Source organism: Thalassophryne amazonica, chromosome 5, assembly GCF_902500255.1.
Source record: "Thalassophryne amazonica chromosome 5, fThaAma1.1, whole genome shotgun sequence".
Lineage (NCBI taxonomy): Eukaryota > Metazoa > Chordata > Actinopteri > Batrachoidiformes > Batrachoididae > Thalassophryne > Thalassophryne amazonica.
In genome coordinates this window covers 128,954,641-129,066,077 of record NC_047107.1, presented here as the reverse complement: position 1 = coordinate 129,066,077, position 111,437 = coordinate 128,954,641, and the positions used below count along the sequence as shown (strand labels likewise).

Genomic DNA, 111,437 nt, shown 5'->3' with positions numbered 1-111,437 from the left:
AGGCATTATTGTAAAGCGCTTTGAGCGTCTGATACAGATGGAAAAGCGCTATACGTATAAATGCAGTCCATTTACCATTTATTTATGTTATGACGAGTTATGTTGTCATATCGAGTTATGTCGAGTTATATCGAGTAATGTTATTTCAAGTTATGTCAATTATGTCGAGTTATTTTAAGTTATGTGGCGTTATGTCGAGTTATATCAACTTATGTCAAGTTACACCGAGTCATGTGGAGTTATATCGCGTTAGGTCAAGACTTGAGTGTTTACTTTGATCTCATAGTGAGCAGCTCTGATGTCATATGTTTCTGATTGGGTCTGAATGACTGCAATGAAACTGCTTCATTTTTGTTGTTACGCTCATTTTGCTTTATTGTTCATTGTGTTCTTTCACTCTCGGTCCCTGAAGTTCCTTTAGTCTTAGTTTTGTTCTGTTTATCACATTTATTGTATTATGCTTTAGTCACAGGTTTTGGTTATTATTTATCTTCTAGTGTTTCCGTTTGTTATTTATTGCATTTTCTGTTATCTCTGGTTTTGTGTGATCATTTTTTTTCTAGTTAGTCATTAGCCTGTTTGCCACTTTGTTATCATTAGTGTATCACTCATCTGTTTGGTTTTGATCATATGATGTTCTATGTTTGCCACCTGTGAGTTCTAGTTTAGTTGTTGCTTTTTATTTTCTTTGTATTTGCACTCTGTCTTTCACTGTAGTCATTAGTTGTTTTCTTTTATTCTTTAGCCACATGGTGAGTTCTGTCTTAGTTTTTTGCCTTTTATTTTCTGTGGTATTCAGTTCTTTTTGTCTCTGTTGGTTGTGGGTGGGGTCACTTGCACTCAGTTGTTTTGTCTGTCACACCCACCTGTCTTCCCTGTCTTGTCTGGCCACGCCCCTTCTAGAACTTTCCTCACACCTGCTTCTCATCACGCCCTGATTACTCTCCTGGTATTTAAGCCCTCACTGTCTCTATGTCCCCTACCAGTTTGTTGAACTTGTTTCACATACTCGCGTCCTTGTTGCTGTCCTGTTTGCCTCGTGTTTTTGACCTTGCTTGTTTTCTCTGACCTCCGCCACTCCATGATCCTGATCCCTGCTTGTTTGCTGACCTACAATTCTGCCTCTCGTCGAACTGTACCACCGCCCCGCTAACTGCCACACTGTGTACCGTACCTTTGCCTGTTATCTTGATAAAGCCTTTTTACCTTTACTCCTTTGCCTGCAAGTCTGCATCGTGTGTCTTACCTCCTTCTGTGCCACGCCACACTGTGTCTTACCTCCTGTGCCACGCCACACTCAGCCATATCAATCAAACACAGAAACACAAACTCTGTCCAGTGTCTCTGTAAAAACTGTCAAAAATGTTGCTTTGGTCTCTAAATTCATGACATTTATCTACAATTAAATGTCTAAATTTGTGATTTTACTTTTAACCATGCAGTAAGACGACTGAAGTAGCGGGACAACATCAAGTTCTTTAATATGTTCAAAGTTCTAAAGGATTCAGTCTGAGCAACTTTCACTGTGGCTCCACCCACCAGCTGTTAGCGCCCACCCCCCTACAGAATCTTTCAGTGTTCACATTCACAGTCACCCAATCACAGCACCAGTCCTTAAAACCTGGCCACGCCCCTGCAGGTGTCCAAACCACCACAACCAATTAGCTTCATGTGTTTAAAGAAGAACTTTCAGCTTCACCTTCATATGAACTTTCTAAAGAACCTCGTCCTGAAGGTCGCCGACAGCCTACAGGGCGGTCGCACCAACGCTGACGCTAGCAGCGGTGCTGGAAACTGATTAATAAGGGGATTTCTTGTAGGACACTTTGTAGCTAAGCATCACACGCGAGTGTCTTAAACTGCAAATACACCGTTCAGTTATTTAGTATTAATCAGGGCGACATTAAAAACTGTTAGCAGAGCACATGATGTGCTTACAAACACGCTTCAGGCCAGCTACATGCTAACGAGCCAACCTACCTAATCGCTTGCCAAAGTACTGACTGCCTGTTAGCTTAGTCGCTGCCTGAATAATAAGTTAAAAATGACTTAAAGGGAATCTATTTATACAACAGCAAACAATATTGTTTTCACTATAATTTTTTTTTATCATTTTATACTTTGATGTGGTATAATTTTATAAAATTTATTTACAGACTGCATGTGATTTGACATCAAAGTTCACTGGTTAAACTCAGAAAAATTTCTGCAAATTTATCAAGTGAATATTTCAACTCTGTGGCTGAATTGTGGTGAAATAAATAGAAATAAACTGAAATTTAGTCACAAAGTAGAAATGCTGAAATCACACTACGATTCTGTTCAAACGTAACATGGACGTTCGGGAAACAGGACGTGTTGTATTTATCATAAACGGCAAACAAAAACAAAGTTATGTGAAAGCCGAGATTCTGACAACTGAAACCGCACCAGGTGTCCGTTCATGTTTGTTAGCGTGATGCACTCAGAAAGAGGACGTAAATGAAAATGCACTTCCTGCTATGGTTAGCATCAAGTGTAAGGTTACGGTCGGAGTTAACATTCAGTCACATTCCCAAACTTTTGATGTTGAAGACGTTTTCCTGGGTGTGTCACATATGGTGTGGGAGGATTGCCGTGGTTACCATGACACCGCGGGTTGTGATTTGACATCTATAGAGTGACAGCTCGTGATGCGTTTCCACGATGTCCAAACGTCAGTTACTCTTTTGCTGATTCTATGATTTTCAGGAGCGCGCAGGACGCCGCTCAGCTTGTTTTGTCATTGTGACCTTTAACTGACCTCCAAGAAGGAACGCTGACCATACGGCCTCGTGGCTGTGATGGTTCCTGTGTACAGCTGATGGAAAACTCATAATTGCATGTCAGACACGTGAAACCTGAAGCGTGTGACATCGACAAATATCTAGTGAGCGCTGGCGCTTGCTGAGGCGGCGGCGAGCAGGCGGCTCGCCAGGCCTCAGAGGTGATGGTTAACGGTGCTGGTAGTGACATCTGATTTAGTCTGTGGCATCACAACCGTCTCCTGTGGTAATTTTGGGAGTGCACGGGATTGTGGGTGATGTAGTCCCATTAGAAGAGGGAGGCCTTCTTCTTCAGGTCGTTCCTCTTCCAGAGAGACAGACGGTCAAAGTCCTCCAGGGACATCCCAAAAACACTCAGGAACTCCTGTGGGGACAGGTGTCTCTGCAGGGACAGACAGCCCAGACAGTCCTTCAATCCCACACAAATTATTCATCCCAGGAATCAGAAAAATGAGTTCAATGCAAAGTTATTTTTATTAAACCACATATGTGCCAAACATTTAAAGCTGAATGAAAACCTACTTCAGTGCCCAAAACACCTGATCGGGACACGTGCTGTAAAAATATTTCAAATTTTTACAGCTCTGCCCCTTTATGTAGCTCTGCCTTTGAGCCTTTTTGCCTCATCCTCATCTTCAACCACTTATCCGGGTTCAGGTCGTGGGGGCAACAGCTCCAGCAGGAGACCCCAGACTTCCCTTTCCTGGGCCACATTGACCACCTGTGATTGGGGGATCCTGCGGTGTTTCCAGGCCAGTGTGGAGATATAATCTCTCCACCTAGTCCTGGGTCTTCCCCGGGGTCTCCTCCCAGATGGACGTGCCTGGAACACCTCCCTAGGGAGGCACCCAGGAGGCATCCTTACCAGATGCCCGAACCACCTCAGCTGGCTCCTTTCAACGAGAAGGAGCAGCTGCTCTACTCCGAGCTCCCCACAGATGACCAAACATCTCACCCTATCTCTAAGGGAGACACCAGCCACCCCGGCTTGTACCTGCGATCTAGTTCTTTGGGTCATGACCCAACCCTCCTGCACAGCCCCACTCCACTACGTTAAATTTATATTTATTTAACAGTGAATATAGTATTGTCTATCTGACTCCTTTACTTCTAACAGCAGTGTTTTTCTTTTCTTGTTCTTATTGTTTATGCACCAATAACACCACATCAATTTCCTTCTTTGTGTGAACTTACTTTGTAATAAATTCTGATTCTCATGACCACAGGTGAGAGTAGGAACGAAGACGTAGATCCAGAGCTTCGCCTTTTGGCTCAGCTCCATTTTCATCACAGCCTTTTTGCTTTCAATGTTCTTAAAGTTGCTTAATTGTAAAATATGTTTTGAAATGCTCCGTCCACACAGCATAACCCCAAACATTTATACTGAAAAAAAAAGATTTTTTTCATGAAAAAAATCTCTGTAAAAATCAATTCATTGGAAAACAAAATTATCTTGCAACAGTGAAAAAATAACTTTACGTTTCCTGCCTTCATGTTGTTTAGTGTATTTGGTGATTTATATTTATCTGTTCCAGAATCGTGCTGGACTCGTCTGTGTGGACGTGGTCGATATAACGATTAAAAACAAACAAACAACCCCATAAATTAACAATAAAGGTTTAAATGCTTTCAGGTTTGGATGAAATTTAAAAAGACATAGTTTTACCTCCAGTCTGGTTCTGTCCACACCCGGTGGCAGTTTGCTCCGCCCTCTGTGAGTCACCACCAGCATCTCATAGGGGTAGATCTACACACATCAATCAATCAATCAATCAATCAGTTGAAAGCAGCTGTCGGGTTTCTCCTTTGATCTGCCACTGCATCACGACAGGAAGTAAGTCTGATATAGACCGCGGGGCCTGTTCCCAGGATTCTGTAGCGGGAGGCGGATCAGGGTCGACCTCTCCACACTGGACGGGCTCAGAGTCAAAGTGGTCCCCAGTTACAGCTGGGTGGACTGGGGCTGGGCAGCTGAAGTGTTCTGTCTGAGGACTCAGACAGGTAGTGTGAGCTGGACTTGAACCCTAGTCTGCATATTTGGGTCCAGCTCCTGGTCCATCTGAGCCTCATGTCACTTCAGGCAATATCATTATTTTTTTCTTCTTTTTTGGTTGCTCCCACTTTTGCTCAGAGCCACCACAGTGGATCCAGTTTGGATCCAACTTGTGGATGTGGAACAGATATTACGCCACGCCTGCTTCCTAATTCAATGAGGGGCTTGAACCAGCAACCTTCTGTTTAGGAGCCAAAGGCCTCACACAGTCATCATCACAGTCACTGTAACAACAACTAAGAGCTGATTTATTTTAATTCATTTATTGTATATAGTTAAAAACAGTGAAAATCACCAAATTTAATTTCCAAACATTTTAAAAGTCAAAGAGCCTAAAATCCAAATGTGATCAAAATATAAATGCCTCATGAATATTCAATCAAATATCACTATCACTGAATGTGAATTTGTATTAAAGTATAGGCGTCACATACCTTATGGTCCAACATGCTTGGGAGAGAGTTTCCTCTGTCCATCCTGGAGTCTCCATTCTGAACAGCAAAACTTATTATTATTGTTATGATTATGTTTTTTTTTCCTGATGCATGCTTATTAATCATGGTGCCACATCCAGATTAAAAGTATTGTTCATTTAAAATAAAAATATATATACATTATTTCAGGGGATCTATTATTAAATCAGCTATAACTGAATTAATTTTCAGAAGGTTTCACTAAAACTGTGACGTAGGTTTTCTCTGAACATGTCCATGTGTTATCTTTGAAATAATGACAAACTACATTTAAAAAAATACTGTACCTGTAGAACTGTAGAATGAGAGAGAGACAGCAAGAGAGATTATTAATAAAACACAAAAATGTCAAAGGCAATAAACTGAATGAAAGTTATTCATTGACAGTGACATGAATGTAAACATTAATTTACATTTATTTGAGAAAAATTACCAAACATCACACAAAATAACAAAAAAATTGAAACAGGGTTGTCTTAGATGAGTGTTTTGCATGTAGGGGCTGCTGTCCTAATGCACTGAGCTGGGCTGATTTTTACTGTCTAGTGTTGTTTGCAGCAGTGGAACACAAACAGGGATTCAGTGTATTTTCTGTTTTGTTTAACTGTTGTCTTAGATGTACTGTTTTGCACATCTGGGCCACCATACTAATGTTGTGTGCAGCAGTGGAACACAAACAGGGATTCCGTGTGTTTTCTGTGTTGTCTTAGATGTGTTGTTTTGCACATCTGGGCCACTGTACTAATGTCACGCGCAGCAGTGTGATTCAGTGTGTTTTCTGTGTTGTCTAAGTGTTGTTTTAAATGTGGTGTTTTGCACATCTGGGCCACTGTACTAATGTTGTGTGCAGCTGTGGGATTCAGTGTGTTTTCTGTGTTGTCTTAGATGTGTTGTTTTGCATGTCTGGGTCACTGTACTAATGTCATGCCCAGCAGTGGGATTCAGTGTCTTTTCTGTGTTGTCTAAGTGTTATCTTAGATGTGTCGCAAGCCGCATTGGGATTCAGTGTGTTTTCTGTTGTCTTCAAGTTGCTTCCTGTGGCATCATGACAACGCAGGAATGTCTGAGTCAGGTGCACGCAGCAGGGGGCAGAGAGGAAGTGAGAACACAGCCTGCAGGTTCTCTGCACAGAGAAATCAGAGTGCACAGTGTGGCAGCCACACTGTGCACACTGTGCTACACTGCACACACTGTGCACAGCCCTGCTGCGCTCTGAGTTCTGTTCTACTTTATCTTTCCTCCTTTGACTGCAAGATGCGCGTGCACGAACAAACCATCCGTGAGTAAATGTGGAGATGTCTGCAGTTATACTTGATGTGGACATGTCCTGTCTCTGGCAGTCAGTCTGTGAGCAGGACTTATGTCCTTTTTGTCCTTTATTCAACAGAATGATGAGAGAGTCTGAGGAAAGAGTGAGGAACTGCAGCAGCCAGACAGGTTTTTTTTTCTTTCTTTTAACCCTCTGGGGTCTGAGGGCATTTTTTGGACAGTTCACTCTCCTGGTTTTATTATTGCTGTTAACAGCTCTCCCTGCATCCCACAATCAAGTTTTGTGTCTCTTTTTTTCAGGACAACCTGTTCTTTCATAATATATATGCTTTTGTTGTGTTTTATAAGTGCAATAAAGGTTTACAATCATAAATAACAAAGGAAAAAATAAAGTGGAAAATAATTTTACACACACATTTATTCAAAACACAGCAAACTATAATAAACAACTGTTTTGACACTTTATAAAGGTAATTTGAGGTCTTGTGTGAAAGACTGTACAACAAAAAAGTTAAAACAATAAACACAAATGCACATTTTGAACAATATATACAAAATGATCTGTGCATTTTTGTTTGTCTTCAACTCAAAGCAATTTCTGTCTGCTATTACACAAAGGTCACGTCACAAATTTCTTCTGTCTGACTGCAAGCAGCTTTCATTTCACACTTTGGCTCCTACAGTCTGAGGAGCGGTCCCTCTCCCTCATTCCATTGATATGGTAAACAGTGCTTTATGCCAGAGGGAGAGAGCCACAGAGTAATCCAGTAACATTCAAATGCAAACTAGTGGAGCAATCCTGATAGTTACACACTCTTTGTTTGAGCACGTGAGATTGTCATGCGAGGCTCTCCACCTGCTCCGTCTGCTTTCACTTCGCTGTGCGTAATGGCGCAGGGTGCATTGGAGGAGTTAGGGGGCTATTCAAACGGGGCAACTAGTAAGATATCACTCCTGAAAACGATCCTTGGCTTTTCACGTGAGGTAAATCTGCCCCACAATTGGATTTTGGAAAACCATGTGACAGTGAACCAATTCCAATTGGACACTCACATTGCACATGTCATCACACAGCTTCTATGAGGAGTACAAAGATGGCCGACGGTGGATCAAAAGGCCACAGAGTTAACTTTTCAGCAAAAAAAGTAAGTTTCTATCTCATATCATTAAAAATTTATTTATAATTTAGTAAAGCTTGGTCCCAGCCATCGTATAGGATGGCATCGGCCCCAGAGGGTTAATTATTCATATGTGCACACGCGAACAATCATCCGTGAGTGGACTGGAGATGACTGGATGTGGACATGTCCTGTCTCTGGCAATCATTCTGTGAGCAGGACTTTTATGGACTTTATTTAAAGACATTTGTGAGAGAAGAACGAGGAGCTGCAGCAGCTGTCAGGCTGCAATCAGCAGCATTTTTTTTTTTGTGCTCTTTTTGAGCATGTGGTTTTACTGCATTGTGTACACGGTATAAAAATAATCCTGCATGATTTATACCGCGGGAACAATGGAACACAGCAGGAATCATAAAGTGGCATCGGGTAATGTTGTATAGTGAGTGTGTGGCTTGCAGTCACATTGAGTACCGTCGCGTTGCTCTGACGTTGTGCTGAAACCACTTAATTTCTGCATTGAGCACAGGACACAAATAAATTTAAACGTGTAATTTTCTGGCATCCAATTCGCTTCGTCCTTTGCGTCCCTCGCGCTGTTGTGGCGTTGAGCTACATCATCTCAGCACTGGGTTGCTTCCACGTGGCATCATCATGATGCTACATGGCGCAAGTCAAAGTGGGCCCAGTGTGAAAGGGGCTTTAGATGTGGTGTTTTGCATGTCTGGGCCACCGTACAAATGTTGTGCGCAGCAGTGGGATTCAGTGTGTTTTCTGTGTTGTCTATGTGTTGTCTTAGATGTGTTGTTTTGCACATCCAGGCCACTGTACTAATGTCACATGGAGCAGTGGGATTCAGTGTGGTTTCTGTGTTGTCTTAGATGTGGTGTTTTGCACATCCAGGCCACTGTACTAATGTCACATGGAGCAGTGGGATTCAGTGTGTTTTCTGTGTTGTCTTAGATGTGGTGTTTTGCACATCCGGGCCACCGTACTAATGTCGCGTGCAGCAGTGGGATTCCGTGTGTTTTCTGTGTTGTCATAGATGTGGTGTTTTGCACATCTGGGCCACCGTACTAATACTAATGTCATGTGCAGCAGTGGGATTATGTTTGTTTTCTGTGTTGACTAAGTGTAGTCTTAGATGTGGTGTTTTGCAGGTCTGAGCCACTGTACAAATGTCACGTGAAGCAGTGGGATTACGTGTGTTTTCTGTGTTGTCAGTGTTGTTGTAGATGTGGCGTTTTGCACGTCTGGGCCACCATACTAATACTAATGTCACATGCAGCAGTGGGATTCAGTGTGCTTTCTGTGTTGTCAAAGTGTTGTCTTAGATGTGTTGTTTTGCACATCTGGGCCATCATACTTATACTAATGTCATGTGCAGCAGTGGGATTCAGTGTGTTTTCTGTGTTGTCTAAATTTTGTCTTAGATTGCACCTCTGGGCCACTGTACAATGTTGCATGCAGTAGTGGGATTCAGTGTGTTTTCTGTGTTGTCAAAGTGTTGTCTTAGATGTGGTGTTTTGCACACCTGGGCCACTGTACAAATGTCGCGCAGCAGTGGGATTACGTGTGTTTTCTGTGTTGTCAAAGTGTTGTTTTAGATGTGGCGTTTTGCACATTTGGCCCACCGTACTAATACTAATGTCACATGCAGCAGTGGGATTCAGTGTGCTTTCTGTGTTGTCAAAGTGTTGTCTTAGATGTGGTGTTTTGCACACCTGGGCCACTGTACAAATGTCGCGCAGCAGTGGGATTACGTGTGTTTTCTGTGTTGTCAAAGTGTTGTTTTAGATGTGGCGTTTTGCACATTTGGCCCACCGTACTAATACTAATGTCACATGCAGCAGTGGGATTCAGTGTGCTTTCTGTGTTGTCAAAGTCTTGTCTTAGATGTGTTGTTTTGCACGTGTGGGCCACCGTACTTATACTAAAGTCATGTGCAGCAGTGGGATTCAGTGTGTTTTCTGTGTTGTCAAAGTGTTGTTTTAGATGTGGCATTTTGCATGTCTGGGCCACCGTACTAATACCAATGTTGCGTGCAGCAGTGAGATTCAGTGTGTTTTCTGTGTTGTCTAAATGCTGTCTTAGATGTGGTGCTTTGCACGTCTGGGCCACTGTCCCGATGTCATGTGCAGCAGTGGGATTCAGTGTGTTTTCTGTGTTGTCAAAGTGTTGTCTTGGATGTATTGTTTTGCACATCTGGGCCACCGCAGTAGGTGCGTGCAGCAGTGGGATTCAGTGTGTTTTCTGTGTTGTCTAAGTGCTGTCATCGATGTGGTGTTTTGCACATCTGGGCCACCATACTAATGGCACGTGCAGCAGTGGGATTCAGTGTGCTTTCTTTGTTGTCTAAGTGTTGTCTTAGATGTGGTGTTTTGCACGTCTGGGCCACCGTTGTGGTTGCGTGCAGCAGTGGGATTCAGCGTGTTTTCTGTGTTGTCTAAGTGCTGTCATCGATGTGTTGTTTTGCACGTCTGGGCCACCGTGAGATCTAGTGTGTTTTGTGCCTTGTTGTACCTGCAGCTGTTCTGGAGCTGAATTCTGCTGACTGCAGCTGAAACAGAAACACTTTGGTCATTGTCAGAGTTCGATGATGTAAGTCTGCCTGTGACCAGACCGGGCGTTCAGCAGCACGTACCCGGGCCAGACCCGTTTTTGAGGACGCTGGCAAACCTGCGGTCTGGGAAGCATCGGGTGCTGCCTGCACGAGCTGCGTGGAGCCGGCGGGACCGCCTTGTAGGGATGAAGAGTGGGACTTTGGGCGGCTGCGGATTTCCAGCCACGCTGAGGAGGATCAGAACAACACGGTGATTGGGTGGATGTGGGAGGAGCACGTTATGTCTGAATGTGATGTCATGCAGCTGAAGGCCCCTTAATGGGCCGTTCCTGAAATCTGGGGGACCGGAGGAGTTCCTGTGGTGGAACCGTGCCTGAGAGCTTTTGAAACCAGAACTTGTTTGTAGGCTATATAGGACACTCTGGACCAGGTTCGGGGTTAGAACTGGGGACTGACTGATCCTACATCAATCAATCAATCAACTTTTTTCTTGTATAGCGCCAAATCACAACAAACAGTTGCCCCAAGGCGCTCCACATTGCAAGGCAAGGCCATACAATAATTATGAAACACAGTCTACGTCTAAAGCAACATAACCAAGGGATGGTCCAGGGTCACCCGATCCAGCCCTAACTATAAGCCTTAGCGAAAAGGAAAGTTTTAAGCCTAATCTTAAAAGTAGAGAGGGTATCTGTCTCCCTGATCTGAATTGGGAGCTGGTTCCACAGGAGAGGAGCCTGAAAGCTGAAGGCTCTGCCTCCCATTCTACTCTTACAAACCCTAGGAACTACAAGTAAGCCCGCAGTCTGAGAGCGAAGCGCTCTATTGGGGTGATATGGTACTACGAGGTCCCTAAGATAAGATGGGACCTGATTATTCAAAACCTTATAAGTAAGAAGAAGAATTTTAAATTCTATTCTAGCATTAACAGGAAGCCAATGAAGGGAGGCCAACACGGGTGAGATATGCTCTCTCCTGCTAGTCCCCGTCAGTACTCTAGCTGCAGCATTCTGAACCAACTGAAGGCTTTTTAGGGAACTTTTAGGACAACCTGATAATAATGAATTACAATAGTCCAGCCTAGAGGAAATAAATGCATGAATTAGTTTTTCAGCATCACTCTGAGACAAGACCTTTCTGATTTTAGAGATATTGCGTAAATGCAAAAAGGCAGTCCTACATATTTGTTTAATATGCGCTTTGAATGACATATCCTGATCAAAAATAACTCCAAGATTTCTCACAGTATTACTAGAGATCAGGGAAATGCCATCCAGAGTAACGATCTGGTTAGACACCATGCTTCTAAGATTTGTGGGGCCAAGTACAATAACTTCAGTTTTATCTGAGTTTAAAAGCAGGAAATTAGAGGTCATCCATGTCTTTATGTCTGTAAGACAATCCTGCAGTTTAGCTAATTGGTGCGTATCCTCTGGCTTCATGGATAGATAAAGCTGGGTATCATCTGCGTAACAATGAAAATTTAAGCAATACCGTCTAATAATACTGCCCAAGGGAAGCATGTATAAAGTGAATAAAATTGGTCCTAGCACAGAACCTTGTGGAACTCCATAATTAACTTTAGTCTGTGAAGAAGATTCCCCATTTACATGAACAAACTGTAATCTATTAGACAAATATGATTCAAACCACCGCAGCGCAATGCCTTTAATACCTATGACATGCTCTAATCTCTGTAATAAAATTTTATGGTCAACAGTATCAAAAGCAGCACTGAGGTCCAACAGAACAAGCACAGAGATAAGTCCACTGTCCGAAGCCATAAGAAGATCATTTGTAACCTTCACTAATGCCGTTTCTGTACTATGATGAATTCTAAAACCTGACTGAAACTCTTCAAATAGACCATTCCTCTGCAGGTGATCAGTTAGCTGTTTTACAACTACCCTCTCAAGAATCTTTGAGAGAAAAGGAAGGTTGGAGATTGGCCTATAATTAGCTAAGATAGCTGGGTCAAGTGATGGCTTTTTAAGTAATGGTTTAATTACTGCCACCTTAAAGGCCTGTGGTACATAACCAACTAACAAAGATAGATTGATCATATTTAAGATTGAAGCATTAAATAATGGTAGGACTTCCTTGAGCAGCCTGGCAGGAATGGGGTCTAATAAGCATGTTGATGGTTTGGATGAAGTAACTAATGAAAATAACTCAGACAGAACAATCGGAGAGAAAGAGTCTAACCAAATACCGGCATCACTGAAAGCAGCCAAAGATAACGATACATCTTTGGGATGGTTATGAGTAATTTTTTCTCTAATAGTCAAAATTTTGTTAGCAAAGAAAGTCATGAAGTCATTACTAGTTAAAGTTAATGGAATACTCAGCTCAATAGAGCTCTGACTCTTTGTCAGCCTGGCTACAGTGCTGAAAAGAAACCTGGGGTTGTTCTTATTTTCTTCAATTAGTGATGAGTAGAAAGATGTCCTAGCTTCACGAAGGGCTTTCTTATAGAGCAACAAACTCTTTTTCCAGGCTAAGTGAAGATCTTCTAAATTAGTGAGACGCCATTTCCTCTCCAACTTACGGGTTATCTGCTTTAAGCTACGAGTTTGTGAGTTATACCACGGAGTCAGACACTTCTGATTTAAAGCTCTCTTTTTCAGAGGAGCTACAGCATCCAAAGTTGTCTTCAATGAGGATGTAAAACTATTGACAAGATACTCTAACTCCCTTACAGAGTTTAGGTAGCTACTCTGCTCTGTGTTGGTATATGACATTAGAGAACATAAAGAAGGAATCATATCCTTAAACCTAGTTACAGCGCTTTCTGAAAGACTTCTAGTGTAATGAAACTTATTCCCCACTGCTGGGTAGTCCATCAGGGTAAATGTAAATGTTATTAAAAAATGATCAGACAAAAGGGAGTTTTCAGGGAATACTGTTAAGTCTTCTATTTCCATACCATAAGTCAGAACAAGATCTAAAATATGATTAAAGTGGTGGGTGGACTCATTTACTTTTTGAGCAAAGCCGATAGAGTCTAATAATAGATTAAATGCAGTGCTGAGGCTGTCATTCTCAGCATCTGTGTGGATGTTAAAATCGCCCACTATAATTATCTTATCTGAGCTAAGCACTAAGTCAGACAAAAGGTCTGAAAATTCACAGAGAAACTCACAGTAACGACCAGGTGGACGATAGATAATAACAAATAAAACTGGTTTTTGGGACTTCCAATTTGGATGGACAAGACTAAGAGACAAGCTTTCAAATGAATTAAAGCTCTGTCTGGGTTTTTGATTAATTAATAAGCTGGAATGGAAGATTGCTGCTAATCCTCCGCCCCGGCCCGTGCTACATCCACACCTTCATTAGTCCATGAGCCTAAACAACACTTAGAATCCAGCCTCAGTGTACTATGACCAACACAAAGGTATGGTGGCCATCCAGGGTTGCAGCTTTTGCCAGGTAGGAGTCAATGATGAATTACACAGAGGTCAACATTTAAAAATGCTCCAATCATATTGAAAACTACACTACATTATTTGTCTGATCATAAAGACTCCAACAGGTAGAGTCTGGATTATCTATGACTGAATGTTTTGGAGTTATGGGATAAAAACAGCAAAAATGGTGACAGAGGTCAATATCACTTTCTACAGGGGTCAAAGTCAAATTTTTGATACCCTGTGTAATTCCGCATTGACCCCTACCTGGTTAAAGCTGCCACCCTGGATGGCCACCATATAGGTGTGTAGGTCATGGTACACTGAGGCTGGACTGTAAAGGCCCCCTGACACTTGCACGACTTTGATTCACACAATGTTTCTGTGTAGGCTCTCAGTTGTCCAGGTGGTTTCCATAGTAGAGAAGCTTGAATCTTCGACTGGACTGGGTTGCTTGACGCGAGGACGTTTCGCTTCAAATCGCAGAAGCTTCCTCAGCTAAAATTCTTGCTCTGGTAGTCAGACTTCTGTCTTGACTCTTGTAGAGAAGAATGTGTTGTCAAAGTGTTGTCTTAGATGTGGTACAATAGAGAAGAATTCTTCTCTATTGCTGCAGAAAACGATGTGCGCACTTGCACGCACTTCGTCGTGATGATCCCACCCGCTGTGTTCCCAGCTGGACGGCGCACTTTCTTCCACCGGCTGCCACGCGCTGTGTGCTGGACGCTGCGTATATAAAATAATTATTTTGTAGCAGAGTAATCATTTTCTCTGCAAGTTGGCTGCTGAAAACGGCTCTAATCGCTTCCTGAATCACAGAGGAGCGCTCCAGCAGCAGCCGTTCGCGTGAGAAACCCTTTGGAGCCGTCGAAAAAGGTCATCAGTTGTCATGTTTACGTTGTCATGGCTTGGTAAAACAGTTGCATGTTCTTTCTTTCTTGTCTGCAGCTGTAAAGATATGTTTATGATAGATTTAACATCTCGTTATAATCGTTCAGACGAGCTGCGCTCTGATGTGACGCGCTGACGCAACCAATCGCTCTGTTCACTTCTTTACTCCACTTGACGAGCTGCACGTCGTGTTGACGAGCTGATCGCGCCACACTGCGCAACATTTATGCGTGAAAGATTTTTTTTGAACATTTCAAAATTCTCTTTGCATGCACCGGCGCCTCTCACATTCAGTCTCCACTCGTTAAAGACGAGTTTACTCTCCTGCACGACACAGTGCATGCACGTGTCAGGGCGCCTTAAGTGTTTGTCCCCTTAAACTCGGCCCGTGGACGACTTCCTGTCTGAAGATACTTCCAGCAGGAGGTTGTTAACTTTAAAACTCATTGTTCAGGATGTTTTGTCACTTTTAAACATTTGAATGTTCTGTAGAAAACTAAACTTTAAAATACTCACATTCACATCAGACTGTGTCATTAACAAGCTAAATCAGCGTGACTGTTAGCTTCATGCATATAACAAACAAAATCATTTGGAGTGATCACACAGGGGGTCACGCCCCCGAGGCTGTGACACTAAAGGTCACGGCGGGGCATTCGTACCGGTGTTGTGGCTGCGGTCTGGCAGCGAGCGAGTTTTCCTCCTCAGAGGAGTTGCAGATTTGTCCAGCTCCTCCTTCAAGATGATTTTTCCCAGATTTGACTGAATCTGTCAGGAGAAAATAACAAATAAACAAAAATAAATAATAATAAAAACAATGAGTGATAGAGTGAATTTTTCCCACCTGCAGAAGGTGGAGAAAGTATTAATGGGTCAACGTGTGGGTCCAATTTTACACCAAAAGAATTTAAAACATTATATATTTTTTATTTATTTGTACTTAATTTTTTTATTTCAAATACAAATTAATCATAATTACTTTTTCATTATATTTAATCAACCAATTTATAAAGAAAAACCTTTTATTTTGTCATTACTTTTACATTGTAGCCCAAATGAAAAAGAGATTTACTGCATAAACAAAAGAATAAAATAATTAATTCAGTTGATTCTTTAGTTTATTCACTTTCAGTTTATTAAAAGTCACAAAGTTTAAAAGGATGTGGCTCCGCCCCCCGTCGGTCCTGGACTCGTACCTTGTTCAGTTCTTGTTTCTGAAGCGCTCTGAGTCCCCAAACTTCATCACCCTGCTCACCATCCTCCTCTGGCTCCTCCTGCTCCTTCTTCTTCCACTCCTTCTCTGGAGGAGGACAACAAGAAGGAAAGGAGAAGAGATGAGGAAACAGGAAAGGAAAAGATACAAAGGTAGAAGAGGAGACAAAAGGAAAGAAGAGAAGGAAGGTGGGAAGAGGAGAGAAGAAGCAAAGAGGACAATGATGCATTCTGATGAAGTCTCATATTTACCACCTTTTTAAAATGTCCTGAACGCAGCATGAGCTGAGGGAGTGTGTGTGTGTGTGTGTGTGTGTGGTGGGTCATACCAACAACAACCAGGGAGGGGGGGCAGGGCCAGTAGTCCGTCTCTATCTTGGAGGGGATGTTGGGATCAGGGGGCTGACCTGCCGGGAATTTGGACGACTCGATGATCAGATCCTCAATGTGTTTCCCCTGAGGGACTGCAGAGGGCAACGCATCTGTGCACGCACACGCACACACACACACGCGCACACACACACACACACACTGTTTGTGAAACAAAGCAGTGCACTTGCTAATCTGGTTCCCCCATAACATAGTCATCATTTCACCATTTTAACCCGTGTTGATCTAAAACTGAGGTGTGGTCGGTGCACAGTGAACGGTGACCTTTAACCGTCCCAAATGTGGCCCACTCACAAGGAGAACAAGTTGCAGTTCCTTGACTGGCCACATGACACTGGTTACAAAAGTGAGGAGGTTCCCTTTGAAATCCATGTTAAAATGTCCACCGTTAGCGCAGAAATAAACAAAATAAACATGTTTACAGCCTGGATCATTTTAGTTATGCAGAATTAGGGGAGTGGCCACTTTGAATGACAGTGAGCTGTTGTGTGTGTGTGTGGGGGGGCTGTGTCTGTCATTTTAAACATGTTATTATTAGTATCTGTCATAATATTAGCCGTGTGGCTATATATCCTAACAGGTCACGTAGGACAGTGGTGTCCAAAGTATTCCAGACAGGGCCAAGACGGTGCAGGTTTTCCTTGCAGCCACTGACTCCAGCAGGTGATTTTACTGATTAATGCCACTTTGAGCAGATGGAATCAGTTAAAGATGGATGAATCAATACAGTTTAAGGTGCCCACATGGCACATGTGTCCATGTATGGTTACATCACAGAAGAAACACAAACCACTTTCTTCTCTGCATCGTGAGGCTCTTGGCAGGTGGACCATCCATCCATCGTCCACCAGTGCAAATGATGTGTAAACCAGATGAGCTGTGAGCTACAGTTACATGCCGAGACCTTAGATCCAATCTACGAGAGCTGACACGAGGTTTGAGACACGGAACTGACAGCTTGAGATTCATGAAATCTCCCAGAAACAAACAAGTGGCATGAGGTCAGATAGACCGAAGACTCTGTGACACAGAAAAACTGGCATCTGCTCTGGGCAGACAGAAGGGTCTGAGTGACAGATGACAGCTCAGTGTGCAGTAAACAGATCCACCCACGTGGTATTAGGATCACAGCTCAAGTGGATTCGAGATTAACAACTGTAACAAGACTGCAGGTTGTATTTAACCAGACCTCCATCAGGTAAAGATTAGATTAGATTAGATTAGCTAGAACTTTATTGATTCCTAGGGAAGACTCTCCCAGGGAAAATAAGGTTCCAGCAGCATTGTATAGCAGCACACAGGGTAAGAAGCACACAGAGTATCAAAAGTGAAAAAAAGAAAAACAAGTTGCAAATATAAATACCACACATACTGATCAATACTAGTTTACTGGCTCCTACTGTTCCTCTCATTCCTGTCCTCTGTCTTCCTGTTACCCCTCCTCCCCCTCAGTGAGGAGTCGTACAGTCTGATGGTCTGAGGGACAAAGGAGTTTTTCAGTCTGTTGGTCCTGCACTTGGGAAGGAGCAGTCTGTGGCTGAAGAGGCTCCTCTAGTCGCCGATGACGGTGTGCAGAGGCTGACTGGCATCGTCCATAATGTCCAGCAGTTTGTCCAGTGTTCTCTTCTCTGCCACCGTCACCAGAGAGTCCAGCTTCATGCCAACCACAGAGCCAGCCCGCCTGATCAATTTGTACAGCATGGATATGTCCTTCTTGGATGTGCAGCCCCCCCATGGCACCACAGTGTAAAAGAGGACGCTGGTTACTACGGACTGGTAGAACATTCATTGGCGTTTCCTGCAGATGTTAAACCACCGGAGCCTCCTCAGGAAGTCCAGCCTGCTCTGTCCCTTCCTGTACAGGTGGTTGGTACTGGTCGTCCAGTCCAGTTTGCTGTCCAGCCACAGCCCGAGGTTCCGCCTCTGTTGTCCTTGAAGCATCCAACAATGACTATGTCATCTGCAAACATCTGGATGTGACACAGCTCAGAGTTGTAGCAGAAGTCAGAGGTGTACAGGGTGAAGAGAAGAGGGGCCAGCACCGTGCCCTGGGGTGCACCGCTGATGCTGATCACAGTGTCAGATGCAGTGCCCCTCAGCCTTACATACTGCGGCCTGTTGGTGAGGTAGCTGACACACAAATCACAACAAAGCTGCCTCAAGGTACTTCACACAAGTAAGTTCTAACTTTATCAACTCCCAAAGCAAGAACACAGGCAACAGTGGTTAAAAAAAACTCCCTCTGATGATTTGAGGAAGAAACCTCAAGCAGACCAGACTCAAAGGGGTGACCCTGTGCTTGGGCCATGATATAGACACAATTAACAATACAAATAAACAGGAAATGTTGTCGGTGCACAGGACAGGAGGGTTTCAGAAACAGACACCCATCTCTGGATGGAGCTGCATCTCAAACAGAGAGAAAAACAGAATCAGACATCAGAAAGACAACAAATACAGTATAATTTATCAGCATTAAACAACAAGAAAAACAGAAGAAATACTAAGGTGATCACCGGCCACTAGCCCTAAGCTTCACTAAAAGACCCAGAAATTAGATAAAGTTGAGGTCGCGGCACGCTGTGTTTACTAATAAAATGAATTAAAAGAGTAAAAAGCATAGTAACATACTATACCAGTATGCTAGTCATATGAAAGGGAAAACAAGTGCGTCTTAAGTCTTGTTGGAGCAGTATGTCTCATGGCTAACAACACTTACAACCAGAAATGAAAACACTCATATGTTTAAGTACGGGAGTCAATGTCACAGATATACTGCGGTAAAAACATGGAGAAACCGTAACGCTGTGAAACCTCAGACCTTCCGTAGTTAATCACCAAAGTGCTGACGTGAGCTGTCGCTGTGGCATTTACATTTGTGAACTTTGACATGGGGACTCACACTGAGCAGAGTAAAGACAAACCACAAGACGCCCCACTGAGTCACGTAATTCAACGGCAAACATGATTTTACTGATAAGGCTGTTTTGGATTAGCAGCTATCACATTAGCTAGCCATGACATGCTCTAGGCAGGGGCGGACATATGGGACTTGACTACATCCGGGTCTTTGGTAACATAGCGATCTGAAGGGCCGGTGAAAACACACAGGTTTTCTATGTTGTTTACGTACATACGGCAGCAAATTACTAAAACTTTGATAACAAGCTGATGAAAATTCGCTACTCTAACATGGTAAGTAACATGAACGGCAGTGAACACGATGCTTGTTTTCACTGACACACTGTTTGTGGTCACATGACCGATGGGCTAAGTCGTAGTGCCGCCTGTAGCAATAAGTTAGCGTCGAACTGAACGTAACCATCCAGTCGTCAGAGGTTGGAGGAACCTGGTTGGTACAAAGACCATGTTAGTGTGTGTATTAGCTGGTTAGCTAGCTGAGTCCAGTTCACTAGAGTGGCTGCTACGCTACATTGGCTATTTAGCCTTTAGCTCGCGTGTGCACATGTTGTTTTCTAATATGTTGTCCATTAGGTGATCAATGTTCAAATAATTTAATCCTGCAGTTCCAGTATTTAGAAACAGAGCAAGATGATGCCTTCAGGGACTGTCAGAAATGACAGAAATATTATGATGTGAGTGTAATTCACCTTGTTTGTAGATGGGAGGCTTCTTGTAGATGTTTGTGCCATTTTCTAAAAGAAAACAAACAGACGTGGCTCCTGTTAACATAGGATGAAAACTAATGAAGGAGGAGGTAAAGTTGAAGGCAAGGAGTATTTACGGGGTCTGTGGAAGTGCTGCACGACGCTCTTGAGACAGGACGAGTGTGTCTGCATGGTGTTCAGCGTGTGTGGAGTGGGCGGTGTGCTTGCGCTGTGCGTTCGGCACGTCTGGACAGTGGAACTAGAGGAGGAACCTCCAGGAGACCGGTTCTCCAGCCACTCCTTGGGCTCCTTGGGGAGAAGGTTCTGTGAGTAAGTAGAGGGCGGTCAGTTAGGAATGGAGGGGCTGAGTGTGGAAATGTGTGAACCCAGAGTGAGGGAGAAGGTCTTACCACTGGGGAGGGAGGAGGAGAGATGGAGCGAGGAGACAAAGACCTCTGCAGGATGGAAAAAAAGACATTAAAGACGTCAACAAACCAAACAAACCTACAAACTTTAGAAACTGAGCCAAAAACAACCAGAGGGCATCATAACACTTAAATATTGTCCGGAGTGCCTGGAATACCTTCATTATGTACTTCACACAATCGCCACGAGGGGGCATTTCAAAGACGAAGAATATACTTCACTCTACATGTGTGCGTATTATATAGATTTTCCCGAAAGATCGCATGCCATTTATTGGGTCACAGGACACCTCACTTACACATGGGACACCTCACTTACACATGGGACACCACAGTTACACACGGGACACTGCACTTACACACGGGATACCTCACTTACACACGGGATACCTCACTTACACACGGGATACCTCACTTACACACGGGACACCACAGTTACACATGGGACACCACAGTTACACACGGTACACCTCACTTACACACGGGACACCTCACTTACACACGGGACACCACAGTTACACATGGGACACCACAGTTACACACGGGACACCTCACTTACACACGGGACACCTCACTTACACATGGGACACCTCACTTACACATGGGACACCACAGTTACACACGAGATACAACACTTACACACGGGATACAACACTTAAACACGGGATACCTCACTTAAACATGGGATACCTCACTTACACACGGGACACCACACTTAAACATGGGATACCTCACTTACACACGGGACACCACACTTACACACGGGACACCACACTTAAACATGGGGTACCTCACTTACACACGGGACACCACACTTAAACATGGGGTACCTTACTTACACACGGGACACCACACTTAAACATGGGGTACCTTACTTACACACGGGATACCTCACTTACACACGGGACACCACACTTAAACATGGGGTACCTCACTTACACACGGGACACCACACTTAAACATGGGGTACCTCACTTACACACGGGACACCACACTTAAACATGGGGTACCTCACTTACACATGGGACACCACACTTACACACGGGATACCTCACTTACACACGGGACACCAAACGTACACACGGGACACCACACTTACACACGGGATACCTCACTTACACACGGGACACCACACTTACACACGGGACACCACACTTACACACGGGACACCGCACTTACACACGGGATACCACACTTACACACGGGACACTGCACTTACACACGGGATACCACACTTAAACATGGGATACCTCACTTACACACGGGACACCACACTTACACACGGGATACCTCACTTACACACTGGACCCCACACTTAAACATGGGGTACCTCACTTACACACGGGACACCACACTTAAACACGGGATACCTCACTTAAACATGGGATACCTCACTTAAACATGGGATACCTCACTTACACACGGGACACCACACTTAAACACGGGATACCTCACTTACACACTGGACCCCACACTTAAACATGGGGTACCTCACTTACACACGGGACACCACACTTAAACACGGGATACCTCACTTAAACATGGGATACCTCACTTAAACATGGGATACCTCACTTACACACGGGACACCACACTTAAACATGGGATACCTCACTTACACACGGGACACCACACTTAAACATGGGATACCTCACTTACACACGGGACACCACACTTAAACACGGGATACCTCACTTACACACGGGACACCACACTTAAACACGGGATACCTCACTTACACACGGGACACCACACTTAAACATGGGATACCTCACTTACACACGGGATACCTCACTTACACACGGGATACCTCACTTACACACGGGACACCACAGTTACACACGGGACACCTCACTTACACACGGGACACCTCACTTACACATGGGACACCACAGTTACACACGAGATACAACACTTACACACGGGATACAACACTTAAACATGGGGTACCTTACTTACACACGGGATACCTCACTTACACACGGGACACCACACTTAAACATGGGGTACCTCACTTACACACGGGACACCACACTTAAACATGGGGTACCTCACTTACACATGGGACACCACACTTACACACGGGATACCTCACTTACACACGGGACACCAAACTTACACACGGGACACCACACTTACACACGGGATACCTCACTTACACACGGGACACCACACTTACACACGGGACACTGCACTTACACACGGGATACCACACTTACACACGGGACACTGCACTTACACACGGGATACCACACTTAAACATGGGATACCTCACTTACACACGGGACACCACACTTACACACGGGATACCTCACTTACACACTGGACCCCACACTTAAACATGGGGTACCTCACTTACACACGGGACACCACACTTAAACACGGGATACCTCACTTAAACATGGGATACCTCACTTAAACATGGGATACCTCACTTACACACGGGACACCACACTTAAACATGGGGTACCTCACTTACACACGGGACACCACACTTAAACACGGGATACCTCATTTAAACATGGGATACCTCACTTAAACATGGGATACCTCACTTACACACGGGACACCACACTTACACACGGGACACCACACTTACACACGGGACACTGCACTTACACACGGGATACCACACTTACACACGGGACACTCAATCAATCAATCAATCAATCAATTTTTTTTATATAGCGCCAAATCACAACAAACAGTTGCCCCAAGGCGCCTTATATTGTAAGGCAAGGCCATACAACAATTATGTAAAACCCCAACGGTCAAAACGACCCCCTGTGAGCAAGCACTTGGCTACAGTGGGAAGGAAAAACTCCCTTTTAACAGGAAGAAACCTCCAGCAGAACCAGGCTCAGGGAGGGGCAGTCTTCTGCTGGGACTGGTTGGGGCTGAGGGAGAGAACCAAGAAAAAGACATGCTGTGGAGGGGAGCAGAGATCGATCACTAATGATTAAATGCAGAGTGGTGCATACAGAGCAAAAAGAGAAAGAAACAGTGCATCATGGGAACCCCCCAGCAGTCTACGTCTATAGCAGCATAACTAAGGGATGGTTCAGGGTCACCTGATCCAGCCCTAACTATAAGCTTTAGCAAAAAGGAAAGTTTTAAGCCTAATCTTAAAAGTAGAGAGGGTGTCTGTCTCCCTGATCTGAATTGGGAGCTGGTTCCACAGGAGAGGAGCCTGAAAGCTGAAGGCTCTGCCTCCCATTCTACTCTTACAAACCCTAGGAACTACAAGTAAGCCTGCAGTCTGAGAGCGAAGCGCTCTATTGGGGTGATATGGTACTACGAGGTCCCTAAGATAAGATGGGACCTGATTATTCAAAACCTTATAAGTAAGAAGAAGAATTTTAAATTCTATTCTAGAATTAACAGGAAGCCAATGAAGAGAGGCCAATATGGGTGAGATATGCTCTCTCCTTCTAGTCCCCGTCAGTACTCTAGCTGCAGCATTTTGAATTAACTGAAGGCTTTTTAGGGAACTTTTAGGACAACCTGATAATAATGAATTACAATAGTCCAGCCTAGAGGAAATAAATGCATGAATTAGTTTTTCAGCATCACTCTGAGACAAGACCTTTCTGATTTTAGAGATATTGCGTAAATGCAAAAAAGCAGTCCTACATATTTGTTTAATATGCGCTTTGAATGACATATCCTGATCAAAAATGACTCCAAGATTTCTCACAGTATTACTAGAGGTCAGGGTAATGCCATCCAGAGTAAGGATCTGGTTAGACACCATGTTTCTAAGATTTGTGGGGCCAAGTACAATAACTTCAGTTTTATCTGAGTTTAAAAGCAGGAAATTAGAGGTCATCCATGTCTTTATGTCTGTAAAACAATCCTGCAGTTTAGCTAATTGGTGTGTGTCCTCTGGCTTCATGGATAGATAAAGCTGGGTATCATCTGCGTAACAATGAAAATTTAAGCAATACCGTCTAATAATACTGCCTAAGGGAAGCATGTATAAAGTAAATAAAATTGGTCCTAGCACAGAACCTTGTGGAACTCCATAATTAACTTTAGTCTGTGAAGAAGATTCCCCATTTACATGAACAAATTGTAATCTATTAGACAAATATGATTCAAACCACCGCAGCGCAGTGCCTTTAATACCTATGGCATGCTCTAATCTCTGTAATAAAATTTTATGGTCAACAGTATCAAAAGCAGCACTGAGGTCTAACAGAACAAGCACAGAGATGAGTCCACTGTCCGAGGCCATAAGAAGATCATTTGTAACCTTCACTAATGCTGTTTCTGTACTATGATGAATTCTAAAACCTGACTGAAACTCTTCAAATAGACCATTCCTCTGCAGATGATCAGTTAGCTGTTTTACAACTACCCTTTCAAGAATTTTTGAGAGAAAAGGAAGGTTGGAGATTGGCCTATAATTAGCTAAGATAGCTGGGTCAAGTGATGGCTTTTTAAGTAATGGTTTAATTACTGCCACCTTAAAAGCCTGTGGTACATAGCCAACTAACAAAGATAGATTGATCATATTTAAGATCGAAGCATTAAATAATGGTAGGGCTTCCTTGAGCAGCCTGGTAGGAATGGGGTCTAATAAACATGTTGATGGTTTGGATGAAGTAACTAATGAGAATAACTCAGACAGAACAATCGGAGAGAAAGAGTCTAACCAAATACCGGCATCACTGAAAGCAGCCAAAGATATCGATACGTCTTTGGGATGGTTATGAGTAATTTTTTCTCTAATAGTTAAAATTTTGTTAGCAAAGAAAGTCATGAAGTCATTACTAGTTAAAGTTAATGGAATACTCAGCTCAATAGAGCTCTGACTCTTTGTCAGCCTGGCTACAGTGCTGAAAAGAAACCTGGGGTTGTTCTTATTTTCTTCAATTAGTGATGAGTAGAAAGATGTCCTAGCTTTACGGAGGGCTTTTTTATAGAGCAAAAGACTCTTTTTCCAGGCTAAGTGAAGATCTTCTAAATTAGTGAGACGCCATTTCCTCTCCAACTTACGGGTTATCTGCTTTAAGCTACGAGTTTGTGAGTTATACCACGGAGTCAGACACTTCTGATTTAAAGCTCTCTTTTTCAGAGGAGCTACAGCATCCAAAGTTGTCTTCAATGAGGATGTAAAACTATTGACGAGATACTCTATCTCCCTTACAGAGTTTAGGTAGCTACTCTGCACTGTGTTGGTATATGGCATTAGAGAACATAAAGAAGGAATCATATCCTTAAACCTAGTTACAGCGCTTTCTGAAAGACTTCTAGTGTAATGAAACTTATTCCCCACTGCTGGGTAGTCCATCAGAGTAAATGTAAATGTTATTAAGAAATGATCAGACAGAAGGGAGTTTTCAGGGAATACTGTTAAGTCTTCTATTTCCATACCATAAGTCAGAACAAGATCTAAGATATGATTAAAGTGGTGGGTGGACTCATTTACTTTTTGAGCAAAGCCAATAGAGTCTAATAATAGATTAAATGCAGTGTTGAGGCTGTCATTCTCAGCATCTGTGTGGATGTTAAAATCGCCCACTATAATTATCTTATCTGAGCTAAGCACTAAGTCAGACAAAAGGTCTGAAATTCACAGAGAAACTCACAGTAACGACCAGGTGGACGATAGATAATAACAAATAAAACTGGTTTTTGGGACTTCCAATTTGGATGGACAAGACTAAGAGACAAGCCTTCAAATGAATTAAAGCTCTGTCTGGGTTTTGGATTAATTAATAAGCTGGAATGGAAGATTGCTGCTAATCCTCCGCCCCGGCCCGTGCTACGAGCATTCTGACAGTTAGTGTGACTCGGGGGTGTTGACTCATTTAAACTAACATATTCATCCTGCTGTAACCAGGTTTCTGTTAGGCAGAATAAATCAATATGTTGATCAATTATTATATCATTTACCAACAGGGACTTAGAAGAGAGAGACCTAATGTTTAATAGACCACATTTAACTGTTTTAGTCTGTGGTGCAGTTGAAGGTGCTATATTATTTTTTCTTTTTGAATTTTTATGCTTAAATAGATTTTTGCTGGTTATTGGTAGTCTGGGAGCAGGCACCGTCTCTACGGGGATGGGGTAATGAGGGGATGGCAGGGGGAGAGAAGCTGCAGAGAGGTGTGTAAGACTACAACTCTGACACTGCACTTACACACGGGATACCACACTTAAACATGGGATACCTCACTTACACACGGGACACCACACTTACACACGGGATACCTCACTTACACACTGGACCCCACACTTAAACATGGGGTACCTCACTTACACACGGGACACCACACTTAAACACGGGATACCTCATTTAAACATGGGATACCTCACTTAAACATGGGATACCTCACTTACACACGGGACACCACACTTAAACACGGGATACCTCACTTACACACTGGACCCCACACTTAAACATGGGGTACCTCACTTACACACGGGACACCACACTTAAACACGGGATACCTCACTTAAACATGGGATACCTCACTTAAACATGGGATACCTCACTTACACACGGGACACCACACTTAAACACGGGATACCTCACTTACACACGGGACACCACACTTAAACATGGGATACCTCACTTACACACGGGACACCACACTTAAACACGGGATACCTCACTTACACACGGGACACCACACTTAAACACGGGATACCTCACTTACACACGGGACACCACACTTAAACACGGGATACCTCACTTACACACGGGACACCACACTTAAACACGGGATACCTCACTTACACACGGGACACCACACTTAAACACGGGATACCTCACTTACACACGGGACACCACACTTAAACACGGGATACCTCACTTACACACGGGACACCACACTTAAACACGGGATACCTCACTTACACACGGGACACCACACTTAAACACGGGATACCTCACTTACACACGGGACACCACACTTAAACACGGGATACCTCACTTACACACGGGACACCACACTTAAACATGGGATACCTCACTTACACACGGGACACCACACTTAAACACGGGATACCTCACTTACACACGGGACACCACACTTAAACACGGGATACCTCACTTACACACGGGACACCACACTTAAACACGGGATACCTCACTTACACACGGGACACCACACTTAAACACGGGATACCTCACTTACACACGGGACACCACACTTAAACACGGGATACCTCACTTACACACGGGACACCACACTTAAACATGGGATACCTCACTTACACACGGGATACCTCACTTACTGAGGACTCATAAGTCAGTGTCTGATCTGGACACGGCAGACCGACGTCTGAAACGGTGACCAGCCGCAGAGCTAAAAAACCCATAAACTAGCTGACAAAGACCAGTTCACTCTGATTTACTGTCTGCGTCAGGAACCAATCAAGCTTCAGTGTCCATGTGGAATAAAAGCGTTGTGCAGCTGTGACCCAGTCAAAACCACGAGCAAACACCCACCAACGGAACCTGCTGTGATACAGTCAGTCATTTTGCTGTTTGACAACATAAACCAGACGTAGCAGGACATTTAGCAGCTGAGCATCGAGTGAAAAAGGAAACCGGAAACACGTTTGTATGTTTTGGGACACGTTTAAACAACACGTGTAATTTTCACCAATGACTCGACAATGACACACTGTTCACATCGACATTAAAATGTTAACGAGGCCCGAATCATTAAAAACCACCCCATGTTTCTCAAACGCGTTCAGTCCAGGAACCACATAACCAATAAAATAAACTTAATAAATAAATCTCACGGACCAACGAACTCCCCAAATATACAAAAACCACCGGCCAGCTGAGCCCCAACAGTCCGTCACAAATTACAACCTGAGCAGCACCAACGTCACAAAACACACACCTCAGAGCTCTGGATTTACATCCAAGTCGAGTTAATCATGAAAATAATCCGAACAGGTTGCTGTCTGTTAGATTTTGAAGTCTCTTTTGAACAGTTTAAGAAACACTTTAATTTAGAATATATTTATTTCAAATATGATTATTATTATTTTTTTTTTACAGTTGTTTCCACACAAATACTGGAGACTCAATGACCACAACATATGACTCGTGTACCCCCCCCCCGGACTAACTCTGATCAGCTACAAACACAATTCCTGCTTTACACTCAAATTTCAGTTCTAAAACACACTTTTTTTCAAAACACTACAACGATTCTCTGCTTTGGCACAATTTTCATGAAGAAAATCTTTTGTTTTCACAATGAACACACTCACTGAAAACTGTAAAGCTATAGCTCAGAGCTCTCAATTTACCGATCGATCTACGTTCCGATCCTCACCTATGGTCATGAGATTTGGCTCATGACCGAAAGAACGAGATCGCGAGTACAAGCGGCCGAGATGAGTTTCCTCCGCAGGGTGGCTGGGCGCTCCCTTAGAGATAGGGTGAGGAGCTTGGTCACTTGGGAGGAGCTCGGAGTCGAGCTGCTGCTCGTCCACGTCGAAAGGAGTCAGTTGAGGTGGCTTGGGCATCTTTTCCGGATGCCCCCTGGACGCCTCGCTGGAGAAGTGTTCCGGGCACGTCCCACTGGGAGGAGGCCCCGGGGAAGACCCATGACACGCTGGAGGGATTACATCTCTCGGCTGGCTTGGGAACGCCTTGGGGTTCCCCCGGAGGAGCTGGGGGAGGTGTGTGTGGATCGGGAGGTCTGGGCGGCTTTACTTGAGCTGCTGCCCCCGCGACCCGACTCCGGATAAAGCAGAAGAAAATGGATGGATGGATGGATGGATAATTGCTCTGCTGTGCACACTGACTCATCACATGGACAAACACCTGTCACACAGTTTTACAGTGAGCAATCAGAGCTTCAGCACCAAAGGGCAACAGGTGAGTTGTTCTGTTTTGGAGCGACAGATGCCAACGTTGGAAACAGAAGCAGAACCACACAGTCCAGTCAACTTATTCAGTTTAAGGCTCCAACCAACTGGCTTCTCCCCAGCTTCAATAATTCAATCATGTTCAGTATCTGTACCAGTCAGAAAGATTTCTGCAATGTTTCTTGAATTCAGAGTCACTGAGCACCATAATGAGCTAATTATCCAAAAAGGCACCTGATTTCAGTTTCTAGTATTTCTCACAACACTACATGTGGATTTGTGCTACATGTGGATTTTGATGACAAATACAAGATTTCCAGTTGTTTGACTGGTTCCTTTGATGTTCATACCTAATTAACATAAATTAGCATATTTTGGGCCCTTCCACCCCTTCTATTGTTCTCTATTTTTTTTAATATGTTACTCTTGGGGAATATCAGATGACAATCCCACATAAAACTTTTTTTTTTTTTTTGCAATTACTGGTGGGTCAAGTCTCAATATGAATGGACTAAGAGCAGTGAGAGTAAGAGGAGGAGGATGTTGTGTGGGCCGCCCGAAGAGGAGGTACTGCTGGCCCGACACCAGAGGGCGCCCTGCCTGAAGGCGGGCTTCAGGCACCAGAGGGTGCAGTCGCCGCCAGGAGCATCTGGAACTTGGATTGACAGCTGTCACTCATCCACTCATCATGACGCACCCATAAAAGCCTGGAGAAGACACCACACCCACGCTGAGAAATCGTCGACCCGTACAGGTAGACTCTCAGCCGTCTTTGCAGCTAAGCTTTTGTTGTGACGTTCATTGCATCTGAGCTGGTAGCTGATAATTAGTGACTTTTGAGTTTGCAGCTTATCCACTTGTATCCGAGTCTGCGGGAGTTGGTTGGAGCCGGCATTTCCGCTCTGGACTCCAGCACTCGACAAGTGTATACTGGGTCTGCACGGTAACTCACAGGACTTGTGAAAATAGGAGGTGGAGGCGTTCTTCTCCTCCCAAAAAGGAGTCATTTGCTGACTGTTTGCTGGGTGTGTTCACTCACACTCACTCTTAACTGTTTCTGTTTTCTGCCAGCAGTACCCAATCTGACAGCTGGAGACAGTGGCCACCTGGGGACTCAGGATTGGCGGCTCCGGGGTGTTCCAGATCCGTTGGCGGTGGAAATCGTGTGGGTTCCGACTCCTCTCTGGACGGGCGTCTCCTATCCTCGAGCCTGCCCACACTACACCAACTTGAGATTGACTGTAGTATTGATTGTATCTGTATTCGTTGTGCACCTTTCACAACATTAAATTGTTATTCTTGCATTCCCATTGACCGTTCATTTACGCCCCCTGTTGTGGGTCCGTGTCATCAGACTTTTCACAACAGAGGACAGGGACGAGGAAGGACCAGGTCCATAATCTCTGATTTGAGCAGGCACATTGTAGCATCCATCACCCAGACTTTCTAAAATGAGAGAAGGTAAGAAATCTGCTCTCACTAGAAAACTGCAGTACTGCATATCAATACAGTACTCAGTGAGTACAGTAGTACAGTATTGCCTGTGGACAGTTGTTTTGGACTGTAAAAATAAAGTATGTTTTAAGTATTTGGGAAATGTATTCCTACTTTGTATTCCAACACAGTATTTATTTGTATTGTAGAGCTGAAAGATTACCAACACAAAGTGGTGGGGAAGGTCCTCTGTGTCCTGAACAGGAAACTGACTCAGAGCTGATCCTTGGTGTTATCCCACCTCCACCTTGAATTAGTCTGTTATTCCTACTGTACATCACCCTCACATATGTCTCTGCTACTCCAGACTTCCTCATACAATACCACAACTCTTCTCTTGGCACCCTGTCATAAGCTTTTTCTAAATCCACAAATACATGGTGTAACCCCTTCTGGCCTTCTCCATACATCTCCATCAGTATTCTTAGAACAAACATTGCATCTGTAGTGCTCTTTCTCAGCATGAAACCATACTGCTGCTCACAGATCATCACCTGTTTTTTAAGCCTAGCTTCTACTACTCTTTCCCATAACTTCATGCTGTGGCTGATCAGCTTTATGCCTCTGTAGTTACTGCACCTCTGCACATCACCCTTGTTCTTAAAAACAGGAACCAGCACACTTCATCTCCACTCCTCAGGCATTCTCTCACTTTACAAGATTTTATGAAACAGTCTGGTTAGAAAGTCCACTGTCATCTCTCCAAAACATTTCCATGCCTCCACTGGAATGTCACCAGAATCAGAATCAGAATCAAATTTATTGCCAAATAAGTTCTCACATACAAGGAATTTGATCTGGTGTCATTGGTGCATAAACAACAATAAAAAGAAAAGGAAAAAAAATGCTTCTGTAAGAAGTGATTGGTGTGTAAAAACAATAAAAATAATAGGAAAAATACTTCTGTAAGAAGTGAAGGAGTCAAATGGACAAAATGGGCAAAACTATGTTCATTGTCAAATAACTATAACATAGTGGAATGGGGCTGTGCAAAGGCATGCAGATGTACAGAACCTTTCAGTGCAGGGATGATCAATCTGTATTTAGTGGGAGTGGGGGAGCAGGGTAAATGGGGGTCTCTGACATTATTTATTAGTGTAGCTGCGGATGGGAAGAGCTGTTTTCGTGTCTTGGTGTTTTAGTCCTGATGGACTTCAGCCATCTGCCAGAAGGCCAACTGCCTTCCCACTCTTCATTCTTTTCATAGCTGCCCTCACTTCATCTTTACTAATCTCTTGCACTTTGTGATTTACTCTCTCCATATCATCCAGCCTTTTCTCTCTCTCATTTTCTTCATTCATCAGCTCCTCAAAATGTTCCCTCCACCTTCTCAACACACTCATCTCACTTGTCAGCACATGACCACTGCATCTGCACATTCTTTCCAGCTCTGTTCCTTTGTCTGGCCAATCGGCAGAAGTCCATTTCTCCTTCCTTACTATTCATCTTCTTGTACAGCTTGCTAAATGCCTTTTCCTTAGGTTTCGCCACTTCTCTTTTCTCCTTATGCCGCATCTCCTTGTACTCCTGTCTGTTTTCTTCATCTCTCTGAATATCCCAGTTCTTTTGCCCCAACTTCTTTCTCCTTGTTTTCCTGGACATCTTCATTCCACCACAAAGTCTCCTTGTCTTACTTCCACTGTCCACTGTGTGCGTGCGTGTGTGTGTGTGTGTGTGTGTGTGTGTGTGTGTGTGTGGTTGCATAAATGTTGTCCTCTGATGTCATGATGTAGAAAATCCAAATAGTCACACTGAGTGAATTTTAACTCAGACTTGTTTTCACCCATGGATTAGTTTGATAAATTAATTTTCTGCTGACGAATGTTTTATCTTAAATTGAGAGATAAAATGTGTTTTCTTGTCATCATTGACACCCCACAGCACCTCTAGTGGACTGTAGCTGTAGTGCGGCTCGTAAATCATCAAGTCAGGTCTCTCGATGTCCAGAATAGCTTTGTCTCTCGGTAAAGCCGCCAGGTCCTTGTAGCCGATAACGCCGTCCTCCACTCTGGCCTGAAGAGAAAACGAGCAGAAGTCACTCAGTGAGATGACAGATTACCAGCTCCAGGTTAATCTGGAGAAGATCATTCAATCTGTGGGACTGACCACGATGGGGGCGGCAGGGGATCCTGGGACGCTGGACCCTCTCAGAGATAACACACTACCCGGAGACGTCTGAGCCAGCTGCTGCTCACTCACACACACACACGCACGCACGCACGCACACGCGCACACACACACACACACACACACACACACACACACAGTTCAGAGGTCAACTGCACACTGCCACTCAGCCAAATAGCAGAAGACTCCAGAAAGAATCCATGACAATTATTTTGGTGACTGATCAATACAATCTAAAAAGTCACAAATCAAACAGGACCCTTGAAGACAAAGTAATTAGCTTCAACCTATCAGATGTCACCAAGCTTCCTGTCCTGCCCCCTTTACTGGACAACAGAGAGTGAGTGGGGAAAAAGTTGCAAATTGATTGTCTGACCATCTGCTGAAAAAGTCACCTAACAACCTGTCAAATCATCAAAAACTATCAAAAGAACAAAACAACCAGCATACCAACACAACAAATTAAACAAAACAAACAAAATAACCACCAAAACAAATTAACAACCAATAAAACAACAAAACAAGCAACAAAACAAACAAGAAACAAACAACAAAACAATTAACAAAACTACCATCAAAACAATCAACAAAACATCTTTCACCAAAACAAAACATCCACCAAATCAACCATCGAAACATTCATCAAAGAAACCAATAAAACAAAATTATTATCAAAACAAAGCAAAGCAACCTACAAAACATCAAAACATCCATAATAAATAAACCATCACAACAAAACAACAATCAAAATAAAACAACGATCAAATAATAAATGGACTGCATTTATATAGCGCTTTTCCATCTGCATAGGATGCTCAAAGTGTTTTACAATAATGTCTCACATTCACTCAGATGTGACCCTGCTGCCATACAGGGGAAGACTTTGCCCAAGGGCCCTTAGTGATTTTCTTGTCAAGCTGGGATTTGAACCAAGGATCTTCTGGTCTCACCTCCCTCAAAGCAAAACAAAACAACCAGCATAACAACAACAAAAAAAAAAAACAAAATAACAAAGAATCAAACATCTAAACAAAACAGCAAAACAAAACAAACACCAAATCAACCACCAAAACAAACCATCAAAGCAACCAACAAAATGTAAATACTTGTGCACTTTACTGTTCTTATTATCGAAATGTCTTGTCCTGTCATCACAGAGGGAAGGTGAGAAACGAAATTTTGATTCCTTGTATGTCTAATACATGTGAAGAATTGACAATAAAGCCGACTTTGACTTGAAAACATTAAAACAACCATAACAAAAAAACAACAAAACAACCTATCAAAATAAAACAACCATCAAAACAAAACCAAACAACCAGTATAACAACCATCAAAACAAACCAACCAGTATAACAACCAACAAAACAAACCAACCAGTATAACAACCAACAAAACAAACCAACCAGTATAACAACCAACAAAACAAAACATGTTTGTATTTTTAAAGGATTCAAATTAAAAGTCTGAGACTCATAAATCAGTTTTCCACTTGCTGGTTTCCATTTCAGTGACTGTGACTGGAGACTTTTTTAACCTGACCATGAGGTGGTTCCGTGTTTACCTTGGGCATCATCCTGACAGCTGATTGGTTGGTTCCTGAAAGACACACAGACATGAGGTGATGTTTGGTGACTGTTAGTCCTGTTTTATGATGGGAACAATGGGATTATTCCAGAGGCCACAGCTTTGTCCAGCACTCACACACGTGCACGCCCGGGTAACATGCGGTCAACGCGGAGAAAATCCTCCACAAACTCGTACAAGAATCCTCGTGTCACATGACTGAGGAAAACTGCTTCCTAATATCTGCTGAACTTCTCCTCAGGTGTTCTCGCCGTCCCCGTCTGTCTGTTCCAGGTTTCCATTTCACCGCTGGTCCGTTACTATTAGCCCGTACAACATGCCCCGCCCACTTCCACATGGCCTGTTTAACCTTCTGACACCGTCCTTCTTTTTCGTAAACAAACCAAAGTGCATCCTGATCCTGCTCGGGAACATGCTGATTTCTTTTTGTCTTTATGACATCATCTGTCTTGTGGGTCAGCATGTTTCCTATTTGACCTTTGTGCATCTTTAAACCAAAGCTTTTGGTTTCAGTGCTGAAAGCAAATCATAAATCTCTTTATATTAATTCCTCTTTCATATTTCAGGAATGTTCCTGAACGGCTCTTCTGAAGCAGTTGTGCTAATTTTAGGTGGAACTGTGTGTATTTGTTTATCGTCTGTGTCGATGTACCTGCTGGCAGTACTTCCTGTACACAGTAAAATCACCAGTGTAAAACTAACACTGACAGTGTTAAATTAACACTGCCAGTGTACATATGTTCACTGTCAGTGTTATTTTAACACGAGTGATTTTACTGTGTGCGTACGTTTTCCATCAGTTTTAAGTAAGTTTGCTTTATTCCTGCCGACCTTTGAGCTGTGAATAAATGTAGATGTTCCATCGACTCACGATCAGTAAATCCCACACACAGCTTCCCTTTGATCTCACTCGCCTTGAGTTCCACGTAACTCGACCTCCTCAGTTCGACTCTTAGTTCTAGTCTTGCTATGATTCTGTTCTGGATTATTCTGGTTTATATTTTACACAGATTAGCAGGGGTGGTGGCCAAGTGGTTAATGCGCTTGGTTCCAGTGCAGAAGGTTCCAGGTTCAAATCTCACCCCTGCCACATTTCTCCATGTAATGTGGAGTTGTGTCATAGTCCGGCGGCTAAAGGCCAAATTTTAGGGGAATCATGCACTTTTTTACAAAAGTGCCAAAACTTTATCAGAGGTACCTTATAGTGTCCTGAAGTATATAAGATCAGGAGACACTGAATCCATAAACGTCTACACTCTAAAAACTTGGGTTTAAGAGAATAACCATTTTCAGCCTTCTACAGCATATAATTCATGACAAACTCTTATCCAAATGTCTATTTAAGTTTATAATATAAATTTGAAGGTTATGAAAAATGTATTAAGGCTAAGTAGGGATGCTTCGAATGTACTTCAGTGTGCTTACACTCTTAGAAAAAGCGTTAATCTAGGGAAAGTGACTAAATATTGTATAACTCATTGTGAATATCAATATACCTATGCAATATAGCTGTTTGCGAGCATAGGGCAAAGGAAAGATGCTACTCATGCACTCTAACATATTTACACTCTAAAATAACAACAGTGTTTGAACGGAAAGAAATGCTTTTTTATTAATTACAAGAAATCAATTTTGTTTTTATGGCCATAACCATTTAGTTTACAATTTAAAACACTCAGTTTACCTTATGTTATATCTTCCATAACATAAAATCATGACTCTATATTTAATTTACTTAAAGTGACTGAAAGCTGTTTTCATGCATAGAAAAAGAAAGTATGCTACAAATGCACTTAAACATAGTTTACACTCTTAAAAAATAATGGTAAATTAATGTTACAATTTAACCTCTTTCCATTTTGAAACATACCACCCTGTTAATGTATAAGGATGTACGACGACGTATGACGCCGCACGACGGACTATACGTGATCACATAAGCTCAGTATAGCTTTGCGCTAGTTGCAGTAGCCATTCTCTACAGCTTAACAATGTCCAATCTTGATCACTGGCCCCCTACATAATAACCATATGATCGTATTGTCATATGAATAGCAAAATATACACTGTATTATAACCATGCAAACACCCTTTTAAAAAAGCAGGATACAGGGTTAAAATCAAATGTCTCCCGCTTTGACATGACTTAATATAACCTAAAGAGTCCCTGGACAAAGTTTGGCGCTTTTGTAAAAAAGTGCACAATTCTATCCCTTAACTGCTGGACTATCAGGAAGGGAATCCGGCATAAAACCTGTGCCAGTTCAACATGCAGATCCACCTTGGATTTGCTGTGGCGACCCTGAGTACAAACAAGGGAGCAGCCGAAGGGACTTAGTATATTATACACAATTTACAAAATTTTATCAAAATAGGTGACATACTACATACGGTGTTTGCCAACATTTTAGACTTTGCAAAAAGGGGCGGAGCCAAGACATTTTCCATTGGGAAAACAGTATGTCTAAATTTAACACTGATCATGCAACATTTATTCTTCTGCTGCAAAATGTTATAAATATAAGTTTTTAGTCACATGACGCTCTGTGTGCACCCGATCCTGTCAGACCTCACAAATAAACTGAGTTGGTCCTGATTCTCTGCTGAGAAGCCACTTGAGAAGACCAGGAGCTGTGAATGTTCCTCCAGGTAGTATCCTGATCCTCGCTCTGGTATTTGTTCCTGATTTCAGCGTTATTCAATTTCTAGTATTGGTTCATTGTGATTCCCCTTTGTGTTATTTCCTGTACTTTTATTTCAATTTCAATTTCTTTTCATTTATATAGCGCCAAATCACAACAGAGTTGCCTCAAAGCGCTTCACACAGGTAAGGTCTAATCTTACCAACCTGCAGAGCAACAGTGGTAAGGAAAAACTCCTTATTCTTGTGCTTCCCAGTTTTCTCTGTCTAGTTTTAATTCCTGTTCAGTGTTTTTGGGATTCAAACATTCAACCACTTCTTCATTAACTGTATGTCAGCCTTTATAACTGGTAATCTGTTACTCCCTCGCCAGATTGTCTAGCTTCACACCTGCTCTCTTGCATTATTCCTCTGCGTTGCCATTCTCTGTTTCCTGAGCCGAGCTTGTCGATTCTAGAATTGGTGACCTGGTAGGACTCACCTCTGTGTTTTGAACCTCTGCCTGTGTTTGTGGATAAATCTTCTGTTGCTCCCACTGAGGACATGATTGCTGTTATTCTGATTTCCCGTGTACCTGACCTCTGCCTGACTCAACAAAGAGTCTTATTGTCTGCCACATCAAGAAAAATTGATTGGAGCAGACTTTTGTTGCACTCGCCTGTCAGTTCTCTGCTCTGGGGTCTCCAGTTACGTTATTAGAGGGTGAACTGAAGTTGCATCTGGTATAAAACACGGGCCAAATCCCCGTGCAGATCTATACTCAATCTGCTGTGGTTCCCTGAGCACTGGGTGGGGGGGGGCAAACAGCAACAACTCACATGTTGCTAATGTACAAATACTAACAGCTGGAACACCCAGAAAGAGCTATGATATGTTAATGTTTGGAATTAGACAGGCCCACTTGTACGAACTCAACATTACAGGTGTAATAACATAATCACTGTACAGAATATCAAGATAAATATTTAACAACATGTAGACAAAGCAAATATATTAAAAAATACAGCAGATAGTACTTAAAGAACTCTGTGACACAGTATTACAAAGTGAATGACACAAAATACGCCATAACCAGCACGTAGACTAACACGTCCACAGTGAGATCATAACAGTGGCATTGTACAGATCAAACTTATGCTGACTAACTAACTAATGCTCCAACGTTTGTGTTCTTACTTCAGATGGGAAAAGGAATCATGTCTGCGATTCAACCTGATCACCACCTGAAACACAAACAAACAAAACATCAGCAAAAAACCCCACTTCTGTCTCAGAGTACTGCAGATGAAGCATCAAAACTTTATATGTTTGTCCAAAGGTCCTACAGTCTGGTCCAGAACTATTTAGACACTTAAAATGGAACAATCCAGATTTATATTCTTTTTTGCAGTATTTATTTTCATTATCTTTTAAAAGGGCAGCAGCACAGTGGCTTAGCGGTTAGCACTGTTGCCTCACAGCAAGCTGGTCATGGGTTCGATTCCCAGCTGTGGCCTTTCCATGTGGAGTTTGCATGTTCTCCCCGTGTTTGTGTGGGTTTCCTCTGGGTGCTTCCTCACACATCCAAAAACATGCAGATTAGGTGAATTGGAAACAAAAAAAAAAAGAAAAGAAAAAAGAAATCGCCCTGGTCTCCCATGCAAAAGAGGTCTTGACCTCAATGGGACTAACCTGGATAAATTTTTAAAACATGAAAGGGTACTATTGTGTTAATTAATGGATTATCTCATTAAGGACCAATAAAAATAGGAGAACAAAGTGATTTTCACAGTAGTAACTAATACATAATCAATTAAAACTATTGAATATCACTGCCAATGTGGGGGCTGTTAAACGTCTTAAATGAAATGAAGCTCCCTCCAGACTGATCTGGATCTTCATCAGGCCGGCCTGAGACGGGACGAGCATCACTGAGATGTGTCTGGTTGTGTCCTGGTGCTTATGTTGGGAAAATTCACAGATTATAGCTTGTTCACAAGTGCCTCACAACGAGACGACGGTCCAGTTCAGGAATAATCCAACATGGATAATTCAGAAGCTTTCACTGGATGCTGGGTTCCTCCATGGATTTTAATTTTCCAGATGTCTGGATTAGTCACGACAAACAGTTTGGTCCAACTGGAAAATAATTTTTCTGGGGGAAACGTTGCTGAAACAAGAAGAAAAGATTTTATCTTGAACATTCCTAAAACTCCACAACTGCACCCAAAGACCATGAAATCTGGTTTGGAAGACGAGTCTTCCACAGACACGTGCTGAGCCTGTCAGCTCGTCCCATGTCCGGCTGGATGACAGAAAATCCTTCCAACAACCCAAAAAGCCCCAAATGAATCTGCTCAGTGTCTTTAGACACTGAGCGTTAGTCCAAGGACTCAGACTTTAATCTTTGTGTAAAGATTTCGGTGTCACGATCAAAAGTACCAGAAACTGAAGCTAAAGATCGTCATGGTGAAAAGTCATCCCCTTAACAAAGACCTGGGTCGGGTCGTCTGAACATTCTCATAAGATGTTTGTCACAAGATAAATACACAAATGTCCACGGTTTGTCTTTTCCGGATCAGCAGCTTCTCTTCCTGAGTTGTGTCCCTGGAGGCAGATCACTGACAGTCTAATGGATGGCACTGATCAATAATGGGCTCGATAAGGTGGAGGTGTCGGGTATCAGGTTCTACTGCCTCAGACGGGATGTTCTCTCTGTCATGACGATGGAAAAAAATCAGCTCTGCTGCTTTGGAAGTTACAGTTGGTCCAGGAGACGCGACCGGTGTCGTTATGACTTTGTGCTTCCAGACGGTTTCTCGCGTCTTCCTGGTCTGGACTAGTTTGCTGAAAACAAACAGGAACCAAACTGGGACCTTGTTGATGTTCTCCTGCATCTTTGCGTCCATGGTGTGATAGTCTCCTCCTCCTCCTCTTCTCAGTGACCGTCTATTTTAAGCCCTTCAGGTTTTAGTTCCAGGACGTCCATGCTGTTGCTAAGCAGTGATTTTGAAGAAAAGCTACTGGCTGTGGGAGTCTGATCTGAAAACATCAAACCTGATGAAACAGAGTGTTCTGCTGAGAATGAATAGTGCAGCAGCTAAGACAATATTTAGAGCAAAATCCTGCAATGGTGATACAAGCACCAAATTCGGCACAAATACTCCTTAAACATCACTCTTTTGAAAAAACCGACTGGCCACTTGAATTTTCAACAGGCAACCAGGTAGGGGTCAATTGAAGAATTACACAGGGGTTAAAATTAAAAAATGCTCCAATCAAATTGAAAGCCAAACTACATTATTTATCTGATCATAACGATTCCAAAAACATATAGTTTGGAAAATCTATGACTGACTGTTCAGGAGTGTCACATGTCATAGAATCCAATGGACACTGACCCTGTTTGACCTTTACTTTGGAGACCAAACATTCAACACAGTCAAAACCATTCCATTTATTAATCCTATTGGATCAACCAATAATTTGCATCACTTTTTACCAAAATTGAAGGAACTTTAACTTTTGACCCCTGTACAAACTGAAACTGACCTTTGTCACCATTCTTGCTGTTTTTACCCCATAACTCCTGAACATTCAGTCACAGATTGTCCAAACTATACCTTTTTGGAATCATTATGATCCTACAACTAATGCAGTGTAGATTTCAATTTGATTGGAGCATTTTTAATTTTGACCCCTGTGTAATTCTTCAATTGACCCCCTACCTGCCCTCCTACTGAAAATTCAAGAGGCTAGTCGGTTTTTTCAAAAGAGTGATGTCTAAGGAGTATTTGTGCTGACTTTGGTGCTTGTATCACCATTTGCAGGATTGTTTCAGTTATCTGCTGCACTAAAAGGAGGAATCTGATTTTAGTGGATGAAGCATTTTGACAGACTGAAAGACCTCAGTCACAGCAGGAAGTTTATACATTTGACTTTTGTTTGTGCAAGTAGGAAAAGTTGACGGTGGTAAGTCCGCGGCTTATCTGAAGCAGCGTCAGATAAAATACAGGCATTAATTTGGACTGTTGGTGTCAAAGAAGCTGAATGGCAAAGCTTTTTTCACAACCTTTAGACAGAATACTAAAGTTAGCAGGCAGCTAGCATTAGCAAATTAGCTCTCATTTACCTGGAGCTGGTTAGCTTTTATATACCGTTAACATTAGCTTATTATCTCTGATTTACCATGAGCTAGTTAGCTCTTTTTCAATGTTTAACATAGCTGTCATTTCCCTTGAGCTGGTTAGCTTTTTTTAGACAGTTAACATTAGCATAATATGTATATGTTGCGGACATGAACGAGCAAAGCTCTTCAGCATCTCACCATGTCATTTAGGTCCTTCAGACTTTATTTTCTTGAGGCAACTGTGTAGTGATTTGGCGCTATATAAATGAAAATTTTCAGAAAATGCTGGGGAGCATTAGCATGGTTAAAAACCTTCAACCAATTTACACACTAAATAGTCACTGATTGACCTCATGAGCTGTCAAGATGCATGCTGCCTCTGACTTTAGTGTTCCCAGATTCAATGTCGACTCAACATTTAGTATTTCTTGTTTGTGTCAGCTGTGCACTGACATCCCACGACATCTCCTCTTTCTCTCTCTTTTTTTATTGAAACAAACAAAAAGTTACAAAAAAACCTTACAGAGATTAAACATACCACAGCAAAAACTGAAAAACAGGTTAATCTCCTGTACTGTTGGACCAGGAAGTGTTGAACATTTGACATTTCCTGTTTCAGTGAAGATTTTCCACTGAATTCCCACAAGATCTATTATATTCTCACGAGATCTCCTCCTTCTCTTTTTTGTTAATTTCATTTTCTTTTTTAAAAATTGAGACAAACAAAAAGTTTCACAAAAACCTTGCCGAGGATGAACAGTGCAAAAACAACGGGTTAATATCCTCTGCTGTAGCGCCAGGAAGTGTTCAACATTTGACACTTCCTGTTTCACAGTGGGCTCAAAATTCGGCACTTCCTGTTTCAGTGTCAACTTGCCACTGAATTCCCACGAGATCTCCTCTATTGTTGATCCAGGAAGTGTCGATCCAGGAAGTGTTCAACATTTGACATTTCATGTTTCACTGTGGACTCAAAACTGGGCACTTCCTGTTTGGGACTCCCTGTACCATGAACAAGCTTGTGCTACTTGCGCGTCACTTCACTTGTATTAACTCTCATTTGCCTTGAGCTAGTTAGCTCTTATTAGACATTTAACATTAACTTATTAGCTGCCATTTACCTTGAGCTGGTTAGCTCTTTTTAGACAGTTACCATTAGCTTATTAGCTTTGATTTACCATGAGCTGGTTAGCTCTTTTTAAACAGTTAACATTTGCATATTAGCTGTCATTTACCTTGAGCTAGTTAGCTGTTTTTAGACAGTTTACTTTAGCATATTAGCTCTCATTTGCCTTGAGCTTTTGTATATTAGCATATTAGCTTTAGCATATTAGTACATTACAGCTGGTTAGCTGTTTTTAGACAGTTAACTTTAGCATATTAGCTCTTGTTTACCTTGAGCTTTAGCATATTAGCCTTAACATATTAGCAGCTGGTTAGCTGTTTTTAGACAGTTAACTTAGGCATATTAGCTCTCGTTTACCTTGAACTTTAGCATATTAGCTTTAACATATTAGCAGCTGGTTAGCTATTTTTAGACAGTTAACTTTAGCATATTAGCTCTCATTTACCTTGCGCTGACCTCTTTCTAAACACTTAACATTAGGCTCTTAGGTCTCTTTGACCACAAGCTGGTTCACTCTTATTAGAAATTTAGCTTTAGCTTATTTGCTCCTGTCAGACATTAGCTTATTAGCACTCATAGCTTCTCTACAGTGGCCATTAGAAAATTATCTGAGCACAAACATCTCAAACTTAATCTACTAGTTCAGTGTCTCTGATGTCATTTTCTGAGATCAAAGGGATCAGAATCTGGATTCTAGTGTTTTTTTAAGGTTTGTGGGAGATAATTTTAGGACTAATGGGAATGTATTTGAATCCATATCCAGTGATGTGTGTAAACTAACCAAAGAGGTTAAATGTTCCATCGACAGCGTAATGAAATGTTGAGCTAAATTCATCCCCAAGCTCAGACTCAGACTGCAGCGAGTCTCTGAGCAGTTTGTTGGGGTTTAGGTTGGGGTTTGGACCTGCAGCGAGCAGGATTCCTGTTTCCGAGCCTCGCTGAGTGTTCCCAGACAGGAGATAACTCAGTGGAATGCTGAGCGATATCTGCAGGTTGCTAGGTTACAACACCCTTTTGTCCAATTAGCTGGCATAAATGTGTGAGATACAAAGAGAGATGCTAAAGTGGCCCCTCCCACCTCCAGACCACCCAGTCGGTTGGTGTCACCCCGTTTGTGCTGCCGTTGCAATTGTTATTGTCACGACTCCAGGTAAACTCCACCCGGCTGCCAGGTCCCAGCTTGTAAAACAAACACTCTGTCCACCCACAGCCCAACACTGATGAAATATGGTGTTTTCTTCATGAATCCACGTTGCACCGACCTATCACAGTGATTTCCTACATTTCCCATAATGCATTTCAATCCACCTGGTAATGGGCTTCAGTGGGCAGGAGGTGAGCATAATCGTGATCATGTAACTCACAGTGACCGTTTGGCCGATTAGTGACAAGAAAACAAAATAAAGCCAGAGATGACAAGAACCATCACCAAATTATTCACCGCAATCTGAGCCCACATTTGGTTCAATATGTTCTGGATCTTCTTCCAAAATTTGGTCTAGCATTTTTTTGTATTTTGGTCCCACCCAGGCTTGGTCCAGTCCTCTGGTATTTAATCCTGGTTTAGTCCAGTATTCTGGTATTTCACTGTTGTATTTCCTGGCACAATAATCCCATATCTAATGGTATTTTAGCCCTAGTTTGGTGTAATGTTTTTCTTCCGTTTTCATGTCATTCTAGGCCTATAGTGGCAATTTAACCCTGTTTAGTCCTTTTTCCAATTTGGCTTTTTCCAGTTCACTTCAGCCTCAGTTTGTTCCACTTTTTACCTGCATTTTAGCCTGGCCTAGTATTCACAGGTAGTTTGTCCTTGTTTGGGCCTATATTTAGCCTGGTTTGGGTTAGTATTTACTGGTAGTTTGTCCTTGTTTGGGCCTGTTTTTAGCCTGGTTTGGTGTTAGTATTTACCGGTAGTTTGTCCTCCTTTGGGCCTATACTTAGCCTTGTTTGGGGTTAGTATTTACCGAGTGCTTGTTGTTGTTTGGGCCTATATTTAGCCTGGTTTGGGTTAGTATTTACTGGTAGTTTGTCCTTGTTTGGGCCTGTATTTAGCCTGGTTCAGTATTAGTATTTACCGGTAGTTTGTCCTCCTTTGGGCCTATATTTAGCCTTGTTTGGGGTTAGTATTTACCTGTATTTTGTTGTTGTTTGGTCCTATATTTAGCCTGGTTTGGGATTTGTGTTTACCGGTAGTGTGTCTTTATTTCAGCCTGTATTTAGCTTGGTTTGGGGTTAGTATTTACCTGTATTTTGTTGTTGTTTGGTCCTATATTTAGCCTGGTTTGGGATTTGTGTTTACCGGTAGTGTGTCTTTATTTCAGCCTGTATTTAGCTTGGTTTGGGGTAAGTATTTACCTGTATTTTGTTGTTGTTTGGTCCTATATTTAGCCTGGTTTGGGGTTAGTATTTACCGGTAGTTCGTCCTCCTTTGGGCCTATATTTTGCCTGGTTTGGCGTTAGTATTTACCGGTAGTTTGTCATTGTTTGGGCCTATATTTAACCTGGTTTGGGATTTGTATTTACCGGTAATTCATCCTCCTTTGGGCCTATATATAGTCTGGTTTGGGGTTAGTATTTACCGGTAGTTTGTTGTTGTTTGGGCCTATAGTTAGCCTGGTTTGGGATTTGTATTTACCGGTAAGTCATCCTTCTTCGGGCCTATATTTTGCCTGGTTAGGGATTTGTATTTACCAGTAGTTCATCCTCTTTCGGGCCTATATTTAGCCTGGTTAGGGATTTGTATTTACCAGTAGTTCATCCTCTTTCGGGCCTATATTTAGCCTGGTTTGGGGTTAGTATTTACTGGTAATTTGTCCTGGTTTGGGCCTGTATTTAGCCTGGTTTGTTCCGTCATTGTCACCATGTCGTTGGCCCACTCCAGTCTGGTGTTTGGTCTGTACTTTAACTCGGGTTTGGTCTGGTCTTCTCCTGTGTCTTAACTAGTAGCGGAGGTTGGGGTTTACCCAGGTTCAGGAGCTGGTTTCGGTGGACGTGGGGTCAGGCCTCAGCGTGGTTCGATGATCTTGCGTTTGTCAGGTTCTTATCTCGGCTCGCAGTGACGTGACCACACCCAGCCTGTCGTCATGGCCACAGCAGACAGCGCTGCCATTGGCTGACCTCATGTGACATCACAGCTTCTGTGTAACGACTGAATGATGTCCTGATCAACCGCCGCTGAGCTGCTTCAATGTGAATCAACTTCTGTTGCTCCATTTCAAATACATCCTTCACTAAGGTCCTCATGTCCTTTTCTGTTTCCTCACCAACAACCTCTTTTCCTTCCACACTCCAGTTCTTCCCTTTTCTCCTTTTTTCCCCTCTTGTTTCCTTCTTTACTTTCATGCTCACTCACTTCTTATTTCAGGTATCTCCTTCTTCCCATTTCCTTCCTAACAACTTCACTTCCTTCCAGAGGTGAAAAGAGACTGACCTGATGAACGACAGACAGCAGACGTCCACTGACAGCCTCTTCCTAGACCCCCCAGGTTAAAAATAAAGAATCCACTCACCCGCTGCTGGAGTCAGACATAAGACACGACTTCCAAACTCAAACGCTTTCATTTTGATTGTTTCCAACATTCTCGTCCTGTCATCTTTTTTCTTGTACTACCTTATCTCCTTTCCTTCTGTCATCCCTTCCATTTCTGCCCCAGAATTCCTCGTCATACCCTCTTATATTTTTTTGCTGCTTCCTCTTTTGTTCACTATCACCTCCTTTTCTTTTCAGTATTTCTCTTTTCCTCCCAGACTACATTAGTCATTCCTGTTTTCCAGACACTTTCTTTCTATCCCAATACTCCAAGTTCACACTATACTTCCTACTTTTTGTCACCTCCTCTGATTCCTAGCTTCCACCTCTCCTGCCCCATCTCCTTCCCTACTAAACATCCTTGTTCCCACCAACATTCCCTTTTTTGCTTCTATAAATACTTGTTTCCTCTTCTCCTATTTTCCTCCTCACTATGATGATTTCCTCGGTTCCATCTTTTTGTGCCAACATATTTTCTTTCCCTATAAACATTATTTCCATTATCTCAGCTGTCCATCCTTAACTTCTGCCCAACTCAGTTTTATTCTGTCCTTCCCAATGTCCTGATTTCCTTCTGGGTTCCTTCTTAGCATTTGAATTTCCTTCTCCAATTACTCATTTCTTCTGCTTCCTCCTTGTTTCCTCCTGTTCTGATTTCTTTCTATTCCACATAATTTCCTTTGTTACATCCTTCTTTCCTTCCTATTGTCTTCCTTTCCTTCCACAGTCCCTCATGTTCTTCACTTTCCTTCTGTATTTCGTCAGTCTGCTTTTTTCCCCCTGACACTCTTTGATTTTGGAACCAACCACCTCAGTTCCTTCTTCCTTTCCTTCCTTTCTGAATTCTTTCTTTCTCTCCGTGCAGCAAATGAACCAGATGGAGCCAAAGAGGTAATGTTTTCTCCTGCATGTGTCTGTTTGTACACAGGATAACTCAAGAAGGAAGGAGCAGATTTCAGAGAAATTTGGTGAGCAGATATGTAATGTTACAGGAAATAAGGGACAGTTTTGGATGATAACATCTGTTAAACGGCTCCATGGTTTTGACACTTTTCTTCATGCGTGGAGCTTCTCCCAGCATGCACAGCTGACCCCCTGAACCTCCAGGCTGCACATCCATTGATTCGAACAGAAGTATTTAATGATTATAATAGGATTAATAAATGGGATAATTCTGACTGTGTTAAATGTTTGGTCTCCAAAATAAAGGTCAAATAAGGTCAACATCTGACATACAAGTTTGTTACCCGGTAACCTGGTAACTAAACATGCAACCTGGTCTCATGGCAAGTCGTGATTCAGCAGCATGAAATATACATTAATGTATTGGTTTGTGATATTGTGACGAAAAGCGCCTCATTTTTGTCACAGCAGCACAAATTCATTCTAATTCATTCTGTGATGGCTGCACAAAATTAAAAGTGAAGCGGGGGGGTCAGGGTGGTTATGGTTAGGGTGGGGGGAAGGAGTAGGATTAGGGTATGGTTAAGGTTAAGGTTGGATGTAGGAGTAGGGTTAGTAATAGTGAGTTAAAAAAAAAAAAACCCTGTCAAGAAAATTTGACTCATTTCATGACATGAGGATGGAAAAAAAAAAAAAAAAAAAAACGTGGGCTGAAACATGAGACATGGTGCAAGCTATTTCTTTTTAATCCTGATTAACTCAACCAATAATTTACACCGCTGTTTACTGAAACTGTAGCAACTTTAACCTTTGACCCCCTGAACAAACTGAAATTGATCTTTGTCATTGTTTCTGTTGTTTTTACCCCATAACTCCAGAACTTTCAGTCATAGACAGTCAAACTATACCTTTTGGAATCTTGATGATCAGACAAATAATGTAGTAGACTTTAGAATATCATTTACAGCCACCACCCTGGATGGCCACCATACATTTACTGTATTTTATGGTACACTGAGGCTGGAATGTAAGTGTCCTTTAGTCTCCTTCAAACTGAAAACCTGCTTGTCTCCTGGACTAAATCCAACCTCCAGTTTAACATTTTTCTCTTCTGAGTCAGACTGAATCTCTTCTCCTGATCTGGATCATTTCAGGACAAATAATCAGTTTTCACCACATCACTCAACTCAAGATGAATTTTTGAAAATATTACAGGATACAATTCTGGAGTTTTCTGAAAATCTGGCTTTCTTCCCAGTCACGATGTGCTTTTTGACCACATTTTAAGATTTATTTAAATGATCATTTTGGGATTTCTGGCTAACAAGGAAAATAATTGCAGTGGCCACTTTAATAGGCACACCTTAGATAGATAGATTAGATAGATAGATAGATAGATAGATAGATAGATAGATAGATAGATAGATAGATAGATAGATAGATAGATAGATAGATAGATAGATAGATAGATAGATAGATAGATAGACAGACAGACAGACAGACAGACAGACAGACAGACAGACAGACAGATAGATAGATAGATAGATAGATAGATAGATAGATAGATAGATAGATAGATAGATAGATAGATAGATAGACAGATAGACAGACAGACAGACAGATAGATATCAGAGGCTAACAGATGTGTTACATAAATCCATCCCCTCCTCCTTTAATCCATCCTTCCTCCATCACTTGCCTCCTCACCTCTCGTTCTCTTACATAATCCCGCGCTGACTCTCTGAATTACACCTGTACGTCTTTTATATTATTTTTGTTTTTAACGGATGAACAGATCCTGCTCGTGTTTTTAAGGTGACGGGGGGCGGGGCTTCTTCCCGCCGGCGCCGCGGACAACAAGGTCGATCGAATCCCGCCGCAGATCGGCTCTGATCGGGCCAGAACGTCACACTTTTACCCACAGAATATTATGACAATATTTAGGCCACATCAAACCCTGCTGGCTGTGTGTTTTCACTTTAATAAAATCCACATCTCTACAACATCCCACACAGTAATTAATTACGCCATGATGTATGTGTATAATCAGAGGGTTTAATCTGCTCTTAACAGATATTTGTTGTTAAATTGGTGAGTTTTTTTTCTTTACCTGCTGTTTTTCTCCTCCACGGCTATCGGGTGATAAGAGCGCGTGTGGCGCGCGAGCCCCTGACTGATCTCTCTCTCTCTCTCTCTGGATCAGTCCATGTTCAGCCCGGTGGGGGCGGGGGGGGGTCCACAGTGCAACATGTGGCTATAACGGCGCGTGCGCGTTACTGTCAAACCATGTCACGTGTCACAAGGTCTAAATAGTTTAAAAACGTGTGGTTATTATTAATAATTTATAATGATTTAAACAATAAAAATGTGTCTTCTTTCAGGTCTTTGCAGGTCAAACTGTCTTTGATCTTTCCAAACTAACACATCTGTCACATCACAACCCCTCATTTCTGTTTATTAATATTATTCATTCATATTTTGCTGCTTATTAAATCAAATCAGTTTTATTTATATAGCGCCAAATCACAACAAACAGTTGCCCCAAGGCGCTTTATATTGTAAGGCAAAAGCCATACAATAATTACAAAAAACCCCAACGGTCAAAACGACCCCCTGTGAGCAAGCACTTGGCGACAGTGGGAAGGAAAAACTCCCTTTTAACAGGAAGAAACCTCCAGCAGAACCAGGCTCAGGGAGGGGCAGTCTTCTGCTGGGACTGGTTGGGGCTGAGGGAGAGAACCAGGAAAAAGACATGCTGTGGAGGGGAGCAGAGATCAATCAATAATGATTAAATGCAGAGTGGTGCATACAGAGCAAAAAGAGAAAGAAACACTCAGTGCATCATGGGAAACCCCCAGCAGTCTACGTCTATAGCAGCATAACTAAGGGATGGTTCAGGGTCACCTGATCCAGCCCTAACTATAAGCTTTAGCAAAAAGGAAAGTTTTAAGCCTAATCTTAAAAGTAGAGAGGGTGTCTGTCTCCCTGATCTGAATTGGGAGCTGGTTCCACAGGAGAGGAGCCTGAAAGCTGAAGGCTCTGCCTCCCATTCTACTCTTACAAACCCTAGGAACTACAAGTAAGCGCTCTATTGGGGTGATATGGTACTATGAGGTCCCTAAGATAAGATGGGACCTGATTATTATTAAGATCTGACTTGCAGTGACAGCAGACTAAGCAGCTCATCTATCCTTGGCCAAGTCCTGTTAACTCTTCCCAGGGATCCTGAGGCGTTCTTGAGCCAGCTGGGAAATTATTTACGATAAATAAATAAATGTATTAAGCACAGATTTTCACATGAAGACATCTGACATGCAAACAGACAATTGAGCTCCATGTGACACAAAGATGCATTTTGCTGAATGCCCACGACATGATTTTATGTAAACTTTTTATGATATAAAGTCAAGTCAATCTATTTAGCTCAGCCATTTGGGTTGTTCTCAAACAGTGGACCACCAGGGGTCCATGAGCGACCCCTAGAGGTCTGTCAGTATATTGGCAAAATATCACCTTTACAATTAGTATCATATTCCAGTTCTAGGCAGGAGTGGTGGCCAAATGGTTAATGTGCGTGGTTTCAGTGCAGAAGTTCCCAGGCTCAAATCCCGCCCCTGCCCATTTCTCCATGCAATGTGGAGTAGCATCAGGAAGACCATCCGGTGTAAAACTTGTGTCAAATCAAAATCAACATGTAGATCCACCTCGGATCTGCTGTGGCGACCCGAGTGAAAACAAGGGAGCAGCAGAAGGGACTAACTGTATATTCCAATTGTAAAGTGTTTCTCGGACAGTTTAAAGATACAATATCTCCAAAATCTAACAGAAAGTAGCATATACAACCCCAATTCCAGTGAAGTTGGGACGTTGTGTAAAATTAAATAAAAACAGAATACATCCATCCATCTATCCATCCATTTTCTTCCACTTTATCCAGAGTTGGGTCAGGGGGCCAGCAGCTCAAGCAAAGCTACCCAGACCTCTCGATCCACACACACCTCCCCCAGCTCCTCCGGGGGAACCCCAAGGTGTTCCCAAGCCAGCCGAGAGACGTAGTCCCTCCAGCATGTCCTGGGTCTTCCCTGGGGTCTCCTCCTGATGGGACGTGCTCGGAACACCTCTCCAGGGAAAAGATGCCCGAGCCACCTCAGATGGCTCCTTTCGATGTGGAGGAGCAATGGCTCGACTCCAAGCTCCTCCCGAGTGACCGAGCTCCTCATCCTATCTCTAAGGGAGCGCCCAGCCACCCTGCGGAGGAAACTCATCTTGGCCCCTTGTACTCGCGATCTCGTTCTTTTGGTCATGAGCCAAATCTCATGACCACAGGTGAGGATCGGAACGTAGATTGATCGGTAAATCGAGAGCTTTGCCCCCCTACTCATGCTCTCTCTTCACCACAACGGTCCGATACAGCGACCGCATCACTGCAGACGCTGCACCGATCCGTCTATCGATCTCACGCTCCAAACATCCCTCACTCGTGAACAAGACCCCGAGATACTTAAACTCCTCCACTTGAGGCAAGGACACTCCAGCGACCTAAGAGGGCAAAGGACCTTTTTCCAGTCGAGAACCATGGCCTTGGATTTGGAGGTGCTGATTTTTACCCCATAACTCCAGAACATTCAGTCATAGACAGTCAAACTATACCTTTTGGAATCTGTTTGGAGGTGCTGATTTTCATCAGCACCTCCAAACAGAATACAATGATTTTCAAATCCTCTTCAACCTATATTCAATTGAATACACCAGAAAAACAAGATATTTAATGTTCAAACTGATAAACTTTGTTTTTGTGCAAATATTTGCTCATTTTGAAATGGATGCCTGCAACATGTTTCAAAAAAGCTGAGACAGCGGTATGTTTACCACTGTGTTACATCACCTTACCTTCTAACACTCAATATATTATATATTATACTTATATTAGCCTTCAGCCTCATGTAAGTAATAAAGCTCGTAGCAACAACGCCTAAAGCTCCAAAACTCTGCACAAGTAGACCTAAGAAATGTCTTAAAATAGTTCATCCAACACAAAATACATGTGGCTACACATGTTGAGTTAATAAGCCACTTATGATTATTATTATTATTGTTGTTACTATTTCTGCCTATATGCTGGAATAAGGGAGAGAACTCTTCAAATTATTGTTCATTACTTTCCATTTCAATCACACTCACAGGTGAAATGTTCGTCCACAGCCTTTGAACTGGTGATTTGCAGTTTATAGCTGCACATGAAGGTATTTTTTAACAAAATGACAAAGAATAAAGCTGCGTGCGCCTCATTAAAGATCAATACAAAAGCGCGTCCAGGAGCGGGACATGGGAGTGGTAATATGGCGGCCGGTTTGCTTCAAAAATATTGTCCAATGAGCGATCCAGTGTTCTATAGAGATCAGCTGGCCAATGTACAGTAGAGGCATGAAAGCATCAGAAAAAAACCTGCTTCATCAGCGCTCCAACTGTAACGCGTTCAAGGGTCCCATGAAAAAATTAGACAAAAGCATTCACACTCAACTGCACGGATCCTATAGGACATTAAAGGCAAAAAAGAGTGACCAAATACAGACTTGGTTAAAAAAAAAACAAAAAAAAAGAATTAATTTTGTATTGTCTGAAATGATCATGCTATTGTTTCCATCTCATTATTTATATTTAATGTTTGCTGGCTGTAATATATAAAATGTATCTACATTTTGGGAAACATTAAAATGACGATGGTCTGATGATGATACAGTCTGAAATGAAAGATCGTGTTGTGTGGGCCGCTGAAGAGGAGGTACTGCTGGCCCACCACCACCAGAGGGCGCCCTGCCTGGAGTGCGGGCTCCAGGCACCAGAGGGCGCTGCCGCATCATGGGAGTAGCCTGGGTGACAGCTGTCACCCATCACCAGACACAGCTGTTCTACTCAGCACCGAGGTATATCAGGAGGACGGCGTCTCCACCTCAGTGCCGAGATATCGCCTAAGACCAAGGTAGTATTCTCTGCAGTTATACATTGCATCATCAGCTAAGACTGTTAAAACCTTTTTCAGGACTGGTGACTACTGAAAACCTCATTCTTTGGATAAGTACTCACCTTCCTGCTACACTTTGCCAAGAGGTGGAGGCGGCTTCTCCCCTCTCTGTTACTGGGTGCGTTCATCCACTCCTGTGTGTTGTTGCTCTCTCCTGCCAGCAGTACCGGATCCGACGAGCGGAGGCAGTGGCCACCTGGGAATTCGGGACTTGGCGGTTCCAGTATTTCCAGGGTTCGGTGGCAGAGGAGATCTGGGTGGTTCCGGTTCGACTGAGACAGACGTCTCCTACCTTCGAGCCTGCCCACACGACACCAGCGGATTCGACCCCAAATTGTGTTTGTTGTATTACTCGTGCTTGTTTCAGTAGTAAATCTTGTTATTTACTCTCTCCATTGTCCGTTCATTGCGCCCCCTGTTGTGGGTCCGTGTTCCTACACTTTCACAACAGATCGTTCTGGAAATAATCTGCTACTTGTAAAATAAATGACTTTTAAAAAAGACTTTTTTGTATTTACGTTGAAAATACTTTTTTCCATTAATTTCATGAAGACGGTAAAATATTTTAGATGATGCGTCCAGTCCTCAGGGAGCGCGTGTTGTTTTAGCTGACAGAGATATTTGTTAACTCTAATATCTTACATTTTTCCCCAAAAGTCAAACACCCAACATTCAACAAACAGCAACAGAGTTAAGATTCACATTTTAGATCAGGTGGAGCTTAGAAGCAAAAATAAGCTATTTTTTTGTTGTTGTTTCAGTCAATTACGCACCACTACCCCCCCCCCCCCCCCACACACACACACACACACACACACACATACATACACACTCACTCATTCACTCAGCAGGCTTTAAATGCAACACGTGCACTTTTATTCCAGTTGGAGAACACAACTGTATTGAATAATAACAACGTTTCATTGGTCTGGAGGTCAGAGGTCATTCTCTTCTCAGGGAGTCCAGCTAATGACCCGGATGGCATTCAGAGTAGTCTGGCGGATCTCCTTGTCCTCCTCTGGTGCCTGACTCCTCCTTCTCAGAGTGGGCAGCTCCGCCAGCAGGGGGCGCCGTGCGTCCGGCGCCTCAGCCAGCGAGGTCAGAGCCTGCAGAGAGTAAAGCACCAGCGCCTTCCTCCTCCTTCCTGCAGCTGCATCCTCCATCTCAGCCACCAGAGACACGAGGACAGGGAGGACGCCCAGCTGCACACACTGCTGTTTCCCTGCAGGGGGAGCCGGTGATTCAGCATTATGACCTGAGCACGCTTACAGACGACTAGTGAGAGCACTGTACGATGTTCTCACGACTTTAATCCAGACTGGAGCCAAGATTAAAGGCAAATTTCAATTTATGTCCCACTGCAAGATGTTTAAAGCTTCACTTTTCACTCGGGACAAAAAGTCCGCTTGGTTGAGTGTTGAGTTAGGAAGCTAACACCGTCACGGGCTAAACAGCTATATGGCAGAAGGCTACGGGGCAAGCTAACAGCCTCTGAACAGGTGAGAAAAGCATCAGTGCCCGGCAGCACAGAGACGCACGTGTGCACATTTACATCAATGCATGTGGATCATGATGGGTTTATTCAGTGGTTCCCAGTCCTGGTCCTTGGGACCCAAAGAAGTGCACCATTTCCATTTGTCCCAGTCAGAGCAGATCTGATTTGGACAAATGGAAATGGCTGCATGCCCGTGATGCAGTGAGATGAGGGAAGCCACCAAGACACATCCAAAGCAGAAACAGCTGCGTATTACCGCTAACCAGGAGGAGTTTGTACCTGAGGTGATGACGGCAGTGTTCATGATGACTCCTGCAGCGTTGGTCTGAACCTCAACATCTTCATCCTTCAGCAGACGGATAAGGACAGGAAGCACCGCCTCCTCGCAAACCCTCCGCTTCCCCTCTGCAGACACACTGCAAACCACCAGAGGGCGCTCACATCAAAACACAGGTGATGGGAGATACAGGCACGGTACCGCTGAGCTGTGATTGGACAAAGCTAAAGCTAAATGGATCCAAAACAGCTAAATGTTGTTTACAGTCGGCTATAAAACAACAACAACAAAAATAACACAAACGCACTTCCTCCAAGTAATATTTAGGTGATGACCACGCTAGTTAGCTTGGCTAGTTAGCACTTAGCTGGGAAGTTGTAAAAGTAAAGTGTTATATTTGAAGAAACTTTGCATCTCTTTTGAACCACATTAAAAACCTCACCGGCTGCGCATGCCTATTTTCAATTTCAATTTATTTTCATTTATACAGCGCCAAATCACAACAGAGTTGCCTCACAGCGCTTCACACAGGTAAGGTGTAACCTTAACCCCCAGAGCAACAGTGGTAAGGAAAAACTCCCTCTGAGGAAGAAACCTCAAGCAGACCAGACTCAAAGGGCTGACCCTCTGCTTGGGCCATGATACAGACATACGAGGGCTGTCAATAAAGTATAGGTCCTTTTTATTTTTTTCAAAAACTATATGGATTTCATTCATATGTTTTTACGTCAGACATGCTTGAACCCTCGTGCGCATGCGTGAGTTTTTCCACGCCTGTCGGTGACGTCATTCGCCTGTGAGCACTCCTTGTGGAGGAGTCATCCAGCCCCTCGTCGGAATTCCTTTGTCTGAGAAGTTGCTGAGAGACTGGCGCGTTGTTTGATCAAAATTTTTTCTAAACCTGTGAGACACATCGAAGTGGACATGGTTCGAAAAATTAAGCTGGTTTTCAGTGAAAATTTTAACGGCTGATGAGAGATTTTGAGGTGAGACTGTCGCTTTAAGGACTTCCCACAGTGCGAGACGTCGCTCAGCGCTCTCAGGCGCCGTCATCAGCCTGTTCAAGCTGAAAACCTCCACATTTCAGGCTCTATTGATCCAGGACGTCGTGAGAGAACAGAGAAGTTTCAGAAGAAGTCGGTTTCAGCATTTTATCCGGATATTCCACTGTTAAAGGAGATTTTTTAATGAAAGACGTGCGGACGGGTCCGCGCGTCGGGACGCAGCCGACGCGGTGCGGCGGCACAGGAAAAACACCTCTGTTGAAAGCCTTAAGGACAAGTTGGAACATGTCCTGCCTGTTAAACAATTTCTCATATACTCACTCCACTGAAAGCCATCAAAAGCCGCCTGGATTTTACAAATGGTTATCAACACGGAGGTGTTTTTCCTGTGCCGCCGCACCGCGTCGGCTGCGTCCCGACACGCGGATCCGTCCGCACGTCTTTCATTAAAAAAATCTCCTTTAACAGTGGAATATCCGGATAAAATGCTGAAACCGACTTCTTCTGAAACTTCTCTGTTCTCTCACGACGTCCTGGATCAATAGAGCCTGAAATGTGGAGGTTTTCAGCTTGAACAGGCTGATGACGCCGCCTGAGAGCGCTGCGCGACGTCTCGCACCCTGAAAGGTCCTTAAAGCGACAGTATCACCTCAAAATCTCTCATCAGCCGTTAAAATTTTCACTGAAAACCAGCTTAATTTTTCGAACCGTGTCCACTTCGATGTGTCTCACAGGTTTAGAAAAAATTTTGATCAAACAACGCGCCAGTCTCTCAGCAACTTCTCAGACAAAGGAATTCCGACGAGGGGCTGGGCGACTCCTCCCACAAGGAGTGCTCACAGGCGAATGACGTCACCGACAGGCGTGGAAAAACTCACGCATGCGCACGAGGGTTCAAGCATGTCTGAAGTAAAAACATATGAATGAAATCCATATAGTTTTTGAAAAAAATAAAAAGGACCGTTACTTTATTGACAGCCCTCGTAAATTACAGAACAATTCACGGATGAATATACAAGAAATGCTATTGGCGCACAGGACAGGAGGATCGCCAACACAAATACAACTCCCATCTCTGGATGGAGTTGCACCTTAAACAGAGAAAAAACAGAATCAGGCATCAGAAAGACAAAAAATACTGTATAATTTGCCAGCATTAAACAACAAGAAAAACAGAGAAATACTAAGGAACCTGAGAGCCATCATGGCTGCAGCAGCCTCTCTGCGAACATCCGGGGAGCGGTGAGCGAGTCTGGAGCCCAGCAGAGACACACCGTCAGCATACAGGACCGGCACAGGGTTCAGCCTGGAACAGCAGCTCAGCGTGGACAGAAGCAGGACCTGTACCTCCTCCTCCTCCTCCTCCTCTTTCAGCTTCAGCATCATTTTAGGAACTTGTGTCATCAGGGCCTCTGCACCTCCTGGACAACACCACATGGGGGCAGTATTCACACTCTGATTGAACACTTTTAGTGTCTGTGGTCCTCCTGACTTGTCATGTAGCGCCACCCGTAGGTCACGTCAAACACTTTCATTCAGGAGAGCATTCTCAAATGTTTTTGTTCACCACATCTTCAAAAACAGAAAAGCAGTAGAAAGAAAACAAACATTGATGAGTTTGTTGCACCACCACAGATCAGCCTCGTTTAGTCTAACGAGCAGCTTGACCTGTCTGATTTTTACGCAGTTGTACCTAAATGGAGCAGAGCGAGGCGGTTCAGAACGTGGTGGACTTTCTTCCTGCAGGAGACCGCAGAGTCGTCCATCAGCTGGCACAGAGGATGGAGGAGAGACGAGGACAGCAGGGCCTGTCTGTGTGAAGAGACAATGAGTCTGTAGGAATCTTGAAACTAAACCTCAGCAAGACAAAAACATCATAATGGAAAACAAAGTTATGATGTTAAACTGCAGAAACAATAAGTCATGCTGATGAGTTGGTAGACACTGAGTCATCATCACAAGATACTAAGTCAGAAGGTGCTGTCACAGCAGTGAGATAAGTTATCCAGTGGTGGGCACAGTTCCGCTAATCCGCTGACCGGTAATTACCAAAGCTAATGTTTTCATTATCAGATTAGCTTTTCAGTAACTTTGGAAACCATCAGCGGACTAATTATCTTCCAATAAATTTTAGACCGCTAACCTATTTCTGCAGGTGTGATGAACAAAGCTTAACAGTTATAAACATTTATGAAGTCCGAAATCAAAGATTTGAGTGCCTACCTGTTAAATGCTTTGTTGTAGATGTACAGCTCTATCCTCTACAAACAGGGGAGAGCTGGTTCCAGGAGAAGCTGCTCTATCCTCTACAGGCAAAGGAGAACTGGCCACAAAAGAAAAGCTTATTTCTTTTGACCCCATGTGGATGTGCTGGCAAATGGCAATATCACCTAAGTCATCCAGAGGCATACAGGTTTAACTTATGGTTAAAATTTTAACCAAACTAATTTCTGACAAGTTATTTAAATTAACGTTTTATAAAGTGAAAATATCAGATATATGTTTTAGTTTTAAAGTAATGCACTAATTTTGAAGGTTTTAGTGTGGACATTGTGTCTCCATAAAGTGCATTATGGGTAACCTCAGTACATTCACGACAGGAGAAATGCATTTGGGACGCTCTGATCAGGCTCCACACAGACAACAGCATTAACCCCTTTGTATATTGTGCCTAAAACTCTCGTGAATATATACTTTGGCTTTATAGACGTTATTGTGTTTGTTTTATGTAAAAATGCCAGAAGAAGCTCAGGTTGCTTCTTCATTATTTTCAGTTGGAATCATTGTGAGCTGCAACGCTTCATGTTCTTTAACGTCTTGCTTTTGTCAAACACTGACTGTCCTCTTTGTTCCAGAGGAATATATACAAGATGTCTGAAATTCGGTTTACGTTTATTAAAGTCCACGCATCTTAAATGTAGCAGACACAGACATATTATTTATTTGGAATAATAAATGATCTCTATGAGCCATGAAGTTTTCAGGGTCTCTACTGCCATCTACTGGCCGGTAGTGTTCATAGCAGTATTCGCCCTAAGTACTAAGCATCTGGGCACCAGTAGATGGCAGTGTTCTATTTATTTTATCAGACGGTTATAATAGATGGTTGTCAAATCTTAGTAAATGGCTTTTTTTTTTTTTTACAAATAAAAAAAATGGCATTTTACAAAAGCACATCTATATGTAAACACCAACACACACACATCTCACATTAATGTGTTGGTGTTTACATAGAATGAATGAGTCAACCAATTAGTGTTAGCGGAGGCTCATTTACCCATAATCCCTTTGGCATCTGTCTGTGTTTGACACAAAACTTCAGAATTCATGCATTATTTAAAATTAAAAGATATATGTTATATTTTAACTTTGTACAAATGACAGAACTGACATTAATGGAGTTATTCTATCTGTATTAATTTTATTTCAAGGATTCAAGGATTCAAAGGAATTTATTGTCATATGCACATAGGAACATGTTCCCTGCACAATGAAATGTGTTTACTGCATTTAACCCATCCTAAGTGCCAGTTAGGAGCAGAGGTCGCCTTTACGGCGCCCGGGGACCCAGCTCTAGATGTATGTCCCTGCCCTGAGTCACGAGCAGGGCTGAGCAAACCTTGACCGGCTTCATGACACACTTAACAAACAACAACACACATAAGCCGGTCTGGTACATAAACACACATAAAAGCACACACAAGGGAAGTATTGGGAAGAAAAAACCTCCATTGCTGCTATGTTGAACACACACAGCACCACTGAAGCAAAAAAAAAACAACAAAAAAAAAACCATAAGCACAGAAAACAGTCACAGAAAAACAGTAAACAATCACAACAGACGACAGCCAAGACTTGAATGTGTCCAGTGTTCAGACAGACAGCCCGGAGGCCGCCCTTGGGGGGGGTCCCAGTCCTGAATCAGTCCACCAGAGTCCAAGGTCCCACGGTCAACATCACAGGACTGGGAGGGGGAAGACAAGAGAGGCGGGGTAAGACGAGGAGCGAGGCATCAGGAGTGTTCCTCAGGGAGGAGGATTTTATCTCAGCAGCACTGAAGGGCAGCTGGTGTTTGGAAACCAAATAGATATCCAGATTAACAGATGCCTGAAAGATTCCACTGTCTGAAACTTCAGAGTGGCTCCCAAATACATCTGAATAGAGGAGAAGAGATGTGGTCATTACTGACGATCAAAGTGGTTTTCCAGTGCAGCCATTCTCCCCGAGATGGATTCCAACGTGCTGTTAACACCCGCCGACTGAGCTGACACTGCCCTTCCAATCGAATCGATCATGTGGGGCAGCCTGGACGGGCCAATTAATGCCACCTCCACCTTCTTAATTTTCTGGTAAACCAGTGCTATGGCCTCTCCACACAGCAGAAACCCGGTCACCACAGCTCCAAATAAGTAAATGTCTTCAACATCCTCCACAGACAACGTGTACAGGCACATGACTTGCTACCTCCGCCAGCTGTCCATCACGTAACCCGCCACATGTGACCAGGCAGGACAGGCCGAGTACTCCGCTCCCGAGTGTCTTGTAGAAAAAATAGTGTCAATTGCGTTCAGAGACCACTTGATTAGATCCATTTTGCCGTTTCCAGAGGAGCAGGGCTGGCAGCCTCACAGACAAACACGCTACAGTAGCAGGAAAGTTGGGGAGGGAGGAGGAGAGAAAAATGCGACCGTCCCGACCGAGAGCAAGAAGGCAAGATTTACACTTCAAAACCATGTCAGCACTGCTTTATTTTCCAAGACCTCCGCCTCACGGTGACACTACTGTTGAATTGAGAGTTGAGCTTTGTTGCTCCTCTCAGTTGCTTCACTGTTACAAACTATGTAGTAAACAGGAGCTTCCAGGAGGGGGCATGGCGGTCAAAGAAGTGCTGACTCATTGTTTGGGTCTGTGGTTGTCTTTGACGTTACCAGAAGTGATTCAGCTTGTTAGTTGTAAGTGTGCAGGACGCAATACTGAAAGTTATCAGTTAGCTGTAGTTTCTGATAATTTTTTGGGTGGTTTATCGGTTTAGCTTTATAAAAGATAACTTTTCAGTTAGCTGATTATCTGTTATCAAAGCTAACTTTTTGGTTAGCTGTGCCCATCACTTAAGTTATCAGACACTATATTCCAGCAGCTCATTGGAACACAAACTCATTCATAGGACTCGTTCACATGATGACATGAAGCGACTGATGAGGCAGATTCACTATGTGACACGTCAGCAGAGACTCGCTCCAGGTGTCCAGATTTCCTGTCTCCAACGCTGGCTGATGTAACCCAGCAGAGGGCCCATTGACTCACTCAGGACGCAGTTTAACTGCCGCTGTCGGAGAGCAGGCGCCTTGGTCGCGAACTCCTCTGGGGCAGTAGCGTAGTTGATCTTTGACTTAATGTTTGAGATTTTACGTGACGTAACTCTGCGAATGCACCACTTGGTCCTCGGCTTCCCCTTGTTAAATGGTATGTTCCAGCTTTCACCTATGTAAATATTTGTTACACTGAACTCACAAACATTAATTATTTGTATATTGTCACCCGATTGATGGATTATTGATGAGTTGATAGAGTGTTTGATGTGTGTGTACACAGACCTGCCGATGCTGTGAGCGGTGATCAGGTGAAGTAATTCACAGGTTTGTGTTCTGACTGATGGATTTTCATCCTTCATCAGATCCTTCAGGTGACCCACAAAACCTGCAGCCCCCCCCCCCCCCCCCCCCAAAAAACCAAAAATAAAATAAAAAATACAACAAAGAGCAGTTTGTGGGAAAAATGATTTCTGTTGGCCTTTGATTTAAAAACAAACAAATACAACAATGTGCAGTTTGTGGGGAAAATAAATTATGTTTGCTGATAAATGAATAAATAAAGAAAACAAAGTATAGAGTCTGTGGGGGGAAAAAACATTTCTGTTGACCAACTAATTTTTAGTAAATAAATCAAACAAAACAAATCTGTTGCCTTGACTGACGATAGAAATCAATAAATGAGTAAATTTTGACGACAGTTGAGTGTAACGTGTCCGGTCTCGTACCTCCGCGGACGGCCTGGCAGATCCGGTCCGGGTCGTGCATCAGGTCGCAGAGGGAGTTGAGGACCGGCAGCCTCCGTTCGGCCTCCCGGAGCTCCCCGAACAGCTGAGGCACAGCCCGTCGGCCGAAAGCCACCGCGGCCCGGCCACAGTCAGCGCCGAGAGCCGCCATCCGGGTCCGCCGCGGTCTGTGTACACGTCGCCTAGCAACCGTTCCCAGCCGCGATGCGTTCAGGGTACGTGGGAAAGTCTAAGCTTCCATCACCTTTTCAAACTAAAAAGAATTGTGTTTTAAAAGTTTTGTGATTGATGGCGCTGGTTCCTCCGCCTTTGGTGATTCTGGTAGCTTTTCAGGAGAATGAAGGTCCAAGTCTTTAGGGAGCTTCAGGTGCTTCCTTCCTCTCTGACTGGATGTTTCAGGTCACCTCTCCATGTTTCCCACGTGTACGTGCTTCAGCCACAGCTGATTGGCCAAGTCTGATGTCTCCTAGCCCGACAACCGCCAACGGTCCCCCCTAAAGATCAGTCCACTTTTTGCATCTGCGCATGCGTCATTAGCTGTGGTTCATGGAGTAAAACCTTGCTTCTGCTTCAAACTGCCTCCAGTCATCATCTGTCTCAGTGACAGATATCTGAAGCTTTTGCACAACAATCATTTCCACATAAATTCAGCATTATTTCATCATAAAAGAAGGAGGAAGCGATCAAAGCGCCACAGCTAAACAAGCTGCTAGCTGATGCGTTCACTGCACATCAGCCATTTCATAGTGTCACAGAATTTCACCTCACCACCTCATTTCTGCTTAGAATGATTTAAGAGGTTTTGCCTTGCCATCTGATGGTTAATAATCAAGAGACTCTGTCTTAGACGACCGGTAGAGCTCCGAAATGATGCATGCACAGATGCAAAAGGCGGACCGATTTTTAGGGGCGGACCGTTCGGTTTGCGACACCGGCGGGCCAGATGCCTCTCTCTCCTAGCCTGTAATTGGTTGGCAGCCAAGACACTGATGTCAGCCTCACTTTAATGTGGCACAAGCGCTGCTCTCCTATTGGTTGTTTAGGAGTGGGAATTCCCACTCCAAAATGGAGGTCAGTATCTGGCCCAATTCAGGGCCGGTTGTCGGGCTAGATGTCTCCCAGCTTTTGATAGGCTGAATGCACCTGAAGAAAAGGAAGAAGAAATCTCAACAAAAACAGAGCCCTCTAGTGGCCCTTCGTTCTCTAACAGTGCTCTTTCAGATGTGTTGTTGCTTCAGCGTGTGCATGTGTGTGTGTCTGCTGTTGTACACAATTCCAGACCCGACTGTAAACTGCATTTTAGCAAAAAAAATAAAATAAAATAAAATAATCAGCGTTTGTGCTGCTGTTAAATGAGCTTACGCATAAAAGCTTCCATGTTACCATGTTTATTGATTTTTTTAAGTCTTTGAATCAACATAAAGTAAATAGGTCTTTGTAAATGTTATGGTTTAGAGCCCACTTATCAAATGGAATTCAGTGTGTCCTGGTTCCTGGGATGCTTGGTCATCAAGGGCGTTCCACAAGGTTATGTTTTAGGACTCTCTCTCATCATTATTAATGGATCACCCACTACCTGTTTATCTCTTCAGGCTAATGGCATCACCAAAACCCAACATGCTGCTGTCAGCTGGTAGACATGACAGTTTGAACTCTATAAGTGCACATTCTTGTTATTGTCATAAACTTTAAGTTGCTACTCATAGTGCTGTAAGGTTTTATAGTCAATTTATTTTGAAATGAAGCATTAGAAAAGTACTGAAAAGGCAGCGAAAGGAAACCATACTAAGATGTAATCTGGAAACAGAAGCAGCTGCTTTGCACATGATGTCACAGGTTACAACAGAAGATGTTCTTTCTGTGGCAGCTGAGGAAGTTCAGCCTGCCAAAAACAGTGATGTGAACTTCTACACTGCCATCAAGTCCATCATCTCCTCCTCCATCACCGTCTGATATGCTGCTGCCACTGTTAAGGACAGGAGCAGACTGCAGCATATCATTCACGCAGCAGAGAAGGTGATTGACTGCAGTCTGCCATCCCAACAGGACCTGTACACCTCCAGGACCCTGAGGCGAGCAAGGAAGATAGTGGCCGATCCTTCTCACCCAGGACACAAACTTTTTATCATCCTCCCCTCTGAGGTCCATTAGGACTAAAACCTCAAGACACGAAAACAGCTTATTTTGGTCCACAGCTAAACGTATAAACAATGCCAGAGACCCCATTTACCATATTCCCCCCCCCACCCACTCCCACAAAGTACAGACTGAAAGGTTCTGTATATCTACATGCCTTTGTACAGCCCCATTCCACTACATATATTTGACAATAAACATGGTTTTTCCCATTATATATATATATATATATATATATATATATATATATATATATGAGGTCTGTTAGAAAAGTATCTGACCTTTTTTTAATTTTTTAAAAACCTGATGGATTTGAATCATGTGTGCTTGCATGGATTTTTTCACATCTGTCGGTTGCGTCATTTGCTTGTAAGCAGCCTTTGTGTGAGGATGAGTGTCGTCTCTCGTCGTTTTTTCTTTGCAAGAAAAATGGTGGAACGACTGGAGCAGCACGACCGCATCAAATTTTGCCAGAAACTGGGCAACAGCCAGGTGGAAACCATTCGGATTATTCAGACGGCTTTCAGTGACGATCCTCTGGGCATCACACAGATTAAGGAGCGGTACAACCGGTTTTAAAGACGGCCGCACAACGGTGGAGAGCGTGCCACGCTCCGGTCGGCCATCAACATGCTGAAATGACCAGATCATTTCCAAAGTGAACGCTGTGGTGATGTGGGACCGTCGTGTGATTATCTGAGAAATTGCAGAAGAGGTGGACATCAGCACTTTTTCGGCACATTCCACTGTGACAGAAGATTTTGCCATGAAAAGAGTGGCGACGAAATTCATCGGCACGAAGCTGATGGCGCAGCAACAGCGCCTCCGTGTTGAAGCCCCACAGGACATGCTGTGACATGCTCAGCTCTTCCACAATTTCTCAGATAGTCTCACGACTGAAAAGCCACCGAAAGCCGTCTGAATCATCCGAATGGTGGACTTTTCACCACATACAGATATTAGGCCATGGAAGACTCCAATAAATATTGGAGGTGATTCAATTCTGGATTCTGGATCAAGATTCACTTTATATACTCTTTGAAGGATTACGTCAAAACTACTTCACAGAATCTCACCATGTTTACACAACAGATAGATATTAGGGCAGGGAAGGCTCCACTGAATTTTGGAGGTGATCCAGATCCGGATTGGCAGACCCGGGTAACTCAGCTTGTATATATATATATATATATATATATATATATATATATATATATATATATATATATATATATATATATCATGCGTATGCGTGAGTTTTTTCATGCCTGTTGGTTGCGTCATTCGCCTGTGGGCAGGCTTTGACTGAGGAGTGGTCCAGCCCCCTCGTCTTTTTTTTCATTGTTCAGGAATGGCTCAGAGACTGGCGCTTTGCTTTATCAAAATTTTTTCAGAAACTGTGAGGCACATCAAAGTGGACACCATTCGAGAAATTCAGACGTTTTTCGGTGAAAATTTTAACGGCTGATGAGAGATTATGGAGTGTTACTGTCGCTTTAAGGACTCCCCACGGAGCCGCAGGGCGCACCGCACTCCGAGCCGCCATCGCCAGCCTGTTTCAAGCTGAAAACTTCCAAATTTAAGCCTCTGTTGACCCAGGACGTTGTGAAAGAACAGAGAAGTTTCAGAAGAGGTCAGGATCAGCAGTTTATCTGGACATTCCACTGTTAAAGGAGATTTTGTAATGAAAGACGTGCGGACGGATTCGCACGTCTGCACGCAGCCGCTCATGGCCCGGCGCCACAGCAAAACACCTCCGTTGGAAGCCTTACAGAACAAGTTGGAACATGCCCAGCTGTTAAACAATTTCTCGGATACTCACTCGACTAAAAGCCATTGAAATCCGCCTAAATCTTAGGAATGGTTATCAACACGGAAGTGTTTTGCTGTGGCGCCGCGCTGCAATGAAACAATGAGAAAAAAGACGAGAGGGCTGGACCACTCCTCACTCAAAGCCTGCCCACAAGCGAATGACGCAACCGACAGGCGGTGAAAAACTCACGCATGCGCACGAGGGTTCAAGGTTGGCTGATGTAATCGCATGTGATTCAAATCCATATAGTTTTTGAAAAAAATAAAAAGGAGTTACTTTATGTATGTATGTATGTATGTGGCATGGTTTGTGTTCGGGGTGAACTGCCACAGTAATTAAGCAATCAACACCAAACTTGGTATGGTGACCAAGGGGAAAGTCACTGAGGCCCTTGCGCACGTGCGCAAACACACACACACACGGTCTGCCTGTTCGCTATGCACAGCCACAGTAATTAAGCAGTTGACACCAAACTTGGTATGGTGACTGGGGGCACCAAGGGGGAGGTCACTGGGGCCCTTAGGTTGAAAGCGCACATGCGTAAACACACATACAAACACACTTTCAGCCTTATATATTAGATCACGACCCGCACACTGGAGCCCTTATTTTCATAGTTCACATGGTACTCAGGTCAGGTAGCACCATCACACTTTACTTACTATGTAGCAGCGGCTGGTAAGGGTGCACTTTAATTAGAATCTGAACGGGCCAGTGTGCACTGTATGCGAGTTAAAGTGTGCGGTTTTTGCCCGAAGTGAAGGAGTTCAAGTACTTCGGGGTCTTGTTCACGAGTGAGGGGACAATGGAGTGTGAGATTGGCTGGAGAATCAGCGCAGCAGGGGCGGTGTTACATTCACTCTACTGTACCGTTGTGACAAAAATGGAGCTGAGCCAAAAGATAAAGCTCTTGATCTACTGGTCAATCATTCCTACTCTCACCTGTGGTCATGAGGGTTGGGTCATGACCAAAAGAACTAGATCGCGGGTATAAGCAGATGAAGTGGGCTTCCTCAGGAGGGTGGCTGGTGTCTCCCTTAGAGATAAAGTGAGAAGCTCAGTCATCTGTGAGGAGCTCGGAGTAGAGCAGCTGCTCCTTCACACTGAGAAAAGTCAGCTGAGATGGTTCGGGCATCTGGTAAGGATGCCTCCTGGGCACCTCCCTAGGGAGGTGTTGCAGGCACGTCCATCTGGGATGAGACCCTGGAGAAGACCCAGGACTAGGTGGAGAGATTATATCTCCACACTGGCCTGGGAACACCTTAGGATCCCCCAGTCAGAGGTGTTTAATGTAGCCCGGGAAAGGGAAGTCTGGGGTCCCCTGCTGGAGTTGTTGCCCCCACAACCTGATCCTGGATAAGTGGTTGAAGATGAGTGATGAAATGAGAGTGACTGTTGATATATCAATATATCTATATATCTATATATAGATATATATATATAAGACTTTACTGATCTCACAGTGGAGAAATTCACAAGTTATGTCAGCTCTTAATAAATACACAAGATGACTGTCAGTCTCCATCGGTCTGGGATTCCATGCAAGATCTCACTTTGCGGGGTAAGGATGATTCTGAGAAAGCTCAGAACTACACAGGAGGACCTGGTCAATGACCTAAAGAGAGCTGGGACCACAGTCACAAAGATTACATTAGTAACACATGATGCTGTCATGGTTTAAAATCCTGCAGGGCAGCAGGGTCCCCCTGCTCAAGCCAGCACATGTCCAGGCCCATTTGAAGTTCACCAGTGACCATCTGGATGATCCAGAGGAGGCATGGGAGAAGGTCATGTGGTAGGTGAGACCAGAATAGAGCTTTTTGGAATCAACTCCACTTACCATGTTTACAGGATGAGAACAACCAATGTTCACCGGTGGGTGAGGTGGTGGTTTCCTCCTGAAGTCGATCACCATCCCCTGTTGTGTGGGCCGCCAGAAGAGGAGGTACTGCTGGCCCACCACCAGAGGGACACCCTGCCTGAAGTGCAGGCTTCAGGCACGAGAGGGCGCTGCCGCCACGGACACAGCCGGGAGTGACAGCTGTCACTCATTATTTCCTGACAGCTGTCACTCATTCTTCATCATCTCACTCCATAAAACCCAGACGTCATCTCCACCTCATCCCCGAGATATCGTACTTCTATGGAGGTAACTTTCTCTGCCTGTATTGATTAATTGTGTTGCAGCTGTCTTACCAGAGGACCGGCGTGGGTCGCGACTGTTTCGTCCTACGTCCCGTCAGATAAGTGGTTACACACACGCTGCACGAGTGTGTATTAGAGGTGGAGGTGGCATTCCCACCGTTGTTGTTACGGGGTGTACACACACCCACGCTTGACTGTTTTTGCTCTTCGCCAGCAGTACCAGATCCGACAGTCGGGGACGGTGATCAACTGGGAATTTGGGACTTGGCAGCTCCGGTATTCACCAGGTTCGGTGGCGGCGGAAATCGTGTGGTTCCGGCTCTTCTCTGGACAGACGTTTTCTATCCTCGAGCCTGCCCACATGTCACCTTTGTGGATTGACTGTTATCAAATTCTGAGATTGTCTGTATATTCGTTGTGCACCTTCACAACATTAAATTGTTACTTTTTGGCTCATCTATTGACCGTTCATTTGCGCCCCCTGTTGTGGGTCCGTGTCACTACACTTTCACAACATCCCCTTCATCTTACTGGTGTTGAGACACAAGTGGTTGTGCTCACACCAGTCCACAAAGTCTGTGACGACCGACTGGTACTCCAGCTCGTTCCCCTCAGACACACGACCCACAATGGCGGAGTCATCAGAGAACGTCTGGAGGTGGCAGCTGTCCATGTTGTAGGTGAAGTCCGAGGTATAAAGGGTGAAGAGGAAAGGCAAGAGGACGGTGCCCTGGGGGGCCCCGGTGCTGCACCTTACCACCTCAGACTGACAGCCGCGCAGCCGCATGTACTGCGGGCGGTCAGTGAGGTAGTCGATGGTCTAGGCGGCGAGGTGTCCATCCACACCTGCGTCCTCCAGCTTCCCCTGCAGCCGTGCTGGTCTGATGGTGTTGAAAGCGCTGGAGAAATCAAAGAACATGACTCTCACAGCACTCCCGCCGGTCTCCAGGTGGGTGAGCACTCGCTGCAGCAGGTAGATGACAGCGTCATCTACCCTGATGTTGGGCCTGTAGGTGAACTGCAGCAGGTCCAGGATGTCGCTCACCACGGTGCGGAGGTGAGACAGGATGAGCTGCTCCATGGTCTTCATCAATCAATCAATCAATCAATCAATTTTTTTATATAGCGCCAAATCACAACAAACAGTTGCCCCAAGGCGCTTTATATTGTAAGGCAAGGCCATACAATAATTATGTAAAACCCCAACGGTCAAAACGACCCCCTGTGAGCAAGCACTTGGCTACAGTGGGAAGGAAAAACTCCCTTTTAACAGGAAGAAACCTCCAGCAGAACCAGGCTCAGGGAGGGGCAGTCTTCTGCTGGGACTGGTTGGGGCTGAGGGAGAGAACCAAGAAAAAGACATGCTGTGGAGGGGAGCAGAGATCGATCACTAATGATTAAATGCAGAGACAATCCTGCAGTTTAGCTAATTGGTGTGTGTCCTCTGGCTTCATGGATAGATAAAGCTGGGTATCATCTGCGTAACAATGAAAATTTAAGCAATACCGTCTAATAATACTGCCTAAGGGAAGCATGTATAAAGTAAATAAAATTGGTCCTAGCACAGAACCTTGTGGAACTCCATAATTAACTTTAGTCTGTGAAGAAGATTCCCCATTTACATGAACAAATTGTAATCTATTAGACAAATACGATTCAAACCACCGCAGCGCAGTGCCTTTAATACCTATGACATGCTCTAATCTCTGTAATAAAATTTTATGGTCAACAGTATCAAAAGCAGCACTGAGGTCTAACAGAACAAGCACAGAGATGAGTCCACTGTCCGAGGCCATAAGAAGATCATTTGTAACCTTCACTAATGCTGTTTCTGTACTATGATGAATTCTAAAACCTGACTGAAACTCTTCAAATAGACCATTCCTCTGCAGATGATCAGTTAGCTGTTTTACAACTACCCTTTCAAGAATTTTTGAGAGAAAAGGAAGGTTGGAGATTGGCCTATAATTAGCTAAGATAGCTGGGTCAAGTGATGGCTTTTTAAGTAATGGTTTAATTACTGCCACCTTAAAAGCCTGTGGTACATAGCCAACTAACAAAGATAGATTGATCATATTTAAGATCGAAGCATTAAATAATGGTAGGGCTTCCTTGAGCAGCCTGGTAGGAATGGGGTCTAATAAACATGTTGATGGTTTGGATGAAGTAACTAATGAGAATAACTCAGACAGAACAATCGGAGAGAAAGAGTCTAACCAAATACCGGCATCACTGAAAGCAGCCAAAGATAACGATACGTCTGTGGGATGGTTATGAGTAATTTTTTCTCTAATAGTTAAAATTTTGTTAGCAAAGAAAGTCATGAAGTCATTACTAGTTAAAGTTAATGGAATACTCAGCTCAATAGAGCTCTGACTCTTTGTCAGCCTGGCTACAGTGCTGAAAAGAAACCTGGGGTTGTTCTTATTTTCTTCAATTAGTGATGAGTAGAAAGATGTCCTAGCTTTACGGAGGGCTTTTTTATAGAGCAACAGACTCTTTTTCCAGGCTAAGTGAAGATCTTCTAAATTAGTGAGACGCCATTTCCTCTCCAACTTACGGGTTATCTGCTTTAAGCTACGAGTTTGTGAGTTATACCACGGAGTCAGACACTTCTGATTTAAAGCTCTCTTTTTCAGAGGAGCTACAGCATCCAAAGTTGTCTTCAATGAGGATGTAAAACTATTGACGAGATACTCTATCTCTCTTACAGAGTTTAGGTAGCTACTCTGCACTGTGTTGGTATATGGCATTAGAGAACATAAAGAAGGAATCATATCCTTAAACCTAGTTACAGCGCTTTCTGAAAGACTTCTAGTGTAATGAAACTTATTCCCCACTGCTGGGTAGTCCATCAGAGTAAATGTAAATGTTATTAAGAAATGATCAGACAGAAGGGAGTTTTCAGGGAATACTGTTAAGTCTTCTATTTCCATACCATAAGTCAGAACAAGATCTAAGATATGATTGAGTGGTGGGTGGACTCATTTACTTTTTGAGCAAAGCCAATAGAGTCTAATAATAGATTAAATGCAGTGTTGAGGCTGTCATTCTCAGCATCTGTGTGGATGTTAAAATCGCCCACTATAATTATCTTATCTGAGCTAAGCACTAAGTCAGACAAAAGGTCTGAAAATTCACAGAGAAACTCACAGTAACGACCAGGTGGACGATAGATAATAACAAATAAAACTGGTTTTTGGGACTTCCAATTTGGATGGACAAGACTAAGAGACAAGCTTTCAAATGAATTAAAGCTCTGTCTGGGTTTTGGATTAATTAATAAGCTGGAATGGAAGATTGCTGCTAATCCTCCACCCCGGCCCGTGCTACGAGCATTCTGACAGTTAGTGTGACTCGGGGGTGTTGACTCATTTAAACTAACATATTCATCCTGCTGTAACCAGGTTTCTGTTAGGCAGAATAAATCAATATGTTGATCAATTATTATATCATTTACCAACAGGGACTTAGAAGAGAGAGACCTAATGTTTAATAGACCACATTTAACTGTTTTAGTCTGTGGTGCAGTTGAAGGTGCTATATTATTTTTTCTTTTTGAATTTTTATGCTTAAATAGATTTTTGCTGGTTATTGGTAGTCTGGGAGCAGGCACCGTCTCTACGGGGATGGGGTAATGAGGGGATGGCAGGGGGAGAGAAGCTGCAGAGAGGTGTGTAAGACTACAACTCTGCTTCCTGGTCCCAACCCTGGATAGTCACGGTTTGGAGGATTTAAGAAAATTGGCCAGATTTCTAGAAATGAGAGCTGCTCCATCCAAAGTGGGATGGATGCCGTCTCTCCTAACAAGACCAGGTTTTCCCCAGAAGCTTTGCCAATTATCTATGAAGCCCACCTCATTTTTTGGACACCACTCAGACAACCAGCAATTCAAGGAGAACATGCGGCTAAACATGTCACTCCCGGTCTGATTGGGGAGGGGCCCAGAGAAAACTACAGAGTCCGACATTGTTTTTGCAAAGTTACACACCGATTTAATGTTAATTTTAGTGACCTCCGATTGGCGTAACCGGGTGTCATTACTGCCGACGTGAATTACAATCTTACCAAATTTATGCTTAGCCTTAGCCAGCAGTTTCAAATTTCCTTCAATGTCGCCTGCTCTGGCCCCCGGAAGACAATTGACTATGGTTTCTGGTGTCGCTAACTTCACATTTCTCAAAACAGAGTCGCCAATAACCAGAGTTTGATCCTCGGCGGGTGTGTCGTCGAGTGGGAAAAAACGGTTAGAGATGTGAACGGGTTGGCGGTGTACACGGGGCTTCTGTTTAGGGCTACGTTTCCTCCTCACAGTCACCCAGTCAGCCTGCTTTCCCGGCTGCTCGGGATCTGCCAGGGGGTAACTAACGGCGGCTAAGCTACCTTGGTCCGCACCGACTACAGGGGCCTGGCTAGCTGTAGAATTTTCCACGGTGCGGAGCCGAGTCTCCAATTCGCCCAGCCTGGCCTCCAAAGCTACGAATAAGCTACACTTATTACAAGTACCATTACTGCTAAAGGAGGCCGAGGAATAACTAAACATTTCACACCCAGAGCAGAAAAGTGCGGGAGAGACAGGAGAAGCCGCCATGCTAAATCGGCTAAGAGCTAGTAGCTACGCTAAGCTAGCGGATTCCTAAAAACACGCAAAGTGAATAATGTGTAAATAATTTAGAGGTGATTCAGCAGAAGGAGTGCTTTAGTTAAGGCACGTAAAGATTACACTGGGAAACAAATCGTAATCTAGATAACTAGATCAATCTAACTGCGCAGATTAAACAGCTAACAGATACAGAAAAACACCGCTGTGCTCCGGAACAGGAAGTGATACAATACCGCAGTGAGAGCCAACCACCAGTAGAGGCAAGCAAGTGAAAGCTCCCACCTCCTGACCTCCCACCTCTTCATGAGGTGGGAGGTCAGGGCAACTGGTCTGTAGTGGGCTGGTTCCTTGGCGTGCGGTGTTTTGGGAACCGGGACCACACAGGAGGTCTTCCACAGGGTGGGGACCACCCCCAGGCTGAGGCTCATGTTAAAGATGTGGCTGAGGACCTCACAGAGCTCATCTGCACAGGTCCTCAGCAGCCTCAGGGAGATCCCATCAGGTCCTGCTGCTCTGCTTCAGCCGCAGGAGCTGGCCTCTCACCTCAGATGGAGTTACAGTGGGGGGAGCTGAGGTGTGAGCTGAGGTGGGCTGGTGATGAATATAGTCCAGGGAGAGGAGGGACAAAGTCCGGGGTGCAGTGGAGGTGGCCAGGGGGAAGAAGGTAGAGGGTCAGAGGGACTGGAGGGCTGGCTGCTGGAGACATGTGGAGAGCCGGAAGCAGGCTGGGGGGCAGGTGTGGAGGAGCCAAAATGGTTAAAGTAACTGTTTAGGTCCTCTGCAAACTGAGAATCTCCATCTGCAATCCTGCTGGCACCCTGCCCAAATCCGGAGGCGGTCTTGAGGCCTCTCCACACGTCCCTGATGTTGTTCTGGGCCAACTGCTCCTCCATCTTCCTTCCATACTCCTTCTTGGCTGCCCAGATCCTCCACTGGAGCTCCTGTTGGACTCTACGCTGCTCCTCACTGTCTCCCGAGTTGAAAGCCCTCTTCTCCTGGTTCAGCCGTGTCACTGTACTGTGAATCCGCTCACAGGCAATGGCGGCGTCTGCAGAGGGAGGAATATACGCGCAGAGCACAGTCACACTCCCAAACTCCCGTGGGAGATAGTACGTCCTCATGCTCACCGTGAGTAGCTCCATGTTCGAGGAGGACATCTGATCCTTCACGTGAACATGAGCTGCGTTACACCATCTCTTACTCACATAAACGGTGAGACCCCCTCCTCTTTCTTCCCACTCTCCACCAACGTCCTGTCCGCGCGGATAAGTCTGAAGCCATCCATGTTAATAACAGAGTCCGGTACATGTTCATCCAACCACGTCTCCGTGAAGCACATGAGACTGCAGCCCTTATACAGCCTCTGGAAACGGGTTAGTGCTGCTAGCTCCTTGTTCTTGTTGCGGAGAGATCTTATATTCCCCACGACCACAGACGGAATATAAGTCCTTCTCCGCTTCGTCCATCCACCCCTGAAGCCTCTCCGTCTTCTTCGTATGTCTGCAGGTATGTCCAGGTGCTCAGCATAGTGGGGACCCGGCCCACTGTACATAGAGTCTCTTAGTCCAAGCTGCTGATCCCGGGTGTAAACAATGGGGTTAGTTAGTGTTAGAGTTAGTGGGTGAGTGGAGGCGGTTGGCAACACCTGGACTGTGGGTGGTCAGGAGCAGGGAGCTGGGACTGATGTGTCAGGAAGCGAGGGTGAGGAGATGGAAGGTAGCGGGAGTTGTGAACCATGGATTGAATACAGGGCGACTAAACAGAAAAAGAATCACACGTTGAGAAAGTGATGACGACGAGAGATTTAATGTGGTGGACAGGAGTGTGGAACACAAAGTGTTTGTTAAGTTGATGTAATTTGGGGAAAAAATGAATTAACTCCATGTTTGAATGAAGCTGTAACATAACAAAATGTGGAAAAAGTGAAGAGCTGTGAATACTTTTTAGATGTACTCTGAGGTGTACACGACGTGGTCAAGGTTCAAATATACAATTCTTATGTCAGCATTGACAATAAAACATGAAAAAAATGTGACGGAAGTAAACAGCCTGCATTTATATTGTGCTTTTCCATCTGAATGAACTCCAGATGCTTTACAGTGATGCCTTACATTCACCCATTCACACACACACATTGATGTGTGTGTGTGAATGTGTGGGTGTTGCATGGGTGCTGCCATGCAAAGCGCTCACTACACACCAGGTGCAACTTGGGGATTAGGGACATTGACACAAGGGTACTTAGTGATTGTGTGGTCTGTGTGGGGTTTGAAATGATCCTCTGGTCTCAAACCCAACACCTAACCACTAGACCAGAGGTCTCAAACTTGCTCCAGAAAGGGCCGAGAGGGTGCAGGTTTTCTTTGCAACCACCCACTCCACCAGGTGATTTCACTGATTAACTGATTCCACCTGCTCAAAGTGATATTAATCACCTGGTGAGTTTGAGTTTGAGACCTCTGCACTAGACCATCACCTCCTCGGATGTTCTTGGAAAAGTGGCGGGCTGGAGGCTAGATATGTGTGAGCTCCTGGTTCAATTCCCAAACAGACAGAAAAATCTTAAAATCTCCAGTTGTGCACTTTGTGTTCACTGTGTGAGCGTGAGGGATGATTGTAAATGATACCCATTTGTCATTCTCACTGTTTTTTCTTTGTAATCATGGACCCTGTAAAATTCAGTGAATAAACTAATGGATATGTAAATAATGAAAAAGTGAACAAATAGATATGTAAATAATGAAAAAATGAACAAATGGATATGTAAATAATGAAAAAGTGAACAAATAGATATGTAAGTAATGAAAAAATGAACTAATGGATATGTAAATAATGAAAAAATGAACAAATAGATATGTAAATAATGAAAAAATGAACTAATGGATATGTAAATAATGAAAAAGTGAACAAATAAATATGTAAATAATGAAAAAGTGAACTAATGGATATGTAAATAATGAAAAAAATGAACAAATAGATATGTAAATAATGAAAAAATGAACTAATGGATATGTAAATAATGAAAGAAATGAACAAATAGATAGGTAAATAATGAAAAAGTGAACTAATAGATATGTAAATAATGAAAAAGTGAACTAATAGATATGTAAATAATGAAAAAGTGAACTAATGGATATGTAAATAATGAAAAAATGAACAAATAGATATGTAAATAATGAAAAAGTGAACTAATAGATATGTAAATAATGAAAAAATGAACAAATAGATATGTAAATAATGAAAAAGTGAACTAATAGATATGTAAATAATGAAAAAATGAACTAATGGATATGTAAATAATGAAAGAAATGAACAAATAGATAGGTAAATAATGAAAAAATGAACAAATAGATATGTAAATAATGAAAAAGTGAACTAATAGATATGTAAATAATGAAAAAGTGAACTAATGGATATGTAAATAATGAAAAAATGAACAAATAGATATGTAAATAATGAAAAAGTGAACTAATAGATATGTAAATAATGAAAAAGTGAACTAATGGATATGTAAATAATGAAAAAGTGAACAAATGGATATGTAAATAATGAAAAAATGAACTAATGGATATGTAAATAATGAAAAAGTGAACAAATGGATATGTAAATAATGAAAAAATGAACTAATGGATATGTAAATAATGAAAAAATGAACTAATAGATATGTAAATAATGAAAAAGTGAACAAATTGATATGTAAATAATGAAAAAATGAACAAATAGATATGTAAATAATGAAAAAATGAACTAATAGATATGTAAATAATGAAAAAGTGAACAAATTGATATGTAAATAATGAAAAAATGAACTAATAGATATGTAAATAATGAAAAAGTGAACAAATTGATATGTAAATAATGAAAAAATGAACAAATAGATATGTAAATAATGAAAAAAATGAACTAATAGATATGTAAATAATGAAAAAGTGAACTAATGGATATGTAAATAATGAAAAAATGAACTAATGGATATGTAAATAATGAAAAAGTGAACAAATAAATATGTAAATAATGAAAAAGTGAACTAATGGATATGTAAATAATGAAAAAGTGAACTAATAGATATGTAAATAATGAAAAAAATGAACAAATAGATATGTAAATAATGAAAAAGTGAACTAATAGATATGTAATAATGAAAAAGTGAACTAATAGATATGTAAATAATGAAAAAATGACTAATGGATATGTAAATAATGAAAGAAATGAAAAATAGATAGGTAAATAATGAAAAAATGAACAAATAGATATGTAAATAATGAAAAAGTGAACTAATAGATATGTAAATAATGAAAAAGTGAACTAATGGATATGTAAATAATGAAAAAATGAACAAATAGATATGTAAATAATGAAAAAGTGAACTAATAGATATGTAAATAATGAAAAAGTGAACTAATGGATATGTAAATAATGAAAAGTGAACAAATGGATATGTAAATAATGAAAAAATGAACTAATGGATATGTAAATAATGAAAAAGTGAACAAATGGATATGTAAATAATGAAAAAATGAACTAATGGATATGTAAATAATGAAAAAATGAACTAATAGATATGTAAATAATGAAAAAGTGAACAAATTGATATGTAAATAATGAAAAAATGAACAAATAGATATGTAAATAATGAAAAAATGAACTAATAGATATGTAAATAATGAAAAAGTGAACAAATTGATATGTAAATAATGAAAGAATGAACTAATAGATATGTAAATAATGAAAAAGTGAACAAATTGATATGTAAATAATGAAAAAATGAACAAATAGATATGTAAATAATGAAAAAATGAACTAATAGATATGTAAATAATGAAAAAGTGAACAAATTGATATGTAAATAATGAAAAAATGAACAAATAGATATGTAAATAATGAAAAAGTGAACTAATAGATATGTAAATAATGAAAAAGTGAACTAATGGATATGTAAATAATGAAAAAATGAACTAATGGATATGTAAATAATGAAAAAAATTAACAAATAGATATGTAAATAATGAAAAAGTGAACTAATGGATATGTAAATAATGAAAAAATGAACAAATAGATATGTAAATAATGAAAAAGTGAACTAATGGATATGTAAATAATGAAAAAGTGAACAAATAGATATGTAAATAATGAAAAAATGAACAAATAGATATGTAAATAATGAAAAAGTGAACTAATAGATATGTAAATAATGAAAAAGTGAACTAATGGATATGTAAATAATGAAAAAATGAACTAATGGATATGTAAATAATGAAAAAAAATGAACAAATAGATATGTAAATAATGAAAAAGTGAACTAATGGATATGTAAATAATGAAAAAGTGAACAAATAGATATGTAAATAATGAAAAAATGAACAAATAGATATGTAAATAATGAAAAAGTGAACTAATAGATATGTAAATAATGAAAAAGTGAACTAATGGATATGTAAATAATGAAAAAATGAACTAATGGATATGTAAATAATGAAAAAATGAACTAATGGATATGTAAATAATGAAAAAAATGAACAAATAGATATGTAAATAATGAAAAAGTCAACTAATGGATATGTAAATAATGAAAAAAGTGAACAAATAGATATGTAAATAATGAAAAAATGAACTAATGGATATGTAAATAATGAAAAAGTGAACAAATAGATATGTAAATAATGAAAAAATGAACAAATGGATATGTAAATAATGAAAAAATGAACTAATGGATATGTAAATAATGAAAAAATGAACTGCATGAACTGAGCTGCAGACAGACTGTGCACTCTGACTTCTCTTCTAGTTTATATTTGTTCTTGTGCTGAGCTGCAGGTCTGCGCTCTGAGTTCTGTTATAGTTTATCTTTCCTCCTTCGACCGTGAGATGCCCACGCGCGTGCGCGAACGAACCGTCCATGAGCAAATGTGGAGATGTCTGGAGTTCTACTTGATGTGGACATGTCCTGTCTCTGGCAATCAGTCTGTGAGCAGGACCTATGTCCTTTTTTGTCCTTTTTTTTTTAACAGTGATGAGAGAGTTTGAGGAGAGAACAAAGAAATAATGCCTGCAGCCAGACAGTTTTTTTTCTTTTAATTGTTCACATGTGTGAGTGTGAACAAATCATCTGTGAGTGGACTGGAGATGTCCAGACTTTTTACTGGATGTCTCTGGCAATTAGTCTGTGAGCAGGACTTTTATGGATTTTATTTAAACACATTTGTGAGAGAAGAAGCTGCTTCACAGTGCCTCTCTTCACCAGACAGATACACACAGAGAGGAGCAGCAGCTGCAATCAGCATTTTTCTTTCCTGTGGTCTTTTTTTTTAAGCGTGTAGTTTTTACTGCATTGAGTACACAGTATAAAAAAACAATCCTGCATGATTTATACTGCGGGACCAATGGAACAAGCAGGAATCATAAATTGGCATCAGGTAATGCTGTACTGTGAGGGTGTGGCTTCCAGTCACGTTGAGTACCATCCTGTTGCTCTGACTTGCACTGAAACCACTTAGTTCTGCGTTGAGCAGAGGACGCCAAAAAAATTAAACATGTTTAATTTTTGTTTGCGCCCCTTGTGCTGTTGTAGCGGTGAGCTGCATCGTCTCTGCACTAGGTTGCTTCAACATGGTGTCATCATAATGATGCACGATGCAACCGAGAGCAACTGGGAGCAGCCCCGGTGTGAAAGGGGCTTTAGTGCAGAAATAAACATGTTTACAGCCTGGGACAGTTTCGCTCTTTGTCTCCGCCTTCATGACAACTGGGGGGGGATTTTATTTTTCACTACCTTCTTAGTTTAAGATGCTTCAAAACGTAAAGTTCTGTAAAATTAGGATTTGTGGTCAGTGAGTGTCTCCACTCCTTGTAGCGTCTTTAGCTTGTCCGCTCGATCCGTCTGCTAGCTATTGTGTTGTTTTTCTTGTGTTGTTATTGTTGTTATTTTATTAGAAACACCTGGAATAATCAGTTTTATTTTGCGGTGAAACATCCTCATGAATCATCTGAGACGTCTCTGCTGCAGTATTCCCGCTGAGTGAAATTTTCATCTTATTTAACGCTGCATGTTAACAGTATTAGCATTTTTAGTAGCTGTCGAGACCCGTTATGCCCCGTTAATGCATGATTACTGAGAAAGCAAATTGTTTAGAGAACCACCATGCAGTCTCCAAAAATCTAATTTAATAAACACCAAACCAAGACTAGCCTGTTAGCTTACCTGGTTTGGACTTGAAGAGAGGGGTGTGTTCCTCAAAAACCCAGACAGAGCTTTAATTCATTTGAAAGCTTGTCTCTTAGTCTTGTCCATCCAAATTGGAAGTCCCAAAAACCAGTTTTATTTGTTATTATCTATCGTCCACCTGGTCATTACTGTGAGTTTCTCTGTGAATTTTCAGACCTTTTGTCTGACTTAGTGCTTAGCTCAGATAAGATAATTATAGTGGGCGATTTTAACATCCACACAGATGCTGAGAATGACAGCCTCAACACTGCATTTAATCTATTATTAGACTCTATTGGCTTTGCTCAAAAAGTAAATGAGTCCACCCACCACTTTAACCATACTTTAGATCTTGTTCTGACTTATGGTATGGAAATAGAAGACTTAACAGAATTCCCTGAAAACTGTTAAGGATTTTATATATATATATATATATGTTATCACTGTTAAACATTTGTACCTTTTGTCTTCTTTCTGATGAGAACGGTGTTGTGCTGTTTGCACTTAAACCCGAGAATGTACGTGTTATTCAACCTTGTTGGAGCTGGATGTACTTATTATTATTATTACACAACTTGTTTTCGTAGCCGCTAACGACTGGGAGTAAAAGAACTGAAGGTTGAATTTTGACTGATTGTGATGTGATGCTTAGTGTTCCAGGCAGATGCAGAACAGCTGATAACTGCAACAGACGAACGAGATGTGCTGACCTCCGACGGATTCACTAATAAAAAGAGCGAAGCACAGGCCAGACTTTAGTGTAGCTTTGGTGTACAGCCTGACTGCACTCCGCGCGTAAAATTTGACTTTCTGTCTCACTGGTGTTTCTTGACTCTGTTTGTCTTATCAAAGGTTTTAAGAATGTTTGGAGGAGAAAATACCCAACATTGACTGGGGGCTCAGTCCGGGATCTCAACAATACCGGAGGTGTCCAGCGGAGGTCGTCAAGTCCAGACGTAAATCCTTGGCCAAGGTCCGATCGATTGATCGTGTCTGCAATTGTCGACCACCGTTGGCATCGTCTGGTTGACGAGATTTTCCCGAAGAAGACAGACAGGAAGTGGAGTCAGTGAGTAGAATTTCTTTGTAAATAGTACTGAGTGAGTGGTGATCAGATCACATAAACAGTTAAACTCCGTAAGCGATGATACAGAATCGTCTGTTAATGAAACACAGTTAAACTCTGTAAGGAGGGCGGACTCCTCTACGGTTGCGAGGGACGCAAGTAGTTAAATTCCGGAAGGAGGATACGGACTCCTCTGTTTTAATACGTAAAGGAAATCCCGGGTAGAAATACGTGCACTGTAAAAAAGCAGTTAAATTTGGCAGGGACGGCGGAGTCCCCTAATGCAGGACATTAGTTAAATTTCACGGGAGGGGCGAGCTCCCCTGGCATAAGAATACGCGTACGATTATTAAAAGTGTTTCTATGTGTAAATAGTGTTTTGTGTAAGTGTAAATAACTGTGTGAAAGTGCAATACTTTGGACAACGTTAGTGACAACCGTGCGTGTGGAAGCAGCAGGCAAGTGATTCCGCTTCCTACGGGGAGGTGAAAGGAATCAACCACACGACGGCAAATTAATTGTCACGTCCAAAGAAAGTGTGAAAACTTCAGATTTAGAACACCCTAGGTGTGCCCCCGTCTGAAGTCCAAATTATAACAAGGGATAATAAAAATGGGGGGTAAGACGTCTAAAAATAAGGAAAATTTATCAACTGACGACTGGAAATTATGGAAGCAAAAAATCCAAAAACAACAAAAAATTGGAGACCTGGATTAATAAACATGACTTTGACGGACGACTGGAACCTGATCAGTATACAGAAGCTAAAGAAGGAGTTAGAACAGAAACATAAAGGTGATGAGAAAAAGATGCAGAAAGTAGGGGCAGATTTAGTGGCATTTTGGGAGGAAGAAGCAGAGAACAGACAGAAGGGAGCAGAGAAGCGACGATTAGAGAAAGCAAGGAAAAAGAAAGCTGTAGGTAAGGCAGAAGAAGATGTGATAATTCAGCACAGAGAACCAGAACAGCCTCAACAATCACCGCCAGCTGGATCGTCAGTGACAAAGAGACCTTTATCTCCTCTACCAGAGGATGACGATGTACCGCCACCACAGTATGATTTGGCAGTAAAACCTAAGGTAAAAAGTGAAAAACCAGAAAAACCACAAACACGCAGTCAAGCGAAAGTGCCTACAGCCCCTCCCATGGTGGAACACAGTGACCAGGGAGGTGCCTATCCTATGATAGAAGTACCAAATCCTCGTGCAGGAACAGCAGGACAGCGATCAACCATGCTCGTATATCGAACATGGAATGCTGATGATATCAAAGCAGCAGTCGACATGATACCATCGCCACATGTCGACATTGAGGGATTTATGCAGGATATAGAAAACATTAGAAGTTCTTACCACCTTAGTGGACCTGAAGTCCAACAGGTGTGGATGAAAGCATGTGGCCCTAAAATGGAGTCAGGTATGCGGAGACTGGAATCCTGCAGACCAACAAGGCGTACCACTGACACATGATGATCTAGTCTTAGAAACAAGAGTGGAAGCTATGATTACACGAGCAAAAGGTGTGTTAGGACCAAAGATAAATTATACTGAAATTACCAGGACAGCTCAGAAAGAAGGAGAACCATGGATAGAGTTTAGATGCAGATTTGAGAGTGTATTTAGAGTCCATAGTGGCATATTGCCAGGAACACCAGTGTATGAAAACAAATTGAAAAATGTTTCACCTGTGAAGCTGACAATGACCGATTTGATTCATGATGGCAACTCAACAGCTGTCATAACAGTAACAGGTGCCACTGAAGACGTTTTAAAATTGAGATTCACAGGTATGCCTTTACATGTGTCACTTTGTAAACCATATTTGACAGAATGGCAAGAATTGGGACTGACAGTCATAACAGCTTTGTCAGCCACTGATTGGAGCAGAGTTGGACCACGAACAGAGTTCAGTCCATCAACTAAATTGTATAAAGTGCCAGTTAATGTCTCATTGGTGCTGACAGCTGGAACACATATTGATGTGTCCACTTCACAATCCTGAGTGTTTCAGTTGAGTCCTGAAGAGGATGATCTTCTCTCTTCTGTACCATCAGGATTGTGGACAACAGGTCCTTCAGACGTAGGACTGATTAAAAATGCACAACCTGTAGTTATAAGACCAAAAACAGAATACAGACCATGTGTAAGACAGTATCCATTGAAACCTGATGCAATTGAAGGAATCAGGCCAGTAGTAGAGAATTTATTAACAGCAGGAGTAATAGTGCCATGTCCAGATTCACCATGTAACACACCCATATTTCCTGTAAAAAAAAAGGCTCCGCCCTCAGTGGGGTGGAGAATGATTCAAGATCTGCAGGCAGTAAATGCTGCTGTGATTAAAAGAGCACCATGTGTACCAGATCCGCACACACTGTTAAGCTCATTGAGATTAAATTCTAGTTGTTTTTCTGTAATAGATATCAGTAATGCATTTTTTTTTCTGTACCAGTACACCCAGATAGTCAATTCTGGTTTGCTTTTACCTTTAAAGGACAACGATATACATTTACCAGATTACCGCAGGGTTACGCAGACAGTCCAACTATTTATTCTCAAGTCATGTCAGCATGTTTAGCCAATTTCGTTCCACCGGCAGATAGCCAACTATTAGTGTATGTTGATGACATTCTGATTGCCTCTGACACACGAGAAAACTGCATAACTGACACAGTAGCATTATTATGTTTCTTATTTGATAATGGCCACAAAGTGAGTAAAAACAAAGTTCAGTTGTGTAGGGATAAAGTAAAATATTTAGGACATGAATTATCAGCCACAGGGCGTACTATCCTGTCTGACAGGAAGGAAGCAATTTTGCACGCTCCAAAACCACAAACCAAAAAGCAGATGATGTCATTTCTTGGACTGACTAATTACTGCAGGGCATGGATTCCCTGCTATGCAGAATTGACTAGTCCACTTTCTGATTTAATGTACAAGGATGATATTTCAATGTCAACCGTGTTGGAATGGAACAAAGAAGCTGAGGAAGCCTTTGTAAAAGTAAAACAAACATTAGTGTCATCCACAGTTTTGGCACTACCAGATTATAGTAAACCATTCATTCAAACAGCTGATTGTAAGAATAAGTTCATGACTAGTGTTTTGGTTCAAGTGTATGGCTCAAAATTAAGGCCAGTTGCCTACTACTCATCTAAATTGGATGCAGTAGCAAGTGCTTTACCACCATGCGTACAGGCTGTTGTTGCAGCCTCTATGGCTGTTCAAAGTAGCAGTAATGTTGTTCTATTCCATCAGTTGACACTGAAAGTTCCACATGCAGTCTCTGCACTTCTGTTGCAGACAAACATGAGCCTTTTGTCCCCAGCAAGACATCTTTCGTGTATGTCCTTGCTATTATCACAACCACATCTTACGGTAGAGCGCTGTACAACATTGAATCCATCCACATTGATACCCTTACCTGAGGATGGTGAGCCGCACAATTGTCTTGATGTAGACGAAAGCACGCCCAGACCTCCAGGACACACCCATCCCAAACAGTACAATTGCGTATGTGGATGGTTCTTCCACTAAAAACGCTTATGGACAAACACAATCTGGATATGCTGTTGTCACAAATTCAGAAGTATTGGATTCTGCTTCATTGCCATCCTCATTTTCAGCACAAGCAGCTGAATTAGTTGCTTTAACTGCAGCTTGCTATCTGTTTAAAGGTACGGCTGTAACAATTTATACAGACAGCCAGTACGCTTTTAGCACAGTGCATGTGTTTGCAAAACTGTGGGAAGAGCGTGGAATGGTGACATCATCTGGAAAGCCAGTGACTCATGCCACTCTCCTAACTGCACTAATGAAAGCTGTGAAATTGCCTCAACAAATTGCTATATGCAAATGTGCGGCTCACACCAAAGGCTCTGACAGTGTTTCAAAAGGAAATGACGTTGCTGACAAAACCGCAAAGGCGGCAACAGCTCTTTCTATTTTTCTCCTATATGACACCCCTCCGGATATGACCACAAAAGAAACCCATATTGCCAAAAAATATGTTTAAATGGGCAGCTATTATGAGCCATGGCGTGACGCATGTCTCATCAGGGGGTATGATATCGCAATTGCAATCTATTTTTTGTCTTTATGGGTTCGATGCATATGCAAAACAGCATTGTAGAGCATGCATGACATGTGCAAAACACAACTCACAAGGCAATTTGAGACCCCAAAGAGGCAAATTTCCAACACCACAATATCCCTTTCAAGTGATTCATATGGATTATATACAGCTGAGTAAACATGAAGGGAAGGAATTTTGTTTAGTCATAATTGATGCCTTCTCAAAATGGGTAGAATTGTTCCCTACAAAACATGCAGGTGCACTTACAGTGGCTAAGGCATTGTGCAAAGACATCATTCCACGATTTGGAATACCAGAAACAGTCTATTCAGATAATGGAGCACATTTTGTTAATACAATAGTGCAATACGTAGGAGAAGCGCTACAGGTCAATCTCAAAAATCATTGTGCTTATCATCCACACAGTGCCGGATTAGTGGAAAGGACAAAGGGCACAATAAAAATAAGATTAAGGAAATGTATAGAGAGACAAAAACGAACCTGGATTGAATGTTGGACCTAGTAAAATTGTATATGAGAATAACACCAACACCATCAGGGTTAACACCATTTGAGATACTTTATGGACGACCATATCGTCTACCAATTTTGACATGGATACTAAAACAGCAGATGAGGAACAAACATTAGCAAATTTTATGAAAAAGACATTAACACAGAAAGAGATAACTTAAACACATTTACTGCCGAATAATTTTGATCTTCCACAGGACGGCCTTCCAGTAGTCTAGCCAGGAGACTGGGTGTTCATCAGAGTCCAGTCCTCGTTGGGAAGGTCTATACCAAGTGCTGTTAACAACACCAACTGCAGTAAAGATAGCGGAGAGATCAACGTGGATACATCACTGTAAGATACAGCGTGTGTTGGCTGCCTCCACAGTGGAAGGGGAAGTCTGGCTACAAAGGGAGTCTATTTAATTAGCAATAGATTGTCTCAATGCCAGTGAAGCAGGGAGATCCTTGCACTATTAGGTGAGGTGGTTAACAACACTGTATCCTAGCAATCATGACTGAACTACAGCAGACCCCGGAGCGGCGTGCTCAGCGCCGCCGCTGCCGGACTGTTGGTAGGGCAGCCGGTTGCGTTGTGATCTTAGTGTGTTTCGTGCTCCTCGGATTCCTGGCCTGGTGGTTGACCCAAGAATTGCAGCTCACTGTGGACTGAGCCAGAGAACAACGCAAGCAACATCAGAAGAGGTTTATTCATAATGTGAATGAGACAGATGGACACCCTCATATATACCATACTAATATGTGGTACAGATATGTTCATTTATTGGCTATGGAATTACGTTACTAATTGTTATGTTTGTTCGCAAATACCTATATCCTCAACACACCCAGCTCTGACGGCTAAACCGTACCCTGCTAGGGTGACAGAATGTCTTATCATACGGATGCATAATCAAACTGTATTTCGGGGGCAGCAGTTCTCAGCAAATCTGATAAGATGTAACACCACTTGCCTCAGTGCAACCACTTATATGATAGGGATTTCAACAGAGGACATACAAGCGTGCCCAAGTGCTGCTCCATTGACTAGACTGAAGGGAAACGCAAAAATATCATCACGTTAAATTGTCATCACAACGGCCATTCCCAATTTGCTTTTACGGGACAGGGAATAAAAATGTAGGTAAAATTAAGAAACGTCTGTGTACCCAAACGTATGTTTTATCAAATAATTTAAGCCTAACCAAAACATAATATGTGGATGGTACTTATCTTCATCACATTGGACGGAGATGTAATTATACAGGCTCCTGTCCATGGGGAACAGATGAATCATGTGCTTATGTTAGTAAGTTTTTGCTACCACCTGTAAATGGTACTCCGGTGTATGATGACATCTATTGGCTTTATGGTTCCAGACTGTACATGAGTCTCCCACCAAATTGGGGTGGTGTGTGTGCACCTACCCAGGTGACTGACCATACATATGTGGTAGGACCTCCACAGAGAAGAATGGCAGCACCAGACGGAGGAGATTGATATACCCAGATGTGTTACCACATAATCACATGTGGGGCTCGGATGTACTAAAGGACCAAAAAATTGTGGTCTGTAGGAGATAAAATAGCACATTCATTGTTCCCCTGGATAGGAGTGGGAAAAAAATTCATTAATGATTGAAACTCTGAATTATCGATTGGGTCTGTTCATGAATGTAACTAAAAAAAAAAATAGTAGCAGCTCAAAACACTGAAATAGATGCTTTACGTACCATGGTGATGCAAAATCGCATGGTTTTAGACTTGCTTACTGGTTCACAGGGAGGAGTTTGTGTTCTGCTGAACACAACATGCTGTACTTTCATCCCAGACTCCATTCATTCAGTGGATAGTGCAGGACGCATTGGAAGAGCTGAATAAACTTCGTGATGCAATGCATAAAGACACCCTAGCCGTGAACCGGTGGAATCCCTGGTCCTGGTTGACTTCAGGACCATGTTGGCAGTTACTATTGAAAATGGTGACACCAGTTATTATAGTCCTAATTCTGATTGGACTTTGCATGTGTTGTGTGATCCCTTATATCAAAACAATGGTTGGCAAAATGGTGTCAAATACATTTGTACAGTGTAATCTGGCCTTCCAACAAACTATGCCAAATATCAAACATTGAAACAGTCAGACCTTAGTGGAGAAAAACTGTAATGACTGTACTGAGAATTATGATGATATTGAAAAAGCTCACAACTCCAGTTCAAGCTTGAACTGTTGACGTGATGAGTTAACACACTCTTAGCCTATGAAGCTTTAGCTGAAAAAGTAATAAGACAAGTGGTGTAAATCGAATAATACAGAAAAACGGTTCATTATACCAGTCGGTAGGAGTGATGTATGGTGGTGGTGTGGTGATAACAGAATCTTTGACAGACTTGCCACGAAATGTGTCAGGTTATTGTGCATTAATATCATTATTGTTACCCATGACCCCTGAAGACGTTACGACATATGCAGCCTCTCTTATTCCTGAGGATTGGCAGAAAGGCATAGCCAGACATAGAGTAAAAAGAGATTGGAAAGGAGTAGGAAATCCAACATATATTGACGCAATAGGGAGTCCCCAGAGGAGTGCCTGACGAGTATAACTGGTTGATCAAATAGCAGCTGGATTCAAATCTTCCATCTGTTGGTGGTGTTCAATTAATAAAAACGTGGACAGAATAGATTAAGTTAATAAACTAACTAACTAAGCTGGGTGATGCCTACTGTATGTTTAACAGGTGATAAACAGGTGGGAAATGTTAAGGATTTTATATATATATATATGTTATCACTGTTAAACATTTGTACCTTTTGTCTTCTTTCTGATGAGAAAGGTGTTGTGCTGTTTGCACTTAAACCCGAGAATGTACGTGTTATTCAACCTTGTTGGAGCTGGATGTACTTATTATTACACAACTTGTTTTCGTAGCCGCTAACGACTGGGAGTAAAAGAACTGAAGGTTGAATTTTGACTGATTGTGATGTGATGCTTAGTGTTCCAGGCAGATGCAGAACAGCTGATAACTGCAACAGACGAACGAGATGTGCTGACCTCCGACGATAAGAGTAAAGAAAGAAACTGTTTTTCCTTACAGCTGCGCTTATTGACGTATGTGTTTATGTTACGGGAAGAAAACTTGTCTCGCGTTGTCCCCCCACCCCCCCCTTACGACAAGTTTTATGATGTGATGAGGGATTCACTAATAAAAAGAGCGAAGCGCAGGCCAGACTTTAGTGTAGCTTTGGTGTATAGCCTGACTGCACTCCGCGCGTAAAATTTGACTTTCTGTCTCACTGGTGCTTCTTGACTCTGTTTGTCTTATCAAAGGTTTTAAGAATGTTTGGAGGAGAAAATACCCAACATTGACTCTCTTCTGTCTGATCATTTCTTAATAACATTTACATTTACTCTGATGGACTACCCAGCAGTGGGGAATAAGTTTCATTACACTAGAAGTCTTTCAGAAAGCGCTGTAACTAGGTTTAAGGATATGATTCCTTCTTTATGTTCTCTAATGCCATATACCAACACAGTGCAGAGTAGCTACCTAAACTCTGTAAGTGAGATAGAGTATCTCGTCAATAGTTTTACATCCTCATTGAAGACAACTTTGGATGCTGTAGCTCCTCTAAAAAGAGAGCTTTAAATCAGAAGTGCCTGACTCCGTGGTATAACTCACAAACTCGTAGCTTAAAGCAGATAACCCGTAAGTTGGAGAGGAAATGGCGTCTCACTAATTTAGAAGATCTTCACTTAGCCTGGAAAAAGAGTCTGTTGCTCTATAAAAAAAGCCCTCCGTAAAGCTAGGACATCTTTCTACTCATCACTAATTGAAGAAAATAAGAACAACCCCAGGTTTCTTCTCAGCACTGTAGCCAGGCTGACAAAGAGTCAGAGCTCTATTGAGCTGAGTATTCCATTAACTTTAACTAGTAATGACTTCATGACTTTCTTTGCTAACAAAATTTTAACTATTAGAGAAAAAATTACTCATAACCATCCCAAAGACGTATCGTTATCTTTGGCTGCTTTCAGTGATGCCTGTATTTGGTTAGACTCTTTCTCTCCGATTGTTCTGTCTGAGTTATATTCATTAGTTACTTCATCCAAACCATCAACATGTTTATTAGACCCCATTCCTACCAGGCTGCTCAAGGAAGCCCTACCATTATTTAATGCTTCGATCTTAAATATGATCAATCTATCTTTGTTAGTTGGCTATGTACCACAGGCTTTTAAGGTGGCAGTAATTAAACCATTACTTAAAAAGCCATCACTTGACCCAGCTATCTTAGCTAATTATAGGCCAGTCTCCAACCTTCCTTTTCTCTCAAAAATTCTTGAAAGGGTAGTTGTAAAACAGCTAACTGATCATCTGCAGAGGAATGGTCTATTTGAAGAGTTTCAGTCAGGTTTAGAATTCATCATAGTACAGAAACAGCATTAGTGAAGGTTACAAATGATCTTCTTATGGCCTCGGACAGTGGACTCATCTCTGTGCTTGTTCTGTTAGACCTCAGTGCTGCTTTTGATACTGTTGACCATAAAATTTTATTACAGAGATTAGAGCATGCCATAGGTATTAAAGGCACTGCGCTGCGGTGGTTTGAATCATATTTGTCTAATAGATTACAATTTGTTCATGTAAATGGGGAATCTTCTTCACAGACTAAAGTTAATTATGGAGTTCCACAAGGTTCTGTGCTAGGACCAATTTTATTCACTTTATACATGCTTCCCTTAGGCAGTATTATTAGACGGTATTGCTTAAATTTTCATTGTTACGCAGATGATACCCAGCTTTATCTATCCATGAAGCCAGAGGACACACACCAATTAGCTAAACTGCAGGATTGTCTTACAGACATAAAGACATGGATGACCTCTAATTTCCTGCTTTTAAACTCAGATAAAACTGAAGTTATTGTACTTGGCCCCACAAATCTTAGAAACATGGTGTCTAACCAGATCCTTACTCTGGATGGCATTACCCTGACCTCTAGTAATACTGTGAGAAATCTTGGAGTCATTTTTGATCAGGATATGTCATTCAAAGCGCATATTATACAAATATGTAGGACTGCTTTTTTGCATTTACACAATATCTCTAAAATCAGAAAGGTCTTGTCTCAGAGTGATGCTGAAAAACTAATTCATGCATTTATTTCCTCTAGGCTGGACTATTGTAATTCATTATTATCAGGTTGTCCTAAAAGTTCCCTAAAAAGCCTTCAGTTAATTCAAAATGCTGCAGCTAGAGTACTGACGGGGACTAGAAGGAGAGAGCATATCTCACCCATATTGGCCTCTCTTCATTGGCTTCCTGTTAATTCTAGAATAGAATTTAAAATTCTTCTTCTTACTTATAAGGTTTTGAATAATCAGGTCCCATCTTATCTTAGGGACCTCGTAGTACCATATCACCCCAATAGAGCGCTTCGCTCTCAGACTGCAGGCTTACTTGTAGTTCCTAGGGTTTGTAAGAGTAGAATGGGAGGCAGAGCCTTCAGCTTTCAGGCTCCTCTCCTGTGGAACCAGCTCCCAATTCAGATCAGGGAGACAGACACCCTCTCTACTTTTAAGATTAGGCTTAAAACTTTTCTTTTTGCTAAAGCTTATAGTTAGGGCTGGATCAGGTGACCCTGAACCATCCCTTAGTTATGCTGCTATAGACGTAGACTGCTGGGGGGTTCCCATGATGCACTGTTTCTTTCTCTTTTAGCTCTGTATGCACCACTCTGCATTTAATCATTAGTGATCGATCTCTGCTCCCCTCCACAGCATGTCTTTTTCCTGGTTCTCTCCCTCAGCCCCAACCAGTCCCAGCAGAAGACTGCCCCTCCCTGAGCCTGGTTCTGCTGGAGGTTTCTTCCTGTTAAAAGGGAGTTTTTCCTTCCCACTGTAGCCAAGTGCTTGCTCACAGGGGGTCGTTTTGACCGTTGGGGTTTTACATAATTATTGTATGGCCTTGCCTTACAATATAAAGCGCCTTGGGGCAACTGTTTGTTGTGATTTGGCGCTATATAAAAAAAATTGATTGATTGATTGATTGATTGTTCGGGCTTCTTTTGTCACACACGGAGGCACCCACGCGCCGCCCCTTTATGCATTAATGACTTCATTGTGCTGCTACTGCCGTCAGGGCGATGCCGAGATACGCGCTTCATATCAGCACTATAGAAAACCTACGGGTGACATCACACAGGCTTTGTCCAACATATATACAGTCTATGGTGTTTACTCAAATACAATATAGTCTGCCTCCTGCTGGACACGTGTGGGCTTGTTGCAGAGAATAATCTTCAGAATCAGACTAACCTTTATTTGCCAAGTATCTACAAGAATACAAGGAATTTGACGTCAGTTTGAGCTGTGTCTCTGTATGAGCATGTATAAATAGACACTAAACACTGAATAATTCGCAGTATAAATGTGCAAATAAATGTGCAATAAAAAGAATGTGTGCAAAGGAGAAACAGACAAACAGATTGAAGTTGTACATGAGGTATATGAAAGAGTTTTTTTGCAAGGTTAAATTGTTCGTCAGTGGAAAGAAACTGTTCCTGTGCCTGGTTGTTCTGACGTACAGAGCTCTGTAATGTCGAGCAGAGGGGAGGAGTTTAAACAGGGTGTAGAGATGTTACCAGCTCACTTCCTGGTCCTGGACCAGTATAAGTCCTGGATGGAGGGCAGGCTGGCCCCCATGATTTTTTTTTTGCAGACCTGACAGTTGGTTGAAGTCTGTGTCTGTCATGTTTGGAGGCAGAGAGTAACCAAACAGAGATGGAGATGCACAGGACAGTCTGGATGATGGTGTGGAGAAGATAATGAGCAGTTCCTGATTTCTCCCAAAGTCCACTGTCATCTCCATAGTCTTGAATCAGCTCCAGGTTGTTCTGACCAACTGTTCCATCTCCTGTCTGTATGCAGCTTATCACCATCCTGGATGAGTTCAGTGATGGTGGTGTTGTCTGTAAACTTCACAAATTCAGCCTATCAGAGTAGCTCCTCTTTGCTCCTCTGATCTTGTTAGTCAGTGTTTCTGACCTTCTTGTACAGAAGCCTCTTTCTACTTCTGTCAGCCTCCTCCTTGGCCTGGTGGAGCTGCCTCAGTTACCCAGGAAGCCAAGGTTTGTTGTTGCTGTATGTGCAGGTTTTGGTCTGCACACACAGGTCCTCACAAAAACTGATGGAAGGTGTCACAATGTCACAAAGTTCATGAATGCCTGTGGATGCAGTTTCAAAGATGCTCCAGTCTGTGCAGTCAAAACAGGCCTGTAGCTCCTGCCTGGACTCATCTGTCCACTTTTTTACCGTCTTCACTACAGGCTTTGCCTGTAAGTGGGGATGAGGTGGATCAGACAGTGATCAGAGAGTCCCAAAGCTGTACAGGGAACAGAGCGATATCCTTTATTGTTGTGTAGCAGTGGTCAAGAATGTTTGCACCCCTGGTAGAAAACATGATGTGCTCTCTGTATTTACGGAGTTCATGGCTCAGATTTGCTCTGTTAAAATCCCATAAAATGTTGAGCAGAGAGTCTGGATACTTCCTCTCCACATCTGTGATCTGGTCAACGAGATGCTGCTGCGCCTCCACTACACATTCCTAAGGTGGGATATACACACTGACCAGCATGAAGGAGGCGACCTCCCGCGGTGAACACAAAGGGTGACAGTTTATGAAAAAAGTTTCCAGCTGACAACTTTACACCCTTGTCATCTTGTTGCATGCCTGATGGAAACTAGTAGCAGGTGTGCTTTTGAAGTTTCATATTCCTTGAAATTAGCTATTTTTCTCCACTCACCCCCAACCAATGGTCATGTTGGGGGAGGGGGGAGTTTGAGCCTATCCAAGAAATCCTAAGGTATGAAGTAGGTTACACCTTGGACAGGACGCCAGTCACAGGACCACATACAGACAAACACACACAGACCTACAGCCAATTTAAAGTTTCCAGTCCACCTAATCTTCATGTCTTTGGATGTGGAAGGAAGCCGGAGCACCTGGAGGGAACCCACACAAACATGGGGAGAACATACACACAACTCCACACTGAAAAGTCCCAGGTTGGGTTTGATCCCTTGACCTTCTTGCAGGGAGGTAACAGTGCTAACCACTATTCCACCATGCCCCAGGTCTAATAACGATGAATAACACATTTTATTCGGAGTGCAGGTTACATCTCAAACAAATCTCACGGTGGCCACAGGATAAAGACAAATATAAAAAAGTCACATAAAAATGCTTGCTCGAGAACCCAGTGAGGAGCTCAGTGCAGTCATCCAGCCTGGAGGACACAGGCCTGGACTGGCTTTTCAGCCTGTGTTAGAATGGCCCAGAGTTTGGCAATATTTCTGAGATGGTGAAAGAGAGTTTGCAGAGATGTTTCATTTGGACTTTAAATGTGAGTTGAGGGTCAACTATTATATCAGGATTGGTGACTGAGGAGGAAATGAGAGTGTCACGACCAGAGTGTGGAAAACTGGTTATAACAGAGGATGACTGGAGCTGGGCCCCGTTTCATAAAGCAGTCTTATCTTGTTTAGTCAACTAAACTCACTTAGTTGACAAATTTTTTGACATTAGCCGTTCCACAAAGTACTAAGTCAGCTAAAGTTTTGCGTTACCCGACTTAGGTTTTTAGCTTGGTACAAAGGAGGCTAATCTTATTTTAGCCAACAAAATTTCAGTGTCTTACCTCAGAAAACGGCGGCTATGATGTACCACCACTTGTTGGAACACTCAAGAGCTCCCCTGCATCACTTGTATTCCTCCAAAAAGAGAGCTTCCTCAGTTTTTGGCCGTGGTTGTAGCAGACAGTGACTGTCATGATGTTTGTAACAGTTCTTTCATTAGCCACTGGGTGTCGCTATTATGATGAGCAGCACTGTGTGCACAAAAAGGCTCGACGGAAGTGTAGAAGAAGAAATGCTAGGCTAAGCGCTATGCATGTGGTTCTGCAGTTTATATGTGTCTGTAAATGTTAATAAAGCCAATTAATGAAACAAAGGCTGGATAGTTCATGACACGACCAACCTGAAAGTAAACTGTCGCGCATTGAAGGCGTTTCTTTACAACGGCACTCACGAGGCCGTTATCCCCGTGAAAATCGTCAACTAATGTAAGACGGCTAATCTACAAGCTTAGCCATCAATGTGAAACAGTCATTAGACGGATAATGTTGGGTGACTAACTGTAGTCAACTAATTAAGTTTAGTAGACTTAAAGATTAGACTGCTTTATGAAGCTGGGCCCTGATGTGGGGTGCCAACCAAGGTTGCTTCACTTTGGAACTGTTCAACTAGAAAAAGTTGTGCTTTATCCATACCTTCATATCCTCCAACCAGAAGGTGAGTATTGACAACGAAGGTGATGGTGATGATGATGCCGAAGTTGCAAAGGAGTGTGTGTTGATTTTCATGTAAGGTTGTGTGTCATCACCGTAGCAATGAAATTAACTTTCATAGTGTCTGATGACATGGCCAAGGGGGAACATGTATAGAGTGAAGAGGATGGACAGTCAAGGACTGTACCCTGGGGGACCCTGCAGGTGACAGTTTGAGTCAGGAATCTTGCATTTCTGAAGGAAAGGTACTTTGTCCTGTCAGTGAGGTAAGACTGACACCAATTAAGGGCAGTGCCAGCGAGTCCAGTGGCATAATGTTGTTGGTTGAGGAGTATACCATGGTCAAAAAGTCCAGTGCAGCAAACAAATCAAGAAGAATGAGGGTGGAAGGTGAGCCAGCTTCAGCAGCAATCAGTAGTTGGTTTGTGTCTCTAACCAGAGTGCTTTCTATACTCTGGGCAGGGTGGAAACCAGGCTGACATTTTTCAAGACAGTTGTTGTACATAAGGTGGTTCTGGAGGTGGGCAGCAACTACTTTTTCCAGTACTTTGGAGGCAAATAGTTTGACTTCATACTTTGTAGGTTTGGTGGCCTAGAAATGAAATAAACTGACCAGCAAGCTCATTTATATCTTCACATCACGTAAAAACCACACTTGCTCTTAATTTTCATCATGCATGTGGCAGTTATTCCCTGCAACAATTCCAGACATGTCCAGCAGGTGGCAGACAGTATATCATATATTACATAAGAAAAACAAAGTTACTTTTTTAGATTGATGTGGTGCATCAAAGTTAACCAAACTTTAATGAGTTAGTGCTCATTATGTGCCCTTCTAATCTGGTGAGTTACAAACTTACAGTATTTATTGTTTTTGAGTTAAACCCCGTTACACAGGGACAGGGTCTGTCCAGCGGTCCTTGTGCGGATGTAAAAGCACATCAAATACTACATGTTGCTGAAGAGCTGCACAGCTGCCACCAGGACGTTACAAGGTCCCCTTGGTGTCCTCTCACAAACCACCATGATCACGATGGTCGGGGTGAAGTATGAAGCTGCACCTGATTCCTGCAGGAGAGTCACCCAACCCCAAAGATGCAATACCACACAGGCTGCGCAAAAACACATCACAGACCACCCCATGGCTGCCCGGTGGGTGCATGACTGTGGCAAAAAATGCAGATCGATCCATTACACATGATCGCAGTGTCGTGAGTTTAGGCGTGATCTCAGGGGGAAAAGAGAGTAATATCATTTCGATATCACAGTCAACAGGCGCACAATGATCAGGGCTGTGCGCCATGATTTTTATGAATAAAGTTCATTTTATAAAGTTCAAAATGAGTTCCTTGTCAGCTGATGCCTGCAGAGATCATCCGAAAGTTTTGTGCGTGTTCAAATCTGAACAGCTCAAGTGGAGACATTTGTCTTCTTCTACTGTGGCTGATGGTTCATTCTGGGCTTCTGAAAGCTCTGGTATCAATTCAGCACAAGTGGATATGAAGCTCGACTGTCACAAAAAGAATGTGACATGTCAGACACCCTAATCACTGTTCTGATGACAACCTGTAGCACTAACAATCTGTCATCATGGAAGACAGAACGAGCTACATTATTAAATGAGTCCTTTTATCACGTTTCTCTATGTGCACATTCAGTTTGGATCATGTGTGCATGATCGCTGATATCACCTGCCTGAAAACACCTCGTGTGGAACATTTTAATATATAAGTAGGTACATTAAGCTCATCACCCAGGGGTGGTGGCCATGTGGTTAATGCACTTGTTTCTAGTGCGTAATGTTCCCGGTTCAAACCCCACCCATGCACATTCTCCATGTAATGTGGAGTTGTGTCTTGAAGGGCATCTGCTGTAAAACGTGTGCCAATTCAACATGCAAGTCTTGGATTTATAAAGCCAAACCTTAGATTTGCTGTGGCGACCGTGAGTGAAAAACAAGAGAGCAGCTGGAGGGACTTACTGTGAAGTCCATTGTGGACTCACCATAGTTTTGTCTGTTTTTTCCATCAACTGCATAATCCAGAGTTTGACTCACAGAGCATCTTGTGGAGCTCCAGTCCAGTCAGAGGAGGATGAAGTGAGAACTGGACAACAGTTGTGACTTTTTTCAGTCCCTGCAATGGATTTTATAAAATGTTTGTATTTTTCATGGCTGTCAGTTGTTTTCCAGCCATAGAAAGTCCAATGAAAGGTCTTAATACCACATGTTGCTGTCATGATGTAATTTTTTTGTGAAGATTTATCTGACGCTGCCCATGACTTACAGAGAAACGCACACAAGATAACCCCAAACTGACGTTAGTTTTGTCTGCTCTCTCTCAGTGTGCACGCACAGTGAGGAAACATGACGCCAAACCGTTCAAAATTCATCTGCAGCACACAAACTCCACGTGAGACAACAACACGCACAAGGGGGCGTTGAGCCTGTTACGTCGTACATAGAAAGATGCTTTCACATCTCCTCTGTGGATCAGGCGCGTTTTAAGCCACACAACAGACGCACAACTTCTGCCGTCCTGTGTAACGGACCCCTAATGTTGATCTTAAAGGAATGAACAGTCATTTACTGACTCATACACTCACTGTCCTCTACAGGGTACATGTCTAGGCTTTTCCAAAGCCTAGGAATAAATGTGTTTATTCCTGTGAGAGCTAAACCTGTGATCATGCTTTTCTATTTTAGCATCTGCAGAACATTTTGGTACAAACTGAAGAACAAAAGATTCAAGAATGGCTTCTGGCTGCTTCAGAGATCTTTCACGGCTACAGCCAGAAGATCCTGCTCTCGACTGATGCAGAAAGATTGACATCTGACTGCATACAACAGGAATATATTCTGGACCCTCGCTCTTCTTACATACTTGACAAGGAATGTCTGTACGTGGGCTGGTGTCTCCCAGAGGTAGATAGCTACACAGTGGCGAAGATCTTTGGAGATGTTTCTGAAGTTGGTCACACTGTGTCCGGTCTCTCTGGCTCCTCAGTGGCAGAGCTCATTTTGAAAACTTCACTGAAAACGGCACCAGTTTTCTGTTTTGATGGAATCATGAGCATAGAATTTCAAAATGCCTTCATGCAGGTTTTTATGCTAAACGGTGTCAAAGCAGTTTTACAAACTAACCAGGAGAAACACCAGAGTTACCAGATCATGGACACATTACAAACTAACCAGGAGAAACACCAGAGTTACCAGATCATGGACACACCTGACTCAGTTTTTCACTACAGAATCCCACAAAGGCCTGTTGACCACACAACAAACTATGACCATCAGCAGATTGTCCTCATGAAGATGACCCCGTGGTCAAAGACGCTGCCATTTATCTTTATCAGAAGCACCCAACAGTGAGCTCAATCTACGTACTGGATGAGAATAAAAAACCAAACCTGATTGTTGGTGCGTCAAAGCCTCTGTCAGAGAACAGCAGACTGGTGCTGGTAGGACACGGGAAAAGAGACGATGCCAGGGAGATGAGAGTGTCCGGATACAGAACCGCCAATGTAGCAGAAATCATTAAAGGAACCTTCAAGGTCGGAGACCGAATCAAAAGGACAAGTGTAGTCGCCTGCGAGGCCGGTGGTGATAACGCATTCGTCACCACGCTGATGGAAGAGCTGCACAAGAAAAACATCGAGACGGAGCTGCACATGAGAGACGCCATGAACCAAGTCAAGGACACCAGAGAGAAAATCACAGTGGAGGTCTCAGCAGCAGGTCTAACGTGGAGACATAAAGACAACAGCACCAAAGTGGTGGCCAACGTGGACAGAAACGGAAATGCGGTCATTCGAAATGAGCCTGGCAGCAAAGGAGAAGCTGTTTTCACCAATGAAAGAAACTTTCTGGGTCGACAGAATGAACTTGACATGCCTTCATCTCCAACACCATTTGTTACCGTTGAGGTTTTGTAAGGAATTTGACCAAAACGAGAGAGAGGAGATAAGACAAAACCTGCATGAGCTTGAGGCTGTGACCTGAGTCCTGTTTTACCCGAACATAGATAAACCTGGAAAAGCAAAGTTTGATGATCTGAGGAATGAATTAATAATACGTGATTGCAAGAAGAGATACAAGCCATAAGCTAGACTGGATCAAAGATGAGCAGGGAGTAAAAGACGTTCTCTCCAAGTGCTATGAGGTTAATTCAGGGGAAGATTTTCACAAAGTCATTCGTCACTACGCAAAGAATGAAGACAACAAAGACACATACCTGAAGGTCAACGACTGCATCAAACAAAATAAATAATCCTGGACTTCACGAAGAACAGGGCTGACCCAGCCCCGCTCTAGATCCATGGGGACTGTGTGGAAAGGGTCAGCTCCATCAGGTTCCTGGGAGTGCAGCCCTCTGACAGCCTCTCCTGGACTGCCAACACCACAGCGGTGGTGAAGAAAGCCCAGCAGCGACTCCACTTCCTGAGGGTGTTCAGGAGAAACAATCTGGAGGAGAAGCTGCTGGTGTTGTTCTACAGAGCCACCATCGAGAGCATCCTGATGTACTGCATCACAGCGTGGTACGGGGGGTGCTCAGCAGCAGACAGGAGAGCGCTGCAGACACATCCACCCCAGCAACCACAAGTTTGACCTACGACCCTCCGGCCAACGGTATAGGTCAATCAAAACTACGACAAACAGACTCAGGGACAGCTTTCTCCCCAGAGCGATCACTGCACTGAACAATAACAAATCACTCTAATCCGCACCTTCAAGTTTCTTGTGCAATATCTGTAAACCATGTGAAATATGATTCAACAGTTGTATATAATTCTTGTTTACATTTATTTGGTCCACATTTTATTTTATCTTATTTTATGTTTATTTAGTTGTACATATACTCTGAACAATTTATTGTTAAACTTTATTATCTTTTATTTGGCTAAAAATGACTCACACCACAGAAAGCACCTGTTTGGAGTTGTACTCAAATCTCGTTGCAATGCAAATCACAATGACAATAAAGGTGATTCTGATTCTGATTCATTTTATTTGACCATGAAACATTATACATGTATTTAGTCGGAAAAAACTCAACAACAATCAAGTGGGACATGATGGCAAAGTGCAAGCGATAAAGAGAGCTAATGAAGACCAAGTGGGCAAAGAAAAATACTCAGACATGAGAAAGCACATTGACCAAAATAATGCAGAAGAGTATATTCAATACACGAGAGACATTTTTCTACAACAGCATCCAACCGTCCCAGGACAAATATCCACTGAGGCCTGGTTCATCATTTATTTGACTGCCTCAGTTATAGCTGAATCTGCTAGAAATTTCTGAACTTTTCCATTAGTTCTTATGGGAATTAATATGTTTCAAAGAGGCATCGAGAACTATGTAAAAAGATTTTTCCAGGAAGAACAGAGGAGGAACTTTGATTGACCCAAGCAAATGTGGGCTTAGAGGCTCAGCAACACCTGAAGGTTCTAGCAAACTACGCCAGTCCAAGAAAGACTTAATGAAGACATTACCAATGAATACATCTCTACAAATAAAGATCAAACTGAGCTGTTCCTAAAGTCTTACAGAAATGTCTAAAACAAATTTAATACAATTGAAAGTCAACATCCATCACCACCACTTGGAGGATCATCAGCTTCTGGAATTTTAGGTGGCTTCGGTGATGGTGATGTAACAACACAAGACCTGAATTCTGCCTCTGAGTTGGAACATACCTTCACACAAGAGTAACACTTCTTGAGGGTATCTGCAGCTTTTGCAGAAGAGATCCACAGACAGATGAAATCGGTGTTTGGTGAAAACCTGGGAGGGATACATGTCAAGGAGGACACTGCCAGAATAGAGAACGGAGTGTTCATATGTGAGCTTGTGTCCCAAGGAGCTGCTGATGCTGAATATGTAGAGTTCAGAGCCATTTTATCTTCTGAGAGTCAATGCTACAATGAGGAGATGCTGAAGAACTGTGCAGCATCTCTTGACTTACTGAAGAATCCATCCTCTTCCCAACATGCTGGCAAGGCCGCAGAGCACATTGGGTCAGCTGTGGGAACGCTCGGCCTCCTGAGCTCGCCAAATCTGCCGTGTCAGTCTATAGGAGCTCTGCACTAAAGTCCGGTCTAAAAGTATTGCATGTTGTGGGAACTGGGTTTGGTATATACAGTGTAGAACAAGATATAGTGAGAGGGGATACTTTAGGAGATATCAATGCTGCATTAGACTCTTTATGTGTTGTGCTTGATATTGTTGACATGGCCGTGCCTGAAGCAGCATTGATCACAGTCCCTATAAATCTGGTTCTATCAGTCATCAGAATGGTCATTGATGATGTTTACATGAGCATCAAAGATGAACTGAACAGTCTCAACAAGTAATGCCGGAATCCTTAAAAAGATAGAAGTTGGTGTTATCTGTTTCGAGAAGGGGCTTGAACATTTTCTAATTCATGTAGCAAGTTTTTTTTTACAACTGGAGTTATGGTGAAATTGAGCAGGGACAAAAACTTGTTGAACAAATATCAGACTATCAGAAATAATACAAAAATATAAAGGAACCTGATGGAAGGGGGGCTACTGACTTCACCGGTGGTAAATCTTCCTGGAATGGGGGGGCATTGACTTTTGCCTCGCTGACCGAGGTCACTCTAAACTCTGCATAGACCATTTGGTGTCTAGTGATAAGAATCCTGCTGAAAGACAGTATTGGTATATCGATACAGATGGAAACAAAGATATTATCCTCAGCATTGGAGAGTCACATGATTTAAAGTTTACAAAAAAAGTTTTAAAAAACTGTTGATGTTCATACCAGTGGGGACAGTGACCGTCGCTTCAGGTTACAAAGATGTACCAAACACACGGTACGGTAAATACAAGGGCAACAGTGACGGCAATCATTTTATTGCTGTGCAGACATCGAAGGATAAAAAGGTCAATGAGCGCATGCATGCATTACTACAAACTGTCTGGAGAAGCCGTGAATGACGCATTCTTTCTGGGAACACAGAAAATCCACATGAAAGGCTCTGCTGAAAAAGACACGTACATCATTCCTGACAGCGGCAGAGAAACTGTCATCGACAACTACGATCCTTCAAAAGCACCAATCAATCAATCAATCAATCAATTTTTTTTATATAGCGCCAAATCACAACAAACAGTTGCCCCAAGGCGCTTTATATTGTAAGGCAAGGCCATACAATAATTATGTAAAACCCCAACGGTCAAAACGACCCCCTGTGAGCAAGCACTTGGCTACAGTGGGAAGGAAAAACTCCTTTTTAACAGGAAGAAACCTCCAGCAGAACCAGGCTCAGGGAGGGGCAGTCTTCTGCTGGGACTGGTTGGGGCTGAGGGAGAGAACCAGGAAAAAGACATGCTGTGGAGGGGAGCAGAGATCGATCACTAATGATTAAATGCAGAGTGGTGCATACAGAGCAAAAAGAGAAAGAAACAGTGCATCATGGGAACCCCCCAGCAGTCTACGTCTATAGCAGCATAACTAAGGGATGGTTCAGGGTCACCTGATCCAGCCCTAACTATAAGCTTTAGCAAAAAGGAAAGTTTTAAGCCTAATCTTAAAAGTAGAGAGGGTGTCTGTCTCCCTGATCTGAATTGGGAGCTGGTTCCACAGGAGAGGAGCCTGAAAGCTGAAGGCTCTGCCTCCCATTCTACTCTTACAAACCCTAGGAACTACAAGTAAGCCTGCAGTCTGAGAGCGAAGCGCTCTATTGGGGTGATATGGTACTACGAGGTCCCTAAGATAAGATGGGACCTGATTATTCAAAGCCTTATAAGTAAGAAGAAGAATTTTAAATTCTATTCTAGAATTAACAGGAAGCCAATATGGGTGAGATATGCTCTCTCCTTCTAGTCCCCGTCAGTACTCTAGCTGCAGCATTTTGAATTAACTGAAGGCTTTTTAGGGAACTTTTAGGACAACCTGATAATAATGAATTACAATAGTCCAGCCTAGAGGAAATAAATGCATGAATTAGTTTTTCAGCATCACTCTGAGACAAGACCTTTCTGATTTTAGAGATATTGCGTAAATGCAAAAAAGCAGTCCTACATATTTGTTTAATATGCGCTTTGAATGACATATCCTGATCAAAAATGACTCCAAGATTTCTCACAGTATTACTAGAGGTCAGGGTAATGCCATCCAGAGTAAGGATCTGGTTAGACACCATGTTTCTAAGATTTGTGGGGCCAAGTACAATAACTTCAGTTTTATCTGAGTTTAAAAGCAGGAAATTAGAGGTCATCCATGTCTTTATGTCTGTAAGACAATCCTGCAGTTTAGCTAATTGGTGTGTGTCCTCTGGCTTCATGGATAGATAAAGCTGGGTATCATCTGCGTAACAATGAAAATTTAAACAATACCGTCTAATAATACTGCCTAAGGGAAGCATGTATAAAGTGAATAAAATTGGTCCTAGCACAGAACCTTGTGGAACTCCATAATTAACCTTAGTCTGTGAAGAAGATTCCCCATTTACATGAACAAATTGTAATCTATTAGACAAATATGATTCAAACCACTGCAGCGCAGTGCCTTTAATACCTATGGCATGCTCTAATCTCTGTAATAAAATTTATGGTCAACAGTATCAAAAGCAGCACTGAGGTCTAACAGAACAAGCACAGAGATGAGTCCACTGTCCGAGGCCATAAGAAGATCATTTGTAACCTTCACTAATGCTGTTTCTGTACTATGATGAATTCTAAAACCTGACTGAAACTCTTCAAATAGACCATTCCTCTGCAGATGATCAGTTAGCTGTTTTACAACTACCCTTTCAAGAATTTTTGAGAGAAAAGGAAGGTTGGAGATTAGCCTATAATTAGCTAAGATAGCTGGGTCAAGTGATGGCTTTTTAAGTAATGGTTTAATTACTGCCACCTTAAAAGCCTGTGGTACATAGCCAACTAACAAAGATAGATTGATCATATTTAAGATCGAAGCATTAAATAATGGTAGGGCTTCCTTGAGCAGCCTGGTAGGAATGGGGTCTAATAAACATGTTGATGGTTTGGATGATGTAACTAATGAAAATAACTCAGACAGAACAATCGGAGAGAAAGAGTCTAACCAAATACCGGCATCACTGAAAGCAGCCAAAGATAACGATACGTCTTTGGGATGGTTATGAGTAATTTTTTCTCTAATAGTTAAAATTTTGTTAGCAAAGAAAGTCATGAAGTCATTACTAGTTAAAGTTAATGGAATACTCAGCTCAATAGAGCTCTGACTCTGTCAGCCTGGCTACAGTGCTGAAAAGAAACCTGGGGTTGTTCTTATTTTCTTCAATTAGTGATGAGTAGAAAGATGTCCTAGCTTTATGGAGGGCTTTTTTATAGAGCAACAGACTCTTTTTCCAGGCTAAGTGAAGATCTTCTAAATTAGTGAGACGCCATTTCCTCTCCAACTTACGGGTTATCTGCTTTAAGCTACGAGTTTGAGAGTTATACCACGGAGTCAGACACTTCTGATTTAAAGCTCTCTTTTTCAGAGGAGCTACAGCATCCACAGTTGTCTTCAATGAGGATGTAAAACTATTGACGAGATACTCTATCTCCCTTACAGAGTTTAGGTAGCTACTCTGCACTGTGTTGGTATATGGCATTAGAGAACATAAAGAAGGAATCATATCCTTAAGACACCCTTCACTTCAGTGTCAGTTACAGTCACATCTCAGTGTCCAAATCTGGGAACGATGTGTTTAGATACGAGAACAGGCACACTGTCACCATTCAAAACTGGTTTTTAGGAGAAGCCTATCATCATGTGAACTTAGTGTCCAGAGACGGAGTGCTGTTTGAGATTTCTTTTGCTGTGGTTTCTTCGGGTCGCCTGGTGGCTCGAGGCGTGAATGTGATGTTTGACACCTGAGGTCAGAGCGTCAATGTCTTGCAGCCACTTTTACACAGCGTTACAACATTCTTGGCAGTCGCTATGATGACACAATCATCAGGAACGATAAGAATAATCTGACTGACGGAGGAGGAGGTCGAGATTATTTGACAGGCGGCAACGGACAGGATACGTATATACTAAAAGGAAGAAACCACTCTTCTGTGGTGATTGGGAATCACGCCAGAGATGAAAAAGCATACATGGTTGTAATAGAAGCCAATCTGCACACTTTTACCGCCATGGCACAAGGAGACGACATTACTCTACGAGCTCGTGGTGAAGGTGCAAACTTCCATGTGACTCTGACGAACTGGTTCCGCTCACCGGCAGACAGACATTTGTCATTACGAAAGACATGATCAGTTTCACGATCTCTGGGGGAAAAGCCGAATGCCTGCAGCTGACCTCCTCAAAGACAGAAATCAGTAAAGAGTTCACCAAGTGCATCAGAAGTCAGAGATTTGACTACAGCAACTCCAAATCAGCTCTGGTGGTGGACCTCGAGCACGACGAGGCCATCCACAGTGTGACAGAGGTACAGGGCTCAAAGCTTGATGACATCATCAAACGAACCAAAGAACACAACATCCTAGTTCCAGGATGGGGAAGGGATTTCCTTCAGGGTAAAGGAGGAGAGGACTGGTACATCATCACACCAGGTCAGGGTGTAAAGACCATCAACAACCAATCACCTGATCGAGCAAGGGACATCCTCTTCCTGAAAGAATGCTACGAGCACATAATCTGTACCTGTGAAGGACTAGACCTCACCCTGTCAGTAAACGGCACCAAAGATGTGATTCTACAGAAATGCCTGTAAATGTCAATTCTAGAAACCAGAAGCCTGAACCAATTCAGTAGCAGCTGAGGGAGTGGGCAACCTCAGCAACCTCTGAAGAAAAGACCCAATCAAAGACAGAAGACAAGTTCTTCAGAAGTGACCACTGTTCTTTCTTTCTAACCTTTATTTAACCAGAAAATATCCCATTGAGATTTAAACCTCTTTTTCAAGGGAGTCCTGGCCAAAATGGCAGCAGCAAACACAAAATACAGTTACATATTTATACAATAAAAACATTGTGAGAAACAAGTGCATATAGTACAGTTGGCCTCAGTAACTCTTAGTTTGGATTTAAAAGTGCTCAAAGAAATTAATTCAGTTAGTTTCCAGTCTTTCTGTAGCATGTACCACGCATAAGGTGCAGAATAAACAAAGGCTCTTTTGCCCAATTCCATCCGAGCAAAGGGGACAGAAAGCAACATATACTCTTTCAAACGAAGAGAATAGGATTCAACATTTCTCAGAGCAATTAACGAGCAAATGTATGAAGGCAGCAATCCCAAAATTGCCTTATAAATAAATCAAATCAATTTTATTTATATAGCGCCAATTCACAACAAACAGTTGCCCCAAGGCACTTTATATAGGCCAGGCCATACAATAATTACGTAAAACCCCAACGGTCAAAATGACCCCCTGTGAGCAAGCACTTGGCTACAGTGGGAAGGAAAAACTCCCTTTTAACAGGAAGAAACCTCCAGCAGAACCAGGCTCAGAGAGGGGCAGTCCTCTGCTGGGACTCGTTGGGGCTGAGGGAGAGAACCAGGAAAAGACATGCTGTGGAGGGGAGCAGAGATCAATCACTAATGATTAAATGCAGAGTGGTGCATACAGAGCAAAAAGAGAAAGAAACACTCAGTGCATCATGGGAACCCCCCAGCAGTCTAAGTCTATAGCAGCATAACTAAGGGATGGTTCAGGGTCACCTGATCCAGCCCTAACTATAAGCTTTAGCAAAAAGGAAAGTTTTAAGCCTAATCGCAAAAGTAGAGAGGGTGTCTGTCTCCCTGATCTGAATTGGGAGCTGGTTCCACAGGAGAGGAGCCTGAAAGCTGAAGGCTCTGCCTCCCATTCTACTCTTACAAACCCTAGGAACTACAAGTAAGCCTGCAGTCTGAGAGCGAAGCGCTCTATTGGGGTGATATGGTACTATGAGGTCCCTAAGATAAGATGGGACCTGATTATTCAAAACCTTATAAGTAAGAAGAAGAATTTTAAATTCTATTCTAGAATTAACAGGAAGCCAATGAAGAGAGGCCAATATGGGTGAGATATGCTCTCTCCTTCTAGTCCCTGTCAGTACTCTAGCTGCAGCATTTTGAATTAACTGAAGGTTTTTCAGGGAACTTTTAGGACAACCTGATAATAATTACAATAGTCCAGCCTAGAGGAAATAAATGCATGAATTAGTTTTTCAGCATCACTCTGAGACAAGACCTTTCTAATTTTAGAGATATTGCGCAAATGCAAAAAAGCAGTCCTACATATTTGTTTAATATGCGCATTGAATGACATATCCTGATCAAAAATGACTCCAAGATTTCTCACAGTATTACTAGAGGTCAGGGTAATGCCATCCAGAGTAAGGATCTGGTTAGACACCATGTTTCTAAGATTTGTGGGGCCAAGTACAATAATTTCAGTTTTATCTGAGTTTAAAAGCAGGAAATTAGAGGTCATCCATGTCTTTATGTCTGTAAGACAATCCTGCAGTTTAGCTAATTGGTGTGTGTCCTCTGGCTTCATGGATAGATAAAGCTGGGTATCATCTGCGTAACAATGAAAATTTAAGCAATGCTGTCTAATAATACTGCCTAAGGGAAGCATGTATAAAGTGAATAAAATTGGTCCTAGCACAGAACCTTGTGGAACTCCATAATTAGCCTTAGTCTGTGAAGAAGATTCCCCATTTACATGAACAAATTGTAATCTATTAGATAAATATGATTCAACCACCCGCAGCGCAGTGCCTTTAATACCTATGGCATGCTCTAATCTCTGTAATAAAATTTTATGGTCAACAGTATCAAAAGCAGCACTGAGGTCTAACAGAACAAGCACAGAGATGAGTCCACTGCCTGAGGCCATAAGATCATTTTTAACTTTCACTAATGCTGTTTCTGTACTATGATGAATTCTAAAACCTGACAAACTCTTCAAATAGACCATTCCTCTGCAGATGATCAGTTAGCTGTTTTACAACTACCCTTTCAAGAATTTTTGAGAGAAAAGTAAGGTTGGAGATTGGCCTATAATTAGCTAAGATAGCTGGGTCAAGTGATGGCTTTTTAAGTAATGGTTTAATTACTGCCACCTTAAAGCCTGTGGTACATAACCAACTAATAAAGATAGATTGATCATATTTAAGATCGAAGCATTAAATAATGGTAGGGCTTCCTTGAGCAGCCTGGTAGGAATGGGGTCTAATAAACATGTTGATGGTTTGGATGAAGTAACTAATGAAAATAACTCAGACAGAACAATCGGAGAGAAAGAGTCTAACCAAATACCGGCATCACTGAAAGCAGCCAAAGATAACGATACGTCTTTGGGATGGTTATGAGTAATTTTTTCTCTAATAGTTAAAATTTTATTAGCAAAGAAAGTCATGAAGTCATTACTAGTTAAAGTTAAAGAAATACTCGGCTCAATAGAGGAAATGACATTTTGATTGGCGGCTTAGGAGATGACACTCTATACGGAGGGGATGGAAATGACACCATGATGGGAAACTCAGGCAGAGACATCTTCATTCCTGGACTGCAGGAAGATCTAGTGGACGGAGGTTTCTTCAGAGACACTATTGTGTACAAGGGTGATCATAAGAAAGGTGAAGGGGTTTACGTCAATCTGTTGACTGGACAAGGCCTCTATGTCGATGCTGAGGGTGACATACTGAAGGATGTGGAAAATGTCATTGGCACCATCTACTCTGACATCTTGGTCTCCAGGTATGAAAGCTCACTGCTCAAAGGCTTGGGCGGAAATGACATCTTGGAAACGACATTTATATGCTGGCTTTCCACCGTGGCTCAGTCACCATTGATAACTGTGCAAAGGACGCTGCCACAGACGTCATTTACTTCAGCTCTGCCACCCCCGCTGCCGTGCAACCGCCAGGCACTACGGAACAAAGTTCTGCTGACTTTCCTCGGGCAGAAAGAAGAGACTAAAGATTGTCCTACAAGGATGGATCAATGATACAAGCAGCTGTGGTCATCTGAAGCTAGTGTTCAGGGAGACTGTGCTGTCTGTGGACACGATGCTCTAACAGTGTCACTTAACATGGGATGGATCCGGTTTGGTCATATCTTCAGCATTTGGCTGGCATTATTTTTTTCTTTTTATGGTATTTTTTGGGCAATTACAGCCTTTATTAGAGTGAAGAGTAACATTTTAATGTCAGATCAGGGTCAGCGCTAATCCTGCTACTGGTAACACTGTACTCCAGTACAACCTGCTGCATGGACGGGCGGTTGGCGTCTAAACCGGCTCCCCTACGAGTGTTCACGCTGGTGAGGAGGGTGGCATGACACCCGGCAGGCTGAAAAACAAGACCTGTCAAAGGGTGGATGAACTCCTTGGGAGTCAACGGCCATCATGCTTAAATGTTTTTTCCCCCATTTCATCTTTTTCATGTTGCTTTATGTATTATTTTTTTATGTTGCTATGCGGCACTGTACTTTATGTTTTATATATGTGTACCCTTGGCATGGTGGCCGGATCCGGGACTATAGGTGGTCCTCCAACCAACTTATGTTGGCAGTGGGATTAGTGCTTCAGTCACCATAAAAACATCTTGTAAAGCTAAAATCTGAAAATGAAGATTCTACTCTGCAGCTGAAGCACTGCAAAATGATGGAGGAGGTCAGGAAGAAGCCACTCAAAGCTTCATCTCTGGACAAGAAGAAACAACAGGAGAGCACCAAGGGTCTTGACTTTGGAGGATGGCAGCCAGTGTGGTGCTGAGAAGTCGTCCGCTGCACAACGGCACCCAGGTCTAATCTTAAAATGGCTCGTGGTGGGCACCTGGAACAGCCGTTCACTCAGTTAGATTACAGTCTTCCACATAAGGCATCTCGCAAAACTCCACACTGTCTGAGTGTAAAGTCCTGGAAGTGGCCCGATCTCTGTGGATGGATCTAAATTCAGGAACCGACCTTACCTTATATGTTGATTCTATTTTTACTTTGAAGTTAATTCCTTTAATCTTTATCTTGCCTTTCACTACTGAACATCCTTGATGACAGGATCAAAGGTATTCTGCTGACAGACATGCAGATCAGCCAACAACACAAACATAACCTCATGGGTGATGTTCAAAGATTAAAGATCAAAGTTAAGGTAATGATGTGGATCAAAGTCTGGCTTCAGGTCTCATATCAACTGGTGAGATTCTTAAAAGACTCAGCAGCTTTTTGCCATTTTAGCTCAGCATTAAATATGTTACAGAAAACCAGTTTAATCACTGTGGAAGTTCAACTTATTTCCTGCAACAGTATTTAAGACCAAAGCTGGAAGCTTTCCAAAGCACAGCAAACATCTCCATCACCATGGTGAGCATTTGGAAAGAGTGGATCATTTTCTGGAGCTAATGTTTCTTTGGCATTTTTAAATGTGATTTTTCAACAGGTTAATTTAGTCGAGGCCAGCAGGCCCGATACACCGGACATGTCCCCACGGCATCGAGGAGAAAGGAGTCTCACGGAGAAAGCAGCACAGGTTTATCTGATTTTGGAGAAATGTGACCACAAAGAGTCGGAGAGAAAGCGCCGGCAGATGTCTGTGTTCACGATGCAGTGACATGGACATGGGACTTGAAACTGCTCCCAGCCCCTTGTCTTAGCGAGGTGTATGCTAACTGGCTTGCTGACTGTGGGCAGACAAATGAAAGAATCAAGCAACATGAATGCGATGACGTCTATTGGATGCTTACTGACCGTCATGTCTAGCTTGTACAACTTAGAAATACTGAGTGAGATAATGTCTTTGGTTACATAGAAAGCCATGTGGAACCAGACAGCAGAACCATGTCCCACACCGCTGCTAAAGTAGAATCAGCGGGATGTGGTTTTTTTTCAGGGTATGTATTTATTATTACTTTGTGTGCAGCTATCCAGTATTATTTTAACGTATTTGAGGTTTTCTTTTCCTGAATACACCAGAAGTTACAAAGGAGCCAGAAATACGCTGACTGACGAACCTTGGAAAATTCAGGCAAAAACCAGTAGTGCTCCCCCTTTTGATGATACATAAGTGCCGACACATGGCAGAGAGAACAGCTTCAGCGCCCTGCTCAGCGTGCCGCTCTCGTTGGAGCGTCAACACCTAGAATGTGTCTCTTTGTCCCAGATAGATCTCTTTCAGTGCAGCTTCTTGTTCTGACTTCAACACAAAGTTAACACCAAAGTCTTTCATTGCCAACTGTAAATGGTCATCAAAACATTCCAATTGTATCTTTCTGAATTCATCAAACTCCATCGTGTCAATGTGGTTGAGTGATAACAGGTGAAGTTTCTCAAACTTTTAAGTTTCTTAAATATTTATTACAGTCACTCTTAAAACTTCAGTTCTCTTTACAGTTTTATTACTGGTAAATTTTTTGTATTAATTTAGATTAGATATACTCATTATCTCACAGGAATATATCACAATTACCTGGGAACTACTTTTTGCACAGGAATTCATCAAACACGTCGGCCAGAGGATCCTCGGTTCAAATCCCAGCCTGACTGGAAAATCACGAAGGGACCTTGGGCAAGGTCCTTAATCCCCTAGTTGCTCCTGGTGTGTAGTGGGCTCCTTGCATGGCAGCAGCCTGACACTGGGGTGAATGTGAGGCATTATTGTAAAGTGCTCTGAGCATCTGATGCAGATGGAAAAGTGTGATCTCAGACCCCCAGCAAGCCTATCAGTTGTCCTGGTGGCCACAACTTAAAAGTATCTTCCACAAGCTGGCAGGTTTGGGAGATGAGTCAACCTGAAAAGGTCCACGTAGCTCCTCCTTAATACCAGTACCCCTCCTCCACCTTGCTGGCATCTGACTTGAAATAGTTCCGTGTGTCCATCAGCTTTCCAGCCACAGCTTCATCCAGAGTCATGCTCATATCATCTGCCCATAAAACCTTTGAGGAAAAAAACAGAACAAAACACAGTCTTCAGATACTTCTTGGTCTAATTTTGATGTTTCACCTTGTGCTTCTAGTTCAATGGTGGTTCTTTCAGCCTTCTTGACCTTGGCCACGTCTCTTAACACCTTGGACTTCTGGACACTCCAGATAGGTTGTAGTTATGGAATCTGGTGGCTCTGGAGGATAAGAGCTTCCTGATAGTGTCACGTTTAATTCTTAAGTCTTTAAATGTCCCCT

At 42.6% G+C, this 111,437-nt stretch overlaps 2 protein-coding genes and 1 long non-coding RNA gene across 4 annotated transcripts; 1 reads left to right on the top strand and 2 right to left on the bottom strand.

Annotated features, from left to right (window-relative positions):
- Positions 1-445: 445 nt before the first annotated feature.
- Positions 446-48,751, bottom strand: LOC117511327 (dematin-like). 2 transcript variants are annotated; one of them, XM_034171357.1, is made up of 17 exons: positions 48,686-48,748; positions 38,086-38,132; positions 34,246-34,280; positions 32,661-32,741; positions 32,439-32,567; positions 20,199-20,243; positions 19,926-20,112; positions 19,792-19,836; positions 16,120-16,272; positions 15,775-15,878; positions 15,241-15,346; positions 10,359-10,504; positions 10,238-10,274; positions 5,618-5,625; positions 5,292-5,348; positions 4,471-4,551; positions 446-3,186 (listed from the first exon to the last, which is right to left on the bottom strand). In XM_034171357.1, the coding sequence occupies exons 3-17, from the start codon at positions 34,255-34,257 to the stop codon at positions 3,073-3,075; spliced, it is 1,305 nt and encodes a 434-aa protein (XP_034027248.1). In that variant the 5' UTR covers positions 34,258-34,280; positions 38,086-38,132; positions 48,686-48,748; the 3' UTR covers positions 446-3,072. The 2 variants fall into 2 exon arrangements, with proteins under 2 accessions (XP_034027248.1, XP_034027249.1); XM_034171358.1 differs by lacking the exon at positions 446-3,186 and having other exon boundaries at positions 10,394-10,504; positions 48,686-48,751.
- On the top strand, positions 8,055-9,861 carry LOC117511329. Its single transcript, XR_004560931.1, has 2 exons — positions 8,055-8,736; positions 9,185-9,861. It is a non-coding gene; the product is annotated as an uncharacterized LOC117511329 (long non-coding RNA).
- Positions 48,752-53,528: 4,777 nt separating the features above from the next.
- Positions 53,529-61,652, bottom strand: rsph14 (radial spoke head 14 homolog). The gene is made up of 6 exons (XM_034171359.1): positions 61,411-61,652; positions 60,968-61,070; positions 57,067-57,185; positions 56,566-56,794; positions 54,372-54,508; positions 53,529-53,819 (listed from the first exon to the last, which is right to left on the bottom strand). The coding sequence occupies exons 1-6, from the start codon at positions 61,577-61,579 to the stop codon at positions 53,551-53,553; spliced, it is 1,026 nt and encodes a 341-aa protein (XP_034027250.1). The 5' UTR covers positions 61,580-61,652; the 3' UTR covers positions 53,529-53,550.
- Between the last annotated feature and the right edge of the window lie 49,785 nt (positions 61,653-111,437).

Coding starts and splice junctions, on each gene's coding strand:
- LOC117511327 (XM_034171357.1), bottom strand. Junction 20,113..20,198: donor CTCCTCCTCCCTCCCCAGTG/GTAAGACCTTCT, acceptor ACTTACTCACAG/AACCTTCTCCCCAAGGAGCC. Junction 3,187..4,470: donor TGGACAGAACCAGACTGGAG/GTAAAACTATGT, acceptor CTGTCCCTGCAG/AGACACCTGTCCCCACAGGA.
- rsph14 (XM_034171359.1), bottom strand. CDS start 61,579: ATGGCGGCTCTCGGCGCTGACTGTGGCCGGGCCGCGGTGGCTTTCGGC. Junction 61,071..61,410: donor CTGCCAGGCCGTCCGCGGAG/GTACGAGACCGG, acceptor GGGGGGCTGCAG/GTTTTGTGGGTCACCTGAAG. Junction 53,820..54,371: donor CACTGCCGTCATCACCTCAG/GTACAAACTCCT, acceptor CTCCCCCTGCAG/GGAAACAGCAGTGTGTGCAG.